The sequence below is a fragment of the Glandiceps talaboti genome, chromosome 17 (genome assembly GCF_964340395.1).
Source record: "Glandiceps talaboti chromosome 17, keGlaTala1.1, whole genome shotgun sequence".
Classification (NCBI taxonomy): domain Eukaryota; kingdom Metazoa; phylum Hemichordata; class Enteropneusta; family Spengelidae; genus Glandiceps; species Glandiceps talaboti.
This window is the reverse complement of record NC_135565.1, coordinates 20,084,709-20,219,172: the sequence shown is the minus strand read 5'-3', so window position 1 is coordinate 20,219,172 and position 134,464 is coordinate 20,084,709. Positions and strand designations below refer to the sequence as shown.

The 134,464-nt window shown below is 36.0% G+C and overlaps 9 protein-coding genes across 10 annotated transcripts; 3 read left to right on the top strand and 6 right to left on the bottom strand.

The window, feature by feature from the left end:
- Positions 1 to 9,507: 9,507 nt before the first annotated feature.
- Positions 9,508 to 16,223, bottom strand: LOC144448177 (adenosine deaminase-like). The gene is made up of 8 exons (XM_078138331.1): positions 16,182 to 16,223; positions 14,811 to 14,872; positions 13,562 to 13,684; positions 12,273 to 12,526; positions 11,908 to 12,026; positions 10,793 to 11,037; positions 10,307 to 10,436; positions 9,508 to 9,594 (listed from the first exon to the last, which is right to left on the bottom strand). The coding sequence occupies exons 1-8, from the start codon at positions 16,221 to 16,223 to the stop codon at positions 9,508 to 9,510; spliced, it is 1,062 nt and encodes a 353-aa protein (XP_077994457.1).
- Positions 16,224 to 18,699: 2,476 nt separating this feature from the next.
- Positions 18,700 to 25,358, bottom strand: LOC144448499 (adenosine deaminase-like). The gene is made up of 8 exons (XM_078138761.1): positions 25,293 to 25,358; positions 24,189 to 24,250; positions 22,817 to 22,939; positions 22,078 to 22,331; positions 21,408 to 21,529; positions 20,231 to 20,475; positions 19,825 to 19,954; positions 18,700 to 19,622 (listed from the first exon to the last, which is right to left on the bottom strand). The coding sequence occupies exons 1-8, from the start codon at positions 25,338 to 25,340 to the stop codon at positions 19,512 to 19,514; spliced, it is 1,095 nt and encodes a 364-aa protein (XP_077994887.1). The 5' UTR covers positions 25,341 to 25,358; the 3' UTR covers positions 18,700 to 19,511.
- Positions 25,359 to 30,310: 4,952 nt separating this feature from the next.
- Positions 30,311 to 41,272, bottom strand: LOC144448176 (uncharacterized). The gene is made up of 7 exons (XM_078138330.1): positions 40,183 to 41,272; positions 39,281 to 39,352; positions 37,111 to 37,191; positions 36,734 to 36,814; positions 34,800 to 35,177; positions 32,883 to 33,341; positions 30,311 to 31,464 (listed from the first exon to the last, which is right to left on the bottom strand). Exons 1-7 carry the CDS (start codon positions 41,270 to 41,272, stop codon positions 30,635 to 30,637), a joined length of 2,991 nt encoding a protein of 996 aa, XP_077994456.1. The 3' UTR covers positions 30,311 to 30,634.
- A 10,669-nt stretch (positions 41,273 to 51,941) lies between these two features.
- On the bottom strand, positions 51,942 to 60,866 carry LOC144447998 (ribonucleoside-diphosphate reductase subunit M2 B-like). The gene is made up of 8 exons (XM_078138140.1): positions 60,554 to 60,866; positions 55,936 to 56,194; positions 55,465 to 55,529; positions 54,352 to 54,498; positions 53,818 to 53,908; positions 53,511 to 53,658; positions 52,903 to 53,173; positions 51,942 to 52,691 (listed from the first exon to the last, which is right to left on the bottom strand). Exons 2-8 carry the CDS (start codon positions 56,165 to 56,167, stop codon positions 52,536 to 52,538), a joined length of 1,110 nt encoding a protein of 369 aa, XP_077994266.1. The 5' UTR covers positions 56,168 to 56,194; positions 60,554 to 60,866; the 3' UTR covers positions 51,942 to 52,535.
- A 4,750-nt stretch (positions 60,867 to 65,616) lies between these two features.
- LOC144448175 (adenosine deaminase-like) lies at positions 65,617 to 71,626 on the top strand. Its single transcript, XM_078138329.1, has 8 exons — positions 65,617 to 65,658; positions 66,303 to 66,364; positions 67,039 to 67,161; positions 68,436 to 68,689; positions 69,129 to 69,247; positions 69,929 to 70,173; positions 70,328 to 70,457; positions 71,489 to 71,626. The coding sequence occupies exons 1-8, from the start codon at positions 65,617 to 65,619 to the stop codon at positions 71,624 to 71,626; spliced, it is 1,113 nt and encodes a 370-aa protein (XP_077994455.1).
- Positions 71,627 to 72,941: 1,315 nt separating this feature from the next.
- LOC144448174 (uncharacterized) lies at positions 72,942 to 81,228 on the bottom strand. Its single transcript, XM_078138328.1, has 12 exons — positions 81,075 to 81,228; positions 80,156 to 80,259; positions 79,307 to 79,514; positions 78,702 to 78,808; positions 77,789 to 77,997; positions 77,036 to 77,219; positions 76,361 to 76,544; positions 75,652 to 75,755; positions 74,790 to 74,931; positions 74,277 to 74,359; positions 73,766 to 73,928; positions 72,942 to 73,072 (listed from the first exon to the last, which is right to left on the bottom strand). The coding sequence occupies exons 1-12, from the start codon at positions 81,226 to 81,228 to the stop codon at positions 72,942 to 72,944; spliced, it is 1,773 nt and encodes a 590-aa protein (XP_077994454.1).
- Positions 81,229 to 85,498: 4,270 nt separating this feature from the next.
- Positions 85,499 to 92,108, bottom strand: LOC144448484 (sulfotransferase 1B1-like). The gene is made up of 6 exons (XM_078138747.1): positions 91,936 to 92,108; positions 90,032 to 90,294; positions 89,317 to 89,485; positions 88,525 to 88,619; positions 87,185 to 87,374; positions 85,499 to 85,621 (listed from the first exon to the last, which is right to left on the bottom strand). Exons 1-6 carry the CDS (start codon positions 92,045 to 92,047, stop codon positions 85,509 to 85,511), a joined length of 942 nt encoding a protein of 313 aa, XP_077994873.1. The 5' UTR covers positions 92,048 to 92,108; the 3' UTR covers positions 85,499 to 85,508.
- A 61-nt stretch (positions 92,109 to 92,169) lies between these two features.
- On the top strand, positions 92,170 to 106,358 carry LOC144448325 (uncharacterized). 2 transcript variants are annotated; one of them, XM_078138519.1, is made up of 10 exons: positions 92,170 to 92,235; positions 95,475 to 95,658; positions 97,165 to 97,312; positions 98,375 to 98,523; positions 99,129 to 99,227; positions 100,052 to 100,135; positions 100,560 to 100,797; positions 101,601 to 101,627; positions 104,045 to 104,134; positions 104,946 to 106,358. In XM_078138519.1, exons 1-10 carry the CDS (start codon positions 92,200 to 92,202, stop codon positions 105,337 to 105,339), a joined length of 1,449 nt encoding a protein of 482 aa, XP_077994645.1. In that variant the 5' UTR covers positions 92,170 to 92,199; the 3' UTR covers positions 105,340 to 106,358. The 2 variants fall into 2 exon arrangements, with proteins under 2 accessions (XP_077994645.1, XP_077994646.1); XM_078138520.1 differs by lacking the exon at positions 101,601 to 101,627.
- A 2,268-nt stretch (positions 106,359 to 108,626) lies between these two features.
- Positions 108,627 to 115,917, top strand: LOC144448345 (eukaryotic translation initiation factor 3 subunit M-like). Its single transcript, XM_078138550.1, has 10 exons — positions 108,627 to 108,716; positions 109,857 to 109,995; positions 110,540 to 110,684; positions 111,401 to 111,524; positions 111,875 to 111,969; positions 112,184 to 112,367; positions 112,642 to 112,723; positions 113,177 to 113,320; positions 113,983 to 114,043; positions 114,692 to 115,917. The coding sequence occupies exons 1-10, from the start codon at positions 108,675 to 108,677 to the stop codon at positions 114,813 to 114,815; spliced, it is 1,140 nt and encodes a 379-aa protein (XP_077994676.1). The 5' UTR covers positions 108,627 to 108,674; the 3' UTR covers positions 114,816 to 115,917.
- The last annotated feature ends 18,547 nt before the right edge of the window (positions 115,918 to 134,464 follow it).

Genomic DNA, 134,464 nt, shown 5'->3' with positions numbered 1-134,464 from the left:
AGCTCTTCCACAGATATCACATTTATGCGGACGTTCACCTGTATGAACCCTACGATGAGCACTTAGATTCCCTGGTTGTTTGAATGCCTTTCCACATACTTCACATTTATATGGGTTTTCACCCGTATGCTGCCTAATGTGATAAACAAGGGCATTTTTATAGCCATACGCCTTGCCACATGTGTCACATTTATAGGGTTTCTCGCCTGTATGTTTTCGCATGTGTTTGTTAAAATCTCCTTTGTGGCCAAACGATTTGCCACATTCTTGACATACATGTGGATGGTCACCTGTATGGATTCTCTGGTGATTTATAAGTGTCGTGCTCTGACTGAATGACTGACCACATACATCACATCTGAACGGTTTCTCCCCTGTGTGCACTCTTTTATGCACGGCCAAACTATTGGCCTGTAGAAACGCAATTCCACAAACATCACATTTATGAGGTTTGACACCAGAATGAATCGCCTTGTGTTTGTATAGCAAACTATTGTCTACGAAGCGTACACCACAAATGTCACATTTATAAGGCTTCTGTCCAGTGTGGGTCCTTTCATGGTAAGTGAGATTATTCGTGTACCTGTACGCTTTTCCACAGATTCTACATTCAAATGGCTTGACTTTTGTATGAGTTCTACTATGAACGTCAAGAGTATAAAGTTGTAGAAATGCTTTCCCACACACCTCACAAACATATGGCTTGTCGTTTGTATGAATCTTACAGTGTATTTTCAGACTACCAGCCGAACTAAATGGCCTGCCACATATATCACATTTATACGGCATTTCACCTGTGTGTCGCCTCTTGTGTATTGTCAATATGTATGAAGTACTGCATGGATGTCCACATACGTCGCATTTATGCGACCGCTTTCCTGATTTCTGCTCACCAGATGTACCAGTCTGGTCAAAAGTTTTTTCGGGATCTGTGTCCGTTTGCTGATGCGGTGTTTCTGTCAAACACGAATCTCGGTCGTTACCAGCAAAGTAATCTGTAATTTTACGTCCACTTTTTTTACACAATTGTCCACTGAAGTCCGCGTCCATGTCTTCCTTGGCACCAACATCATGTACTGCAGATGTTGACAAGTCCTCTAATACTTGCATGTCAGGAGACGGGGTGGAAATTTCTGCCATAATTATTAGTAATTATTTTGCTCAGGGAACTCTAAAATAAGAAATGAAAAAAGTTGGTCAATAGAAAACATAACAAGCACTTTAATATAATGAATAAATAAATAAATAAATACTGGTAATTTGAATGATTGGGGTAATAACGCTGTTGAAAGTTCAGTATAGTTTGATACAGGTCATGTCTAGAGGAAGTCACTGACCAAGTTTTGAAAAAATGTTATTTGATTGTTGATAAACACTATGCGCGTTGCGATCACTAAAATGAGTTCTTACCCATCTCATGATCCGACAACCACGTTGAACTTGGTTTATATCACGAGACTTACTTGTCGGTGGTTTATTTACATGACGTCATTATAGTTAAATTCGGATTTCTTTAAATTTCAGCTCAGAAACAGAATTTTGTTTTTAAACGTCAGACCGAAAGAATCAGACATTCTCACGCTTCCGACATCACTCGACATGTACCAAGGCATGTGTAAATCTTTCAAATTTGGTATGATGCCATCCATTTATTTGTCTCGCTTGTGGAAAGGATAAGACCCACCCAATGATATAGGAAGGATGCTGAGATGGTACGACTGTTTGTATGTTATAACATGGACCGGCCCTCCATGGTGTATGGTTATAACCAGTGTTATTATTTTGCCCCAGCCGGATGAAGACTCCCCCCCCCACCACCCAGGAAAATAACTGCCAAACGGAACCCATACAGTCTCACATGCTTATCATGATTTGACTTACACAATTTGTTTACAGTTAAAACCAGGGAGTGGAAGATATACATTGTGACTAGAGAAACTTGTCGCTAACTAAACATGGAGTATTTATTAGGAAGGATACTAGCCGCTAGTAAGGAGTCTTGGCATTGCTTGAGATCTCCCCTAATACACCATAAGCTTGAGACGCGGCTAAGACTCCCCCCCCCCCCCACCACCCAGGAAAATAACTGCCAAACGGAACCCATACAGTCTCACATGCTTATCATGATTTGACTTACACAATTTGTTTACAGTTAAAACCAGGGAGTGGAAGATATACATTGTGACTAGAGAAACTTGTCGCTAACTAAACATGGAGTATTTATTAGGAAGGATACTAGCCGCTAGTAAGGAGTCTTGGCATTGCTTGAGATCTCCCCTAATACACCATAAGCTTGAGACGCGGCTAACTCGGTAGCTTGGTAGAAACTAGGCTAACTCGGCAGCGTGGTAGAAACTATGCTAACTCGATAGCGTGGTAGAAACTATGCTAACTCGGTAGCGTGGTAGAAACTATGCTAACTCGGTAGCTTGGTAGAAACGTGGATGTATTAGAGAGAACTGGGCTAACTAGGTAGCATGGTAGAAACTAGGCTAACTCGGTAGCGTGGTAGAAACTAGGCTAACTCGGCAGCGTGGTAGAAACTAGGCTAACTCGGTAGCGTGGTAGAAACTATGCTAACTCGGTAGCGTGGTAGAAACTAGGCTAACTCGGCAGCGTGGTAGAAACTAGGCTAACTCGGTAGCGTGGTAGAAACTAGGCTAACTCGGCAGCGTGGTAGAAACTAGGCTAACTCGATAGCGTGGTAGAAACTAGGCTAACTCGGCAGCGTTGTAGAAACTAGGCTAACTCGGTAGCGTGGTAGAAACTAGGCTAACTCGGTAGCTTGGTCCATGGCTATTACTCACTAATACATCAATGCTTGGTCGAATTTATTTGCTTCTTAAATACGGAAAGAGTGTTCTCTATTTACCATAATCGGTACTCACCTTTACCTGAATAATTATGTTCTTTCGATCTCTTGGAAATTGGAAGCCACTGGCATGTACTACACAGCTGAAGTGATCACCAAATTTGATCGTAAGCAGGCTCTAACCCCGTCATTATATATGTATGTAAAGATGACCACGTGTTTGTTGAAAGTCACAGCTTTATTCAGTCCCTTGTTTTGGACCCTGGTAAGTAGCGTCTTAGACCAGAAGTTCTTTTGTCTGAGGTAGCCTCTAACAATGGATAGAATGTGCTTTCACCTTTTCCAAGTGGATTTTAAATAGCTCCCCATTGTCTTATTAGGGATGGGCCTTGGTGTTACATCATTGCGCTATAGGGAAATAATAAGATGTGCGAAATGCACGACACCATACCACAACACCTTTTACAAGCCTTTTGATAATTTAGAAAAAACAAAAAAACAAAATTATCTTGGGTTCTATTTCTGATAAGCATTGCTGTGATGAATGTGTCTATATTGCACGGATCCCTAAATGACAGAAAAAAGCTGAGGCACGATAATTCGCTCAGGTCACAGATTCTTAGCTTCTGTTTGTCATAGCATGGATGTATATCTCCTCTAATATAGCCATGTTAACTCATAGACATGCCTGATTAGAAATTTGCCCCCTTCACAGGGGGTATTACCAACAATTAATGTGCATATATTGTCAAGTGACACTGCAGTGGTACCTGGCAATACTGAAGTATGTATCAAATCAGAGACCCGCCACCCACTGGCCTATGATTAAACACCTTGAATATATCTACCTATTGGCAGAAGTGCCTACAACGTCCAAGGCAGTAAATCGTTGGGTAGTAAAGTAATATTATGCCCTTTAGCTGTCGAATTGTTTACTTAGTGTTTGACATGGCGGGAAAATATGCTAAAGCTATTATCCAATGTTATGATGAATTTCCATCTAAAGCTTTCATTGAACTTGTCAATGCCCAGTATTTCAGAATTAAACATATTTTTTACCCATACTCCTGTTCGTTTAGAATGTATGGTGTGGTGGGGTAGAGATGTTGAGGAGAAAACATTTTGGCCAACCCCCCCCCCCCCACCTCTTTCGTCATGGTACACTACAGATTTCAGGGTTCACAATTTATATATTAATACATTTCTTTACAGACAGATGTGGGCTTTGCAAGGGAAAATCTCACACTGGGCTCTATACTTGGAACATGGAAGTATAACCCATGCTTATACTTCCATACTTTGAAATACTTAGCCAGCAGTGTCCTTCTCTTCTATCTTCCGGGGGGGGGGGGGCACCGGCGGGGAGGGCTTGTCCCCTCCAACGATGAAAACTGTTTTGAAAACAAGGACATATAGGAGGCCTGCTGTAATAAATTCTCCACTTGTGGAGATGGTGGTAGTAATCGTAACGCGTCGTATAGGAACTAGACTAGGAGGCTATCAATGTCAGTGCCCAAGATCAACAGAAACGGGAAAAATACATATACCTATTAACATCGATACTCAGTTGATTATACCGCCACCTAGCTGTCAGCTGTAACTGCATACGAAAATCGACACCCATACAATCATAGCTCAAGACAGATAGAAAACCCAATAACATTACTAATAAAGTGACCCACTTGTATTTTATAATATATGCAATTCATGAATTCTCGTTATTTTTAGACCTGGAAAATATGCAATATTTTTTTATCTCCATATATATACTTTCACAGTGTAGTTGTCATCTCATGCCATGGCAGTCATATTAAGGGATAGTTGCAATATTCCACGAAATGTACACTACAGCGATGTTTATCATTAAAATGCTAATCGTGTATTGAAATGTTAATGTACAATAATAAAATGACATCCAATGTCGGACGACTGAAAGTAAAACACGTGATTGCATCCATCCATCGTCAAAGACCACTACTAACCATACATTGAAAACGCAGTCTATTATTAAAACTCAAGCTAAACCATGTCAGGTACACTTACAGATTTATTACACTTATATTACCATGGAAACGGCAAGTACAACAACGTTAACGTGACAAATACATACTTACATTATGGATTTAGCCAGTTCTAGTTCTACATGTTCCAAATTACAAATGCGTTACACGACATAGTACTAATCCATAGCAACCGGAAACACGTTATTTTCCCTAACGATACAATACACTTGTAAGAAATATTACCCTTTGGATGGTTGGTGTAGTTTTAAATGCTTTTTAAGATCTCCTGAGCCATTAAAAGCTCTTCCGCAGATATCACATTTATGCGGACGTTCACCAGTATGAACCCTACGATGAGCACTTAGATTCCCTGGTTGTTTGAATGCCTTTCCACATATTTCACATTTATATGGGTTTTCATCAGTATGCTGCCTAATGTGGTAAACCAGGGCATTTTTATAGCCATACGCCTTGCCACATGTGTCACATTTATAGGGTTTCTCGCCTGTATGTTTTCGCATGTGTTTGTTAAAATCTCCCTTGTGGCCAAACGATTTGCCACATTCTTGACATACATGTGGACGGTCACCTGTATGGATTCTCTGGTGATTTACAAGTGTGGTGCTCTGACTGAATGACTGACCACATACATCACATCTGAAGGGTTTCTCCCCTGTGTGCACTCTCTTGTGCACTACCAAATTACTGGCCTGTAGAAACCCAATTCCACAAACATCACATTTATGAGGTTTGACACCAGAATGAATCGCCTTGTGTTTGAGTAGCAAACTATTGTCTACGAAGCGTACCCCACAAATGTCACATTTATAAGGCTTCTGTCCAGTGTGGGTCCTTTCATGGTAAGTGAGATTATTCGTGTACCTGTACGCTTTTCCACAGATTCTACATTCAAATGGCTTGACTTTTGTATGAGTTCTACTATGAACGTCAAGAGTATGAAGTTGTAGAAATGCTTTCCCACACACCTCACAAACATATGGCTTGTCGTTTGTATGAATTTTACAGTGTATTTTCAGACTACCAGCCGAACTAAATGACCTGCCACATATATCACATTTATAAGGCATTTCACCTGTGTGTCGCCTCTTGTGTACTGTCAACAGGTATGAAGAACTACATGGATGTCCACATACGTCGCATTTATGTGACCTTTTTCCTGATTTCTGCACACCAGATGTACCAGTCTGGTCAAAAGTTTTTTCGGGATCTGTGTCCGTTTGCTGATGCGGTGTTTCTGTCAAACACGAATCTCGGTCGTTACCAGCAAAGTAATCTGTAATTTTACGTCCACTTTTTTTACACAATTGTCCACTGAAGTCCGCGTCCATGTCTTCCTTGGCACCAACATCATGTACTGCAGATGTTGACAAGTCCTCTAATACTTGTATGTCAGGAGACGGGGTGGAAATTTCTGCCATAATTATTAGTAATTATTTTGCTCAGGGAACTCTACAACAAGAAATGAAGAAAGTGGGTCAATAGAAAATATAACAGACACTTTAATATAATGAATAAATAAATAAATAAATACTGGTAATTTGAATGATTGGGGTAATAACGCTGTCGAAAGTTCAGTATAGCTTGATAACAGGTCATGTCTAGAGGAAGTCACTGACCAAGTTTTGAAAAAATGTTATTTGATTGTTGATAAACACTATGCGCGTTGCGATCACTAAAATGAGTTCTTACACATCTCATGATGTTGAACTTGGTTTATATCATGAGACTTACTTGTCTGTGGTTTACTTACATGACGTCATTATAGTTAAATTCGGATTTCTTTAAATTTCAGCTCAGAAACAGAATTTTGTTTTTAAACGTCAGAACGATCGAATCAGATATTCTCACGCTTCCGGCGTTAATTGACCTGTACCAAGGCACATGTAAATCTTTCAAACTGGGTATGATGTCAGCCCTTTATTTGTCTCGCTTGTGGAAAGGATAAGACCCAAGGACGGATGCTGAGATGGTACGACTGTTTGCACGTTATAACCTATTGTAACTTGTTATTCTTTTGCCCCATCCGAATGAAGACCCCCCCCCCCCCCCCCCGCCTAGGAAAATGACTTTCAAACGGAACCCATACACTCTCACATTCTTATCATGATTTGCCTTACACAATTTGTTTACAGTTAAAACCAGGGAGTCGAAGATATAAGCTTAAATTGTGACTAGAGAAACTTGCCGCTAACTAAACATGGAGTATTTATTAGGAAGGATACTAGCCGCTTGTAAGGAGTCTTGACATTGCTTGAGACATGACTGTATAAGATTTTCCCTAATACACCATAAGCTTGAGACGCGGCTAACTCGGTAGCGTGGTAGAAACTATGCTAACTTGTTAGCTTGGGCCATGGATGTATTACTCACTAATACATCAATGCTTGGTCGAATTTAGTTGCTTCTTAAATACGGAAAGAGTGTTCTCTATTTACCATAATCGGTACTTACCTTTACCTGAATAATTATGTTCTTTCGATCTCTTGGAAATTGGAAGCCACTAGCATGTACTACACAGCTGAAGTGATCACCAAATTTGATCGTAAGCAGGCTCTAACTCCGTCATTATATATGTATGTAAAGATGACCACGTGTTTGTTGAAAGTCACAGCTTTATTCAGTCCCTTGTTTTGGACCCTGGTAAGTAGCGTCTTAGACCAGAAATTCTTTTGTCTGAGGTAGCGTCTAACAATGGATAGAATGTGCTTTCACCTTTTCCAAGTGGATTTTAAATAGCTCCCCATTGTCTTATTAGGGATGGGCCTTGGTGTTACATCATTGCGCTATAGGGAAATAATAAGATGTGCGAAATGTGACACCATACCACAACACCTTTTACAAGCCTTTTGATAATTTAGAAAAAACAAAACAAAATTATCTTGGGTTCTATTTCTGATAAGCTTTGCTGTGATGAATGTGTCTATATATATTGCACGGATCCGTAAATGACAGAAAAAAGCTGAGGCACGATAATTCGCTCAGGTCACAGATTCTTAGCTTCTGTTTGTCATAGCATGGATGTATATCTCCTCTAATATAGTCATGTTAACTCATAGACATGCCTGATTAGAAATTTGCCCCCTTCACAGGGGGTATTACCCACAATTAATGTGCATATATTGTCAAGTGACACTGCAGCGGTACCTGGCAATACTGAAGTATGTATCAAACCAGAGACCCGCCACCGACTGGCCTATGATTAAACACCTTTAATATATCTACCTATTGGCAGCAGTGCCTACAACGTCCAAGGCAGTAAAGTAAATCGTTGGGTAGTTAAGTAATATTATGCCCTTTAGCTGTCAAATTGTTGACTCAGTGTTTGACATGTGCAGGATTAGCAGTCCTCTACCGGAGCCAATATAATTAATGTTTGTGCAAAGACTGTACTAGTATACTATCATAAACCCTCCTGGAGGGTCTATGGTTCTATGCTGCGGGTGATAACCAACTTCTTGCGTTGTTGCTGTTGAAGTTTTATCAGTAATGAACAAAGTGGATTTACAAGGTGGGAATGGAGTTGACCGTTCCACTTGTGGGGATGGTGGTAGTAATCGTAACGCGTCATATAGGAACTAGACTAGGAGACTATCAACGTCAGTGCCGAGGATCAACAGAAACGGGGAAAAATACATATACCTAACATCGATACTCAGTTGATCATACCGCCACCTAGCGGTCAGCTGTAACCACGTACGAAAAATCGACACCCATGGAATCTTAGCTCAAGACAGATAGAAACACCAATAACATTACTAATAAAGTGACCCACTTGTATTTTATAATATATGCAATTCATGAATTCTCGTTATTTTTAGACCTGGAAAATATGCAATATTTTTTTATCTCCATATATATACTTTCACAGTGCAGTCGTCATCTCATACCATGGCGGTCATATTAGGGGACAACTGCATTATTCCACGACAGTTAAAATACAGCGGTGTTTATCATTAAAATGCTAAACGTGTATTGAAATGTTAATGTACAATAACAAAAGGACATCCAATGTCGGACGACTGAAAGTAAAACACGTGATTGCATGCATCCATCGTCAAAGACCACTTTAACCATACATTGAAAACGCAGTCTATTATTAAAACTCAAGCTAAATCACTGTGACGTCAGGTACACTTACAGTTTTATTACACTTATATTACCATGGAAACGGCAAGTACAACAACGTTAACATGACAAATACATACTTACATTATAGATTTACTCATAGTTATACCATGTGTCATTGTCATTTTAGTGAGTTTAACAGTACACTTTTGGGGTAAACGTCTGATATTTTGTACGGGCCAAGAAGGAGGATGAAATAACTAAGTTTGGTCCCAAAAAAGTGTAATTTTTTGTCAGTTGTGAGATAGCATCGAATGTGAAGTTATAGTTATGTGTGAAATCCAGTGATGATTGCAAATTAAGAACAAAAAACTGCAGTATATTCACATTAAAAACACTCAAACATTGTCCCTGATTCATGTCAATGTACATATGCCAGTCTTTATGTAATTACTTAAATTAGAAATTAAAAATACACAGGTTTTTTTTATATTAAATCTAGCAGCGATTTCTTTAAAGCTTGGAACTTGATAATCTTGAAAACTTGTGATTTAATATTTACATTTGCAAATTGTTATACCAAGGATTCCTGTTGAGTAGTGTCACCTATTCATCTCGGTCAATTTTCAATTGCCGAAGCAAGTGTTGCTTTTCGTCAGCAGACAGGAACACAGATCTAGCAGCATTACTTGTCTGAAGGAAAATAATACATTTGTTAGCAAATATTGCGACAACACCATAATGAAATAAATGTACAAGAACTTATTAGCCAATGTTGGGAAAACATCGTCATGAAAATGAAATAAAATACAAACACTGACATTGTTTTTGTCTACTTTTATATGTTTATCTGAAAATAACACCGACTAGTCACCATTGATATAAGGTAATGACACACAAACATTTGGACAGAATTCATCAAAATTTTAACTCATTAATTATGGATGCTCATTTGATATTACTATTAAAGATGCACTAGCTGCCTGGAACGCCTTTTAAAACTATTTCGTTAGATATGGTGATTAACTGACAATATTGTAAACTTTGAACAGTATTAAATCACCCATAGGAAAATATATCCATTCAAATTGGTTTTGGGGTCCGCACCCAAAAATCAGCATCCAACTGCAGCCACGATTTCAACCTGTTAAAAGTTGTACTACTTGTGGAACAACCGTCATGTAACATACAGTGTCTGATTATTTGTATTTTAACAGTGGATACATTTTTATTTGTCTGATTGACAAAATAATACTCACGCTACAGCTAGTGCAGAAACAAGAAACAGGAGCGGCTATATGTAGATCTAACTTGGCAAATATTATAAGTGAACAATCGCAATTCTCTCGTCTTGTATTTCATCATCATGGATGATCTAATCAGACTTTGCTACGGAGATACTTACAATCGTTGACAACTGAGCTTCATCTAGACCCATTTTGTTGAACGCCACATCGAATTCTTTAGTCAGTGTTGTCTGGAATACACTGTCATCATCTGTGTTCAGAGAAAAGTTAACATTGTCTGCCGCAAACCTGCCGGTAAAAAGATTAACATTGAATCCATTATAATTACAAATAATTAATCATTTCTATTGCAAAGGACGCGTGTAAGCATACATACATCTGGATATGTATGTATGTATGTATGTATGTATGTATGTATGTATGTATGTATGTATGTATGTATGTATGTATATATGTATGTATGTATGTATGTATGTGTGTGTGTATGGGTATGTGTGTATGTATGTATGTATGTATGTATGTATGTATGTATGTATGTATGTATGTATGTATGCATTTATGCATTATCACGATTGTGCTTGTTCGCAACTAGACCAAAAATGTAATTTTTAAACTGCAGTATTACTTTTCAAAGTTAAACTCACTTGACAGCAGGATGTTTACTAAAATCGTCAGTTCCTATGGTCCCAGTATGATAACTAGAAGTTAAGCATACTTCTAGATGGATTCTTTTCTCCTTGATACGTTCATATAGTTTGGTATCATCTAGTACTCGATATCCGTGTCCAATTCTCTCGGCCTTCAACACATCAAGTGCTTCTACGACATTTGAAGCAGGTCCTGACTCTCCAGCATGTACAGTACGGTGAATGCCACAACGTTCAGCTTCCTAAAGACAGACACAAACAATCCCATATTTTTGCATTATTCAAGGATATTCAAGTTGTAATACAACATCTGTCAATAAAAATCCGAAATGTCGGGTTGTAATCAAACTTGTCCATAAAACCCTCAGGCTGAAAATGAAATTAATTCGAAATTTCGAAAACATGTTTATTCGTATGGTCTACTCTTTCGAATAGTTTCACAGAGACATTTTAATCGCCAAATTCTACTACAAAATTAATTGTCGTATTTATAAATAGTTATAGAATGTTATACCATGCACAAGCCAAAGTATTGTCATTTAACAAAAAATATGGATATATTGTATACCCTGGTCGTGCTACGTCACGACAAACCATATCTACGTCACTTGTTCTGTGGTGCTCGAAATATGGGTCAAAACGTTAACGTTCCAAATCGCCAATATTTTTCCCGAATTATGCTTGAGGTATAATTATATTATTCCCAAATATTTCTCTTCATTCAGCCGGAAAGTACTCGTGACCTAAGGGTGTGTCAATACGAGTCGCTAGACTCGGAGTGACAAGGCCCCTTAGGTCACTCTATTTTCCTTGGCTGATCATGAACGAAGAAAAATATTGGGGAATAATAACTAATGATAAGTACTAGGAAAGCGTCGATGTCTTGTTTGCACTCGCTATACTTGTAGTGACAAGGCCCCTTAGGTCACTCGTATTTGCTTTGGCTAAACGAAGAAAAATATTGCGAATAATATCTAATGATAAGTACTAGGAAAGCGTCGATGTCTTGTTTGCACTCGCTATACTTGTAGTGACAAGGCCCCTGAGGTCACTCGTATTTGCTTTGGCTAAACGAAGAAAAATATTGGGGAATAGTATCTAATTATACGTACTAGGAAAGCATCGATGTCTTGTTTACACGGAGGGATCTTTTCATCTCCGCACAGATCAATACCAACCACTGTGTCGTTATGAAACTCCTTGCAGAGTTCAACAATATCCTGAGACCAATCTGAAATATGGGATGGAAAATAAAATAAAATGATTCATTAAAGATGATAGAAAATATAAAAATATTGCATGTATAAAAATATATAAAGAAACATGTGTAAGCTTATATGGTACCATGGAGACTAGATAGGATATTGGTCTTGACACAGTGGCAAGTGGCGTTAATAGTACAGAGTTACCCTTCGTCATCCACATACCCTTGCACAGATCACTCATTGATAACCATGAGTTGTCAGATACACTCTACCTTGAAATCCACGATAACAACAAAGAATACTTTTAGCCACGATTCCAAACTCTTTGCTTCCTCTACGTAGACCTTCGTTAACCCAAGTAACCACATCACGTGGGGAAACATCTCCACCGGTTTGTTTTAAGGCCACGATATTGTCATTAGCAAACAGGTGAGGGCAGTATCGTGCTTCGATGTAAGCCACCCCATCCTTAGCTTTGTCTTCACATAGTTCGTATGCTATTCTTTCCACTGCTTCCTGATCACCACTGTAAAATGAAATTGTAAACCTTTTACAATTTCAACTACAATAATGCCAACTACTAATCCCTGTAGTACATTTGCTTAAAATGCATGATTAGCCCAAGAAGCAATATGGTAGTACTGTAGGTATGTAGGTATGTAGGTACTATGTAGGTAGGTAGGTAGGTAGGTAGGTAGGTATGTAGATAGGTACTAAGTAGGCAGGTAGGTAGGTAGGTAGGTAGGTACTATGTAGGTAGGTATTAGGTAGGTAGGTAGGTAGGTAGGTAGGTAGGTACTATGTAGGCAGGTAGGTAGGTAGGTAGGTAGGTAGGTATGTAGGTATTAGGTAGGTAGGTAGGTAGGTAGGTAGGTACTATGTAGGTAGGTAGGTAGGTAGGTAGGTAGGTAGGTACTATGTAGGTAGGTAGGTAGGTAGGTACTATGTAGGTAGGTAGGTATTAGGTAGGTAGGTGGGTGGGTAGGTAGGTACTATGTAGGTAGGTAGGTAGGTAGATACTATGTAGGTAGGTATTAGGCAGGTAGGTAGGTAGGTAGGTTGATAGGTACTAAATAGGTAGGTAGGTAGCTATAAGTGGTTAGGTAGGTACTAAGTAGATAGGCAGAAAGGTATATTTTGAACATTTAAAATGAATAATAATTTTTTTATTACAAGTTGTTAGTTGTTTCGGTGAAAGTAAAGTAACTTTTGCGATGAGTAAATAAACCCCTTATATTTATTGATAATGACAATATTACAGGTGTCTCTGCTAGCTATCTTTGCACAATGCAAAGCATTTGATAGGATTGATTTTTTTTTAGCGAAATGACATGTAATGATGATAAAGTGCAAAGCTGATCCGTGACTGTTCACGGCCAACCCGTTTCCTATTTTGTTTATGAAAATTACAACTAAGGACCGAATTCAAATCATAATTTATATTTTCTCAAATAACATATATGGGAAATAATAAACTACATTTTAATTGAAATAAAATGTAATTGAAAAAAATACCCAAACAGCAAAAAAACAACAACAAATAAACAAAAAAATGTCTTACACAAGCCAAGGAAGAAATCGTCCAAACACTTCTAGACATTTGGTAAGATTTCCTATTCCAGTGTAGGTTACATCTTTAATAAAATCTTCAAATGGCTTCTTTCCATAAAAGGAGTCTCTTTTCCTGGATGAAAACATGTCATATTAGATTTTTCCTTTAATAGATACTAAACTGGGAACAATGAAAGTATATTAAATAATGAGAAGACCAACGTCTTCATAAATATCAAAACTTGCGCTAATTAGTAGTGGCATCTTGACTAAATTATTCTTGAAGACACACCTTTTTTTTTACATTGATCTACTATTATTTGTATTCAGTACCATAGAACATCAAGTCATTTGATTTTGGCACTATACAAAATTTAATTATCTTGATTGATTGATTGATTGATTGATTGATTGATTGATTGATTGATTGATTGATTGATTGATTGATTGACTGTTTACATATAGGTATATACAGTTATGAGACGTACATAGTTGTGAATTCAAAATTGCAGTTAGGTACCTAACGTTTTGGTAAAATTAAAACAGAAATGAAGAATAGGTAAAAAAAAAAGAATTGAATGATTTCTTTCATGTGCAAGGTAAGCTTTCCAATTTAAATACTGTCTTGTAAAATGGCGAATCTCGTATTTGAATCTGAGGCTACACTGGTATCACTTTTCCTTTGAGCTGCATACCAAATGATGACTTCATAAATGTTTGATGGAATCTGCCAAGTCAAGTCACTTTCCAAAGTAGTTTGCATTCATTCTAGCTGGTTACTTATTGTTGTATAGGTAATATTTCAGTCTATACATGAATAAGATAAGAATCATTGTTATCCACTGAGAAATTGTCCCTAGTGGTTGTTGCCATATTGGATTCTGATTACTCATGAATTGGTACTGAAGCAAGGTCAACTGAAAATAGTTAGCGACCAGCAGTTATTCCAGGCATTAGCCGAGATTGAAACACACACCGGCACCGCACCATCTCCAGACACACGATGTGTCAAACTAATAAACAAAACACACTACCTTGATGACAGGCAAATAATACGATTATATCAGTTTCCATTTACCAATGAAGGGACCTGGCTTGACAAACTCATAGAGACTGTCAGTCTAATATTATCACCATACCCTTGGACATGGCCCGTTTTCAGTAAAATGTTGCTTGGGCGGTTCATTCCCTTAGTCTCTCTGTATGGCTCGAATTCTAATAAAAATGCAATGTTTTGATGACGAGGAGTTTGAACTTACTTGGCCAAGTCATACAGAGTTGAACATCTGATGCTACCGTCTAAATGGCAATGTAACTCCACCTGTCATGACAACAAACCAGAAATAATAATACTCTTTCTGATATGAAATATAAAGGTTAGTTTGTTATCTCGTAAGCTGTTTGGTCTAAAATGGGATCCTAGAAGGAACTCCTTGATAAATTATCGACTAGTTCCGTCGGAATTTTCGGGAATTTACCCGCGAATTTTACCCGCGAATTTCCACTGCACTGGTTGACATTTTCATATCGGTAAATACGAGATAGCATGCACACCCCATGAAATGCTTGTTCTTAGATATCGCCGCCCCATAATGCATTGTTACTGCGCATTTGCAACACAGCGTTCAACCATGCGTTCAACATTGGTCTAAAATGGGACACTGGTTTTGGTTCATAATTGGTCTAAAATGGAGTCTGGGGTGGGTTGACAGCATTGGCCACACATCCCTACCAGACCTGGCCAGTGGTTCCCCCCCCCCGGAATTTAGTTGAATGAATGAATGAATGAATGAATGAATGAATGAATGAATGAATGAATGAATGAATCTTTATTTCACCAAAGTTAAACAATAACGAAAGAAAAGACGAAAGTGTGAATAAAAAAATGCTAATAAAATATATCAACTCTGGTGTGGACCATGGAAATAGGTAAGCATACCTAGTCGTGTCCATGATCCAACCTACTACTTGAATTATAACACTTGATACGAGAAATAGTGAAATACAATGTAACTACTGAAAACTACTATTTACAAGAAATGTGAAAATGAATACAAAGTGACTAGAGGGCTAATTGGAAAATGCGGATAAGTTTGGCAAGTTACAAAAAAACATTACTCTGTAAAAAGATGTATTTTTAGCTGTTTTTTGAATTGGTGTCTATTAGAAATAGGTTTTATTGTTGTTGGGAGTGAATTCCAGTGCTGAGTACAAGCATATTTGAAGTTGTGTTGGCTGACCGTGAGCTTTACCTTAGGGACTGGCAGGTTTCCACTGAGACATGAACGAGTTAAGTAATTGTGAGGCACGGGTTGGGGTATGTAATGGTGAAGGTTACGGGCGTAATGACTGTTATTGAGGTCAAACAAGAACAAACAGGAATATTGTTTACAAAGCTGTTTCGAATGTGTACATATTGCGAGTTCTGCTGTATGATTGACCATGGCGGAGACCTGGCTATCTGATGGCTTATCTGGCGATTTATAACAATATATCAAACCAGAGTGTCAGAGCATGGATCTGTTATCATGTTATCTCAATAATAGATCCATGGTCAGAGTGACAGCCATGCCAAGGCAAGCCTATGGGGTATTCAATGATTAGTAGCGCTGAGGTTAAGTTCTCCTTACCTGGTTTTTGAAAGTATTCATAGTATCTCTTGTCTGTGTCATCATTGTAGGCAAAGTAGAAATAAGAACTCTGGCTTGTGAGAATGGCAAAGTGAAACATGTGAACTCATGGGGAAGTGTACAAACATTAGCACTACAAAATACCGTGCAGCATACGACTACGCATATAAAGTTAGTCTCAGATTCAGAATCAGATTCCTTTGGAGGGCAATATGAGGCTATTCTCATATTGAGCCTCAGATTCAGTCTCATATATGGAAAATCATTATGGCACCCAACGAAATCCGTCAAACAATAAAAAATACCATGGGGACTATACACTACAGGAAATATCCCACTTCTTACCCAGTCTACAGCTGAGACTAATAGGACTGTTTAAAAACATTTTAGTCTTATAAGACTAAAATGTTTTTAAACAGTCCTCATGCAGATACATCGTTGGGATAGTAGCAACTAACCAACAAACATACATCAGCTGAACTTTGACCTCTTTGAGAAATGTCTTGGTGACAATCTCTGGTTTTTAGGTTACTGTTACGTAATGTGTCCTATAGAAGCTGAGACTCCCGTCAAATGGGTGTGACTAGAAGAGGAACATTTCCTACCCCCTCACATTATTATTTCCCTGTTTGGCTGCTTTTGTTTGATGCCATCATGGTTTTTCGAATATGAGACTAACGTCATATTGTTCGCCAATGTCAATCTGATTCTGAATCTGAGACTAACTTTATACTTGTCGTGCAACCACCTTCCTACATGATGCCATCATACATGTACCTTGACCTATTCTTGACCTGCTTCTTTCTGTGTATATGGCTTCGACAAAATGACAGCATGAACGAGCAGACGACCATAAAAACTACGGTGGTCTAAAAAGTTACAAAATGTTTTTTGATTGCTACAATTCCACCATACACACAAAGTACAAATAGAAATTTATGAATTGAAATAGGTGAGCAATACTATAAAACAAGTTTGTAAGCCTAATTACTGAAAATCAATAATTATGGCAATGAAATATTACAAGTATCTTACATCGAGAATTTTAGAACATGTGAGCATTATGTTTGACGTATGTACCATAATATTGAATTTGAAGTGTATATTTGTAAGATAAAGCCTATTACTGAAAATCATTAATTAATTTTCTAGATGTGTGTGTGCTTTACTATGTTTGAAGTATGTGCCAAATTATATTGAATTTGAATCCCGTATTCCTTAGACCAAACAAAAATTGGTTCTGATCGCGACAGTCTGTGCGCGACGACGCAGATTCTCTCTCTCTCTCTCTCTCTCTCTCTCTCTCTCTCTCTCTCTCTCTCTCTCTCTCTCTCTCTCTCTCTCTCTCTCTCTCTCTCTCTCTCTCTCTCTCTCTCTCTCTCTCTCTCTCTCTCTCTCTCTCTCTCTCTCTCTCTCTCTCTCTCTCTCTCTCTCTCTCTCTCAGTCTACTATTTATGGCAGTTACTGTTCTTTTTATTTACTACTTTGATTTCATTTGCTTGTTCACGATTGGCTCTGCAGTTGTCTTCACTGAAGTAGGGAGGGTTATTTTTGTGTTTCCCCACGGACCTGCAGACTGCATGGGCTGGACAAAAACACAAAACAGACAGACGTGGGGGTATCTAAGTGATGCGCGCGCTGACCAGAAACATTTTTTTTGGCCTTAGATATAGCCTAATTATGGCAACGTTAACGTTATACGCTATTTTTAAACAATAACCTTATATCTGTCATGTGGCCAAAGTGTACTATGTGATCATTAACTTAGTGTTGAGTGGTCTTCATCTTTGTGTGTATAGATATATGTGATAACAGGGAATGACGTGAACATACGGAAATGACGTCATATCAAAGCCGGACCTGCGCATGCCTTTTATCGAGATTAAACCAACCGACGGTGCATTTTGAAAATGTCCAGCATCATCAATATATACAGCATACGAAAATTACATGTTTCCAAACATATTTCAGCCATATATGAGATACAGCCTTTAAACCCCAGTTCTGCCTTTTGTGGACTTTGCTCTTTACATCTTCCATTCCCCCTTCCCCATTTTTCTGTTATATTATCCCGATCGGAATAAATGACCTTTGAACTTGTGCAGGGTAACTACTCCATGGCACAGGTTGAAACAGGTATGCTGTCTACTCTCAAAGACCTACAAAAAGCCAGGGGTTGGACATGGGTTGTTCAGGGCAATTTCAATACACGCGTTTGAAGAGCATTTATATGACATAATTATATCCATACCTGTCAACCATTTAATTTGATCATTGGGAAACTACGGAAAGTACGTAGACCTTATGTTAAACCCGATCGGGAGATATTCCTGTCTGAAAGTGAGACACTTACTCTGCATACCGTCCGTCAACATACGCATAACCCAACTGTCAAGACTATTACAAGTAAACACATGTATAGTTCTTTTATTTTTATTAGGTGACTCCAGTGGCTCTCGTCTAGTAGCCGAGAGCTAGCTAGGTTTGCAGACGAGAGCTGGTCAGGAGTTGGTCTTGCAGACGAGAACTGCATGGTTTTGTCCGAGACCACCTCAGTCCACTATAAAGTTCTCTATAGTAGTGGTCTGAGGTTTTGTACATGCATATGATAGATAGTCTTGAAGGCGAGAGATGCAATGTTTTGTAAATGAGAGCTAGTCTTGTAGGCGAGAGCTGCATGGCTTTGTACATGAGAGCTAGTCTTGTAGACGAGAGCTGCTATGTTTTGTAGACGAGAGCTAGTCTTGCAGGCGAGAGTTGCATGATTTTATAGACGAGAGTTGGTCTTACAGACGAGAGCTAGCGTAGACACAGTTCCAATGACGAATACAGGATAGGTTATTTTGGACTCTTTCTAGTAGGGTCATCCATCCTGATAATAAATCAGGTAATAACGACATAAATTAACGAGGTTAAGACTCCATTGGTGGAGACGTTGTAAATAATTCCATTAACCATGTCCATTTTTATTAAGTTCCCTCTATGCCTGTCAGATCTAGATACACAGTTTTTTTGAAAATCTACCTGTATGTATCACTGATCATACTGATACATTACCATTAACAATACATGCATTTATAAAGATACAGAAGTAATAGGAACCGATAGGCTGCCATGGAAACGAAACTACACTATAATCAATCAAATAAACAAAGGATATTAAAAATATATATAAAAGTCATACAAAGACGATTATGTAATAGAAAATATCCCAACCTTATTATAACTATAGACATTTTTGTATTTATGAAAGGTTTTTGAACTCTATAATTGTTTTGTTGTAAATGTTATGATTTTGTCATAACCTTGAACTGGTCTATACTAGTCTGTTCATCTTCTCTGTACGGTTGGGTTTTCCACACCATGGGCTGCTTTCAAATGACGAAGCAAGTGTTGTTTTTTGTCGTCTGGTAGGAACGCAGATCTCGCAGCATTAAATGTCTGAAATGAAAATGATACATTTGTTAGACAAAATTAGAGCACCACGGTAATGAATCCAATGCAATCGACTTTTTCCTGTCATTTACTTATAACTGTATGTAAAGTATAAGATTGAAATAGTATCATCATTGGTGGATTTCTAGGAGAAAAAACATGGTGGGTACACATCAGGTCTAAATAACAGTAGGAAGGAGATACTTACAATCTTTGTGAGCTGCGCTTCATCAAGACCCATTTTGTTGAACGCCACATCGAACTGTTTAGTTAAGGTTGTCTGGAATACACTGTCATCATCGGTATTCAGAGAAAAGTTAACATTGTCAGCTGCAAATCTGAAAATGAAGTAGAGGGTGTTGTGGATTTTTGATTGTAACGTAGTCTATCACACAAATAACCAAAACTAAATGTGCCAACGGTGCAGTAGCGCAACTTATTACTTTTCATTCCAGAAAAGAAAATGGGTAAGGTGGTAGTGAGATGACAATAATCATGGTTGCTAAGGACTACTACATTGATTGTAAAAAGATTTCTCCAGACTAAATGCTCATATGAAAATCGTCTGACTTTTCTTTATCTGTGTTAGCATTAGCTTTCACTCTCTAACTTACCTAACAGCAGGATGTTTACTGAAGTCCTCAGTTCCTGCTGTAGAAAGATGATAACTTGACATTGGACATACTTCTAGATGGATTCTATTCTCCTTGATACGTTCATATAGTTTGGCATCATCTAGTACTCGATATCCATGTCCAATTCTCTCAGCCTTCAACACATCAAGTGCTTCTGTGACATTTGAAGCAGGTCCCGACTCTCCAGCATGTACAGTACGATGAATGCCACAACGTTCAGCTTCCTAAAGACAGACAGACAGACAGACAGACAGACAGACACAATCCCATATTTTTTAAGGGCATTCAAGTTGTAACACAACATCTGTCAATAAAAATCCGAAAGCGGATTAATTTGGTGGAATTATGATCATAATTGATGTTAGTAGCATTTTGCTTAAGAGACAAAAGGGCATGATAAAATATTTGAAAATGGATTCTAGTTAGGAAGGCAAGGATTGTAATTAGGTACGATGGACAGTTGGACACTGAGTAGCACTTGCTATGTGGAGCTAATATTATGGTTGAAGGGTGAAACTTTGGTATACTTGGTATAAGAGTTTCAAATCCCCTTCAAACTAAAATAAAATGTATTCTATCTGCCACCGTAAATCTAACTCTTGACATGAAATGTATGTACTGGTACCCATGGGAAGTTAACAAACGTTACACAAAACGGAACTTTCATTTCTCCTGTGCAAGAAACTAAAATCCAATGTTCACAGAAAATCAAGCGAAAATCAGGGATCGACTATATCAAAATCAAGCCATTTTAGAATTCAATATGGTCGTCAAATAACGTGGTAAATCCTTGGGAATATAACAGATTGTTGCTTTCCTAGAACAGAAGATTGGCGAACTCCATGGGTCCCAATTTTCTATTATTATTTCAAAGGGACAAGTATGGCAAGTTTTAGAGAGAGTTTAAGAACTTTGATTTCCAGGGAATCGGTTACGGAAGTGCATTCTACTTTAAACAAATATTATGGTGAAAAAATTACTATTCGGAAACCATTATTTTCATTTAACAGTACTTCACTATATCGTAGATACACCAACATGTAAAATTTGCACAATCATGATATTTCAATAGCAATCACACCACAAATTGGAAAAAAAATACTGAATTATATGTAATGTATAATGATGACAGAATAAAACGGTCTTGCTTACGTACTAGGAAAGCATCGATGTCTTGTTGACAGACAGGGATGTTTAATTCGTCCCCACATAGATCTATACCAACTACTGTGTCGTTATGAAACGCCTTGCATAGGTCAACAATGTCACGTGACCAATCTGAAAAAAATGGGATAAATTGATAAACCTCATAACAATGAATCAATAAAGAATGAATATGTTTATGAAAGAATACAGAAAACACAAAATGAATAGAAAATCAAAAATTAACAGGTTTGAATAGTGTTAAATAGTGAATCTAATAAATAATACCATTATATCAAATGTTGCATCAAATTCTCAAAGTTTTGTAACAGATTGGCTAGAATATATGCCATATCAATGAATATCAAGACTGGATATACCCCTGTCAGTGTTCTCCCGAGATTATTTCACAAGAGACCATTTCTTTGGAGATGGAGCTCGAGCATCTGTGATGTGTTGGTTGCGTTGATACTATCTTTTGCTAAAAACGAGGTGATTTGGAGAAAAATACACCCTTTAATAAAGTAGGCAGTAAGACCTCAAAGAGGGATTTACACCCGAATTAATTTTTTCATACAGAACACTACACCTTTACTGGGGTATTTTTCAGTAACTACATATTGATCATCCATCCATCCATCAATATTTGTTTCCCAACCACTTATTGGTTGAAAATATCCTACCTGGAAACCCACGATAGCAACACAGAATACTCTTAGCCACGATTCCGAAATCTTTGCTTCCTCTACGTAGACCTTCGTTAACCCAAGTAACCACATCACGTGGGGAAACATCTCCACCGGTTTGTTTTAACGCCACGATATTGTCATTAGCAAACAGGTGAGGGCAATACCGTGCTTCAATGTAAGCCACCCCATCCTTAGCTTTGTCTTCACATAGTTCGTATGCTATTCTTTCCACTGCTTCCTTATCGCCTCTGCAGTAAATTATACCAAGATGCAAAACCAAAATAAAGTTAATAATGTCAAATAAATAAACAAACATAATACATACAAATACACAAACGAACGAACAAACAAACAAACAAACAAACAAACAAACAAACTGACAGACAGACAGACAGACAGACAGACAGACAGACAGACAGACAGACAGACAAACGAACAATCAAACAAACAAACAAACAATCATAAATTCGTCTGTATGCTCTCAACAATTGTATAAAATTTATTGAAAACATTGCAGTGCACTATTCTCATTGGTTGAAAGATTGATCCAAGTTGTGGAATAATTTTACCTTGATTTTAATATTAGATTATATTCAATGCACACATTTTCATCTAAATTGAATAATCCTACCATTATTTCTAATAGACTCTAGTGCATATAAATGACAAATCTTGTTATCTGTGACAAGAGCATTTTAAGTCTGTTTAATGATATAATTGTTAAAATTCTTACACAAACCATGGAAGAAATCGTCCAAACACTTCTAGGAATTTTGTGAGATTCCCTACTCCAGTGTAAGTTACATCTTTGATGAAGTCTTCGAATGGTTTCTTTCCATAAATGGAGCCCTTTTTTCTACACAAAACAAACAAAATAAGTGTTACAGATAGGCATATTAGTGTCAAGTAGGACATAATATATGTGAGAGAAAAATCGCGAGGATGAAAATAACGGATAGATCTGTCGGATGGAATGTATGAAAAACTTCCTTTTGCCTCTCACTTTTGGATCTGAATATTTAGAGAAATCATGCCACATTGCACTTGGAATGAGGAAAACAATGGAAATATAATCTAATCATTTGAGTTACGCGACTCCCTACAACATTTAATTTCCTTTATTTTAGAATTTAAATACATACATACATACATACATACATACATACATACATACATACATACATACATACATACATACATACATACATACACAATCCACCATTGGTATACTGCCAACTGGATTTACGTATCAAAATGACCGTATGAAGTGATAACTGCTCGACTATTGTAGTGTACACTTATAGTTACATATAGTCACATAGTTAAACTCTGACTTATCAATACTACAATACATATTGATAGAACACTGGTGTCTGACGTTAATGTACATAAACTTAGGCCTAATAAACAATTATGTGGTTTCGATTTACGCTCAATTTTAGAATAGGTGGGGTAGGTAGATTTTTTATTTTATTTTATCATATATTTTTTGTTCATGTTAGTGTCTGGCTCGGGTTTTCCACTGTTTCTAAATGGTCTCTGTGGTATTTATTTCTTCCTATCAGATGTACAACCATTACAGATTCGAAGAATAGTTTTATATTTTCTTTTTAAGTTGATGTCAGTTTCCACATCCACCATTTCTCATGAGACTTTACACAATATTTGCGATTTTATCTTTTTTTTTCTCGAATGCGTAAAAAAAAGTTTAGGGTCGGCAGTGAAAAACTAGGTGCGGGTCGGGTAACCGGGACCAAACAATTATTTTTTAGGCCTTATATGTGAATCACTGTAAAAAAAAAAAAAAAAAAAAAAAAAAGGCATGTCATCCTCTGGGGTTAGCCCGCCACCATGGGCTGCATACATATACGGGTGTTACATAGTTATTACGTATCTTAAATAACATATTCCGACCGCAAGGGGGCGGGCTTCGATATAAATTCTCTTCCCACACACCTCGCTTGTAGACAGGGAGTGGTGCATGGTACGGATTATACGATTCATTGACAAGTCAAGCTGATTAAATCATTAATTTAAAACTGGAGGTTGGCGTAACAAGCCCTCATTTAGTGTTAGGCCACTTTGCGAACCCGAATGAAACTTACTTGGCTAAGTCATACAACGTTGAACATCTAATACTACCATCCAAATGGCAATGTAACTCCACCTGTCAGTGTAAAAACACAAACAAACAAAGAATAATGATGATACTACATGACACTTTGTGAAGTGATTGGCCGATGATGTCATAATGTCAAAGGTCATATGATATCCGATTAATGTTTAACCAGTTAATCAGCTTACTCGATTATGGATGGTTTTCCGAAGGTCGGCGGGATTAACGGACTAAAAATATGTCACATAGTATCGTATCCTAGTACTTGTAGACCTGCGTTGACCGACATGTCGGGCTCAATTTATGAAACAAATACTACCTTCGTTTATAACCACACCAATATCAAAAACAACAGATTAGGCCTACTGATTATCTAAAAAATGGAACAAATGAAAAATATATGTATACTAGAGACCACTCGCTCCAACTCTTCTTTCTCCGTAATGAAGTTCTCTTCGTAATTTTGGCTATTTCGGTCCAGGTCCTGTCTCTTACATTTCATCTTCAGACATTTTTTACTTTTCTTGCACACATACACGAAATTGTAGGGTGTATGGTTTTACTTGAACTACAAAAGTTACACCTTCTAAACCCCTGTTTGTCTCACCCCTATCCATTGCTGATCAGACTTCAGCAGCAATGAGATGGTTATAACCCATGGCTCAAACCACAGGCCGTGACTCGAATCAATCTGTATGATTTGGGGAGGAAAAATGTATATTCACTATACATTTAAAAAAAAAATCATACACATAGATTCGAGTGCCTGTGGCTCAGACCGTTCAATATCTCAGACAATAATATCCAATGTATCAACACCGGTAGAAGCATGCTAATCCCGTACATGTCAAACACTGTGTCAACATTTGACAGTTGAACGGTATAACCATAGCCCCTACACGTTTCGTGGAGGGTCTATGGTATAACACTCATAATACTCGACCTGCACTGTCAGCGTTTTCTGCGACAGTGACTCTTGTTTTGTAACTGTGTGACAAGTGTACATTTCATTTCCGCGGTGAGCTAAATCGTCACGCCGATTCGAATTTTTTCTTTTCTTAAGAGTCGAAATTTGACGTCATATTCCCCTTACCCTGAAATTTGAAGACTCCGTGGCCACAGATTCTCCGGTGGCTGTCATCTTGGCAGCAAAATGCGGTGATATTCACGCGATTGAAAGATTATAATTTATTCACAGGGGGCTTCCCAGTGTGTCATTTCGACGACGCGTGCTTAGGGAGCCGTCATTATTTATGACGGGGGGGGGGTCACTCAAACATTTCCAAGGTAAAAGGGAAAACTAGGGAGTGAAAGGTGGGTGGGAGGCTAAATATGTTTGCTAACACACTGAAGTATAGAACACGCTAATATATATATATATATATATATATATATATATATATATATATATATATATATATATATATATATATATATATATATATATATATATATATATATATAGTTTTGGTAGTACTGGAACTCCTTCTTGGTTGTAACTCGGAGTTTCACGCATGGTGCGATCATCAGACACTCAGAGTGTCTGATGATCGCACCATGCGTGAAACTCCGAGTTACAACCAAGAAAGAGTTCCAGTACTACCAAAACTATTACGCTCTGCCACTGCGGTATAGAGCACTGTCTTAGCAGATTGATATATATATATATATATATATATATATATATATATATATATATATATATATATATATATATATATATATATATATATATATATATATAACTCGGTGAGTATCAATCTGCTATAAGACAGTGCTCTATACCGCAGTGGCAGAGCGTAAAATGTGTATGTATTTTCACAGGGGCTATGTATATGCAATATGTACACTGATAAATTTTAACAGAAGAAACATTGTATTAATAAATATATTTGTTAATGATTTTATATATATATATAATGATTTTATATATATATATATATATATATATATATATATATATATATATATATATATATATATATATATATAAAATCATTAACAAATATATTTATTAATACAATGTTTCTTCTGTTAAAATTTATCAGTGTACATATTGCATATACATAGCCCCTGTGAAAATACATACACATTTTCGACATATACATGTAGTTTCTGAAGCCAACACTACAGTGCACGTGGAACAAAGCAATCTGTAACCCCCTCGACATGTTGAAATAGCAACAGAAAACATTCATTTTGGTCCTTCAATTTCAAAAATCTTCAGGGACAGGAGGGGGTTTGACGGTACCTCCGCGCGGGCCCCACGTAATAATTAATGACGACTCCCTTAGGGGTCATGGTTCAAAGTGCACACTAACAACATCAGCTGTTACGAGGTTGGGCACACATGGCCTCTGTTGTGACCGGGTTCCTGTAAGTGTTTACAGATTTAACGTTCCATGTTAATATTACATACATCTTTAATTTATTGTCGATTTATAGGGACAAGTCGTGCTTGTTGACAGCTAAAATCGATCGGGACACAATTGAATGTCTGAATGTTTGACAGAATCGCGTCCTGCGTGCACCCTCTGAAAGCAGGACTCTGTGGGACAAGTTTGTTTTGTTCCGGGTGGGAAGAAGACGATCACCCGGAACAAAACAAGCGACACAACACGATGGAAATAGAGGTAAATAATGACATTTAGCCACTTTCACAACATCAGATTTTAATCAGATTGGATTGGAATGGACATTGCTAGAATCGAGTTCCGACTTACTCCATTTAAGCAGGACTATTTAGGGACATATATTAGTAGGAACGTCACATTGCTACTCCATGTGATCGTCAAAAACCCTGAATTAAGGCCACAGTCCCCACCTGTTACTAGTGTTACAAATAGCAAGACCATGGGGAGTTGAGTAGGGTGTGTTGCTCAGATTAAAATCACATTAAATGTTTTGTTTCCCTAAATGAAAACATTTGAATCCTCCTTAGCAGGCACGAGCGACACAGGCCTATGCAATTTGCAAATGAATATGAATCTCAACTTTTCCCTGTGATGAATATTACTGGAGTAATATTTCTTTTAGCAAGGGAACAAGTTAGCTACGGACGCAATGTGGTCGAGGAAAAGATTGGGTATAGTAATTTTCGATAGATTTTATTCAATGACAATGATCCGACAACAACAACAACAACAATAACGACGACGACAACAACAACAACAACAACAACAACAACAACAACAACATCATCATAATAATATTTGTTCTCAATATCGAGGTATCATAATTTCTGAAAACAAAGTGTCGTTTCCAGACGTTGTTCATCAAATTCTATACATTCACAATTTTTAACCTTCCTGATATCATATTTAATTTTTTACCAAGTATGAACAAACTTTGTATTTTTATGCCGAGTGGCATTTAATTCCAAACGACGCCATCCCTCCCCTAAAACTGGTACATTTTTAAGGGATTGCGTGTGCCATAATCGCTCTCTTCCCTCTTTACCTCAGCATGTCTATCTTTTTCTCTGTCTGTCTGTCTGTCTGTCTGTCTGTCTGTCTGTCTGTCTGTCTGTCTGTCTGTCTGTCTGTCTGTCTGTCTGTCTGTCTGTCTGTCTCCAACCCCTCTATCTATCTGTCTGTCTCTGTCTGTCTGTGTCTGTCTGTCTCCAACCCCTCTATCTGTCTGTCTGTCTGTCTGTCTGTCTGTCTGTCTGTCTGTCTGGCTGGCTGGCTGTCTGTCCGTCCGTCCGTCCGTCCGTCCATCCATCTATCTATCTATCGCTGACTACACCCAACCCCCACCCATACCCCCACTCAAAATAAATTATCATTCCGTAAGAATTGTTCCATTTTGGCATTTTTATTGCTGTTATCGTCTGCTACATTATTGACCACGTCAGTACAATATTCACACGTCATAAATGTATCATACATTGGCACAGCTTGAACTATTACATTGATGTTAATGATTAACGTTCTTTGGATGTTTACCAAAATCTAATCACCTCTTCTCATTACCTCATGAAAGATGTGTAGCAAGTGTCAATTCAGTAGTTATTAGATATCATGTCCACAGACATAGCCATAGACACAGACAGACGGACAGACAGACAGACAGACAGACAGACAGACAGACAGACAGACAGACAGACAGACACAAGCATAACATAACCAGGTTTTCCTCATCCCAATCTCCCAACCCGCCCCTTTCCAGTTCTGCACCACATTTAGATTTGTACCTGGTTTTTGTACTAAGGGAGCCTTGAGTAATTACAAGGGGGAGGGTTGGGTTTTTTGTGGGGGGGGGGGTTCACTTTTTACAAATTGGTTGTTGGGGCTGGGTCATGTTTTAGAAAATGGGCTTAGGGGAGGGTCACATTTTAATTTGACTAATTGTATTGTCGAACTTAGCATTATTTTGTGATTTTGGCAATATAGCCAGTAGGTGCACACTTAGTGACCCCTCTAAAATCAATATAATTTTCATTGTTGACATTTTACTTTCCACTATTATTAGCTATGTATGTGAGGTGCTCAAAACAATTTTCACTTTTACTATATCTCCCTTGTAACCATGGTAATGAACAGCCCAACATTACCTTAAATTATGGCTCCATGCAATATATCCAGTAGGTGCACACTTAATGACCCCTCAAGATCAATATTGTTTTGATTGTTGACACTGTACTTTGCATTGCTATTAGCTATGTATATGAGATGCTCAAAACATATTTCACATTTACTATATCATCCTTGTAACCATGGTAATAATCAGTCCGATATTGCCTTAAAGTATGGCAACCATGTGGCATATAGTGAAAAGTGTCTTCACATGAATGTACTGTGGCGGTAGTATAGTTGGGGAAATAACCAATGCGTGGAACACTGTCAGTATGGTGGCAGCAGTGGGATTAATGGGGAAAGGAAATTGAGAAAGGGTCACTTTTTAGCATGACGGAGTCGGGAGAGGGTCACATTTCATAAAACAGCTCGGGCCTTATTTCCCCCAGCCACCCCCTTTGTAATAACTGAAGGCTCCCTAAATTCAATATTTTGGACCGTAGTATACCAGTATACAATTCTGAATCACTAGAAATACAACACAAGGCAGGTGATGAAGGACAGTCGGAAAACTTTAGACCGCTACGGACATTCAAGTATCGACAGTTAAAACACTTTGGTACCATTGTCGTTGATATTTTCACTTTGTTATCACCATCTCAAAAAAAATCATATGGGATGGGCTGGATGGACAGTGGCTTGGTAAAGAGTCACCTTTCGTTGATTTTGGTAAAGTGCTACCTTTCGTTGATTTTGGTGTGGTCGTTACATCGGGAACAGGGATTGTCGGGAGAGATCCACAGTTCAATTTTAAAACTTGGACTTCACTTTAATAACATGCTGTAGCAATCCTAAGTAGCAATGAGCCCTTCCACTTTTGCAGGAAATACGCAAAATTGTTCAAGACCTCATTTTGTGGCGTTTACGTGTGAAACACTGCATTTTCACAAATATCCCAAGTCATTTATGGGTCCATTAGCAGAGACAATCTACGCATTTTAGCAGAACAACACACGTTCCTGATCTCATTCTCATATTCGACTGGAAACTCACACGTATTTTGAAACATTTTATAAGTAAAGTCAATACATAAAGGAAGCATTTGAAAAGCAAACTTTAATAAATGATCAACAAGTCCAGTGTACGTTTTCAAAATTTCTCTTTTCACAAATTGTGGAAAATAAATGTTATAATGATCGTAATACTTAACTAATTATTGTGTACATTAATAACGATAACTGTGCGTAAGATAATGCCTGGAATGATTTTGGTCATTTTTCAAACTTACAAATGTAGTTTAAAGCTTATTGAATGTTGATTCATTACATTTCAAACAAACAAAACAAACAAACAAATGGATATATCAAAGAGAATACTTGAATATTTACATTGCATAATATATCGGTATATATTATATGTAGATCTCATTATTGCGTTCTGTATTTTTAGTGTCAATACATTGGCCATACTACATGTAGCTGTACGACTACATGGTCAAAAATAACAACAGCATAATATGATATATCTTGGCACTTCTCAAAAAAGGCCAGATCACAACCTATGTTGTAATATGTATTCTGTAAGATACCAGTATACAATTCTGAATCACTAGAAATACAGTATACATTAAGATTAAACATTGCTTATTGCATGCATATATATTCGACTTGAACTTCGAAATCTACGTTCATTTGTCATGCAAGGTAAATGTACAAGATTACATTTCTGATTATGCGACCGGAGAAACCAAAATCTATCTGTCAATTTAACAAATCTCCCATCCCAATGGTCATTCTTCATTCATTTGATTGACAGTGTTTCCTGTTACAGTTTTTGAATTGAGCTGAAACATGGTTATTAGATCCAACATTTAGACTGTTTCCTGTCTAAAAGACTTTCTGTTTTGAGCTCCACATGTTTATTTTACTGTGAAAATCTTGATTCGGTTTTCCCTTGGTTCTGAAACCATAATTCTGGGTGGGTCATCTTTGGTCACTAGTAAGTGTCTAGGCCAAGTAAGTTCACCTTCACCTATTTCATAGACCTTCTTCCCTCGCTTTGTATATTTGTAAATTCTGCCAGCTGATGCCTCTGGTTGCCAGCCAGTAACAATAACATATACATTATCCCATTTGTCTACACTAATTCCGAATGGGTAACGTAGCTTGCTATCTAATGTGAATAGGTACTGCAACTCCTTGTTGTATACCTTAATACTATCATCATTCCAGGCCTTACCTTTGTCAGATACAATGACATTGTCGTCACTATTAACTGCAACATATTTTGGGTTAAGGAGTTGACCTGCCTCACCACTGCCAGTAATCTCTCCTACACTATGCCCTATCAAATCATACTTGACAACCTTTCTACCTTTTTTGTCAGTTACCACAAAATGACCAGCCATTAGAGCTATGCTTCTAGGATCTATTCCATCCTTCTGGCAAAATATTTGCATTTTGTCAGTTTGTCTCTGATAGAAGACAACCTGCTTATTACCGACATCTGTCATCAAGTATTCATCGTTTTCTGTCACAGCAATGTCTAGTGGCTGGAATTCATTGGTGAACTGATCGTCAAATCTTATCTCAGCTATACTTTTATATTCATAATTTAATATATTGACTCTATGATTATCAGTATCTGCGACAGCTACTTCTCCATGGGGATTTATCGCTAATCCATGTTGTTTCGTCAACTGCACTTCATCATCTCTGCCATCCAAGCTATAGGAGAGTGACCATTCACCTGTAAGATTAAAAATAGCGCCAATGGCGCTGTAGCACAACTGTATTTGCTGTTGATATTTTCCTAGGCATATTTGCTTACATTTTTTGAATGATTATTTGCTTGCCTTTTAATCTATATCCTATCATCGTTACAACATACACCATCAATTGGCTGTTGCTATGGGCGTGGAATATTTTCGTTCACTTTTGGAATCTTTATTCACTTGCCTACACTCCCATGTTGTTATCTTTGTAATGTGTATTATCATTGCACTGTTGCTAAGGGCATTGTCATGGTTGTTAGGCCCAGTTTGGTCAAAATGTTTGGAACAATAACTGTAGAATAACCCCTTCAGAAACATCCCCACCAGGATTCAGCCTCATTCACCATGTAGTTTTAAGTTTTCATCTACACATCCCCTGATGCATCCTCATTCAATTTCAGCCCAATCTGTAAGTAGGTTTAACAAAAAGACACGTTTTACACCCTAATTTGCATACCACTGATAATCTAAACACCCCTATGAGTACCCCCACCAAATTTCAGCCTAATCTGCTCAGTAGTTTTGAATGATAGATTTTAGAGTTCAAATTTTTTTTACCATAAACCACATTTGTTTTACCCAAATCACACATCGGTGGTAAGATCATTTTAATGTACCCACCAAATATAATGGCAATCAGTCCAGCGGTTTTTTTTTACTTTAACTTGTTTACACACACACACACACACACACACACACACACACACACACACACACACACACACTTACATATCCACATCCATATTCACACACACAGCCAGACGGACAGACAGATAGATAGATACATACATACATACATACATACATACATACATACATACATACAGACAGACAGACAGACAGACAGACAGATAGACACTTTGCCATGCCTATAGCACTACTGAACCTTATCAGTTGTGTTTAAAAGGAGTTCACGGTCTAATCATCCGGAAGACAGTGATATGATTTTAAAAAGGGTCTTATAAAACCTTATATTTTTAAAATAATGGTAACACATCTGTGTGACAGTGATATCCAAATCAAATTATATTTTGAAAGTACTGGAACAGGAGCGATCAAATCTCTGACCGAAAGGTTTCCGTTAGTAGTTTATGATGAATTGTACTGGGCAATAAATCAATCGGGTTGAGAAATTACTGCTATTTAACTGATTTTGCATATTACACAATAAGGCATTGGTAAATGAGAATGTTTTAATTTGTTTCAAGAGAATCAATATAAAGTACGAAATGATAATTGGTATATTTTTAATATTTGAGAATCGGCTTTACAAATGGGATAATGTTACATTCTTTTAACAACTGTTACATTACCAGTTCACACGGTAAGGTGCTGTGCGAAAAACCATTAGCGTTTAGATTACTTTCAGATCAAGTTCATATTTATTACGTACCTTTATAATCGAAAGCCCGGTTCTCCATTTCGAGTGTAGAAATTTCCTCTTGTTTAGCCTGATTCTTTACTTTGAGGTCCTCAACTTCCTCCTTCAGACGTTTCAATTCCGCCTTGAGTTTAATATTTTCGTCTCCAAGGCGTCTTTCATTTTCATTTGGCTGATCCGTTTTTTTCTGCAACTTGATATTCTTGTCAACTAGAGCGTTCGCCTTCTTTTCCCAGCTTTGTAGGTCAAGTTTCATCACTTTGATTTCACTGTCTTTATCTTTCATTAACTCTTTATGTATAGCAAATTCTACCTCGTTACCCTGTAGAATCTCAATTCTATTGTCCTTTTCATGTACTTCTTCCCGCAAGGCAGATACAGTGGCTTTCAAATGTTCAACTTCTAATTGAAGCTGTCTGTTCACTTCGCCACCGCTACTAACTTCCGCTAATGGTTGCTGAGTAATCCGACCTGTTGTAAACGAGATGTGTATTAAACTTAGCTGAATCCATTGGTTAAGAAGGACATTTTGATACTGTGTTTGACCAGTACAAGTCAGTGCCTGCATATATTTAAATCAATGCCTGTAAACCACACAAACGATATTGAATAAATACTAGCTTGTTTGTAATACATGAGGGTATATTGCAATCATGTTTCTAAACTGATATAGTTCTCTTTGTCTCTTTCTGTTTGCATGTGTACGTGTGTGTGTCACAATGTGTATCAATCTGATTAAAAACCGATGTAGTGTACACATCCCGATATCTTTTTGGCTGTTACGTTTACTGTCCATTGTTCTTTTGTGAGCATTCTTTACATATGTAACGAAAGGAGCACTCACAAAAGAGCAAATGACAGTAAAGGTAACAGGCAAAAAGAAATCGCGATATGTACACGACATCAGATTTTAAGCAGATTTGGTGTGTGTACCTGAAACAGTTGGTTTTAGAGATCAGCAATTTGAACTAAATTGGTATGTGATATTGATTATTTGGGTTTCGAGTAAGCGCTGTCCAAATGGTACGTTTGGAATGTCACATAAGATTTTAAATTTCACAATGGTGCAAATTATTTTCTGTTTTACCCTATGACATACATATACATAATACTGAAATGATACTTAATCTAGATCTGTTGATCTCTGACACATTAAAATATCTTTTTGAAAATTTTTCTCATAAAATTATATACCCTAAATATACGAAAGCCTATTAAATACTTCATACTTCACACTTCATGCTTCATACTTCACAGTTCACAGTTCATACTTCATACTTCATACATTACACTTCATACTTCACATTTCATACTTCAAACTTCACAGTTCATACTTCATACTTCACATTTCATATTTCACACTTCACAGTTCATACGTCACACTTCGTACTTCACAGTACATACTTCATACTTCACACTTCACACTTATTACGTTACAGTTCATACTTCACACTTCATACTTCATGGTTTATACGTCACTAAAGCACTGCATCATGGGCTAATTTTCATTCCTATATATTCCGCCATTATCTAAATCTTTGTCCAGAATCAAGACTTGATCAGTATCAAAGCAAGGAAAGTTACAAGTTCTGTGGCTACGTATAGGAAAAACAATATTTGAACCCCCATATATTATGCTGGTCTTCCCTTTAATGGAGGAGAGGCGACGTGGTAACTGGTTGTTTCATTTGCTGGTTGAAACTACATTTTCCGTGGCTGTACCGCCATTATTCTCAAAGTCAATCAAAACAGGTAAAGTACTTGGCAAAATCATAAACATATTGAAAAATTCACATACTATGCCGGTCTTCAATTATAGTAGGATGGTCGACTTCCAATAGGCTTTCATATCAATCATATTATATTTCATGAGTATATTTTTTCACAAAGGAAATCACAAAATAAAATAATGTTACGGGAGTCACTTACCTTTCTTCTGACGTAAGTTTCGCCTAGACAGTTCATACTCCTCTATATCCATTGTAATTCGTATTGATAGGTACAAAGCTCCAATCTTTCCCAGAGTTTTTTCTGTAATGGTTGTAGATGTTATCAGTTTATTGAGCTCAAGGGTTTCATACTTCTTCCATAGAAATTCCAGGGCATCCAATGTCTCGCAAGCTATTGTGTACATGACGCTATTACCGCTGGCACCCTCTACATGGATACCAGGATGGCTGTCACTGATCCGCTGTGGAGCTTCACCTAGCACCTCAGGTAGTTTGAAGTATGCATTTTCCACCGCTTTAATAGAATAACCACTTTTCGGTATACCACCTGCCGTGTTAATGTGTAGATGCATACGAGCTAAAATGGAAAATGACAGGAAGGTAAACCCAAAATACTTAATATTAAACTTGTTAAGCGTTATACAACAGAATTATGCGCACTGTTTCAGTAATAACAATCGTAGCTCTCACTTGCTGGTATTGGAATTACACTGCTATTACAGTAAATTGTTTCACACGTAGGATGGATGTATGGTTTTTGATTAGTATTTGTGTTTAGAATTACTAATACAATGCATTGTAGTTATTATTGTTTCTAACCCCGACATGAATAAAGATATATTAAAAATTAAGTATGTGAAATTTTGTAACAAAAAAGTTGACGTCATAGCAGCCTAGGAAGTTGCCGGTAATCATTGGCATTTGCAGATGATAAATGGAATTTTTTTGTAAATACCTGCATTCAGCAGGTGGCATTTTACATTTACTGACATCTAAATGGTTAAACTTCAACTTCAACATTTGACACATAACGTTTGAAGCCGACTTGCATATTGAATATTTCAATGATAATGGGCAATCTATGAACATTGTCAATCGACAACATTTTTTTCTTTTTTTACTTATTTTTTTTTTATTTATTACATTGGTGATCATTTTTGTTACAATGAATGTTGATAAGATTTAAAGTTTGATATTTATTAATGTACTTAAGTGTGCGTTTTAGGAGCATTTCGCTCATAGTTTAAAATTTTAGAAGAAAATTTAAGATTCAGGGGCAAATTCATCCTAAAAATCGAATTCATTATTAAATTGAACAAAATATTTAAGGCAAATGAAAAGTAAAGATTTGGTCTAGTATTTACTACATAAAGGCTTAAAGTGTCCATATGGATTTTATCACAACTTCCTGCTTGAAAAAAACACTGTGAAAGAACCTAGACCAAATATGTTTTTGTAACTCAATAAATTGCAAAACACTAAACAAATGTGTAAAACTTTGGTTATTATACGTACAACCATTTACACATTTATTCATCTTTTGCAATTTATTGAGAAAACAGTAACTTGGCATATATGTTGTTTCACATTGATTTTTCAGTAGCAAGTCGCGATAAAAATGTTTTATGAATTCAAAACCCAAAATAAACTCTACATTCTCATCCATATCTCATATTTAATTTTGATTCTATCACTGTAGTATATGATTTTGGTTCTGTTCCTAGGCCCCAGGCCTGGATGACTCTTGGATTGCCTGTAGACTGACTGGAAAGCCAGTTCCACAGCAACGTGATATGGGGCGTGCAACATAACCCTGTCAAGTGGCTCCAAACCTGAATAGATGTGTGTAGAATCGTGTGTGTGTGTGTGTGTGTGTGTGTGTGTGTGTGTGTGTGTGTGTGTGTGTGTGTGTGTGTGTGTGTGTATTCGTCTGTATACATAAAGGAATGGGGCAAATCACACAAATATAAATTTAAAACAATAATAAAATAATGATCAAAATTTACCAACGAGTCTTCTGGGTAGGAATGAATCTTACTGGGTTGATGTATTTTAAATCTAAACATTATCAAATAAAAAGTTAAGTTCTTTCTATGAGTACATTTTAATGCTGTCTTTGAGAGATAATCATACCTGTACCTGGATTATCAGCGTCTTGCTCACTGGCGATGGTTGGCCAAGTCTCCATATGTTCAGGAACTCCTAGAACACCACCTATCAGTGTGATACAACAATGACGTAACAGCAAACAAAAATATGTACAGAGTATTGAGTGATATGCTGTCATATTTCAGTATTTAAATCAGTAGTCCTGTTTGTAAGTCTGTTTAACAACTGAATGAATAATTTACTGTCTTGTGATTATCTAAAATTTTATCATAAACTTATTTCCTTATACGTTCTTGATGACGTTTTACGTGAAATGACAAGTGACAAGTGATATAGTTCAACGTCATCAGATATTCTCGCCAAATGTCATCGTGAAGTATTATTTAGTATGGTAGCCATACCTGATTCATGAACTTCTTCACCTCCAGAAGAGTGTTGAATTTTTTGACGTTTGGTTGGAATACCAGTCTCAGATGAATTATCTAGTATAAGAGGAATGATAAATAATCAGTGTAAAGAAAATAAGTCTTCGTACTTCTTAGAAGACCCCCCCCATGGGCTTCTATAAGCTTATGACTGAATGGAGACATGATTTAAAAGAAATTAGAGTCAACAAATGAATTCTACAAAGGGTCTGATGATGCAGGAAAGTGCTGAATCCTGATAACTGAACCTGAAGATCAGAGTCAAGGACAAAGGTCAATGTCAAAAGAACGTTTAAACCTTGCAATATGGGGGTAGACACTTGTATGTAGTCTCTGCGTATTAATGTTTTTTGGGTTATGTAGTAAATCATGACTGTTCACCACAAATATGATTGCCATTGCATATGCTCACTAAAAGTAGTGCGTGTCTTTCTTGTTCTGTATGCCCTACTGCCTTGATCTAAAAGAAATTAGCTATAAAGTGTCTGTAATATGTAAGTAATGGGTTAATTGGGATGGCCTACCCTGCAGGTAAAAAACAATAAAAAAAAATAAAACTCCGTATCAAGCGGCGTCAAGTCATGCTGATTTATGGAAGGTTACAATTTTTCACGTTTTCTTTAAAATTCCAGTGGATTTGATAACACGTATTAGCCCTTATACATAATCGGCACTATCACAACAGTTTAGCTGTGTCTGGTGATCTAAATCTCATCGTAGCCGAGGCCAATATTGATTTTAATTTGTGTACGTGCTATTGTTTAGACCAACAAAAAATAAGGCTTTTATTTCTTTCTCATCCTCGCGCTCTTTGAAGCTTTTTGTCACATTTTCCTTTACGTTTTTATTTCCAAACCTGTGACTTGTGCCACACGTAGCCAGAAAATAATTGCAGGAATAAAAGTTTAACAAATAACAAAAGGTACGTATGTTCGTCCCTTTGTTGTATAACTTAACACGACACTTGTACATTTAATTGTCTTTGATGAGAGGTATATAACCTCGTAAATCTTTCTTAATCCTGCCAAAATCGGCAGAAGTATTGAAACTATGAGATTTCAGCAGGCTCTCAGATTATTCATGGGAGGCACTTCCGCGGTGTATCGCACTTTATTATATTTGCAGTTTTGATGAGATTAATGATTAATGCTAGAATATGGAATTGTCTGATTTGGCAGGTAAGGCGTAATTTATATGAATCAACCCAGCTAACTACTGTACCACGAATTGAGGGACACCGTTTCCATTAGGCAAATGCTTTTACTGACGATATCATTCATGCATACATCTAGGTTTATAGCTATATGGAGATTAATGAGTTTGCTGTCACTGAGTGTATTTTCATCGAGTGATTTTCTTACCAAAGCGGGTGATAGCTAAGGTTACAAAATGTGTTATCTAATTTACAAGTACAACCGCTTTCGTCCTGATGGAGTGACTTAGAAGTGAAGACGCAAAAATGTCACCTCAAAGAGCTAATGGTCCAAGTTCGTTTATTTCAAGTGTTTCAGGTGCCCATGACACACAAAGAAAGTACAATTTACTCAGACAGAAAAATAAAGTATTGTACAAGACACAGGAAAAGAAACGCTTGACCATGTTTAGTTGCCGTTTTCCTTTACAAAATCATCACAGCGTTTAAACGAATTAAATACAAACACTGAAAACTTATAAATAACATGTGGGTTTTTAGCGGATAATAATGCAAAACACTTTACTTCTGTAAGGTGAAAACGGAATCGTTGAGGAATCAATTCTGTTCAGTATTGCTCGTAAAGTGGTCAAAATAATATAAAACGACACTCGTCCTGTACTACAGTTACACCTTGTTTTGTTTTTAGAATACTAACACACTATAAGATCAACTGGTATTGGTGGGTTACTATGGGTTACAATCAGCCCAACCAGCCATAGAGCATTTGAAAGATGAACTATATGACAGTTTTTTCCCATTCGCTATAGCATACAAGCGCGACTACGTCAAAGAAAATTTCTAGGCTGGAAACATAGTGGAATAAAGAAGTTTCAATAAATAGTTAATGTCTGGTCTTTTCTATCTGCTCTTAAAGAAAAATATTCTATCTGAGTCCTCTAGTGGCCGCTAGATACCTGACTTTAAAAACAAAATAAATCTACATGCCTTTACAGTGAGGATCGTCTTGACCAGTCACATGGTGAATGTTGATACCTTCTGCTTGACCCTTATCGGATTCACTGTCTGCGTACAAAAAACAATACATCAATAACTCTGCGATAGATGTATGTATGTATGTATGTATGTGTGTGTGTGTGTGTGTGTGTGTGTGTGTGTGTGTGTATGTATGTATGTATGTATGTATGTATGTGTGTGTGTGTGTGTGTGTGTGTGTATATGTATGTATGTATGTATGTATGTATGTATGTATGTATGTATGTGTGTATGTATGTATGTATGTATGTGTGTGTATGTATGTGTGTATGTATGTTTGTGTGTATGTATGTATGTATGTATGTATGTATGTATGTATGTATGTATGTGTGTGTATGTATGTATGTATGTATGTGTGTGTGTATGTATGTATGTATGTGTGTGTGTATGTATGTATGTATGTGTGTGTATGTATGTATGTATGTACATGTATGTATGTGTGTGTGTGTGTGTATGTATGTATGTATGTATGTATGTATGTATGTATGTATGTATGTGTGTATGTATGTATGTATGTATGTATGTATGTATGTATGTATGTATGTATGTATGTGTGTATGTATGAATTTGTGTCTGTCTGTAGAGACGATATCTCAAAACCCCACAGCATCGATTCTAATGAAACTTGCTACACATCTTCCATAAGCTAATGGCAAGAATTGATTAAAAATTGATAAACATCCAATTACCATTAATTAATTATTTGCATAATTAATGATTGTTTTGTAATTAGGCTACATCTTTGGAACACATACTTCAAATTCAATATAATTTGGTACATACGTTAACATTAACAAAACGCATATGTTCCCTAAAGTTTGTTGATTTAGCTTTAAGGTTTTGGGAATATGGCTCCTTACCTGCAAGATCTAGCCTCATCCTCTTGAGAAACCTGCTATTCACACTATCCAGTGAGCTTAGTACCGTATTTTGTAGTTCTGTCTTAATATCTCTTGCCTTTGAACGGAATAGTTCTTGAGACTTCAGTATGGATATTATCTTGCGTGAAAACTGATCAACGTCTTTCATATCAACCACCACATCATCTTCATACTCTAAAAAATGTTCTCTGATCATGTCATGACAGGGGGTGTACCGAGAAACCAGGAAGGGTATCCCAACTGCCATAGCAGTAAACATCAGATGATATGAGTTCATTCCAGTGGTTGGTGGAATGAGCATAAGGTGAGCAGCAAGGAGCTCCCCTTTCATAAACTCAACGGACGGCATAGAAGAGGGGACAATATCAAGTTGGGAGTGCGGGCCAAGCTTTTCCCGATTGAAGGTTTCTTTAGCCTCGGAAATTCCGAGAATTCTCCACTTCAGTGTATGTTGTTTCATATCATAATATACTTTGGTTACTTCATTCAAAGCCTTAGCCAGTAACTGATGACTTTCCATATTTTCGAAGTCATCGTCCTCGTGAAATGAGATAACTCGAAAGACCCAATTCAAGGTAGAGACACTTGGTTCTCTCACCGCAAGGAATGTGGGTTCGGGGACAGGGACAACATTAAAATGTTTATCATGCCATTCGCCAAACATTTTCCCGAAATAGTCGAACGTCCGGTTATCAATTGAGACCATTGTCTGTGCGCGTCTTACTTCGTCTGTCAACTTCTCACTAAGTCGTATTTCTAGTTCACTTTTAGCAAACCCTACAATGCTAGGAAACTCATTATTAGGCCAAAGATGTGCAATATAGTAATTTGCATTTCGTAGATAGTGATCTTTTGTGAACAACGCTGCTTCAGATGTTATCATAGCCATTCCCAATATTATTTTGATATTTTTTATTTCTATTATATCTGGAAAATATATTGGCCATGAATAAAGCCAATCTTCACGAGGAATTTCATCCTTCAGCGTACGTTTAAGATTACCGACAGGGTTTGGACAAATTAACGTTGTATGATTCTTTTTAGCGTCGTCATATTCCTGGTCTGTCATTTTTAGGACAGTGCAGTAAACTGAGAGACCGACTTTATGAAACAAATGCGCGAAGAGCCTGACTGTTGAGGATATCCCTCCTTCAAACGGTGAACCCCACCTGTCACTCATGATCAGAGCGGATCTGTCATTCATGTTTCACCTGTTGTAATAAAGAGATATCTGCTATTAGTCAAAGACGAAATTACATTTTGTCGTCTTATAATTTAGGGAATATTCCTTGTTATAATTTCCACTTTGAAAATATACATTTAAACGAGACATATCCGTTCATTATGTTGAAAGGTTTGCATGAATAGCAATGTTTTGTTAACACATTTATATCATGGCCCTGTAAATACACTGTCATAACCATAACCTTATCGAGGAATCTGAACTAAATACAATAGAAAATATTACATCTCTGCAGAACAATGTTGGGATACAGGCATAGATAAATGAGACTTACTGTTGATACAACTCATTAAGTATATCTCATATATCCCTTGGAATTAAGTATTACTATTGTTTACGTCCAAACAATCTTCCTGCCCAACTTTGTGTACTCTTGTATTAACTGTTATAACCAGATACAAGTATACTAGTGTAAAGTGCGTTAGTCTTGGGGAAATGTTTATGGGTTGGTTTTGGACCCAACAAGGTAGACAGAAAACAACCTTTAACCTTACCAATTTACCTTTTAGTTGACCTCACGTTAGTAACCAAGAAACAAATTGAGTGTCATGGACGTTGCTAGAGACATCGTGTTTATAACTGGTTAAGCTTTTCCCTATTGTGGAGCAAAAAGATGACAAGTGTTTTCGTTGTGTGATTTTCGTGTTTGTGAAGTTAAGTTATCGAATGAAAGACAAGAACAATAAATAATAAAAGTACTCGAGCTTTGAGAAGCACGCCTAAATGTTGTTTGTACAGTGCGATGTGGAGAGCTTTAAGTGGTAACTAAGCTTGTCGTGAATACAACGCCTTATTTGAATCGTTTTGTCTGTTAAACATCAACTTATTCAGGTGTACCGAAGCAGCCAAGGGCTTTCTGATATGTTCGACATGTTACTAACATATTGTATGGTTAATACAACTGCTCTTAAAATTGTTCACGTGAATTTAAAGATATGGGGAAATTCAAACTGCTTCATATAAGGACATTTCGTTATGGTTCATGGATTCTGAGTATTTTGTATTGTTCAAAAAGATTGTAGTAAAATAAATCCAAAGGAACAAACACAGTTTCAATCACAGTGGCACTCGTTGTTCACAATGTAGTCACCAGACAGTGTCTCATTGATAAGAGTCACATGATCAGCCACTCAGTCATCTAGAGCTAGTCATCTAGAGTTATACTCAAAAATAGTTTCCCACCGTTGCAAAACTTGACTGCTGAGTAGGACAATGAAGACATAGATATATGTTAAACAGGGAAACTTGCACATTCTAACCCGGGAATATGCACATTGAGAATATATTCCAATGTAACCTGGAACATTGCTGTGCACAACTGTGTAGCAAGTGTATTGATGAACACGTGGTTAAAAAATATTTTTACTGCATTATTTTTATGAGGTGTATTTCTTTTAAGACCTTGACAGTTGACCTTGACCTACAGGGTCAATTATGAAAATCAAGCTATTTCATACATGATGAGGACTGTGGTGTTGAAGTGTGACAATTTTCTTCTTTAATCTTGTGCACATTAAATTAAGAACAAGGGAAATACACACAAATATGCACTTATTTCATCCATTCACAGAGAAGTAAAGATTTTTTTGAGGACCGTATGTGTCTTCTATGAAGACTTGTTACATCTCGCACAACGTTTTTGCTTAGGACATACACCAACCAAAATACAGGCATTTGGCACGCATATGAAATGCTACATATTATCTCACTTCAAACACAAATAAACAATTCTAGTTTGTATCTTCCTTGTTTCATCTGACAGTGATGTTTGTTTGTGTTCACAGTCAGATAAAATGTATCATTTCATATGCATGTGTGCTAACTCAGTGTATGTGTTTTGATTTATATAATTCATAACCACAAACCTTGTGTGAGACGTTAAAACCATAGTGCCACATAATTGACACTCTATGGTCACGTTTGTATGGTAGTAAATTCACAATCCGGCCCAATTATCAAAATAACGCTGTTGACACTTTGTAGTATTTACATGTGACCTTTTTTTAATCTGGATATATTTAATAAAGAACAAAGGGAATACAGTATGCCATGCATTTATTTCAACCATGGGTCAGATGGAAGTAAAGTTTATGCGGGTATTGTTTTCTACCAACACTTGTTGATAACTACTGTACTTTAAAGCCAAAAAAAAGAGAATATTTTTAATATGAATACCCCGCGTCGTTCTTTTTGTGTGTGTTTGTCCAGCCCATGCAGTCTACAGATCCGTGGGAAAACACAGAAATTACCCTCCCTACTTCAGTGAAGACAACTGCAGAGCAAATCATGAACAAGCAAATGACGTACCTCTGCCCCACATACATACTTGCTCTAAAGTACTTAATAAAAAGTACAGTAACGACCATAAATAGTAGACTGAGTGACAGGTTTATTGTGAACTTTAGAAAAGAAACTCACGGCGTCGCACCATTTTAAACAACTGTCCTGACCAAAAACAATTTTTTTTACCTAAATAGTAGCCGTCTATATCCATATTTGATTCCAAAACCGTTGGTCCTGACAGGGATTGATATGAGAAATATGATTGTGTACAAGAGAAAATAATGTCATTAAAGGTCAATAAAGAGATATTTTTAAATTTTCACTTTATTCATACACCTGTGATACGGGATAGTACCTTGAAATATTTCAATCACTGCATATAATTATTTTCATTTATACATTCGCCAATAAAGGGATTTTTTTATTATCAATTTCAGATTTGAGTACATTATTAAAGACAAAGTGTCAATGCAGACCAATGGACATAGATACAGAATCTCTATTCGTACTTAAGGTAAATGGTATGCAAACTTTCATTCGATTGTCAGATATACTGTAACAATGGTGAACAACTGAACTACAACGCACCCAACCTTTGTAGTACATCACACCATCAATTGTTGTTCCGAAACCAGTAGCAACCTGTACAACAACAAGACCCGATTATTTGCTTTAATCAGTGACTGTCACGACACACACGCAAAGCATCTATTGTTAAATAAGTCCGCGTTGACAAGGTGACATGTGTAGACAAGTTTCTTCACGAAGCATTTCATTTAGGTTAAAGATCATATGCTCTTAGTTTGGTCGGAATGTGGAAGGTTCAGTTAACGTGGGCTGTATTTATCAGCAATATAATTGGTCTAGTCATAATCGTCGAAATAGCGAAATAGTGACATCATGAAGAAAAAAAAGAACAATTGATGGCAAATGTAGGTGCATTTCACATAGACATTGTCGACGTTGATCTCAATATACGTTATCGCTCGGTGACATGGTCGTAATTGTTTACAATTGTTTTACTTGGTTGCCATAGTGACAAGTATTTAACATTAAAAGGGCACAAGCTGGGTTTAAAAATTTTAACATAATTTTTATTCAAAAGTTATTCGCAGCATTCAACTTACTGGAACAGATGTAACCAACACTCACAATTGACTGAACTCAAACCTGGTATTAAGACATGTTCGACATGTTACTAACATATTGTATGATTAATACAAATGCTCTTAAAATTGTTCACGTGAATTTAAAGATATGGCGAAATTCAAACTGCTTCATAGAAGGACATTTTGTTATGTTCATAGATTAATTATACATTTGCCAATAAAGGTATTTTTATGATCAATTTCAGATTTGAGTACATTATTAAAGACAAAGTGTCAATGCAGACCAATGAACATAGATACAGAATCTCTATTAGACAAGTTTCTTCAGAAAGCATTTCATTTAGATTAAAGATAATATGTTCTTATAGTTTGGTCGGAATGTGGATGGTTCAGCTAACGTGGGCTGTATTTATCAGCAATGTTATTGGTCTAGTCATAATCGTCGAAATCGCGAAATAGTGACATCATGAAACCAGATTTAAAATGAATGCCTTCCGTAAGGATATAGTCTTGCAATTTCATGATTTATGCAAGAAATTTAGCTCTATATCTGTAATTTTTCAAGTTCTAATGAAAGTTAGTTGTCATATATGTTCAAATGCCTGCCTCCTATTCTTAGCACAGGAAAACTTGCCATCCGCGACTTATTTATTTATTTATTTATTTATTTATTAAACTTTCATATACCATATACAGACACCATTTCAGTGCATTAGCACTGTTCTCCCAATGAAACCTGTTGCAAGATTACGTACACAGAAAAAAAAAAGGACAAACCAGGACAAAAAGTTACAGACGCACAGTGTACTTTAAAAGATATCCACCCACATTACCAGCCTACATTCTTAAGATGTCTTTTAAATATCGATGAGTTCGGAGCTGATCTTATGGATAGTTGTAGATTGTTCTATAGAACAGCACAACTATAGTGAAATGCTCCGTTTCCCATATTCAGTTTTAACTGTAGGGATATATGTTACCTAACTGGTCTGTCTTGTGTTATGAAGATGAATATGGTTGGAAAGATTGAACATTTCAGTGAGGTAACTAGGTGCACTACCTGTTACGGATTTGTAAACGAGTGTTGCCAGTTGGCGCTTCCATCTAATTTGAGGGCTGACCCAACCCAAGTTTCTATATAACCAACCAGCACTAGTATCAAGGGGAACTTCGAGGAGCCGTCGACCAGCTCGTTTATGGAGGAGCTCAAGTGTCTTCAAATACTTTTGATTCGTATTACACCATACAGTCGCAGCATAATCGAAATGTGGAAGGACTAAGGTATTGAACATCATCTTCCTAAGTCCCAACGGCAAAAAGTGTCTAGTTCTCGACAGTAGACCAAGTTTTAGAGAAATTTTGAGCAGAAATTTTGGAAATATGTGTTGAAAATTTCAATTTGGAATCCAGCCAAACCCCTAAGTATTTGAAATCAAATACTTGGTGCTCTACTAGGTCTCCCTGTATTCGAATTTGCAAAAATGAATTTAATTTTAGTCTTTGGGAAGTACCGAAAAGCATGGTCTTGATTTTACTTGTATTCAGTGTTAAGCCAGGCCTTGACATGCAGTATTGTCAGTAGTAAAAAAGTTATTAAATGCATTTGCTGTTATACTTCACTCGTCTTTCATGACCTCCTACATACGCGGGATATGCACACCCGTCTCCATGGCAAATAATAAACGAAATTCAATCCGACATAACAATGCTATAATTTCACATCAGAAAGTTCACATACTTCATGGTAAGCACATCGTAACAGTTTAAAAACATTAACACAGGGAATTCGAAGCGATACGGTATTATTGCCCTACTTCGTCACTGGGAAAAGTGTATGCATTCCTGTTTCGACCGACAGACGTACCATCTGCTCCAAATCCTATAAGTTTTTGCTTCCAACTTTCATCAGCTTTGTCACATATAGTCTTTTCGCACTAACACCACCATCGGCATGTGTGTGTTGAACTTCCTTCTGTCCCACTAAATTCACCTTAAGTTTACAAGTTGGTTTGTCTACTCATCGCATGTAGACCATTTCACACTCCTGCATAGCTCTATAAGTGTCGCCGTCTATCAAAATAAAAATACATTTAGCTTCGTTTCTGATATCGTTAGCTAAGTCAACCCTGATTCGTCTAGTAATTGTTCCGATCATCTTTGAGCATACGTTGGATTTAATCAAGTACGGGAAAATTGTCAAGATTTTGATCAGTGGCCCTCACTGTAGACTAATTATACAGAGGTCAATGTATAGGTCCCCAGAATCGACACGTTGTTGCAAACCCACACAATGGACTGCTGAATAGAAATATCTATTTTAACGTAGGCAGTGAACAACAGTGTTGAAAGCCAACAATTTTTATTCGTAGACTTGGTCTATTTTCCATATTTTGACCACATACATTTCAGTATAAATGATAGATTATTACACCTGATAAACATGTGAGAGTGTATTTATTTCCTGAGATACCGAGCTAGATAAACGATTACAAGCCTTGCAACAAACAGCGGTAGTTTGTTATCGGGAGAAATTGGAAAAAAAAACACGTAAAAAGGAGACGATTCGAGGTTAATATAATACTTCCTAAACTTCTAATCGAAAATCTAAAACCATATGTAAAACCAGATGTAAACTGAATGTCTTCCATAAGGGCAAAGTTTTGAGATTGTCGTTCCTACAGACAATTGTTGGAATACAACAGAACATATGTAATAAGTTATCTTTCTCATTGATTGCTATTTGCTCATTGCTATTAGTGATTTCCTGGCCAACCACAACATGTACTGTGACATTTGTTGAGAATGTAAAAAAAAATAAGCACATCATCATACCACTTTAGACATTTCCTGACGAGAAACTATTTTGGGAGCTGTTTTGGAGAAAAAACGATGACACAGACAGACACACAGACAGACTTTTCATCCCTAATATATAACCTTCCTTATGGAAGGTAAAAAATGTGATAATTTAAGAGAGTCACCATACTTCTGACATAATATTAGGTGGAACATGTCTACAACTTGTGAAAAGTAACATATGTGAGTATGTTAGAGATGGCGCCAGGCGTGATATGATGATAATCAGTTTGGCTGGAGATAAAAGTCTGATATCTATTTAGACTATTACTATCATGTCTATTTGAACAGTGTGCAAACCAAATTCGTGTTTGAACCGGAACCACCATTCTCTTATTTGCCTAGATCCCAACTATCTATCGGAACAGCAGGTTAATGTTATCATTTTGTGTTATCGAACATGTGGCTCACACACCTTGCGTAACATTTCAGGACATTGATAACCACTACACGTATACATATAGCTGTGTTCTGTTCATCCATGGCCAGAAGTCAGATATTCTGCACAAAATATTTTTTTTTACATTTTACTATTGCATGTTTGATATTTTTTGACAGAATTTGGAAATATTTAACAAAATACAAATTTTTACATATTTCTCATGCACGTAATACTTGGAGAAAACGATGACACAGACACACAGACAGACCTTTCACCCCTAATGTATAACCTTCCTTATGGAAGGTAAAAAATGTGATAATTTAAGAGAGTCACCATACTTCTGACGTAATATTAGGTGGAACATGTCTACAACTTGTGAAAAGTAACATATGTGAGTATGTTAGAGATGGCGCCAGGCGTGATATAACGATAATAAGTTTGGCTGGAGATAAAAGTCTGATATCTATTTAGACTATTACTATCATGTATATTTGAACAGTGTGCAAACCAAATTCGTGTTTGAACTGGAAAGCCCAGAAAATAGTCAATGATTATATGCACCCTTTACATAATTCTTTTACTAAGCTCCCATCTGGTCGCCGTTACAGAATGCCTCTTGCAAGGATTTTTTTTTTAAATCGTTGTTCCAAAAGCTGTGTCTATTTCAAACTCAATGTAAAATCCTTTTAAACTCACTGTATGTATATGTATATATTGTACTTGTGTAAATTGTTTGTAAAATGTGTTTTGAGCCGAGACAATTTCCGCATTCATATACGGATAATAAAGTTATTGAATTGAATTGAATTCAATTGAATCAACGATTATTTGCCTAGATCCCAACTATCTATCGGAGCAGCAGGTTAATATTATCGTTTTGTGTTATCGAACACGTGGCTCACACACCTTGCGTAACATTTCAGGACGTTGATAACCACTACACACATACATATAGCCATGTTCTGTACATCCATGGCCAGAAGTCAGATATTCTGCACGAAATATTTGTTTTACATTTTACTCTTGCACGTTTGATGTTTTTGACAGAATTTAGAAATCATTAACGAAATACAATATTTTACATATTTACTCATGCACGTAATACACTTAATCATAACCGTATATGACATAATGTATTCAATTTTTTAAGGAAAAATGAGTGAGCTACTGGTCATAGCCATTGCTATAGTTCTGTAAACATAGATTAGTTATTGAAGTACTTTTGCAGTTCTGTAGCAATTTTACAAATTATTTACTAAATCTTCAAACGAAATCAACAACTTTTATAGTTAGATAAAATCATTAATTATGCAAATTTTTCATTAAAAGTTAGCATTCTTAAGATATAGCCTAATTACCAAAAATAATTAATTATGCAAATTATTCATTAACGCTGTAACGTACATCAACAAATTTTATAGGACAGATGTATGTTGTTATGTTTAACGAATATGCTAAATTATATTGAAATTGAAGTATGCAGTCTTAAGATATTGCTTAATTAGAAAACCATTAATTATGTAAATTTCTCGTTAATATTCTTGGGATGTTTACCGAAACCTAATCAGTTCTTGTCACTACCCTACAGAACACATGCAATAAATTTCGTTTGAATTGAGCCAGTCGTGTTTTAGAAAATGGTGATAAAGTTGCACCACTTTAGACAACATTTCCTGATGAGAAACTATTTTTTTCTTTTTTGTGGCCAATCGAAAATATGCGAATAACTTATTAAAACTAAAAGTTACATTAGTAATATTTTCAGGGCAGGTGCGCTTTGGTATCGCAAATGTGTGTACCAAGTTATAATGACTTTGAAGCGTGCATTCTTGAGATATAGCTTAATTACCGAAAATCATTTATTACGTAAATTCCTCATTAATATTAACGGGATTTTTACCAAAACCTGAACAAGTCTAGTCATTACCCTACGGAATACGTCTTCAAAATTTCGTTTGCATTTAGCAAGCCGTTATGGAGAAAACTATGACACAGACAGACACACACACACAAACAGACAGACAGACAGACAGACAGACAGACAGACACACACACACATGCTTCCACCCATAAATATTTCTCTTCTCTACGGAAGAAAAAACGAGGAACAATTGATGGCAAATAGAGGTGCATTTCACATAGACATGGTCGACGTTGATCTCAATATACGTTATCGCCAAAGTAACAAGTATTTAACATTAAAAGGGCACAAGCTGGGTTTAAACATTTTAGCATAATTTTTACTCGAAAGTTAGTCGCAGCATTAATTCAACTTACTGGAGCAGATGTAACCACCACTCACAATTGACTGAACTCAAACCTGGTGACAATCTCGTGACGTAATTTTTATACGAATAAAAATGTCGAGAAAATCCCTATTATGACATTAACATTATACTATAGAATAGTTTAATCAAGATTTGGTGTAATTATTTTCCCTGCAGTGAAACGTTTGTAAACTCAGCTTCTGCAACTTTATTTTTTCCCTTCCTCTATCACTGTTACAGTAATGTTGTGACACATCTTTGTTTTAATTCATGTTGAATCGCATTAAGAGCAGATATAGAACGATGATTGATTTAAATGGACATACAATGTAGAAAGACAGCCAAAAATATACACACACATACACATTGAGTTGCTAAGCAACGCAGAGTCCTATTAGTCTTCAAAATGTCATTCAATCAGCAATATTAAATACTGAAATCTTTATATAATCCAAGATAAAGGTTGTGATCTGTTATAAGGTCATTTGTAAAGGAGACTTTAGAGTTGGCAATATATTTTAGTGATTGTAGATACCAGCTGTGTGGAAAGACAATACTAAACGACTGTCGAATGAATAGGTAGATAATTTATCACTGTGTATATAGGTGTGCGAACTTTTACAAAGAATGTATCAGACGATATGGTTCATTACCCCTGGCTGGACATATACTATTTAAACTATTAAGTTTGTTTCGTCCTGACAAATAGTCTTTAGTATGACTTAACTAGGACTACAATTGCAGTACTTTTACATTACTACAGACCAAAACAGTCAATGCTATAGTTACAACTTTAGAAATCCGTTTATTGTGATGAAATCAGACGCATATGCTCAAAGCAAGTCATACCACGACCACGACTTGTCCGAGTTCGTAAATTTCCTAACTCCTAGTTCTGACTCATGTACCGCGGACCGTTACTTTAGTTACTCATACCTGCGTGGGCGTACAGGTTTACAATAGCTGTGAAATTTAAGACTTGAAAACTCAGTTTGACTCTAATGTGTAAAGCCCATAGACAATTAGCGAACCAAATATTCATGTCTGTACATGTCGCATGCTAGCCGTTTTTCACAACTACCTAGCAACTATAGTTGTTGTGAACGTGTTTTTGACTACGAAGACAGCCATTTTGTTTTACGCTTGAATAGTCGTCTCCTTTGCCCAGCCTATTGCTGGGGGCAAGAGGCTGGGTAATCCAGACTAACGCTTGCGAGGATCCATTGTCTTGATAAGTTTGGGTCATAGGATATATAACAGGGGTCATGCCCTTTGAGTCTAGATAATTTCAAAATACATCTGACGCACCAGTACTCTTTGGTATAAAACCTCACTCTGTTAATGGTTTTCGTGCATATTGTATTCTACTGCCCCAAAACTGGTGAGCAAACCGCCAGAAAGTTGTTACATCTTACATTATACAAATCAGTGTCAATATATTGAAAATGGATGATTTACATACAATATCAACCACGTTAAAGAATGACAGACACAGTGCTGTAAACTGAGAAGACGATTTTTATTTTTTGAAAGAACATTATTATACTATTGCAAAAATGTATTTGATTGAATTTTGGATATTTATATCCATGTGTGATTGAAAATCCATATTTCATATACAATTCAACCTTAAGAGATTGTACGATTAAACTCTCAACTGAAATATAAAACTTTTTCTGCTAACTTTATACACCTATCATTGCTACAACCATAATGTTTTAGGACAGACAAAATGTTTTGTAAAATTAATACAAAAAGTGAACAAATGATCCCATAACCATGACTTAGACTGACAGTTTGCAGTCGAACGCTCCAACCTTATAAAAGTATGTTGGGTATGTTGATTAAAATTTTAGTACTCGATCACATAAACCGTTTTCAGAAATTCTATAACATTATTATTCCAAGTCGTATATAGATACATTTTAGAAGTAATTTTTGAATGTACTTAAGTACGTGCCATAAAGATTCAGTACTGTGTATGGTAGCAAATACATGCGAAGGATAATGAGCGTCAATAAATATAAGTATTTCTTCAAACTACATAAAAGGTTTCCATGGCTTTAATATTTTAAAGTTTCAAATTCCAAGCCTATCCCTTTCTAGATGCTGGATTACACACCATCAGTTCATATATGGCACATGTTTGTTACACTGGAAATTGTGACATTACATTTCCGATGTGACAACAATTAGAATTCGACGTCCAATCGAAAGTCTTGTCTTTCAGCGATGGATGACATCACATTGGCTTTTTGGTACTCGCCAACTCTCTTTTCCAAGACATTAGTTTTTCCCTGGAGTGATATATTCTCCATGAAGTCGAATGGATTATTGGCCTTATACGCCTAAAATATGAACACATTATATATGGAAAATCAGGAAAATCTAACAAAATGAATTACATGCTCTCTGCACATGGAAGGAATCTGTAAAGGAATATACTTAAAAGAATGCTAATTCGAAGAGTAAACAAGCTGTATGAATATTAAGATAATTGAAGCAACTTTCTTTGCCAGGAGGGTGAGTACCAGATGGAATTAAAATATGACAACCTACCTTGTCACAGTTTAGCTCTATAAGTAGTCTGTTTGCTATAAATTCAATGTATTGATTCATCAGAGCTGCGTTCATACCAATGAATGCATCAGGTAAAGCCTCAGTCCAGAAGTCCTTCTCAATATCTACAGCCTGTTTAATTATTTCTTGTATTCTCTCTTGTGTTGGTTTATTTACCAAATATGTGTATATTAGACATGCAAAATCGCAGTGGAGTCCCTCATCCCGGCTAATCAGTTCATTTGAGAATGTCAACCCTGGTAAAAGACCCCTTGAAATGCAACAGATACAACATTGATCATTTGTAAAGAGAATGAAGACATATGTATAAATATCACCTTAATTATATTTGTGTGTGCTTTCCCTCCAGGCAATTTTCAATACGTTTCTTAATGCCCTCGCTACCAAGGGAGTATTTGCTTGTGCACAAAAAACTACAAGTTGAGCAAAACAGAATTAAATATATAGTATCTTGTATTAATTTTTGTCGCTACATTATTAAGCCAAGAGTTCAAATTAAAACATACCTATACCTACATAACTTATCTCTGGAAACGCTTAAAAACATCCCATCAAATTGCTTCTTTTATGGGTGTAATAAGATTCACCTTTTACTAAACCAAAACACGGCTGCAAATGCCCCAGAGAAGAAGATTCCCTCAACAGCAGCGAAGGCGACAAGTCGTTCACCAAAGCTTGTACTGTTACTGTCAATCCACCTCATTGCCCAGTCTGCTTTCTTCTTAACACACGGTACTATAGAAACAATCACAAACTGAGTGAGAAATTGTGCAATATCAAATAATATGACATGGTGAAAATGATTTCCTTCAAATCAATTCGAACTTGCGATGCCAATAATAAATAAATCATTATAAGAAGCTTTTAGAAGTACCAACTAAAAAGGTCACTTACATGTGTCAATGGCGTTGAATAACTTGTGTCTCTCATCAACATCTTTGATATAGTTGTCAATTAAAAGGTTATACATTTCCAAATGCACATTCTGTAACGTAAAAAATATGTGACAATAGAGAAATCATTGTTATTCCCAGAAATGCAGTCTACTTATCTAAAGAAACTATTAGAAGCATGTTCAAAGATATACACATAAATACACTTGTGGTCGAGTCGTGATTGACCTATAACCTTATTAAATGGTCATAGTATATCTGATAGTATATATTTACTCGGAAACACGTTTTTATCATGTATACATAAACAGACAAATAAATAGAGCTGCAAAAAGAAAATGGGCTGAAACATAGTTTAGGGGATGTTCAAGGTCGATATAAACCTTGTGTGAAAACATTTCTAGTGGAAACCAGGTGTGAATTCACTCAGATCATGCAAAAATAACAAAATATAATGAGATATCACATGGAGCATTGATATTGAACTTGAAACACCTTATGTTAATTGCATACAAATAATACTGACATTTCTTACCTCCATGGCTATTTGAAAACCATAAAAGCATCGAGCCTCAGGCACCTTAATCTCTTGGAAAAATCTCTGTACAAGATTTTCTATAACAATACCATCACTAACCGCAAAGAATGCCAAGGTGTAGGATAAAAATTTAATTTCCTTGGGCTGAAAATCAAATATGAAAACACATAAATCAAACTTACCGTTTGATTTTTGTTGGGATGTCATATTCAAACCTTGATACGTGAACATGACACAAAGTAGAAAACAACATTTGGATTGGTCTATTAGATATAAGTATTTCATTTACGACGAAATGTATCAAGGTAACATAAATATTCTTTTTTGGATACTCAAAATAGTTGACTTCTAGATTCAAGGAATCGGCACGCATTTACAATGATTATTAGATTAAACATTTATTCACAGAGATCCTTGCACACCCCTTGTAACATTCACATACAGGGTTGTGCACATAGCTGTACCAGCTCAGTGGATTCACGGAGGCTGTACCAGCTATATGTACAATATTCCTGTAACTACTCTGGCCAACACACTAGGTGTAACATACCTAGATTTAACAGATGTGTAACTGGTATGCCAACATTAATGTAACATGGATGCTAAAATAGCAATGCAGCATAGGTTTTTTATAACATTCACGTACACAAGCTTTTTCCGACAGCCATGTGAACATATCTATAACGTAAGTATTTCCCATAGCCATGCACCAGCTATGTCAACATTGCTGTAACAGAATCATTTCCCACAGCCATGTACTAACTGTGTGAGCAATGTAAAAGGCATATTTTTCACAACCATGTACCAGGGCTGTGGAAAAATATACCCTGTAATGAGGCTGTGCGGCACACAGTTGATACATAGCTGTACTTTCTTCCTAGCACTAGGATGTACAAGGTTCCCTGCGAATTGATGTACACTCTTTAACATATATTTGAACGATTTGGAATTTGGACACATTAAAAAGATTTTGTAAATGAGAATTAGTTTGGAAACAATTATGATACGTTGACTAAACATAGTCAATATATTAACCTGGTCTGGTGATGCTCAAATATTCAAATAAATAAACCTGTGTATTTTTGGTAATAGATAATGAGTTTTACTTACGTTGAGCTTTCGCCAGTCTTTCCAGTCTTTACCAAGATCAACCTCTTCTACAGTCCAGAAGGATGCTGTAAGGTAACACAATAATGACATCAGTTTCTAAAGAGAACCTGTTTGGGATTGGATAGAAACATTGTTTTGCGCGCATCATCTTGGATGTGCATGGATTGATGGGCATAATCCTCGTCCTCAAATCTCGGAGATGTGCGTACACTTTGACAACACTGTGAATTTACACAGAAGGATATCTTCGAGATAAAAAAAACACCTGCGTTAAAACCGTAATGACGTAGAATGTAGTCACTTCTCGGGGTCAGTTAAACGAAGTAGGTGTTGTAATAAGTTCATAATTGATTTTTGCCAATTGCTATTAAATTATCAATGCAATAGTGCAAATGGTTGACGTTTGAGTTTGCAATTCTCAATACAAAATGTAAGATGACATTCAAGTGCTGTATCGTTTTAAACATTTACCTTGTGCTTTCTTGTAGAAAGACCACATATCGTAATATTTAATGGGGAAAAGACCAAATCGTCTTTGATCAGATTTAAGTAATGGTTCCTCGGCATCTAGTTCCAACGCGGTCTTTTGTTCTCCAGCACCTTGTAAATTTGATCCACTTTCATCCCCAGTTAACAGATTGCCTTCTTCGAAAACCTTTTTCTGTTCTCCCCCTATCCTGATATCACTTTGCGGCTTCTGCATGGCAAGGTGTAGACTATGCCGTGACACCTAGGACAAGAAATAGGTTATAGGGATCTCACATGGATACCAGCAAATTTTAAATGGGATTTGAAGGTTATCAACATGGCATTCGTGGTGTTACTAACCAGAAAGTGGGATTAGTTTTGTCAGTACCAGTATCAGCAATATAAGAAATATGACAATAACATGTTTTGTAACGTGACCGTGTATGAAGTATAAATTATTGTACACTGAAATGAGTGCTTATTGAAACAATTAAAAAGCAATGCACTTACCTTCACGTAAACAGCAGCCCCCTTCTTCAGTACCTTCACGGAAATATAATTTTATCACAATGGCATAGCGCTTGGTTGAATTAACTGTGACACTAATAATCCTATTGACATGCCACTTAAGCCCAAAATTGTATAAAATAGTAGACATTCTAACTAAAATCTCTCTTCAGAAAGATTATCAAATGCTTTTCTGTTGAATAAAACACTGTGTTTTCATGAGTCTTGTTTGCTTGGTGATTCTAAAGAGTTGTTGACAAAGTCTAGACGAAAAACTACCTGTCATGACAATACCTCTCTTATAGTGTACTTTTAAAGTTCGAAACAGGCAGAGTTCTGTCATGGGTAAAGATTGGGAATGATATGAGGTAATGGCGCATATATCATACTATCTTTCCTCACGTTCACGTTACTATGGGGACGTCACGTATTTTGGACTGTTGTGTATAACAATTTATACGGATTGACATAAGACATTTATTATACACCATAGGGTATTATCACCATCCACTGTACTGTTGTGCAACATGCACTCATGATTTTGCTCGTGATTGAACCAAATCAAACCTCAACCTATAGTCTATCTAAAATCTATGTTCTGTGATGAGATGGGTGACTGCCATGCGAATGTGTTTGTGTATGATGTAATCTCCTCTCTCTCTCTCTCTCTCTCTCTCTCTCTCTCTCTCTCTCTCTCTCTCTCTCTCTCTCTCTCTCTCTCTCTCTCTCGTACATTTTACTTTTTGAATATTCAAAACTGGGGAGCAGTCGTTTACCTTGTACGTTAGCAAAATTGTTTTTTCAATTATCTACCATACATTGAATTATGAGGCAGTCTATAGCCAAGCGATTGTGCGTCTGCCAAAACATCTCTTTATAAGGTAAAGTTTAGACAATATAGCCATACAGTTGTATAATAATGTATTGAGGGTAACATTGGGGCATTTGAAGACAATTTTCAGGTACTCAATGGCTTTCGATAATTTGTATGGTTTGAAATTTTATGCCACTAAATGGCCTCGTCCATGTTCATCTTATCAAAATAAGTGCTAACTGTGAGAGGGGACAGCCCATCCACACCCTCCCCACTAGCTATCATGGGGGATGCTTTTTCTGCCAAAATCAAGACTGAAAGAGAAAACCCTACTCGCTAAGTATCTCCAAGTACAGATTACTGCCCAAGGGTGAGGCCTTCTATTTGTAAAGAAATCTCTTATTGTTAGGGACACTGAAGTCGATTGGCTTTGGCACTGTTATTTCAATGTAGTGTACCATACAATTGTACATCTCTTGCATGCAGGAAGTGGGGATGGGGTTACTGTATAATTACGCATATTAAATTGTGTGTAGCCGAGTGAGGAGAGCTACGAAAATCTTTGGGTTCATTGCAAGGGAGGTGCATGATTTTTTTATGACTGAAAAATCTTCTCCCCAGGCCCCGCCTGTCGTAAATTCTGACCGCAGCCTTATGTGATGATTACCTACGACCTGACCCACCCCAATGATTCATGGGACGCATAAAAAGTTACAAAAAGATACTGTATAACAGTAGAGTGCAAAACATGGAATTTAGGAGTACATCAACAGTGACTGGAAAAAATTGGCATTTGAGATGACGACAAATAATATCTGATTGAACGTGTTCCTGCAACTTGACAATCATGCAAAAATACCCCCCTCCCTGAGTGTTTGTTTTACAAGTTAAAACGTGAGCTATGTAAATCCGTAAGAATTGAAAAGTGTCTATTCAATGTCCCTTAAAAAACCCTGTCCTTTCCAAATAAAGTTATCGATACATTATAAATAACATCTCAACTTATAGGTATCATTTTAAACATTTTCTTCATATTCGTAGTGTGCTATAGTGGGCAAAGTTATAATGATGTGAATACATAAAAACAATGAGTGAATCTCAATTATAGATCTTGGTGAAGCTAATACTATTTTTGACATTTTGAGAAATCACAGGAAAGTGGCGCACTCATTGCGTCATGATCAGCTAGCTATAACTATATATCCATAAGTTAGGGGGTCCACTTATGCAGGCCCCTTATACAGGTCCTCGATAATGCAATGGACCCATTTTTCTCCACTGCAGTAATGATGTTTCCATCCTTTATTATCTTTACAAACATTTATACACCAGTTGATGTTTTACCACTTGATATGATCACACAATGCTGTTCGCGAAGTTAAAATAGCCACCAAGAAATGTGCCGAGGACGTAGGATATCAATTTCCGTCATGCAGTCCAACTGCTGTCAAGCAAAACAGGTTTTGCCCTTGAATGTTAATGTTTCGTCCCCAAACAAAGTTGCATCCTGTGTTAAGTTAATTTCCTCGATAAGAAAAGGAAGTTGTAAGGTTACTAATAATGTTTCTGTAATCAGAATATAATATGTTAATGGATTTGGCTTGTCATTAAAACACTATTTATACCCATTTAAAGTTTTTTTTTTCACGAAAGCTTGGTGTACTGCTCTGAGGATTAAAAGTTTGCAATGAGATGTTTTAAGTCTTGTTACAAAACTCAATATTCAATATTTCAATATTTCAAATGTTGCACCAACAATTAAACTTTTTATCCTGAAACTTAAATGTTATCACTCCAAAATAAAGTTTGGGCCTCAATAAATAAAAATCTCGTTTTGCAAATTAATTTTCTACTCTGTAAAAAGAAAGTTTTGTCATAAATTTTTTAACTCTTTGCTTTGATATTTCTATTTTGAACTAGAAATAATTTCTTGTGCTATGAAAGAAAAGTTGTATCGTCGTATTAAATATTTTGCTCTCTAAATCAATTATTTATTCCACAAATTTATTGTTCCTGTGTCACCTGTGGGTCACCGTATGTTTATGTGTCTATGTTTCTCACAACACGCTTTGAATCACTGTATAATATTACTTTTTGATCGGGTCTTGTGATCGAGGGGTGTTTAAGACCAGGGTTTATTATTCAAGTTAAATGTTTCGCATATTACCACAGTAAACATGTAGAAAATTATAAATGTAAGTCATAACCGGAGCACATCATAGAGAAATAAATCAGTTTACCAGATGACAAGGAGTTTTTGATTATGGAAGGGAAACTGAAAGTTAAGATATATGAGGATAGTTTGGTGGTTTGATTGGCAGTCACTGCCATTTCAAGTTTGCTTAAATACTTTGTCTCTGTTAGCTGGGAATCAGAAGAAGCCAACCAAAAGTGTCCTTATATGACAAGAGACATAAAAGGCATCGCTGCGACTGTATTAGACAAAGTTTTTTTGATAAATTAGGGGTGTAATTAAAAACGATTATGTTCATCAAGCCCATGGAGTAGCTAGCATTAAGCTAAGTACTATAGTGGTGATCAATGTGTTCACTGCTTGTTAACAGAAACACGCGTGGGTTCTCATGGTTATGTCCATATTTGGCAATTTATTGTATTGTTTTAGCATTTTGACAGAATGGGGATTGCCATATCCGTTTTGACTATTATCTCCTGATTTAATTAAGTATGCGTACATGAAACCAACAAGAAACAAAGTACTCGCCTATTGTAAAAGTTTATAACTGTTAAATACCAGTAATGAATGCATAAGTGGTAAGACTCTATAAACGAGGGTTATTGCTGGGGGGGGGGGGTAAATATCGATTCCTATAGGAACGGAAATCAATAATTACACAAGTGCACATATAGGTTAGTACCACACAATGTAACTAATATGTTGATTAGTTTGTCAGGATATGTGGAAGATGTCGCATATCGCACTCCCGTGGTTATGTAGGGTATTATACTGTTACGATATATAATCACCTAACTGCACGAATTTTTTTGACCTGGTCATATCTTACAAAACGTTTGCTTTCAAAAGTCTTTTTTGCTACCTTTACAACCTTATTTTTCTCTTTGTATGAAAATTCCAATGGTCAATATGCCACCTTGTAAGTAAAACAGAGTATCTTTCAGTTTTGACACTATTGAACACAGGTTTTCCTCTGGATTCCTCCTGCGTTCACACTGAATCCATGAGGCTTGGTCTTCAACTGAATGCTTGGTTGGCAACAAGTGTATTAAAACTAAAGAACCATACATTGTGACTGAAAATTATTCTTGAAGAAAGCAACCTACCTTATGCTGACTTCAATTTAAATCCGAAAATCCTCAGAGCAGTAGTAAATCTCAGTGTTCTGGACGTTACGAATGTTTTGTGTCAAATGTCAAAGCTCATTTGTCAATTGGTATTTCTCTGTGTTGTGACCCTCAAAGATGAAAGGTGGCCAAACTACTAGGTGATTCGATACGAATACTGATGACCTATCCACTTACACTCTTTCATGAATTATTCATGAATTCGGAGAAATTGGCTAACCGCAATTTCTTAGGAATAGGTGTGTTCATCTGGTAAAGTCGTCATTCTGATTCATCCGTGATGTTTTAAGCGGTTTGCCGATAACAAGGTTGAAATCCCGCGTGACTGCCAAATCTCACGTGATTGTGTAAAATCGTTTTCATCTGAATGACGACTGGGTCCTTCTGCTTTTACCGTGCCAATTCACCACCGGAAGGACTGACTGAATCAGCGCTTACAAAGTCATTCGTTGCTAATTAAAATGTTACTTTCTTACACAAAGTTTATCCATTCAAGAAGTCAACGTGACATGGGTAGGGGTCAACTTCGATTGACTGGCCAGCTTTAAATGAAACGAAAGGTTATTGATTAACGCCTACATTATCCGTTTTCTACGAAATGAGATGAGTGTTGTTACAACTTGTCAGTACGGCAAAAAGCAAAGTAAACATGGATTAGAATAGTGAGACGTAGTGGTTATAAATTTCACAAGAGCTCTATGCTAAAACTGCTATTTATCATGGTTATGACGAAGCCCAAGAAAATAATTATAATCTATTTGCAAAACCTTGGAACTTATTTTTCTTAAAATTTAACGTGTTAATGATTTGATATTAATGTTGTCATGGTTTTGCATGGTAATGCAAAGGGAAGAACGACATGGCTATTGATCGTCACGTGATGCCATTTGTGCTGCTTAGGAACAACGCACCCAAACCCCATTGAAAGATACATTAAAGTGACACCCTTACAAATTCTGAGGCAAAATATCAATCATTGAATTCCTTCAGACATTATTTACGTTACATATCGTTTCTAGAATGCGATGAATATATAAACAGCACCGTATAAGCTACCTAGTACAACTAAAGCTAACAAGGTATTCATTTTCGTCAGCAGACTAGGAGTTCACCAGAGGGCGCACTACCTCGGAAGTCAGTCGCGTATATCGCGAGACGTATGCCAATGTGACACCGGTATGACTCTTACATATTGTGAGAAAAATAACGCCTTTGACAAAGTTAAGTCTGCTCTATTGAAAACTTAGGCATATCCTTAAACATGTTAAACACCTTCATAGTTAGACATGATTTGACTTTTCTTCTAAAGGTTTTTTTAGGGAGGCTTCAGTACTTACAAGGGAGGGGGACTAGGGGAGGGGGCAAATTGGGTCACGGGGAGGGCCATATTATAGAAAATGGGATTAGGGGAGGGTCACGTGTTACTTTGACTGACTTGTGTGATTCTTGGCATCCTATTACTGTACATCGTATGCGTTTAATATTTTGATTGTTGACACTGCACTTTGCATTGTTAATGGCTATGGAAAAGAGGTGCTCAAAACATGTTTCACTTTTACTATAGTATCCTTGTAACCATGGTAATGAACCCAATATTGCCTTGAATTATGGCTTATGGTTAGGGTTAGGGATCACATCATCAGACCATATCATCAAATCGCTGCTGATAACCATATGACATAGTGAATTAATTGTCACTTGTGAGGAGAGTTACTGTAGTAGAGGGTATCACAGGAGTAAAACTGAAACAGTTGGGTAAGGTATTTAAGGATAATGTTGTAGAAATGTTGACCTCAGTCCCGACAATGTTGGGAGTATGTCCAGGCATCTAGCGTTTTTGAGTTAACGTTTTGGCGCGCAACTCAACCAATGAGATCCAAACAAGGTACTTATTAATGAAGTGCCTTCAATTTTAAATATAATGTGGCGGTGGTAATAGTTGGGGAAATAACCAATGCCTTTAAAACTTTTAACGTGCTGGCAGCACCACTTTAAACTATTGATTCTGTCCCTTTCCATGTCTGATGGAATTGAACCATGTTTTAAAAATATTTTAACAAAGGGAGGCGATATTTAGAGAAAGGAGTTTGAGGGGGGGGGGGTTGCTTTTTAGAAAGATGGAATTGGGAGGGTCAGGTTTTACGCAACAGTCCGGGACTGATTTCCCTCGTCTAAATAGTGCTCGTGCATGTACAGCTGAATAACTTGGTGAATACGCACACTGCAAAATGCATAGCTAAATAACTTCGAAAAGACGGACTACAATCTGTGTTGCTGGATAACTTGATAAATGCAGTCGTCAGAATTTATATAGCTGAAGATTTGTAATTGGACTACTGCTCAAACGCCTTGCATTGGCCCCAACACCACCTCTCTGTGAATCCTCGACCTCAGAGCTACTGGAAAGGCTGATGGTACAGGTGTATACAACCCGAACAATACACTCCTATGTACATGTCAAAATCTGGGAGGTGTAAATACAAGGGAATGGTAGCCAACTATCAACCGATCACCACATGTGAAACTTTCGCGATTTTATTTTTTCTCGAATATGTAAAGAAAAGTTTAGGGTCGGCGTGAAAAAAATAGGTGGGGTAACGGGAACCAAACAACTTTTTTTATTAGGCCTTACCTGTAGAACACTAACATAATTACAATAAGTCTTATATGTTAAACTCCCCTATACTGTCAAATTGAGGAAAACGTTTGTATCAAAACACTAAGGAACTAATCTTCAACTGACCTTACATTAATAATAATAATAATAATAATAAGTTTATTTCACCAAGAATAAATGTACATGTACATGATTGGTGAGGACCAGAGAGGTAGTTCTAGTGGAACTAATCGAGTCTCTGGCCCTGAATACATACACTTGTTAAATGAAAGCAGTAAATTTTGCCATCTTATATACATTAGATATACATTAAATATATTTACAGTGTCAACAAAGACTGAAACTTACATTAGAAAGAAAAAATATGATACAGGATTTTCACTATACTGTGTTCAAAAGATAATTTTTAAGCGACTTTTTAAATAAATTTCTTGAGGTTATTGATTTTATCAGATTTGGAGTTTCGTTCCAGTGTTTTGCGATAGAGTAATAAATGTTGTTTTGAGTTGTACTTAAATTTACTTTTGGAATAACGAAGTTGTCGCCAGTGGCAAGACGTGTATTATATGAATGTGATATAGAGGTAGCATAACGAACTATTGAATGAGCATAATGACCTGTCTTTAAATCAAAAGCAAATACACAAGTTTGGAATTTACAAAGCTTATAAATGTTAAGAATGCCAAGTTGTCGGAATAAAGGAGCACTAGGTGTGTTTGGATCAGAAAAGGTGATCAGTCTAACGAGTCTTTTTTGTAATTTAAAAATGCGGTCTAAGTGAGTTTTATATGCATTGCCCCAAATTTCAATACAATACATTATATGGGGAAGAATAAAGCAATTGTACAAAAGTAACATAGTTGATTTAGGGAGATAATGGCGTAAATATGAGATAAGGCCTACTTTTTGGCTGACTTTCTTAATGACTGTATCAATATGGGATTTCCAGGCTAGTGAGGGGTCAAGAGTTACCCCGAGATAAACGGCTGATGGAACATTTTGTATTGGCAGATCACCGACAGATAAAGCGCCCTCAATGTTGCACTTTCTATTGGTCGTTTTAAAAATGATGTAATTTGTTTTGTCAATATTAATAGTTAGTTTATTAGACTTGCACCAGGTATGCACTTTATTAAACTCAGTATTAATAGTATCTATGTCAATTTTATGTGTTTTTTCTGAATAAAACAAATTGGTGTCATCAGCAAATAACCTGAATTTGAATTGTTCAGAAGATTTGCTGATGTCATTGATATAAACTAAAAAGAGAAGTGGGCCTAGGATGGATCCCTGTGGAACTCCACAAGGGATTGTTTTGGCTTTTGAAGTGCAATTATTTATATTAACATATTGCTTTCGGCCATCTAGGTAAGTTTTGAACCAATTAAGAGTCGACCCTCTAATCCCATAATGATACAGTTTTGATAACAAGATAGAGTGATTTATCGTATCGAAAGCCTTTTTGAGATCAATAAAAATACCAAAAGTAACAAAACCGTCGTCAATTTGCTTAGATATTTCAACTATGAGGTCTGCTAAAGCTAGTTTTGTGCTATTATGTACGCCTGGCTATCTGATGTGTCCCGTAAATTACCCTAACCCTAACTTTATGAGGAACTGTGTTATTCGTTAGAATGATGTGATTCATTAACAAAGACGTGATGTTAACTGTGTCGGTGGCAGTGGATGAATTTTAAATTGCATCTCAGGACTTCTAGAGTAACGACTTTGACTATATATACTGTGAGCGGAGGTGTAAATCATAACCAGACCGTATAGGAACTAGAATATGTTTCATACAAAACTCATTATCATTCTGTGATTCTGCAAGCATGTTTACAACATAGTACACCATAAGTTGTATTGCTGTAGTATTACAGACCGTAGAACTGAACCCCAGTTACGCGTCTGACCATTCTAAAGGCAAAACATTACCTCTTCCATAACATACGAATGTAAAAACATAACTCACAGACCAAAACACATTGCACTGTTTGAATATTAATCTCAATCTATAATCTACGATCTCAACAGCCTATAAACCTACAAAACTCATGTCTTAACCTATGATCCTACCAGCTTATCTTACGATCCTAACAACCTAAGCTGCAAGCCGACTCCGATTGGCTCTAATTACGCCTCATGCTCCCCCGGAAGAGAAGATGTAGATATCATTTATCAGTTGACTTTCAAATTGATATTTGCCACTGACTTTTCTCCGAAGGAAAAATTCAATCGCAACTGGGGCGTGACTTCTACAATTGTTTTTAGGTGAATATACTTTGCACCCAGACTCATGATAAGGACATTGTAAACGATAAGCATTTGGACATTCCATTGGTCAATCATGTACATTGTTTAATGAAACGTATAGCCTACAGCATCAACTGAATACATGTAAGATCCAGTGTGTGTTTGATGGACGATGGCACAGACTGCAGCGTCAGCGTTGTTTTCTAAATACAGGGTAAGAGAATTGATACCTTCGACATTCGTTGTAATTGGTACGTCAAAGGTTTATAGAATCATGGATTAGCTGTACATTATGTAATTAGATTGAGTGCTGAACATTACTACTTGACGTTGACAGCTAGCATTACAATCAATTGCTTTATGTAAATATATTACCATAATCCTTTTGACACAGACATATATACCAACAAATGATACACATCTCCCATACTCTGTCGCTGTGTTAGACCAGGATGGTGGCCACAAATCATAATACAGTATATGAGTGGTTTTATGATGAATCAAACTGTGGCAGACTGTGCTTGTAAATATCACATGACTTGTACATTTGGACCTTTCTAGACGACCTCTACATCGAAATGATAAACGAGTATTGTTTTTAAAGTTAGTTGCTTAGTAACGGATGCCATTTTTAGAGAAGCTTACCTCACCCCACCCCACGTGCACCCCACCACCACCCCCACCACCCCTACCTCTGATTTAATTCGCTGGTTACTGAAAAAAGAAACAAATAAATCGTTTCCAGCGATTTGATCATAGAACGTCATCTTTCCTTGTCACACGTTTTTATTCCAAGATTTATTTAAAAAATATGACTTTAACTTAAAGCTTTGTCACTAATTTGTCACAATTCGACAGGTGGAGTTACATTGTCATTTAGATGGCAGTATTCGATGTTCCACTTTGTATGACTTAGCGAGGTAAGTGCGTCTTATTGTACATATACTGAATTATTAGATTTTAGAATTCAAATGTGAAATGGACCCTAATTAGTGTTTAATGATGAATTATGTACTTGAATGGATCTGCAATGACAGGTAGGATAGTAGTGGTGGTGGTGGTGGTGGTGGTGGTGGTGGTGGTGGTGGTGGTGGTGGTAGATCTAACGCTAAATAGTACATGTCACCATACCATAGTAGATGGGTTGATGGCAAATAACTGCCGTCACCCACAAGTGTCGTTAGACCACCAAGTGTCCAGTTCTAAGTCGAATAAATGTACGTTAGACCACCAATTGTACAGTTCTAGGTCGAATCAGTACATGTGGGACCACTAAGTGTACAGTTCTAGGTCGAATCAGTACATGTGAGACCACCAAGTGTACAGTTCTAGGTAGTCTTTTAGAATACAATACAATACCGAATTATATATGTTGACGAGTAAGATGGCAGAATTTGGTGGTAAATACATTGAATACTTGATGTAGACGTACACATTCTAAACTCATTCAAAACATTTTTTTTACAAATTAGATCTTTATTCTTCATAGCTTACTATTTCTTTTAGAGATTCGATGATCTAATAAAAAACAAATAATTATTTGTCGTATACATTGTCTCGCTTATCAGGTCTTTTTGTTGTCTTATCTGTACAGGAAACAAGGGTCGTTTTATGGTAAGAAACCATATGAAGAATTTATAGAAGATGTAACCTATACTGGTGTTGGGAATCTACCAAAATTCCTAGAAGTATTTGGGAGATTTCTTCCATGGCTTGTGTAAGTGTAGACATGATTTTTTAAACGAATGATTATAATAATTCAAGTTGTTTTTTATATAGCGCTTTCCCATTCTATGCTCAAAACGCTTTACAATTATTACCCCTGGCATAGATCTATAGCGACACAACAGCTGAACTCCCTAGGAGCATACAATCCATTGCAGCCTTTATAATCGCACAGGATTTAAGTATTTACATTGCAACCTCTATCCTACCAGGTCCCCAATCATACAGCTGGGTTGACTGTGGCACAAGTGTGGTTCAAATCTTTGACTTTTAGTCATTCAGAAACAAACGGCAGCGACGAGGTTTTAACCCTTAACCTGAAGATTCCAATTTAAGTCGGACACTCTAACCATTCGACCACCATGACTCCATAGACTATATAGTGTATACATTTAAAAACTTTCTTTTAAGCAAGTGTTTGAGACTCCTGTGTATAAATAATCTATGTATTGAAAAAGAAATCATAATACCCTTAATATTTAATATTCTTGCCATGGCTCACCTTTGGAATGTTATCGTGGTTGGCAGCCTAGTATCTGCGTCGAATAGACATGAAGATAAAGCGGAATTTAGATTGGTTAATGTTTATGTATATTATTGGTGTGTGTGTGCAAAAACCAAATTCTTTATCATGGACTACCAAGAATTTCGAATGCACTTTGATAAAAAGGATCTTCGAACTTTCATGAAAAAAATCTATTGCATATAGTTATTAAATTACATCAGTTTTTCAACTTGATAACAAGATATCTCGGATCGTATCATGTGCCTCGAAAGGGCAATGAAATATTTACATTACAAATACAATGGGAAAGAGTTGTAGTCAGTTGTACTGATTATTGAACTAAATCAGTAAATTATGGACAATATAATGTACTGTAAAGACTTACTGTGTCGGCTGTCTTGATATTTTACAGTATACGTTTGGATTTTAATTTTAGTAAAGGTATCAGGGTATTAATTGAAATGAATTCGACTACCTTCTGACTGGCACAAGTAATGTTGATATTTTATTTATTGACTGGTCTGGTTTTGACAAAGGTGAGTCTCTGCATTCTACCAGTTAGATAGATGACCTCAATATGTCTGTACATTCAGTGTAAAGTTGAAAGGTCATATTATCCTTTAACATTGTTAGCATACTAGTGTGATACCAGTGTGATACCATCATGATAGGGCAACTTTTTGTAGTGTATGCAACAAGGTAAACTGAAAGCTTGTGTTTACATAAAAACTGAATGTATCGTATTTGCGATTTGTCCACAGTGGTGATCAGGAAGCAGTGGAAAGAATAGCATACGAACTATGTGAAGACAAAGCTAAGGATGGGGTGGCTTACATTGAAACACGGTATTGCCCTCACCTGTTTGCTAATGACAATATCGTGGCGTTAAAACAAACCGGTGGAGATGTTTCCCCACGTGATGTGGTTACTTGGGTCAATGAAGGCTTGCTCAGAGGAAGTCAGGAATTTGGAATCGTGGCTAAAAGTATTCTGTGTTGTCATCGTGGATATCCAGGTGGGTTTTATTTGTCTAATGCAGATTCTTCATACTGAAAATGCACCAACTAACAGACAAGAGGACTACAAATCCCAAAAAACTAGAGGACGATGATTTCATGGATTACCGCACCTCAGTCCTGCCAAGTTGCTAGTCTAGTCCCTATGCGGTATCGTTACTATTTACACCTCCACTCACCAATTAAGTTGGCATCACGACTACCAACGTGATGGCAGTCACAGAACATAGTTTATCATTTAAAATGGTTTTCAATGTATATTACTTTTCTCTCTATGCCTTAAACTACAGATTTGTATTGCCCGGGAGCCTTTGTGTTCGATATCATCTTTGCTCTTATGTGCATTTCTAGATAGGTTTCGCTTCTTCCAATTTATTCATTACTCACCATTTTGCATTGAATATCATGAAAGAATATATCTTTTATTTTGTATTGCAGAATGGTCACGTGATATAGTTGAGTTATGCAAAGAGTTCCATAATGACACCGTCGTAGGGATTGATTTATGCGGAGACGAACGAATCCCTCCCTGTAAAAATGATATCGACGCCTTCCTGGTATGTGCATCACTCATTTTCCGTGCCTCAAATTGCAAAATTTTCGAACAACGTTTGAACATTTTCAGCATGTTATGAACTCGTAATATTTAGTGTGCTGTAGCACTTTCATGGCGCCAATAATCAAGTTATGCTCCCTGGCGCTTTACAATATACACTGTCACTAATACATTGCAAAAAGCTATAAAAATGTGTAAAATATTTGTTATAATACAATAACAAACCTTTTACATATGTATTAATCTTTTTCGCACTTTATTGAGTTACAAATAAGGACTTGGCATATGTTATTTCACAAAGTTATTTTTTAAGTAGGAAGCCATGATAAAATTCTTTTATAAATTAAAAATCCAAAATAAATACCCAATCCTCATCCATATGGCTACGTTGAACATGTAATATGCTCGACCCGTAGCGAGTAGTTACCTAAGCGTACCGACGACGGGACCTTTCAGACGAGCTTCCCCATTGTACTACGTAAGTTACTAAGTTGCATCTGACTAAATAAATGTTTGGGTTTTTTTTTGGTTTATATGATGCCATTGCTAATTTTCTGATGTCATAGATTATTGTTGTGATACTGTTTACATTTTCTGATAAACATGAACATTGTGTAGTATCATAATTTCATGTTTCCAGTTTCAAAAACGATCATTCTGAATTCTATATGTATATGAATAGGAAGCCGAACGTTGCGGCATCCATCGTACTGTACATGCAGGTGAATCAGGACCAGTCGCCAATGTTGTACAAGCAATTGATGTGTTGAAAGCTGAGAGAATTGGACATGGATACCGAGTACTAGATGATGCCAGACTATATGAACGTATCAAGGAGAAGAGAATCCATCTAGAAGTATGTCCTATGTCAAGTTATCATCTGTCTACAGCAGGAACCGAGGACTTCAGTAAACACCCTGCTGCCAAGTAAGTTGTCCAGTTATTTGTAGTCAGAATGACCCTTCCTCGAACTTTGATAATGACGGAAATGTACAGGATTCATAAAACAAATATAATACCCCTGCATTAAAATCAGACGATTCCTATTTTCTAATACCTTGGGTTTTTCTACTTCTTTTAGATTTGCAGCTGACAATGTTAACTTTTCTCTGAATACCGATGATGACAGTGTGTTCCAGACAACACTGACTAAACAGTTCGATGTGGCGTTCAATAAAATTGGTGTTAATGAAGCTCAGCTTATAAGGACCGTAAGTAGTACGCATTTAAGAAAAACGGCTACACTACACTACACTACACTACACTACACTACACTACACTACACTACACTACACTACACTTCACTACATTACATTACATTACATTACATGACATGACATTACATTACATTACACTGCACTGCACTTCACTGCACAACACTACACTACAGTAACACTACACTACATTGCACTATTATACTATGCCACACTACACTACACTACACTACATTGCATTGGCATCACTGCACTACACTGTACTACACTACACTACACTACACTACACTACACTACACTACACTACACATACACTACACTACACATACACTACACTGCACTGCACTACACTACCCTACACTACCCCGTACACGTACACTATACGTACTCTACACTACACGTTTCCATATACTGATTACATTGTTAAATGATTTTCTAGCTTAACAAAACGATATTCTGTAGTTGATAAGAAGGTTCAAGCTAAAATGGGAATTTCTTTACTTTGTTTGTTACAAAATATATTGTTATTACCACCACGAAGTGAACATGTCCTGAACTAAATAGCAAAAGGTATATTCACACTTCTGTATGATTCATTATGAAATTTATCACAAACTAATCACGCACTTAATGTCAATAGAAGCATAGTAGATGTGAAGAAGATATATGATCAAAATCAGCAGTCATACAGTTCAGAAAAGCTCATTCTAATAGGGAACTTGCAATCCAGACTGAGCATGCTCAGACGCAAAGGACTATGGGATTATCTGTGGCTATCGTAGCACATAATCTGGAGTTACCGATAAAATAAACCTCCCACAATGGTCAGGGTAACTATGAATTGATCGTTCCTGGTTGCAAACAATGTAACAGCATTGTTTATAATACCAATTCATTAGTATTTATTATCGCATTTCCCATGATGCAACATTCAACATGGCGGGTTTGCAAGTTCCCTATTGAATAAAAGAGTGACGTTTGTGTTATAATCCACCATATTAATAACCACTATTTTGTCGATATTCCAGACATTTAATGCAGCGAGATCTGCGTTCCTGCCAGACGACAAAAAGCAACACCTGCTTCGTCATTTGAAAATAGCCCATGGTATTGAAAAACCAACTGTGCACAACAGACAGCATTGGTACAACAGTTCATGGCTATGAAGAACACCGGACAAAGTGAACAATCTAATTTTTTGCAAATTTATATCAACATGTTATACTGGAAAAATCTATTCTACAAAACCTAACAGTTTCATATACACAATACTTTTACAGAGAATTCTAAACTGACAATATTCATAACCTCAAATGTCAAGTGTCTATATCCAAGATCATACGAAATTGTATATTTCATTGAGTACAGATCGTTTGACAAAATGTAGTTTATCATTAAAACACATGGTAACAAAATGATACAATAAACTGACATATGCACGGAATGGGAAAAGACTAAACTTTACCTTCCACGTTGCTACACTCACACTGGAAACGAAAGGGTGATAGCTATGTTTATAGGACCAAATCAATCTATTGCCTTTACCACAGGCAACGTTATGTCAGCAAAAAACTCAATTGACGTGCAAACTTTCGACTACAAAAGACATAATTGTTGTAGGATTGTTGTATATATATATATATGGGTTTAAATATGAGTTTCAATTGTATTTCCATGAGATATTTTGCAATAATTTCAGACATATTACAAGCATCAAGCTCAGGTGTGAATCTTTGAATAATTGTTGTCAGTCCATTTGTAGGTAATCAGTAGTTTTAGGTGCGCTGTTGCAAATCAGGATAACCCGTTTCAATGAATTTTTTTTCCTCACTTGAACTTGGCGCTAATAAATTGTAACAATGTGTTCTCTTGCTTGTATCTTTGACGTTAAAGATAATTGGCTCGTTAATAGACACATACATGTACAGCAGTAGTAGCAACAACAACTACAACAACAACAACAACAACAACAACAACAACAACAACAACAACAACAGAAGCAAGCCAGAAGTGAATATTCTTTGAGTTAGCATCGCGAGTCTAAAACAACTACTCAATATAAATCAAACATTCCAGGACCTATAAAATGAGTAGTGTTTACAATGATCAACAGTCTCTATATAAACCACATACGTAAAATAAATTTACAGGTTCCTAAATGTTTCTATCTCATTTGCATATCGATGAATGAAATAGTCCCCATATCCCAGACAGTTATTATGAACGCTTGACGACATGTCTCAGTCTATATGTATATATTCATATATATTCATTTGTAAGGTTTCCTTTACGTTCACTAATGGTGTTATGACTTATGCAATTTTGGTCTTAAATTGTGTTTAAAATGGGTACATCCATAATATAATACAGTCGTACTATTGATTTGTCGATTTTCCCCAACGGGGCTAGGATACAGGCATTTGTAAATTTGGTCTTAAATTGTGTTTGAAGTGTATGTTCAACTCTGTATGTTCTTCTGAATCAGTTATTGTCTTTTCTCTCAAATTTCCTAGCTCTCAGAACTCTCCTCATGATCTTTCCAGCACCAGACCTTGGAATATTGTTTATAAATTCAACACCTCCCCTTAGTCTTTTCTGTGGAGCAGCATTTTCTGGAAAATAAAAAGGAAGATAGAATGACTGCAGAAAGGAACAAAACCTTAAACAGAAAGGCACATCTTTAATAGATTGTTTTGGTGTTTGTAATCTGACATATGTACATGATTGGGTAGAACACCTGGGTAATTATAAACATAACCAGGTAAAACGTCAACACTTGGAGAAGAACACTACCATATGAACGCTGAAAAAGAAAATGGACAGCTTCTAGAATTGGCCACGTTTTTGCAATCTCTAAACATATAGGTATCAATTTCACGACATAAAAATAATTCAAAATTGTTATTAACTCCATATGGTCTAACAAACAATTTTATGATGGCTTCCTACTTGAAATATCAATGTTAAAGAATATTGACCAAGCCTGTGTTTTCAACTCAATGCATTTCAAAAAGCTGCAATGTGTGTCAAAAGGTTTGTTATTGTACGTACAATAACAAACATTTATGATTTTACATATTGATAATCTAACAGGCTTGGCATATGTTGTTTCCGTCACATTGATTTTGCAAGTAGGAAGCTACAATAAAATTGTTTTGTAAATTAAAAATCCAAAATAAATACCCAATCCTCATCCATATGGCCACTTTAAGTTAAATATTCATAGTCCAATTTTTCAGATTACTGACTTGTACGATATGATATAGACCAACCTACAGTTATACTGAAATTAATACTTTCCTAACCTTCAACAAACTTAATGACATCTTCTGATGTCAGTTTGTCAGATTTAGGGACAACAAATGCCTTGGGAACTTCTCCTGTCTCCATGTCAGGAAGACCAATCACAGCAACATCTTGAATATCTTGGTTGGTTAGTAATAATTCTTCTAATTCTGCAGGTGCGATCTGTACAAAGATATGTAAATATGTGCATTACATGCTATCGCACGCACGCACAGACAGACAGATAGACAGACAGACAGACAGACAGACAGACAGACAGACAGACAGAGGCAGGCAGGCAGGCAGGCAGGCAGGCAGACAGACAGACAGACAGACAGACAGACAGACAGACAGACAGACAGACAGACAGACAGACACATCATTATATATAGGTCCGTTTTGTCTTGTGAAAACGCCATTAAGCATCTGAAGATACATTTGACATAGGTTTTCATCTAAGAGCCTACAAAAAATATTGTGGAAATCATATGCTTACTCCTCTTGAGCTTGATTTAATATTAGAACACCTACTTGAAAACCTCGGTACTTGATAACTTCTTTGCATCGATCAATAACAAAGAAATGTCCAGTTTCATCATAGTATCCAATATCACCTGCATTGTACAGAAAGTATGTAAAGCAATAAGAAAAAAAGCATGAAAAACTTTAACTCGTGGCTTTACACACCAGAGATCCAACGTGATGTCGGTACATTTTCCAACGCTACGTAAGTGGGATGTGGGATGCTTTTATAAAATCGGTTATCCAGCTTACTAGTACCCATGTCAACATTTCTGATGTAATCTTTCAGAAAATACTTTAATTGAACCATTTTTTTAACTTTGTTTTTTTCTTCAGAAAACGATAAGGACAATGTGTAATATTAGTTACCATTCTATTGAAAACAGGGCTGGGTTCGCATTGACTACTTAGTAATCATTTGGTTTCCTTTTCTTCAAATTAAATACATCTTGCATCGACCAGTCGCTTAGGTTTCGAGTATACCTCTATTGTAAGAAATGGCATAAAATGTTACTTAGTCACCTGTATATAGCCAGTCATCTTTCACCATCTCCCTAGTTGCGTTCTCATTTTTCAGATAACCTTTCATGATTTGAGGTCCTTGGAAACAAAGCTCTCCAACTTGACCAACACCAAGGATTTCTCCAGTTTCCATATCAACAACCTGATCAAATTAACACATGAAAATGAATTTTAGTGTTTGAATCTTGTAAAAAAGAAAGAAAACAAAAGCGATAACATAGCATACTGTAAAAACAAAATGTCTTCATCAAAGCAGGAACGTACACACATTACAAATGTATACGACTCTCAAGACATAGGAAAATGTAAAGTTTAAATTTGTTAATGTGCAAATCATCACTTTTGAAATAATATAAACTTTGGTGTACATTGTTGACAATATTCTTTTGTACTATGCAATACAATACAATACAATACAATACAATACAATACAATACAATACAATACAATACAATACAATACAATACAATACAATACAATACAATACAGATTTAATGCAATGAGAAAAAGGTATTAATTTTGGATTGTTTTATTAATAAATCAAGTTTACGATGTTTCCTTCACTTTAAAAACAATATAGACCAGCATAAGCCAAGTTGATCATAGTAGTTCAATAAATTTACAAAATTAATAAAAAGCTAAGAAAAGAGTAATAACCATGTTATTGTACGTACAGGAAGTGATTTGTAAACAAGCTTTTTGCACTTTTGAAAGTTTGTTCTTGCAATTATTGAGCTATACATACACATATCTGGTGTATACATTCATACACTGTTTTTCAAGGTAGGGCAACATACTAAATTGTATAAGTCCAAAGTCTAAATTAAATACTCATTCCTGATCCATATGGTCATTTTAATACCTTGCCATATGTATTAGGTAATAACATTCCTACGGATGCAGGATCGAACTCATGGTGAAGTGAACACATGGTGAGAAGTGGACTTGATTCTGTCAGGCCATAACCTGTGGAAGGAAGGACATGTCGAAAGAGTGTAGTTTAACATTGAAAGTAAATAACATTCGGAAAGGAAATAGTAAAAAGTGCTTAATAACAATTAGAATGTAACCCCCTCTCAAAAAACCAAATAAGTCTAAATTCTTAGTTGCATCTAAATAACAAATATTCCTAGTATACTAAAAATCACCTTGTGTATACATATTAAATATAATTTTAGAGAACAACAATACGACCCACCCTCCCGTTTGGTCACTCACTCACTCACTCACTCACTCACTCGCTCGCTCACTCACCCACCCACTCACTCACTCACTCACTCACTCACTCACTCACTCACTAACTCACTCTATATCTTATATCTTTCCTCCCCTTCCCCCCCTCTCTCTCTCTCTCTCTCTCTCTCTCTCTCTCGCTCTCTCTCCCCCTTTTCTCTCTCTCTCTCTCTCTCTCTCTCTCTCTCTCTCTCTCTCTCTCTCTCTCTCTCTCTCTCTCTCTCTCTCTCATCAAGGCATAATATAACTGTCAAATAAGTTTATCAATATGAAATTCATAAAGCTGGAGTCAGTTTGTGGGTCATTATTTATGAAGCACAAGTATGAAATGCTCGTACCTTGTCGTATGACCAGGTCTCTGATATTAGAGGAGAGTCTATCTTTGGCACTCTCAACTGTTCTTGCACCAAGCGGAGCAGCTCCAGAGCCTATGTGTTTCATTGATGACAAATCATAATTGTCAACCATCGGATGTTTAGCAAAAAATGTTATTAGTGGTGGTACCGCGTACAGAGATGTCACCTAGATAAAAGAAATTACTTGTAATCGCGAAAGAACGAGTGAAAAGTAGTTGCCTATTTTAAGGAAAAAGGGATTTTATATTTTTACAAATCAAAGTTGTCAAGGACTGGAATATTCTAATCAGTTATTAAAATCATTTAGAGAAAAGAGTAATTATTGTTAGGTAATATTAGATGAAACCACGTTTCTTTATCTAACACGTTTTACAAGTTCCTAATGTTGATTGACATTTTTAACTTCCGATTTGAAGCTATCAGGAAGTCACAGATCACAGTTTCCAACCATTCATGACCTAGTATATGAGCATCTTACTGAAAACGTTAAGGTTATGTCTGCACATTAAAATGCATATCCCTATTGCAGTCTCCAAGATTGTGTAAGTTATAATGAAGTTGACGGATATTAAATCATTTGCATGGACCGTTTTTTTTTCCTTCCTGAGTATAAATGTTCTGTTTTACTACTTTAAAATGGTTATGGGACATATGTACCTTGTGTTCTTCTATGCACTTTAGAAGCACTGCTGGTTCTGGTTCAAATGTTGGCAGTGTTACCAGAGTAGAGCCTTGATGTAGCCCAGATGCTAAGACAAGAACTAATCCAGCAATATTAAAATTTGGAACAACAGATATGATGACATCAAGACCACTGTCCAGTTTAAGCATGCCGGATATTCTGATAAGGATAAAACGTGTGCGTAAATAACTTACATTACTTTAATACCTGATGGAGAGCTTGTTATAATGTATGTCCTTTGTGTGACCTATGACGTAGGGGACAAGAGTGTCAGCGTACATCATATATCTTTAAAAGGCATATTGCAAGTAGACCAGATTAATATTGCTGCACACCAAGATCACTGTACATGTGCTTGCTGAACACTTGTGGTCGCCTACTGCATTTCTCTATTCAGAATAATAATCTAAATGCTTGTACATGTATATACGGTATACAACAACAAAATGGTGGATATTAGATAAAGTTATGTTTGTTTGTTTGTTTGTTGAAATGTATGTATGTATGTATGTATGTATGTATGTATGTATGTATGTATGTATGTATTTTAATTATTCATCTATTTATTCATTGATAGATAGATTGATTGATTGATTGATTATTTATTTATTTATTTACGTGTTTATTTATTTATTCATTCATTTATTTGTATACTTATCTAGTTATATATCTATCTGTTTATTATTTTATGGATTTAGCAATTACGAATGTTTTGCAAACAGACTCACCTCATTTGTTCTAGATTTGATATGATATTATAGTGGGTAAGCATAACTCCTTTAGGAAGTCCAGTAGTACCACTAGAGTATGGTAAGACAACCATATCCTCCTTAGGGTTGATTTTGACGCCAGTAGGAAATGCAGATCCATCGTCTTCCATTAGTTTACTGAATGGTATACATCCATCAGAATTCTCCCCACCAACCACAAATATTCCCTGTAGATAGTTATGGTCACATGATTAATTCTAGAGTAGTAAACACGTGATTTGATTGATTGATTGATTGATTGATTGATTGATTGATTGATTGATTGATTGATTGATTGACTGACTGACTGACTGACTGAATGACTGACAGACTGACTGACTGACTGACTGACTGACTGACTGACTGACTGATTGATTGATTGATTGATTGATTGATTGATTGATTGATTTGTGTTGTCTTCATTAGTTTGTAAATAAAAACTGAAATCTCACGTGACTGCGAAATATCTCATGATACTGATTAAGACGGTTATGCAATCACACGAGATTTCACAGTCACGAGAGTGATTTCAATGAGGCGTAAGTGTACATGTCACAGTGTGGAATGCCTGGCATATTACCAGTGATAGGGCATTTGCATTTAGGGCAGGTCAAGGTGACTTCGTATTTCCTGATGATCGCGCGCGCTCATTTGCATATAGGTTTGCATTAATATTTACGTTAATGCTCTGCACATCATGAAATGTAAATACCATTATAATATACGCATGTGTGATAATTTATAATTAAATACTTTATTATCACTTTGGACCGATAACAGTGCTTTCACACCTTATCAGTTACCAGGTATTTGGCTGAGTACGTAGATACAAATAAAATAACTAATTTGTTATCTTTCAAACGCAACATACTTTTTTGGTAAATAAGTATACCTTTATATTGGCCACACGTTGAGCAGCTTCCTTAGCTTTGTCAACACAACTTGGAACTGTGATAATCCACTTAGCTTCTGCATTTTGTAATCGGTATACAAATTCTTCTGTACAGATAAAAGGAATTTGAATTAAAGTTTCCAGGTACATTGATACATTGATATACATGATGAACTCTATTTTGCCGAATCATCAAATTTCAAAAAAGAGTTCGTTAATTCAGTTGTTGGTAGCCACGTTGTACATTGCATTTTATTGGTAACATTTTTTGGAAATAAACGTTTTCAACTCAAGAAAACTCCAACCATTTCTCATTTCAGTTAATGGCAAGGAAGTAATCAGAGGTCACACTACAATATATTTGAAATGGAGGTCAAAATACCATCCTCAAAGTTAACCGTGGCCATTTTGGAATCCAATATGGCCGCCGAATGTATGAGGGAAAATAAACGATTGTCGATATTTGATATTATGGTGAACCTCAACATTTCTCTTACTATTTCAAAATGACAAGAAACAAGCTTACATATGACACAGTTTGGATCCGTAGCTATTTCAATAACTTTTATTTACAGTGAAAAAAATGATATAATATGTATACGAACCAACTGTACTGGCTGGATTTATAGCCGTATTAACGCCACCAATGGAAGCCACAGAATAAAAAGACAAGAAATATTCAGGTATATTCGGTTTGTAGAGTGCACACACATCTCCTTGTTTAAACCCGGCTCTCATTAGACCACTGCCACATTTACCTACCAAATCATTTAATTGTCTGTAGGTGAAGTGTCGATTACTTAGTCCTTCAACCTTTATGGAAACAAATTAAAGATTTAAACATTTTAGCAAAACATTATGTTTTTGAAAGAATATATCTAGATTGTTTGTAGAAAGTAATGAGCTGGTCCCTATCAGGTCTGCATCTTCTAGTAAACATAGCTAATTGGTGACACAGTTGCTATTATACGACAGACCAAAATATTCGTATTGAAATCGAAGAAAAGCGCATACCTTCATCATGTATCACGGACAATAAGTAATCTATTAGTATATCGCTTGTTGTAATTATTTTAATAATACTTTAATTTCATGAACGTAACATCTAAATAATGCATATTGGTGTCCTGTCTTTTTAATGAATTGACGGATATTTTATACTTTAACAATGTATTTGTTATTAGACCTATGTAAACTACTTTTATCATAAGAGTTGTAAGTGAGTACTTTTTTTGGATTTTGCATCAATAAATCATCTTTAATACTTTTTTCTACTTGAAAATATCATATCAAAACACCAATGTCGTCTTTGTAGCTCAGTAATTTCGATAATTGAAATGAAAAGTGTGTACAATTAGTTTTATTTATTGCATGTAAGGAGTGATTTGTAAAAAAAAAAATAAGAAGTAAAAATAACCCGTACAAACTCATCGTTAATCCTGCTGTAAACTTACCATGGCAACTTGATCCCCATATTTCTCAAAATTTGACATTACATACTGAGGAAGGGAAACGTCAGTTGGTATTTGAAGATCAGGAAACCTGCTTCTAACAATACCTAGATGATAAAGAAATTCTTTAAGAAGTCTTTTTGAGAAAAAGTAGTTGAATATCTTGCTTGATGAAATAATGTTTACTCAATACTTATCATAGACAATAATTTGTAACGGAGATTGACAGGATTCATAGCCGCAATTAACACATGCAAGTACACATCAAATGTTGTTGGTATTGATTATCTAAATAATGTATGTAAGTTGTTTGACACTAATATAATCCGTTATTGATGTGATTATGTGAAACGTTCAGCCAGACCTATTTCTGCGTGTAGTACACTTGTAATTATTACTGTTATCAACTACATGATTTAATAGATGATAAAATAACATCTCGGTTACTTTGAAATCTTGCAAAGATATAGAAAGAAGCTTTACTGCACTTAAAATGTGTTCAGCTATTTCAGTTGTTTCCTCCACGGTTTTATGGGAATGTACACTATACGAAAAGTCATATTTGACCATCATGTCTTTCCACCGTGCGTGGTAAATCTTGAGCAGAAGATGTGTAAATGTGGAGGTGAGTATGAGATGAAGTTCTACCTTTGACTTAATTTACTCCTGGTGATTTCTCCCCTGGGGGCTGTAGACAGTCAAAAGTGGTACTGCATCTCGTACTATACCTGGTCAGATGGTGCTTAGGTGGGTCACAGGTAGGGTAAAGGTGGGTAGATTGGACTTTTCATGTAGTGGTAATATTCCAATCTCTTTGCCTTGACATTTTAATTTGCATCTCAATATCTCAATGTTGTATTTGAGCTACCATTGCAGTTATTTGGTACACGTACGATATTATCAGGTAGCTGAAGTCACTTACCATGTCTGTGTGTTGAGATACTGAGATACCTGACGAATAATCGTGCATGTCCGACTGCCTTTGTTGTGATCGGTGAAATGATTGGTACCTTCCATTTACCTGTGAGTGGTTTACCCAGTTCCAGTGTGCGTTTAAGTAATCGTACGTGCCACATAGTAAAATTAAATCTAACACAATGGAAAAATGAAAGGTGAAAACGTTAGGACAATAAAAAAAGCTTATCTGATTTGTAGAGTCATCATAATGGCAGAATTGCAATTGCAATTGGAATCAACAAGTTGTCGGTTCGCGTCGAGCCTTGCCGCTACCGTTTCTGAATGGCCATTTGTCTGCAGTTGTGGGCTTGTAAACCCCCTCCCCTCCCCCAGAAAGATGAGAAAATTAAAAATGGTCATTGTACCATTATCTGTGTCCATCCGGGTAATAATTGTGAAGCGCTTTGAGAACTGTTACAAAAAACAAGAAGTTATTAGATGATTTTGAAGAGCTCTAGGTAGGTACGTTTGAACTTGTCGTTACACAGTATCTGTTCATCTGTGAAGCCTATTCAAATATTTTGAACTAGGCTTTGAAACCAGTGCTGTCACCCATATTGTATTCAATGGTAATGATTTACTCGCATTGTCCATTGATCTACTTTCATAGTGACCCAGTTCGTTCATTTGAGTATGATGAGATCCCAACATACGGGGTTGCTGTAGTCATGGATGTATTAGGGGAGAATAGATGGACTGTAGATTTTTAGTGAGAGAGGCACTAGAATAGATTCATCTAGCAGATTCTGTGGTCTGAAATGGTACCACTCTATCTATTAAACAGTGTGGTCTAAAATAGGGATTATTTAGTCTATTTAAGGTGAGTTTAAAATAGTAGCTGGAGGTCAGGACCACACCAAACTAATAGGCAAGTGCCCCGCTCCCCCTACCTCACTCGCGGCAAGGTTGATTGTTCATATTATACCATGGAAGTATCACCCACGTATGAATTACAATCATAACACCTACCTTGGTGTTGACGAAAACTGCACTAAATTGTACTACAGTCAATCATTCTTGATATGACTTCTTTCACGGCACATTCAAGTTTGAATATAGCTAGGGGGCGTTCAGTTTTTACGGCTGGGAGGTTGGTCAGCAAGTTTTAGTTTGTGTTGTACTTTAAATAGATTGACGCCTTCTTGCAAGCACTTCTCGAACCCCCCCCCCCCGGCCCCCAACAAAAGAAAAATTACGATGACCCCCCCCCCCCATCCCTTTCGAGACATAAATCATACCTGTCCATTTTTGTTAATCCTGTCAATGATTGCTTTTTTCTCTATATGGTAGCGTTAGTACGAATTGGTACACAATATTCATTTAAGTAATGCCACGGACCAATATTTTGCTATTTCGGCAATTTCATTTTCTTGTCTAAAATATATTAAATTCACTTCTCAAATTGAGTTACTAGACAAATAGTTTCAACCCTGTTATCGGTTGACTGACGAGAGAACTATAGGCATTGAGATATTGTGATCAGTTGAGTGTAAAGTGTCAAAGAAAATATTAATGAGAACAATGTGGTCTTAGTATATGATAAGTTAGAATTTCGCTTACGTTAATTATTACTGATGACGTCATCCTTTACTTACATCCAATCACACAGAAGATATACTATGACATCATTCTGAGGTTTGATTTGATTTGGAGAGCCACAAAACAATGCAGAAAATAAGACTAGACAACACCCCCCCCCCCCCGATCTATTTTGTAAAAGTGATGACCCCCGAATAATTGAGATAATTCCCCTCAATTAGCCCTCCCGGCCGTCAAAAGGGAGCACTCCCCTAGAACAAGTTTGACCTGGATCCAAATATATAGCTGTGATTATAAATTCACAAGATAAAGTTCAAAGCTTATTTTTTCAGTAATACAGGTTACCCTATGGTTACGCTGAAGTAGGTTACCGGAGTAGTATTTATGCATTCCAAAGTTGAGAGCAGTATCGAGTGACGTCATAGATCAAAAGTCCAAAAATTGCAGAGTACACGTAGCGCATATATGTTGAGAGCTAACAGATCTATAGCTAGTTTCAAGGTATGTGCAGTCATTACAAGTCTACTTTACAATAAACCATGGATATTTCTCAAGATCCACAAGCCTTGCAACTTCTATTGCATCATCTTGAAGATAGACAACCGGAGTCTGTGCCTATGTGCAATCTTGTGAGACATGTCAGAGACGGGAAATTGGACAGAACACAGATATTTGTTGATGACAGAAACATCAAGAATTGTAATACTGTACTGTGCCTTGGTTTGGGTTTAGCGGGTGGAAGTAATGACATCGGTTGGTACCTGTACAGCGAAGATGAAGACAACCTAATGGCCACGTTAAACAAAGTCAAATTTACTGAGAGTTGCCTGGGTGATTTTAGTCATACCGACACTGTCACATTCGTGTGTGTGGACGATACATTTCTGAAAACCATCACTCTGTACATGGACATACATGGATACCAGATTGACCAAAACTACACGCTGCGACTGTATGTAAGACGTCTGAACAAATCTACAATTGAGAGTATGAAACAGCAAGTACCAGCTCTACCGAATGGTTTTACAATGACATCACTAAGACCTGAGCATGCAGATCTTGTCACATCTAAGGCTATCTACATTTCACCGACCACTCTTCCCTTTGTGAGGAAAATGATTAAAGATTTTCCATCAGTTGCCATATATCCACCCAACCAAGATGAACCTGTGGCATGGTCTCTGTTAATGCAACATGGAGAACCTGGGTTTGGTTATACTGATCCAAGGTATAGGAATAAGAAATTTGCTCAGATACGGCAAGCAGAACTGATGTCACGTCTCTTTGATTCTGGCTACAAAGCAGTTTGCATGGCAACCGAAGATGATAACACAGCAATGCAGGAAGTATTCAAGAAATCCCCAGGCTTAAATCCCCTCAATCTGGTTCATTATTGTGTTTTCAAGAAATCTCCAAATATGTCAACAACTTCAAAACTGTAGTGTAGAAGACAACGCTTTGCTATCAAATCATGGAGTTGTAAGGGGAGATCAGGAAAATATATTACTTATGAAGTTTATTAGTTTAGTATGTCATGACTTCCAGTGGGGCTCAAAGGTAACATTTCCAGTTGACAGTAGCATTTTGCAACTTTTTAAAGTCAAAATATTTAGTCGCAAACCAAAAGTATTGAGTCACGTTTATGAATACCTATGGAAAATTTATATTGGTGTAATTTTAAATAACCATATGCAATGATGCAATAAACCATTGTATGCCTATGAGATAATGTTGAAGTGTCATTGCGACCTGCATGTGTACTTTCTAATATTGTGGACTGATGTTGTGAAATAAGCAGATTTTTTTTTTTTTTTTTTTTTTTTTGGGGGGGGTATATTTTACAAATCTGATTAGACCCCGACCCCCATGGGGATGGTCACAGTTTACATTGACTTATTGTATTATCTAACTTTGCATTATATTGTGATTTTGTCATCCCACTGTTGCCACCATGCACTGTCATAACTGCTAGATCCAACCACTGCCACCTTTGTACTGTTAAATAAAAAAATATCAGTCTAATTGCTGTAGGCAATCATGCAGTGAATCAATTGTTAGTTGTGGTGTGATAAGGTGTGATAAGATATTGGTGATCAGAATGTGGCAAAGGGAGGATTTTGACCTCAGTCCAGACAATGTTGGTTGTGTGGTAATCTAGTCGTCAGGAGTTCTAGCCGTCCGCTATAATGCCATATTACATCCAAATATAGTGTATTCACATAAATTCCCTGAGGTTGTAGTAGTGTGAAACCTTTAAAATTATTAATATGGTGGCAGTGTTGAGTTCAAGTCCTTACCATTGATTCTAGGACTTGTGTATTTGTGTCCCTTTCATGTCTAACAGCATTTACTCAACGTTGATACATACATATATATATATATATATTATCAGACAGAGGTATATCATAGAGAGAAAAGCAGTTGAAGGAGGGGTCACTTTTTAGACAACAGAACAGAACAGCAGAACAGACTGCTCCCCCCCCCCCCCCACATTGTGATTTTTGAAGGCCCCCTAATCCTACACATACATACATGAAGGTACATGTACATTGCGACTTGAATTTTGTAGAGGCCTACAAGTTAAGTCGCAAACTGTGACTAACCAAAATCAATCACACCACAGAAAAACTAGGTCATCTGTACGACTATAACCATGTGACTTGGCATATGTATTTTAATGCATTAGGTAGTATATCCGATTTAAAAAATTGACCATTGGTCACAACTAGTAAATAATTGATTTGATTGAGGATTACAGATAATGTAAAAATTTAAAAAAAAAATTAAAAATGGAAATCCGGCCCGAAACATTCGTCGTTGGAGGCGCCATTTTTAATGTTCCCACACACGAAATCACACATTATACTATGAAAGTCATTTCTAGATCACTATCTTTCATCCAATCTTGATATACTTGGTCAAATAATTCATTCTGTGCTACTGTTAGATAATTCTTCCAACCGCCAACACCTCCTGAAAATAAAAAAGAATTTATAAATTTATATTCCTAAATCAGTGATTATATATGTATGTGCATGTGTATCTATATGTGTGTTCATGTGTATCTATAGTATATATGTGTTCATGTGTTTCTATATATGTGTTCACATGTATCTATAGTATATATGTGTTCATGTGTTTCTATATATGTGTTCACATGTATCTATAGTATATATGTGTTCATGTGTTTCTATATATGTGTTCATGTGTATCTATATGTGTTCAATGTATCTATATGTGTGTTCATGTGTATCTATATATGTGTTCAATGTATCTATATGTGTGTTCATGTGTATCTATATATGTGTTCATGTGTATCTATATGTGTGTTCATGTGTATCTATGTGTGTATCTATATACGTGTATCTATATATGTGTTCATGTGTATCTGTGTGTATCTATATGTGTACAATGTATCTATGTGTGTTCATGTGTATCTATGTGTGTGTGCATGTGTATCTATATGTATGTGTGTATATACATGTACTAGTATTTATATGTGTTCATGTGTATCTGTGTGTGTATCTATATATGTGTGTACGATGTATCTATATACTAGTATGTGTGCATGTGTATCTATATGTGTGCATGTGTATCTATATATGTGTACAATGTATCTATATATGTGTACATGTGTATCTATATATGTGTTCATGTGTATCTATATGTGTGCATGTGTATCTATATGTGTGTTCATGTGTAGCTATATATGTGTTAAATGTATCTATATGTGTGTTCATGTGTATCTATATATGTGTTCATGTGTATCTATATGTGTGCATGTGTATCTATATGTATATGTGTATCTATATATGTGTGCATGTGTATCTATCTATGTGTGTTCATGTGTATCTACATGTATATGTGTATCTATATGTGTGCATGTGTATCTATATGTATATGTGTATCTATATGTGTGTTCATTGTGTATCTACATGTATATGTGTCTATATGTGTGCATGTGTGTCTATATATGTGTTCATGTGTATCTATATGTGTGCATGTGTATCTATATGTATATGTGTATCTATATATGTGTGTTCATGTGTATCTACATGTATATGTGTATCTATATGTGTGCATGTGTATCTATCTATGTGTGCATGTGTATCTATGTGTGCATGTGTATCTACATGTATATGTGTACATATATGTGTTCATGTGTATCTACATGTATATGTGTATCTATATATGTGTTCATGTGTATCTATGTGTGTGTGTATATATGTGTTCATGTGTATCTATATGTGTGTTCATGTGTATGTATTCACTGTCAGAGAAAACAGCTTCATGTTTACATTTTACAAAGAAATGATGGGTTGCAAATCACAATGATAAAATTTCTGCGTAAAATACTTGTGTGAATACGTAAAAAAATGCACTTTTTAAAGGAATCATTACTAAAAGGACGGTGACATTTTTGGCTTTCCAATCTCTGATTCAAGTTCCACAGTTGACGGAAAATATATACAATGTAATGATAGAAGTTATGAACTTGAAATCTTGACCACCCTCCCTCGCACAATAATCACTCACCTTTTCTTACAAATGGAGACTTTTCTTCTGGAGACACTTTGACTGCATTAGTACAATAGTTGGCTTTGAGTGCCATTTTGTTTGTCTTCATACTTTTAAAACTACAATGATGAGCTATCCTGTCAGTGACATCATCAGTCAGCTTAACATCCAGAAAATTAGTAATCTGTTCAATACTTCCATGTAAATCCTAAAAGTAATATTGAACAATGACTGTTAGAAATCAAATATTGAAAAAAAGGTTTAAAAAATGATAAAAATGTTATTATGTTGGCCTTTGAATAATTTTTGTTTGTTTAATATCTTGAGTACAATTTTAGAAAGTGCTCAAACTTGGTAATTAGGTTAGACACACACACCTGTTGTAGAAGTGCGCCCTCTGTGTTGGTCAACTTGACATTCTTGTTAATCTTGTCATACTGATTAGTAGTAGTACTCATTTGATAGCCATAATATTTGATAAACCAATCTTAATGTTTTGTCAAATTTCTGTAAAATATTATAGAATTGAATAGAATCTTTATTGCATCTGTTAGGAAAACTACATTTCTTCATTGGATTTTCTGCAATAAGTGTTTGGTGCTAAAAGAAACTAGTAAATATATCAACTAGAGTAATAATAGTTAACAAAAAAAAAAAAAATTGTAATCTTTAGGTTAGATAAATGTAATGTATAAAGTCTTTTAACTCTGTAGAATGTCTTTCCTTTTGGTAAGTGCTGATTTTATGAAAGTTGTGAGTGCCATAAATATGTGTATTTGATCAGAGTTAAATAGAGTAATCAATTTTGTTTCATTGTTCAGTTCTTTCAAATTACCTAGACCACTGATTGCACTTAGTCTGGTATACATTTGTTGTCTCTCAATGTTATAGTAGTCGCATGTTGTGATGAAGTGTATTTCATCTTGTATAAAATAAAATTCTGTAAAATAGTATAAACAACACAAAGTAAATTAACCTACAAGTGGGGGCACACTGGTATTATGCTTCCAAAGTAGACTGACACTAGTCCCTTGAGAGATTTTTGTGGTCTTTTTTTTTTGTCTTTTTTTCTCTCATAATCTTCAAATGTTTTGAATTTGTTATTGATTTCAAATTTTGCGAAGGAATATGTGGTCAATTTTTTTTTTTAAATTTCCCCCCTCGGTTACTAGTAGTCTTCAAAGGCTTAGTGTTCACCTGACTGTTTGCAATCAATCACTCAGGTCACTATTTCAAACAAAAGAACACAATATTCAAATAAAGAGTGAAAAAAAAAACCAAGAGACTTGAGAGCAAGTCTAACTTTTAAGGTACATCAGTGTAGAATATCACTAAATGTCAAAATAAACAGATCTTACCATAAACATATCTTCATATTTTAAGAATAAGACATTTTTATCATGTCGTCTATTCCACCATGATAATACATGTTTATTCCACTGACTACCATCATCTGAAAATTAATAGTAATCACAACTTACAGCACTTTACTCATTTCAAAACAATGCTAAATTTTGTGTGAGTTGTTATAAAGAATTGTGGCAAGCAGGGAAAATACTGTAGTTAGGTGTTAACTGCACGACTTGTAGTATCTGACTCATTCATATATACATCAACAGACATTTTCTGAGGATTCAGCTTAGGCCAAAAAAAACAAAAGAGTGTGTTTCTCGTCCTAGGGAAATGATGCAGGGGTTGGGGTTGGGGTTGGGGGGGGGGGGGGTTCAACTTGGTTGGTTTGTTGGTTAGGGAATCACACTGACTCATCAACCATTACACTATCACATACATGATATTACCACTGAAGCTGTCCTGAATGATTAATAACATTTATTGAACTCTGAAAGTAAACTACATGCATTGTAAACTGTTTGTTTTACAGCTTCTCATCTGTACTTCTCAAACTGTTTGGTTTCACCATTGATATGGTAAGTAGATGTTGGTGAAAATGGGAAAATGAAATAAAAATGTGTGATGCGCATGATTTTAGATGACGCATGCGAGGACAAGAAACAAATCCCTTTATTTTTGGGGCCTTAACTTTACTACACATGTATCCAGAATGCTGTGGATAATATTACATGCAATAGCTCTCTTTCTTATCTGCAAGCATTTCAATGAAAAAACATTATAAGGGTAGTCTGACTTACATACAACTCCTTGAGTTCGTTCTTTGCATTCCAGGAAATCTGCAAAATATTCACCAAAGCTTTCATATGGAGTATTCTTAGGCCCAAGAAGAGATTGTTTTAACATCAATTGGATAAAGTAATAACATGACACTGCGATGTCTTTGGGATTACGAGCGACATAGATTATCTAACAAGACAGAAAAGGAAACAAAATATTCATATCAAATGTCATCAAATATGAACTTGGAATTGTTTGCACATAAAAATAACTTTAATGAAGACTGGTGAGGCATTAGTGCCAACCAAGCGCTATTTTGCACTGAGCTAGTCTGGTATTAACATGGGACTGTGCCCTCCCAGTTGCTAACACATACTGGTGAGGTATTAGTGCCAGCAAGTGTTAGCACTGAGCTAGTCTGGTATTAACATGGGACTGTGCCCTCCCAGTTGCTAACACATACTGGTGAGGTATTAGTGCCAGCAAGTGTTAGCACTGAGCGAGTCTGGTATTAACGTGGGACTGTGCCCTCCCAGTTGCTAACACATACTGGTGAGGTATTAGTGCCAGCAAGTGTTAGCACTGAGCTAGTCAGGTATTAACATGGGACTTGTGCTGGCATTAACCCTTCCAGTTGTGGGATGTTATATTGGCTGTTACTGTTGAGATAGCTTCCCAATGCTAGCCAGTTCAGAAAGTAATTCTTTTGATATACAGTGTTACTATACTGCTAACCTTCACATTCATTTCCTGTATAACCTGTGGTAAAAATTCCTGTCTCAAATGTGTAACAAAGATCCGTGGTGACTTGAGTTGGTTAAGATCAAAATCATCAGGCACAAGGAAATCCCTCTGTACTCTCCTACAGCAAGCATCATCATCAGCTGACAATGCAAATTCCAAATATGGTACTCTCACATCAGGTGGTACATCCTTAATGGAATCAATGTCTCCTCCATTTAAGACAAGTGGAACAATTTCTTTAATCCATGTTGTACCTGTAAAAATACAATATTTTGACACTGAATTATTTGCACATGAATTTTACGGGTCCCTGTGGTATGGCTCACGCTGTAAAAATAGAATATTTTGACACTGTATTATTAGCATGTGAATTTACGGGTCCCTGTGGTAAGGCTCAAGCTGTAAAAATAGAATATTTTGACACTGAATTATTTGCATGTGAATTTTACGGGTCCCTGTGGTATGGCTCAAGCTGTAAAAATAGAATATTTTGACACTGAATTATTTGCATGTTAATTTTACGGGTCCCTGTGGTATGGCTCAAGCTGTAAAAATAGAATATTTTGACACTGAATTATTTGCATGTTAATTTTACGGGTCCCTGTGGTATGGCTCAAGCTGTAAAAATAGAATATTTTGACACTGAATTATTTGCATGTTAATTTTACGGGTCCCTGTGGTATGGCTCAAGCTGTAAAAATAGAATATTTTGACACTGAATTATTTGCATGTTAATTTTACGGGTCCCTGTGGTATGGCTCAAGCTGTAAAAATAGAATATTTTGACACTGAATTATTTGCAAGTGAATTTTACGGGTCCCTGTGGTATGGCTCAGGCTGTAAAAATAGAATATTTTGACACTGAATTATTTGCATGTGAATTTTACAGGTCCCTGTGGTATGGCTCAGGCTGTAAATATGAATATTGATAAAAGGTTAGATACTCATTTAATGAATAGTTTAGTGTTAATATAAATTTCACAAAGTGTATTGATTTCTTTCTCTTATATGATACAAATGATTTTGCCTTCGTGTTTCCTTCATGTGACGTCATGACAATCTTTACAATTTACACTCCGACAACTTAAAATGCAAAAAAAAGCAATAATGTAGGTGCCATGCACAGTGGATCATGTAGAAGTATAGACAAGATACCATGTTGATTATCAGTTGGAAAGCACACAATAGTTGCCATGAAATCATGAAGTCCATATGCCGCAATGTTTTCAGGAGAAACCTGTTGTTACATGCACTGTGAAAGACTAGCAATACATTATCACATTTCAATGCTGTGTGTGTTGTTTATCTGTTATTGTTTGTCTGGATTTGAAATGTGTCTATCTTGTGTAAAACCTGTTATGTCCTATTGGTGAAACACCAAGCCAACTTCGTTTCTTCTCAGTGTAAATTCACTGAATGTCATGGTTACTAGTGATTATACATACATGCATGCACAGTGATGGCCCAATCCCAAAATACTATTCTTCTATTGCACATTAAACAGTAAATTTCATCATCTTGGCCTACTACAGGGACTGATTCTATGGTATGGTAACCAACGTGGCAAATCATATTACATTCTTTATATTTAGAATTAAGTTATTTACAGAGGTATACACAATGACAGTGCACTCTGGATCCAATGTACACAGTTATATTATGAAAACGAAAGATTGTAAGCTAAACTTACTGGGGGCGCACTTCACATCACGTCAAACAGAAAACACCGCGTGCCTCGAGCCTCTGAGGATGTGCTATCGCTACCCTTTTTTGCTTGGAAAATTAATGTACTTGTTGAGACGTAAAATTGTACTTGCTCGCATGCGAAATTTATATTTTAAAAAGTTCTTTAAGTTGTACTTTACAAATAAATTTGTAAAAAAAAATTGACTTACCTGACTTTGCGTATGTAATAAGAAAGATATCGTCTGGCCGTACTTCGAAGTCCCGTATTTTACCAAGTGATAGTTTTAAACCACTATTTATTATGGTAACAGTATCTACCATGCTCGCAGAATACGTGCTCTTTTGAACTCAAACATAACCCGGCCCCAGGGCCCGATACATTATAATTTATACGTGTCCTCCTACCGTGTGGAGTAATGGTATTACCAACAAACGTATTTCAGCCTCGATTTAACTCACCCTGAAATGCCAAGATGTCGGAGAAATTCAAAGTTGACGCACAAAGAATGGTAAGATTTTATTTCGGATCGCAGTGTTATTGCAATAATTTAACTTTCTCAGTTAGAATCTGACTAATTGTACATGAAATCGAGGGGTTCGTCTCACAGTTTATCGTCGTAGGCCGATTTTACCGTTGTTTCCACCTTGTATCTAATGACGCTTTCGAGCCGTCAACATGTCATTTCCTGTACTGTGTGTGTTTACAACGTCGATACTGGACATACAAAATTAAATTAACACCATAGTTGAATCGTGGATTACAGTAAAATGGGAACAAATAAAGAAAGCTGATTGGAGTGTGTCATTCTTTTGGGTCTGGTGAGAAAAATGTAGTGTCGCACGTAATGTTGGTAATCGCACAGTGAGCTGACTGGAGCGGTGCACGTCCAACTCGGCCCATTTCCAACTCGGCCCACCAACTCGGCCCACCGTCTACCAACTCGGCCCACCAACTCGGCCCACCGTCTGCTAACTCGGCCCACCAACTCGGCCCACTCTCTGCCAACTCGGCCCACTCTCTGCCAACTTGACTATAGATATTTTGTCCCCTATTCGTCAATTCGTAAATACTAAGTAGTCAAGATGTACAACTCGATGTGATTGTAACTTCAAAACCGAAACACTTTGAAATAAACGATTGCGTTTATTACTAACGTATCGCCCACTTCGACACGACATGCACTCTAAAATGGGTTGATCTTTTTTTTATTAATCGTTGGGAAGACGACTGTTGAAATTAAAGTATTTCGTGAAACTTGGCCTGTCCATGGAAGTACAAGGCGCTTTTACTTCCATGGTTTGTTGGAACTATTAAAAGTTAGCAACGATCGACACGCGTAGGCTGTTATAGCAGACCCCCGTATCGGGTAGCTACATGTTGAATGAGAAACGATCAAGCGTAGTGTGTCAGATTATTTTGGAATTATGTTGTTTCGGTTTGTTTGATGGAGACATTTCAATATGCTTTTATCTCGTAGAAAATAAATAAAGGTTTATAACTATTCATATAACATTGGTGGTAAAGTTAATTTATTTTTTCTTTAAAGTGTCAAGTTGTTGAATAACTTTGACCATTTGCAAATGGTGTCAAAAGGCAAACGAACTGTCCGGTGTGCCGACTAATCTACGGATGATTGACAGGCTTCGGTCGAGTCATCTGTATGCATTAAAATAAACTGACACAATTTCAATATAAAATTAACACCCCCCCCCCCCCCCCCCCCCGCCATACTAAATGAACTTTGTTGTTCTCGTTTTTTTCAGACAATGAAATATTGATCTTTTCCCTTATGTATTGAACAATCTTGACAAATTGACGGCGGATCGAACCGGATCCGAATAAGAAATGCGGCAACCTATTAAAACGCCAATAACTTGTTCGTGGGAAGTCAATTTTAAACATAAAAAAAACTTTTAATACCATATGTATGATATTCGTCCACTTTCCGTTCTTTCTCTCGATAATAGTTTGTGAAAACTGAAAAGTCTGCCCATTTCAAATTTTTGATCATCACTTGAAAATACAGTACTAGTATATCGTTTTATGAAGGCGTTTGACAACTGGCACTTAACACCTACTCAATTAGCGTCGCTCATCGTCCTCTCAATTACACAAATAAACAGGAAATGTAGACACCTCCCTGTACCACAGACAAGAAAATCCCGTGACTGAAAACACTACTATTACATTTATTTCCGTTCCCAAATAACAATATAACAGTGTAGTTTTTTGGTTGAATATCAGTATTGTGATCAGTTACAAGATAATTCATCTCAGCATATTAGATGAAAAGGTAGTACGGTGTAGTACATTTCGGAAGGTCAATGGTATCTTACAGTCAATTCATAAAAGATTTCATGACACACATGTACCACATCCTGTAAACAGCGCGACACGCCTATCCCCGGCAGAAAGGGGGCATGGAACTAGACTACCCCGGAACCACGCCTCCAAACCCGTAAGCAGTTGTGATCAGTCACATATCTCAGGAGCACCACCAGCGAAAAATCATGTAAATTTCGATCTCTCATAGTGATGTTCGGGTGAGCCCGTGTCGGGGCATGGATGTATTAGTAAGATAATACATCCATGATTAGGGAGAGTTGAAAAAAGGGGCGAGTCAAATCGCGTTAATATCAGTGGTGTGAACGGTGCGTCAAACGGACACGTTGTTATATTGAAATACATGTAGATAGGTAATGGTAGCCCGTCCTGCCGACGGTGAATGGGTCTACGTTACTGTACCCTCAACACCGAAGGGACGACAAACTGTATGCAAGCGCGACTAGGAAATGGCATGCATCGTGTATAGTGAACACAGAATTAATGTTTTCCTGTTTCATTTGATCGATATAAGTCCTGTGTTCCTCAACCCCTTCAGTAAATTCATGCGATCTACATTGTATATGTACTAGTATGTCAATCCATAGTGTCTTTACAAGTAGTAGTAGTATACCGATGTCGGTGCTTGGAGCAAAGGATTTTTTCTCTGATTATATGAATATTACTAGTATTTGATATTATCACGTCATCGACTCAAGACCTTGGCTTTAAATGACACAAACATTTTCGTCATGACGTGCGTGGGCCGAGTTGGCATGTAAATGGGCCGAGTTGGCATGTGAATGGGCCGAGTTGGCATGTAAATGGGCCGAGTTGGCATGTGAATGGGCCGAGTTGGCAATAACGTGGGCCGAGTTGGCGATGGGACGAGTTGGCAATGGGCCGAGTTGGTCCTACCCCGACTGGAGCTGTTGCTAATCGGTGTTAACATTGGAAAGCCTGAGGCTGTAGACACTACACTACTCACTGTACTGTATATAGTGTAGACCGTGTTGACATTACTGTGTCGTCGCTTCAAGCAGCTTGTATGTACTGTTGTATTAACTTTTGTAATTAGAGACTTGGGAGTTATCAAAGTACTACGCCATTTATGTTTAAAATGATAATATACAACACATACTAACCACTACCAAGAACCATAAAATAATGTTGTAGACTACATAAAAATAACGTACAATGTACATCAATCTGATTAAAATCCGATGTATATGTAGATGTCGGCTAATCGTTCATTATTATTTTACCTAGGTATTTTTGCTTCAATTGCCCTTCTTGATACACGTTTTCGTCTTGATGACAGCCTCTCTACATTTGTACATGTGACTGTTCACCATAGAAGGATGTACTCCCAGCCACATATATGATTTAACCTCCTACAATTTACAAATATTCTTTCTTGATCAGATTGCAGCTCATCATAACCGCAATCGTCCAATCTCACCGGAGAGTAGTAGTAATTGGGATAGTTCAGAACCAGAAGATGATGGAGCACCACAGATTGAAGAATCATCAACAGATGAAGATGATAGGGGCTCTGTTAAAAGATCACCTATAAATAAGAAACCATTACCAACTCCAGCAGCAAGAAGTTAGTACATACCACATACTAGTCCTGCTTGCATATGGAGTAATTCAGGATTCGATTCTGACAATTACATGTATCCCTCCCTTCTCCTGTGTTGAGGGCCACGTCAGTAATATAGATCTGTACACCGTCTGCAAGCAGGACTAACCACATACATGTATACTTAGATATATTGAAATATTCACTTGTTATGATTTTACTGCTGTTCATTTGTCAATGACACAGATCACTGAATTTAAACACATCACTTGTATCTATATTGTATACATGTACCACTTAATATCGTATCAATTTAATCCCAAACCCCCGTGGAAACAAATTTTATATTGATGACCATTTGACTGTATTAAAGTAGCCATATGGATGAGGATTTGGTATTTATTTTGGATTTTTAATTTATAAAACAATTTTATCATGGCTTCCTACTTGAAAAAAAACCCCAGTGACTAAGTCTGTGTAACTCGATACATTGCAAAAAGCCAAGAATGTCTAAAATGTTTGTTAATGTATGTATAATAATAAATCTTTTGCAATTTATTCAGTTACAAACAAGGACTTGGTCTATGTTGTTGCACATCGATTTCTCAAGTAGGAAGTCATGATAAAATAGTTTTATAAATCAACAATCCAAAATAAATACCCAATCCTCATCTATATGACCACTGAAAGAATCCAAGTCATAAGGATATACAATTGTAAAGTACTAAGTTACATCTATGTAAAGTGAAGTAGACAATTTAAGCTACAATTCTAAAATAGGATACCTAACTCAGGTATATCATGTTTGTTCTGAATTACTAAGTATATTGTCAAACTTTTTCAAATGAACAAATATTATAGCAATTTATATCCAGAAAATATTTTTCATTGTTTGTAAGTTCTAGCTACAACAATGTTCGACCAACTGTATCTCTTAGCTTGTCTCAAGCTGTGCTGAAACTACCTACTAGCAGCAAGTTTCTCTACGGTTCACAGTGTAATCTTTCACTCCCTGATGTTTAATTGTAAACAAATTGTTGATAAGACCAAAGCTGGCTCGTCACTACACAAATAATATGACACATACACTTACTCACTGGGATGGTAAACAAACATCACCAACATTTGATGTTACATTAGTTACAGCTTTGTTTCTTATACCAGATTAGATATCCCACAGTGTCGCTATCCTGAAGACTCTACTTAAAACACCACTGGTGATATGTACACTAATTAAACATCAGGGAGTGAAAGATTACACTGTAATCAATAGAGAAACTTGCTGCTATAGTATATACAATGTAGTTGTAGTATAGCTTAGACAGGTTAAGAGATACAGTTGGTTGAACATTGTTGTATTTTCTATACCACTGTAAATTAAAGGGAAGCTTGGTCCACACAAATTGTTTACAATTACAAATGTACATAATGCCAAAATTATTTTATAGGTTGTCATCCTTTGTTTTAATGTGACCATGAATCCCAGATAATCAAGAATTACATAAAAGTGTGTTTACTATTGATTGATAGATGGCATTAGTAAAGAGAGGTCACTGAAGCCAGAGACAGCAAGCAAGTCAGGAAGTAGAACACCACAGGGTGGATTGACACCACAGGGAGGATTGACACCACAGGGAGGAAGAACACCAAAGGCATCACCAGCATTGAGTCTGAAAAAGTAAGGACGTAAATTCTGTACTAAGCTACATGTTGTAACTTTTGATTTGCATATATATATAGCAATATCTGTATGAAGTATAATGTGATGCCATACATTGGTATTACTGCCAATAAAATGTACATAAAGGCTAAAATTGGGTAAAAGTTAAAACCTAGAATCTGTAAGTATTACCTACTAATACTAATACCATTCTGGTAGACGAGGTCTTGTTACTAAGGATGTAAGATAGACACAAACTAAAAATCTTGGCACAACATGTTGATGTGAGCTATTGAATGGACATTGGTTTATTTGTACTCACAGTAGGGTGATATTTTTGATGACTTCCATGACCTTGCACTAAGTTGCAGAGTACATATCCAATGTTTACACTATCTGACCTTGCAGAATACATTTCTAATGTTTACACTGTCTGACCTTGCAGAGTACATTTCCAGTGTTTACACTATCTTTGACTTTGTGGGTTATCCAAGTAATTCAACAATTTGTACCAGTTTTTATTTGTATATATATGTACTGTCGATCTTGTTGTTTTACTGAAATAAACTAAACTATAAACTAAATCTGACCTTGCAGAGTACATTTCCAATGTTTACACTATCGTGATCACAGGGTGATTATATCCACACAACGGAGGTATTGCTATTACAAAACACAGTTGATAATGTTTCATAGTTACTTCTAGCCTCATTGGAGTTACTGAATCCAAGGTCCTCACCAGGGCTTGATAGAGGAGTAGGTTCCACACCACGATGTCTTGAAGCCAATATAAACTAATCTACATAACAATGTATTCTTTAGTTATGCAAATTTACCACGATTCATTATTACTTTCTTGGGATACTAGTAACTCTGTTTGTCTGTCAGAAAAGGATTGTAATGTTTCTTGCTTTCCAAATATACATGAATGTACATTTGCAATCTTCAAATCTGTTATCAAATCATTGGTATGATCACGGAGGTAGCATCCTTCTACCTCCATCAGTCCATGCTAATTGGTATGATATACATTTTGTAAAAATTCTATGAACTTATCAATTTTTTGTTATATCTTTGTAGTTCCCTGAAGCCAGGAGTGAATATGTTTCATGACCGATCAACTCATAACTCCAGTGATGATAGCGATAGTTACTCGGGATCCACAGCAAAGAGAAGAATTTCTAGACAGGATGATATTCCACCTTATGATTTCAGAGGAGCTGTCAGTGGTAAGATTATACACCATGTCTTTACTAATTTAAACACAGATTGTTATACAGTGTGCTGCAATCAGCCTTGTATTGTAGCGTGACCATAGACCCTCCACCCTATGGTGTGACCAAAGATTATTAAAGGCCAGGTTTCAATCCCGGATCAAAGTTCTCCCCACTAAACACACCATCCTTACATCTAGGCTGTGCTTGGCAGGTTTCTACATATACCATGCTTCAAAAGTGTTCTACCGTCCTTGAGCTTTAGACCAGGTTTCAATCCCAGATCTTTAGTATTATCGTATTGTTCGAACCCGCCAGGTGTTGGATGGGTTTGATTAAATTTACCACGCTGTAAGTAAGAAGAGTGTCGTTCAGTTTGACTGTATCGTACAATGCAGGTTTTCCCTGGGTACTCCGGTTTCCTCCTGCACTAACACTGAACCAAAGGAGCCTATGAATGGGACTTGCTCGCGTTGGTTATCTGTTAAATAAATAAATAAATAAATAGATAAATAAATAAATAAATAAAATGAGTGACGCCACAAGGATTAAATAGGATAATCCTTTTGTTCTGGACCAACCTTTACCTTAGCTCTGTTTTTCACACAAAACTCTTACAGGTGACAGAGGCAGGGGGAGAGAAAATTTACCGCCTGGTAAAACTAGAAAAGGAAATAGATATGACCCACCTGCACAGAATTCAAGTCAAGAACTTGAAGGTAAGCTATAAATGATACCTATGTATTTTACATTGTTGGGGAGAAGATGACTATGAAAAAAATGATGGATATAGAAACAGTTTTAACATTGAGGAAAACCTGTCATTACACCGAGTGACCCCTTCAGACATGGTCTATTGACTGTACAGTAAGGGCTGTATAAATTTCATGCAGTGACTCAAGAGGGCGCAATCAACTGCAAGGTTCTATTCAAGATACTATGTATAAATTGTATTGGAAATTTTTTTTAATCCGTTGTTTTGTTGCTGCACAAACCGGTACAGGTAGAAGTAAAAATAGTCTGTATTCAGAAGCGGGTTCTATTTTGTCGTATTCCTTAAAAACCTTCTGAAATATGTTTTTTTTAAATACTGTGTACAAATACATAACCTATAACATACAATCTAATAGTCAGCATGTACAATGCACATACAGAACGCTCGCTACTCACTGAGGAATCAAACACATAAAATATAATCGAATGTTTGTACTATCTCCTCAAATACCCCCTCGTGGTTAACCAGGCATCCCCGGTTGAAGATGTTTCATAAACAAGGGCACTCATGAATATTCACAGAAATGAAAGTCTGGTGGGTTAGAACAGTCGTCTTGACTTCATGGAATGTCCATCGCACACCATGTTTAATTTTATTAATTTCAGCGACAATAGTATTAGAGAATGAGATACATTACAAAAAAAGTCAAGACGACTGTTGATAGTCTAAGGTAAACATACAACATATCTGATTCTGATTATGGTGGTAGTTTTTGTGTACACATTTCATGCACTGAAGGTTCATGTGTCTGTAATTTCTCTCCTCCAGAGGACTGGGCAGATTCAGATGCAGAAGCAAGGACATTGCAGGCACTCAGGGCAGAAATGGATAGAAACAGTCCAAACAAACGAAGTTAGTAGTTTATTTACATATTTATTTCATAATTATCTAACTCTGGTAGTGTTGCTGTATCAATGTCTCCTAAAGCTCAAAGATATCTGGAGGTATTTGTGTTGGTTCATCATAATTCTATGATATTACAGGATTGTCTTAATCGCCAGCAATGCAATGGGTACTGAGCCTCATCATATTTTAACATTAAATGTATTCCCGCCCATGAAAACTATTCCAGTTCATTGAAGACAGCTACATCAGAACGTTTTGGACATAGTTTTTATGATTATCAATAGATAAAGGGTTGTCGGTGGCTGAGCTCTTAGCTCGTACGCCTCTTACCTCTACAGCCTGGGTTCAAACCCACCAGGTGTTGGCTGGGTTTGATTAAATTTACCATGCTGTAAGTAAGAAGCATTAACTTCTTTTTTTTTATTGACAGACCTAAATAATGCCGGCACACCACAAAGTGCAAATAATCCATCCTCATTATCAGCTGTTCAGCTCAGAGAAAAACAAAAGAAAGCCGCAGCAGCTAAAAATAAAAGTACATCTCAACAAGAATTGGTAGTAGCATCGTCTCCTGTCAGTGGTGGTTTAGATAACCCAGGATATGGTGATGAATTTGTTAATGCTAACACCGATGACAGGGTCAGCTTTGCTTTCTCTGAAAATGAAGGGTAAGATAAATGGATTTGGATATATATTGTTAAGTTAGCTGTATATTGTTAGACTAAAGTTTTTGTTACTGTTGGTAAATAGTTCACTGTCTCTGAGATCCCTGTTTGCCTTACTGGGATTTGTAAACAAAACTTGTATAATGTATACCCGGTAGGTATGAATGTAAGTTTTACTTGATTTATATCCCTTGGACTCCCCAACCTTGGTAATATGACTAGTCTGAGATTGAATGTTCTCCCCAGAATGAAGTGAGGGATCTTGTAATTTAAATTGCTGATAAAACCATGTCAATTACTGTCAAAATTATGTCGACATAGTCACTGGACAACATATTAGGTAATTTAAGTTACTTCTTGTCAAAGTTTTCACCGTCTCCCATCCTATATGAAGTCAGTGACTGGTGAAGTAATGACTTGGGGTTGGTAAGCCCTCTTGGTAAAAGATGTAGGGAGGGCATTGAGATACATCAAGCCAATAACCGAGTCAACAACTAAATTGGTACAAAAAATGTAAAACTTTTGAACTATCAGTATGCATGGCCTGAGAAATAATAACAAAAGATAATTTCACCATGTGGTAATAACAGTCAAAACATGATCCATTTTCTGCAGTTTTTGATATAAAAGCAGTTCTGACCAAGCATCCTTAAACATAACTGAGTGAATTTTATGCACATTCTGTATTTTAATGTTTGACTTTCACTGCAATTATATAGTTTGAATTGCTTAAACCACGTCACATGAAATGTTAGTTTTGTGTACTAATTTGAAATGTTTGTACAATGCTATTTATGTTATTACAGCCAGCATGACAAAGTGTCTGATAAACGGTAGGTTGCTGCAATGTGTACAAGTACAACTATATCTAAGTAAAGGTGTTGTGTTGTAACTGTTTGCATGTCAACTAACAATTCACAATTAAAGTACATTACTACGGACACAGGGTAGGTATAAAGAGTCAAAATCGAAAGGTAGCATGATGATGTTTGTGTCTCCTACAATGATTTTGTTATATAATTATGTTTGTCAGTAAGGTATGCATGTTGTGAAAGGGCGCCCTCACACATCGGTCAACCCCTTTCACATAGCAGGCAAGTGAGGGTGGAGTGACACAGTCTGTTGTTATATCTGACATAAACAATATACAGACATTGATAACACACACACACACACACACACACACACACACACACACATACACACACACACACAAATAAAGCGATATTTTATTTCTCTGAAAATAAACTCCGTCTGTAAAGTCAGATTAAACATTGAAAAATGTGAAAACGGCATGGTTAATGTTTGTCATTTGTTTATGTAAGTCATTACAAAACTTGTGGAGATGTAAAAACATCATGCTATTTAATCAACTCTGTAAACCCACCCTGTTTCCGTAGTATTCCAGATAAAGTTACTTTACTAACAACTCAACTGTATCTTTCTAAATGGGTATTGTAATGGTTACAGTAAAACTAAAAACTGTGTTCTTGAAATACAGGGCCTAAAGCTTATTAATGATCCCAGATAACAGGAAATTTTATATATTTGGTTTCAAGGGATATTTACTACCAAATACTAGCAACTATCCAAAAAACTCCTAAAGTTATAATTTGTCATTAGTAATATGTTATTTTATGATATAACATTAAAGTGGTTATATGGATTAGAATTTGGTATTTATTTTGGATAATACTTGAAATATCAACGTGAAACAACAAATGGCAAGTCCTTCTTTGTAACTCAATAAATGGCAAAGACTTATAAGTGTGTAAAATGTTTGACAAACTTTTTATATATTTTTTGCAATGTATTGAGTTACAAACAAGGACTTGGTCTATGTTGTTTCACATTGATTATTCAAGTCGGAAGCCATGATAAAACAAAAATCCAAAATAAATACCCAATCCTCATCTATATAGCCATTTTAACACTTACTTGTTAATAGTTTAGACAATAGCAATATTATAGTATGAAAAGAAAGTATTTTTCAGGGGTGATATCATTTAGTAAGCTATACAGATACTAGTCTAATATTAGATAATATAATGAATATGAATGGGAACTCTTATAATTGATATTGAGATATTTAGTTTGTTAATCACTGTTTATCAGGGTGTGATGAGACACACTTCTATATATAATAAAAGAGTACAATATAGTTTGTCTTGCTGTGACTGGTAGTGAGTTTATTTATATACATGTACTTCACTATTTAGTCCTACCAAATATTTACAATCTCAATCTGTATTAACACTGAAGTGAAGCACTTTCTCTTTGTGCTACACTCGTTTATAGCATTCATATCAAGTGTAAAAGTATACTGTTTCAATTGGTTTATTTACAAGCCTAGCATGTGGCCTTTCTAATGTGGTCAATTAGCAAATGAAACAGTATACTTTTGCACTTCATATGGATGCTATAAATGATTGTGGTATGTACAGAAAATGTGTTACTTTGGTATTATCTGTATTACATGTAGTTTCATAGTCTATTTAGTAGTATGTATTGCATGCAGTGTCTGTGGTATATCTTAGAATTTGTTTGTTATCATTCCATATACTGTACTTGTCGGTGTAAAAGGTTCTCCTTGTGTTCTTTTTTTAAATGAATAAATTTACATTATACAGTAGAGACATCTTTTCTTTCTTTTCTATTTTTGTTCTTGTTGAAAATTGGTCAGTCAGGTACCATTCCCATTTTTTCCACATCAACTTAGAATGGAGACACTTTAAGTCCAACTACATTACACAAAGTTAATGTTATCCTTTCCCATGTATGTTTGTACTGTCTGTTTCAAATTACTGTTCACTTGCATAGAAACCAATAAGGAACTGCACATTCTATTAAAACTAAGATAGCAAGATTGCAATGTCTTGCTGCATTTTGTCTATTATGAAAATTAACCATTTAAACATATTGCAGCTAGACATGAGCACCAATGTTTTAAAAACTGCACGGTTACAGTTTAGTTCCCTTTCTTTAGACAAAATGTTGCAAGAAACTGCATTCATTCAATCGCATTATCTTATAAAGTACTGAATGTGCAGTTTCTTATTAGTTTCTGTGTGGTTGCATCCGACAGAGCCAGTGAACAGTAATCTACAGTGGGCTGTATATCATAATAATTTTATACTAGACAGTGTTTCTTTCCATTGTGTTCCATCCCTGTGAATATTTTATGGTAATTACCAATCAGCAGTATGGTATCATCACCTGTGCTCTTTTTTATATTTCATGTACATTACAGGTATATTTATTACTTTGAACATGGCAACAAAAGATACTATGATGGCAGAGGTGCTAAGAGTGATGCTTTTATGGCAGACGTTGCTGACAGGTAAGTAATATAGCACACAAAAATTACTGTTATTTATATGTAGTAGATGTACATTTATGTTAGTTATATCAGTGTTCTCCCCAGGATAGATTGCAAGGATGGCAGCTACTTTGCATATTAATTTACATATAAATAGCATGGTAATTTACATATTAATTTACATATAAATAACATGGTAATTTACATATTGGTTTGCAAAGTGATCAGCATATAATATACATGTCTTCAGCACTAGAACAAACTCTGACATGTTTATTTTAACACATACACACACTTGTACATTGAGGATCAGCCATTTCTCTTCACGTGAAAGTATTATTATGATTTTGTCATTCAAAGATTACTAAAGCTCAACAATGGTAGAATACCTTTGAAGTATGGTAGAAACCTGCCAAGCATGGCAGCCTAGATGGCAAGGACAGTGTTTGCACCATGCTTTCTCTATAATTGGGAGAACACTGTACATGTATGCATTTCATATCACAGATGTACATGACATGTACATGTACACCTTTTACACATTATGTACACACTGTACATAAACCGTCAAACTATTGAACTAATTCAACCCAAATCAGTCAGCTGGTAACCCCAGGTAGGAGAAGTTGGGAGGGGAAAAACTACAATGTACCGGTTTTAGTTAGACTGAAGAATACTGCTGTGTGCTATAACTTATGTCAGATAAATGAAGTATAGTATAACATCAGAGTTATGGATGTTAGAATACAGGATCAGTTTGATAACATGGTTTTAAGAGACTTATTTTGTGTCAGTACATGTAACGCTTTTGTGTTTACTATTTTCTTTTCAGATCTGCTATCTATGTTAGGAGAGGTTTACAAGAATTCTACCATGCCTTACGAATTGTCTTTGAAGCTATACTACTTTTGGCTTTGGAGACATCGAGATTCCTCTTCCAGAACATTTTCCAGTTTTTCCTGAAAGAATTATTGATTGTAATCGGTGATCACATGATGAGACCAGTACTATGGGCACTATACAACCATATCATCCAGCCTGTGGTTGTTTTCTTGTACAATGTTGGCTATGGACTCAAACGAATTATGTTCCCGGTTATTGAAATTCTCAGAGATCTCATGATGGTGATAGCCATTCCTTTGAGAGCTTTCAGACTTTTTGAGTTGAACTGGAAGGTGCCAAGTGATGTAGGTGTTGCACAGTATGGACAAATACAACAAGTCTAGCTATTCCTCACACTTTTGATGTAGAACCTACCTTTGCTGAAATGGTATGGTCCTAGCCCTATCCTTCATTATGATGTCCATCCATCCATCTAGTATAAGTACTTATTTCCTCCTCTGGTGTGATACCTCCATGCTGTAATGATATGTGCTTCTGATAAAATACCTACCTATGCTATAATGATATGTGCCTTAGATGTTATACCTACCTGTGTCATAATGGTATGTCCCTCCAATGTTACATCCATGCTGACTCCAGCAAGAATACAAATACAGACATGCACTGTACTCTTCTGACGTTATGCCTACCAGTATTGTGATACCTACCTGTGCTATAATGGTATCCTCCTGGATGTGACACCTACTTTTTCTACAATGGTATACCCCTCCAACATTTCACCTACCTATGTTGTAATGGTTTGTGCCTCAGATGTCATACCTACCTTTGCGTTTATGGTATCATCCTCCTTGAGTGTACACATGTTGAAGGTTCAAGAAAGTTAAGAAATCTATCCTGATTGGTCCAAATGTTGATTAACTTTTATGCAGGTGTATAAAACAACCAATGAAAAATTTGGTTACAAGACTTAGTGTATTAAACCAAAACATAGGACATGAATTTAGTCTGTTACCATGGAAATCTAGTAGGATACTTTACCACTGAGATTTTGTAGTTTTAAAGTTTATCTTTCCTTGTGATTGAGTTTTACAGTAACATCCATTGTATATTCATTTTCAGAAAGCTCATAGTTATTTAAGAAATTCTTTGCTTTTGTGTTACATTTTAATAATTTTGTAATTTTTGCAAAAGATATTGTATTTTTGACATACAATTCACTTTGTCATATACTGGTAATACTGCAGATTGCAATGGAGTATCTGACTGTCGTAACTTGTGTATTGTTATCAGAGTTTTGGTCTTGTTTTTAGTGTATCTCTTTCTTTTTTATTTTGAAATGTTTGTTAATTTCTGTCAGGGTCCAAAATGTAAACATTATACCATTATGTTCCTTGTCATATTGGGGGGGTGGGGGGGGGGGTGTTAAACAATTATTAATTATTATTATTTATTATAACATTGTATGTTATAAGTTATGCACACAATTAATAATAACTTTAAAATCTTTCACAATATATTTTTAGGAATATGAGAAAATATAATCTGTGTCTGAATACAGACTAGGGTTAACCCTGACTTTTTACAAATATAATTTGAAACAAGCAAAGTCTGTTGAATTAAATAACTATCCAAATGATGTGCTGCTGAAGTTTCATTTACTTGTACATCTATCCATATTTTGCCAACTTATGCCATATAGCTATAGATTGATGCCATCCACCAGTTAAAATTAAGTCTGTTATGAAGAAGTTTTTCTGTATTGTTTTTAAGTCTTTATGAAGTGATCATTGTAGTTTAGGATTGATGAAAGACTGTTATTTACAACGAAGTCCAGAATTTCAAATCATAATCTGTCCAGTTTTGAAAACAACCAGTGTAAATGTACTCATTCTAACTAATTTGAAATGTTTTGAAATACAGTTTGATGTAAGTATACTTAAAATGTAAAGAAATGTGATATATTACAGTTTTAGTTTCACGGTGTTAAGTGCATCATTATTGTAACAATCACACATACTTTTATCTTCGATATTATTATAAGGCTAGATAAGGAGAACACTTAAGACATGGTGATTCACGTCAGATACGGTGACTCATTGAAAACAAATAATAATTAACAGTTTCACATTGTTATCACATGATGTCATTGAAATATGTTAGGCGTTTAAAGTGGCCATACAGATGAACATTGGGTATTTACTTTGGATTTATAATATAAAACAATTTTATAATGGCTTCCTACTTGAAAAAAATAAATGATGTGAAATAACATAGACCAAGTCCTTGTTTGTAACTCAATACATTGCAAAAGATTAATGAATGTGCAACATATTTGTTATTGTGCACACAATAACAAATTTTTTACACATTTTCTGGCTTTTTGCAATTTATTGGGTTACAAACACAGATTTGATCTATGTTGTCTCACTTTGATTTTTCAAGTAGGAAGCCATGATAAAATTGTTTTATAAATTACAAATCCCAAGTAAACACCCAATCTTCATCCATATATGGCCATTTTAAACATCGTGCATGTGGTTTTTTAAGTTATATCTGGTGAAATTGGCTTTATTAATTCTGTTTAATCACTTAAAAAAACAACAAATATTTGTTTTATGGTGCACAGTGTATTTAGGATAAGACTCAGTTATCAATTCTGATGAAACAATGTAAATTTATGACCATGATAGGGTAGCATGACTATTATATTGTGTTATGATTTCTAAAAGGATGTAGAATAAAAAGTAAAAGTTCAGAATGTTGGAGATTGTAGATCAAATTACTATAAACCTGGACATTTTCATTTGAAGATTTCTTTTCACTTATTTATATGGAAAACAAAAACACAAGAGTGTGAGTAAAATGCCACTTTGTATATAACTTAAACTTAGAGTTTGAAAATTACTTAGAATGAAATCAATACATATTTACATGAGTAACTAACAAAGTAGTTGTTAATAGTACTAATATTTCTAATTTATTTGATATCAACAATGTTGTATTTAATGAGACTACACAATGCAAGTTTTATGTTAATATTTGTATCTAGTATTTGTATTTTGTATATTGCTGTAAGGCTGTTACTGTAAATAAACTTATTTTAAATCTTTGCCCAAGACATATATTTGTGAATTCGTCATTTTATTACATATTTTTGTTCTTCATCATGTCAGAAGTCTTGATAAGACTATTGACTGTAAACTATGTTGCCAGGGGCAACCTATTCCTGTTATTTTTGTGGAAATGGATAAAAAGAGTGATCTAGATAGACTCCTGAAATTATACCGTTATTTCAGGGTATTTGTGAGTGGTATATGTCGTAAACCACAGTCTCTTTTATGAGACACCATCCAAGATGCACCGCCAAGTTGCTTCAGCAGAAATATATTTGTGCTCTGGCTTGTGAGAATGTATATGTCTGAATTCTGTGAAAACACATCATCGTAAACCACGGCCTCTTTTACGACACTTTCATAAAATGTATTTCGCAGTGTCGCAGAAGAAATGTTAGCTTTGATTTGTAAGAATGTGAATACAAGACAACTTTTGGATTCAGTGATACTTTGATCCCACTGACTGGCTGACTATATGGCTGACTGTAGACTATGGACTATCCCTACGATATGCGCCCTCAACGATTACTTGCGCAACCACGTGTCGTGCGCCCTCTATCAAAGTTTTCCCGTCACTAATTGTACGGAAATTTTACAGCTCTACAATGAGCGTCCCTGCATTTATAGACATTCCTGAAGGCGAACAGGTAAGAGAAAATGTTCTATAACATTTGTACATCAGTATCGCGTACTATTAACTTCCATGTAACCGTAAATTTCTGTAATTTCTATGGAGTCGAAAGACAACGTGCCTGACCTGACAGCAACTTTCAAGATGGCCGCCTCCGTGTAACATGTGTAACGTTACCATATGGAGAATGACTTTGTCAGACGATTTCCTTCACCCTGTATGATATATCGCATGTTACTTGAGAATAAATCTTTGTTCATGCATAGAATAAAACCAATTGTTGATTCGATGGGAAAGTGAGAGGTAATGAACCGTATCCACACTAAAAATGGTATTTGAACTTGTAGTACATGTAAATGGTTGTCTCAAAGTTGAATGCGTCTACAACTACATGACATATGACGATCTATTGTCTACAGTCTAACATTGTTGTATATAGTGACAGACATAGTGACACTGATGCTGACACCTGTGGGAACTTGACGCTGGATGTCTGAAAAATTAAGATAAAATTTAAAAAATGAAAATTAATTATTACAGGATATGAAAATTGTATGATCCACTACACACTTGCAGCTGTTTAGACATTAGACAAAAAATGAATTGTCAACAAATGAGTTAAAATTACTAAATAAGCTTTCTATTAGTAGTAACATCAGACTTTTCATTGTCCTTATCCTTAGAATGTTATTTGTTTTATTTGATTTGATGTTTGGTAAAATTGACAATGATTGTGTTGACAACTTTGATCACCGATTCTGAATAATACATGTATGACAAAACATGCATTTTAGTCAGTCATTCAGTCATTCTGAAAGGACATTCACCCTTAGTCATAGTGGATCATTCACGCTCAGCTTTTCTCCTAAAATCAAATCACTATGCATCATTTTGAACGTAAAATGAATTGGAAACTACGAAATGTGTACATTATCAGTGTTTTTGCTAAGGTTTGGGGAACCCAGGTAACAGAAAGGGTGAAAGGGGTAAAAATGGCAGTGTTTCCCCATAGCGTCTATGGTAATTTTGTTCCAGAACCCAGGTAAAATGGCATGGGAACCCCGGTAGGTTTTACCTGCTTACCACCCTTAGTAAAAACACTGATTATTATATACATAACATGCATATTAACTCATACCATATTACTGTATTTCAGGCTTTCGAACTGCGAGGTTTTCTGAAGTCTCTTGGCGCTGAGATATCAGAAGAAGTATCAGAAGCCGGAGTTTGGCAAGATGTGTCTCATATCATAGAAGCCTCTGATGTCATCTGGAAGAATGCTGGTGATGACTCAGGTAGTTTTAAAAAGTGTTAAAAAGAGTCTTTCTTGTAAATTAAAAATAGAGACGCCATATGTACATTTACATGTACAAGAATGAATGCTCATTGACTCTAGGTTCATACTTACATGTAGTAATGAAATTTGTATTCACGGAAGCAAAAAAAAATTGGAAACAAAACCCAAATTTTTGTCTGACATCTTGTCAGCATCATCAGGGGTATAATACAAAGTAAAATGGGCTTCTGTCACATTTCTCTCAGAATAGCTTCCAATTTTTTTTTGACTCTTTGAGTATAAATTTCATTACTAACTGTACATTTGTAGGTGTACAGTAAAATTACATATTTAGACATTACAGATGTTTCTACTAGGATGTATAACTTTGGAAAAAAAGCAATGTCAATTTATAAATTGACGTGTGTGATTTATATAATTTCCTTTATTTTTAATGTCAAACATATACATCATTCAAATATAAATGTTAATAAATTAGCAAAAAATTGATTTGCAATTGGAAATAACAAATTTGACTGTGATAAATTCTTTTCTCTCTCCAGATATATCAGGCATGTTTAACAGTATTTTATCTCTGTTGCTGTATGTACCTCCTGAGAAGTTAGACGATCTTGTCATCACATTATGTGAGAAGGTATTGAAAGCAGGTGGTGATGACAATGATAAAGGTGCTCTCAGGTTAAAAATGTGAGTTGATACAGCTTTCGTGCTCCTAACATTATTTACTCCCTGTATGACCTCACTCAAGCCGTGAGTCGCAAGCATTTTCTCACCCAGATATGCTAATTTCTCTTGCTGTTCAGGATAGAATATGAATGTTCATGTACTCTAGGTTCATAGTTCCAAGTGAACATTCTTACTCACAAGAGTCAAAATATTTCTTGAAAATAAATCTGAAAGTTTCTCTGACATTCATCAGCATTGCCAGGGATGTACTACACAAGACTATTACTAGTGTTATTTGTTGTGGAAGAGACATCTCTTTGCTGTTTCATGTGTGTCATGTGAGTCATGTGACAATAGTACGTACATCCCTGACAATGCTCACAAAATGTTGGCAAAAATTAGGAATATGCGTCCAAAATTCTTTTTGACTCTGTGAGTAGAAATTTTCAATCGTAACTAGTTAGAACATGTCCTCGATGAATCTCCTAAAATGATGTTTCTTGGTCCCCTAAGCCTAAACAATAGCAGGTAACATAGAATTGTAGTCTGTTGATGAAATGTACTATAATACGCATGCTCCTGGAAAATAACCGTTGAACAAATTACTGAAAAAAAGTCTTGGAAATTAAAATTAATCAAAGTAAATGTAAATGCCACTTCTTATATTACTGTACATGTTTGCTAACACCTTTATGATGATTGATGAATTAATATTTTGATAAATGTTGATATTTCAGATTAACTAATATGTTCCATGGAGTAGATGAGAAGAGTCCATTACGATACAATGTATACATCAGTATGATCAAACTAGCTGGACATTCTAATAATGTTAGTTTGATAGAAACAAGACTAGATACAGTAAGTGGCTTTCAATCAGTCGGGGGGGGGGGGGGGGATTGGACAAGTGAGTTATGGAAGGCAGGAATGAGAAAGGGAATGAGTGTGTGAAGTGTGAGTTGGCGAGGAAGTGAATTAATGAGAGAGAGAGAGAGAGAGAGAGAGAGAGACAGAGACAGAGACAGAGACAGAGACAGACAGACAGACAGACAGTATGGCCTAAATCAATTTCTTTCTCTAAACCATATTGAAATGAGTGACAATCAAGTTACCCATGCCAGATTCAATACTTAACTGTAGTACATTTGTAGTTGCCATAGCAACCATTTGTTATGAGATTATTTAGTTAATCTATATATTTTTTGTTACAGCTCCATGAGTGGTTTAGTTTATGGGAGTTAAGTATGGACAAACAACAGAACGTGTTACGTCTCTTACATGATGCATGGCAAGAAACAAATCACAGGTTTGTCAAATCATCACGAGATGTTTCATTTTGTTTACTTTACGTGATGTCTGAGTTGAGGTTTTGTATTATAAGGTGCGTGTTAAACTGTCAGGTTTTACTATACATGATGTCTGACATTAGATACAGTGCTATATTATAAAGTACCTGATAAACTGTCAAGTTTTACTTTACATATCTGACATTAATTAATGGTATTAATTTTTTCTTACAGTGAAGCTGCTACTAAAATTATGATGGAATTATTAGGGACATACACAGATGACAACGCATCACAAGCCAGAGAAGATGCACATAAATGTATTGTCACATCGTTAAAAGATCCTAAATGTTATCTCTTGGATAATTTACTGACGTTGAAACCTGTCAAATTTCTTGAAGGAGAACTTATACATGATGTAAGTACACCTTTGATGTCTTTCCTTGGGTAGTTGCAGTCTGTCGGTATTAGTGTAACATAGATCTTACACAGCTTATTATTTGTATGAATGAAATTTATTTCACTAGATAACAAAAATAAGCTAAACTTTCAAAGAAACATATTATACAAATATATAAAATTAAATCAAAAGAAATGCATAATTTCGTAGAAAACTGAAAGAAAATATATAAAGTTGCAAAATGCATTTTTAGCAACATAAAGTAACTTTGATTCTGTCTTCTGTATTGCAGTTACTGACAATATTTGTGTCTGGAAAATTATCATCATATGTCAGTTTCTATGACAACAACACAGACTTCGTCAAATCACTGGGTAAGTATATGAATCTGAAATATGAATATTATCAACAAACTGTCATTCCATGTCTCTTTAGTAACCATGGTTACATTGCCATCAATCATCATACTGCAGGTGGAATGGTTTATGTTGACATGTAAGGTGGTCAACTAAAAGCTGTGTTATTATAAGAAGTTGAATTAAAAAAATCAATCAATCAAATTTCTCTAATGCCGATTCACAGAGCAGTGTTGTTTAGTGGTGCTCAATGGCGAAATCACACCAAAGGCTTTGGTCAACAAATAAGTCTTCAGTTTTGTTTTGAAACAATCCAGGCTGGAGGCTTGGCAAATATCAAGTGGCAAAGAGTTCCATAGTTTGGGGGCGACATATAAGAATGAACAACCTGTGACTTGTCTATAATTTGTTATTGCGAAATGTACATAGATGTACTAATCAAGTGATATTTTGATATGTTTATCTCTCTAGGTTTATCACACGAAGACAACGTGCATAAAATGAGGATATTAACATTAATGAGTATGGCTACAGAGAAACAAGAACTTTCCTTTGATGTTATAGAACAAGAACTGAATCTGTCACCTAGTGAAGTTGAAGGGTTTGTTATCGATGGTATGTACTTGTACATCTTTCTTTCAATGTTGTTGAAACAGTCAATGATAATATCGTAATTAGTTTATTTACAAATGTAGGTACTATAACCCCCGGGATGAAGTGTACAGGTATTAAATAGATATACAGCACAGATGGTTATAAATATAAGTGAAAGCATGCAGATACTGAAAGCTTCCAAATATTTTACAAATAGAATATGTTGCCAAGCCAGGCAGTGCTGAGTTTTCAGTTTGATTGGTTTGCATTGTATAAGCAAGCATTAACTTTTGACTAACCTTTATAGTGATTTGATTGTACGCCACATACATGTACCATTGCACAAGTGTTATAACAATGTAAATTTAATGTATTGTTAACCTTCAGCCCAACATTAGCGGTTTTGATTGTATACCACATACCTGTACAGTCTCACAAGTGAGACCATGTATACCATGTATGTTTACTATATTGTCAACCTTTATAGTGATTTTGATTGTATGTCACATACATGTACCATCACACAAGTGTTATAACCATGTATAAAATTTACTGTATTGTCAACCTTCAGCCCAACCTTATTGGTTTTGATTGTACATGTACACCACATACCTGTACTGTTTCACAAGTGTTATAACCATGTATATCTACTGATTTTGATATCAATGTACATTTCTTTGTAGCTGTCAGTACCAAAATGTTGCAAGCCAAGATTGATCAGATGCAGAAGAAAATTATTGCCTGGTAGGTTGACAGCTACAGCTTTCCTTTTACTCCAACATTTCAGTTATTTTCTTCTGACTTGTCATTATATAATACATGTATCCAGCATCCATACTCACTTCCCTCTATCCCTATAGTTAAATTTTACAAAACAATGTTTGTCAATGTCATTACATAAATCAATATGTTCTTTGTAAAGATATTGAATTTCAATGAACATGTTGATAACTTTTTGATATGCTGAGAAGTTTCATTTCCCACAGTCAAGTCTTTAACATAACAATTGTGTTTTCTGGTGTATTATTTGTGACAGTGTATTGAAAGCAAGTCTTATTCCAAACACATATCAGCCACCCGACCCCATACTAGAAAGTTAATACTTGAAATTTGGAACAAACAAGTTTACTTTGATACATTGTTTCACATACACAGATATTTTTTCAAAGACATGACAAATATGTTACATTGTATACATTTCAATTACAAAGGTATTATCTTTTGTACAAGTTGTTACAATTTGATACACTGTATACATTTGTATACAACATGTATTGTTATGCATTTGTTACAGTTTGATACACTGTATATTCTTGCCTTCCATCAATTTATTGTGTTTTATCAAACTTTGAGTATATATTCAGTGATGTTGTGTTTTCTGATTTGTTACAGTTCAGCTACACAGCGTACATTTGGCAGAGCACAGTGGCAGCAATTGAGAGACCGTCTTGAAAGTTGGAGATACAAACTAAACCAAGTCAGAGGCAGTCTTGAGTCTTTACAACAATCTTCATGAAGTTTCTATAAAAACACTCAATACAACATTATGTTCATTTGTCATTTATCAATTCACCAGCAAGTTATGGGTTACTGGTATCCCCTAGTCCAGTAATCAAATTTCAGTTTTAGCAGTGGCATGTTGCAGCCAACTATAAATCTAACCCACTTTTACAGGAGCAGTGACATGTTGTGGCCAACTATGAATTTAAACCACTTAGACATTAGCAGTGACATGTTGTGGCCAACTATAAATTTAAACCACTTAGACATTAGCAGTGACATGTTGTGGCCAACTATAAATTTAAACCACTTAGACATTAGCAGTGACATGTTGTGGCCAACTAGAATCTTAGAATGGACTCTTTCAATCTACCTTTACATGTCTCTCAAGGTTTACAGGAAAAATGTGAGGTAGCATGTTTAGTTCCCAGCATTCTTTTACAATCGGACAAGTTTAAGTGTGTAAGTACTTTGGTTGGACTCACCATTAACTCACATTCTTCATATATTTTTGTATACAAGTAGAATAAATACCCAATATTCAAGTTAGGAGCTCCTACCTCTTAAATATTTTATTTATTTGGCTTGTAAAACATTCATGTTTCAGAAGAGATGTTAGGTTTCAAAGTGGAATAAGAAATACATGCATGTGTAGTTGATATATACCTAAACTTTGACCCTCCCCAGTTTTAAGTTGAGAAGCTTTTAAAACTATGTTAGTTAAGAGGTTTGCTATCAATTGAAGCACAGTGATGCAAGCCACAAAAGAACACAATGTGTCCACAAAAACACATTAAGATAAATTGTTCACAGCCCAACAAAGTCATAGATTGTTCATTATCCAACAAATTCATAAAAAGCTGATTTTTCAGGAGTAAGTCTTCTAACAGCTAAATCCTCACACTACTGAAAGTGTAGCAAATCTATGTTAAAATGTATCCATATTTAATCCACTGTTCATGTAGTTGTTCAGGAAACACAAAGTTTGAATTGATTTCAGACTCGCCCACTCCCAGTAAAAACAAGCCATATAGAGGTATAATATGAATCACTTGATTATAACAAATATATTATCTGTATACTAGTACATGGCTCCAAAGACATGAAGTAAAGAATTGAAAGCACTTTCAAACTGTTTGTTTGTATATATGTGTGTATGTGTGTGTATGTATGTTATGTATGCATGTATGTATTATTTTCCTTCCTTCCCTTGTAAATTTTCTCTCTTTATTGATTAAAAACCCCAAATCTCATAATTACCAAGGCATTAGTTACATTAACACTTTGCTTGATCTCTTATCTTCTGGGAGATTATCACAACAAACAAACACTCAGCCATACACTCTTTTATACTAGTTTGTGCATGGCTGAGTGTTGGGCATATTACAGAATATTGTTGTGAACTGCTGATGTCCTTTCCCCAATCCTAACTCATTATTTGTAAGTGTCAAAGGAAAAAATTGAGTTATGGTTTGTGAGAATGTGGAAATGTCTGCATGTAATTATGTTAATCAGTAAATCAGTTTGTCAATTTTCTAGTAGACTTCCAAATCACTCGCACTGAGTCACAGAACAATAAACAACTTCGAACTCCAAAGTTTTTTAATGAATACTACAAAATTGGAAAAGTACAAAATTTAAAAACCGACTATTTTTGTCATTTTTGAGGAGATGAAATATTCAAAAATACTGATCGGAATGTGTACATAGCATTAACAAATTATGTATACAGTACTGAACAGTGAATGTAGTCTCTACATACCAATGTAGTGATATGGAAATACAGGGGTCTTAGAATATGAAGAACAGGATAAAAGGATAAGGAAGAACAATAACATTCCTCAACCATTAAGAGTTGAAATCAGTAGTTCAATGTAGGATAAAATTTAATTCTGTGTGTGTGTGTGGGGGGGGGGGGGGAGCCATGATTTTAGCTCTCATCCTACAAAAAGGATTTTACATTTAATCAAATTTGTGTTGTACCCCTACATACAGAAAATGTGAAATCGAGAAATGGAAGAAATTTTGCCATAGTAAATGCATGGCTCTAAAATACACTCAATATAGAGCTATATTTTGCTCACTACATACTGGCTTTGTATTCATAGCGCTACATAGTACTACATAACTGATTTGAAATTGATTGTGCTGTCTAAAACAATTTTTTAATCTTGGCCAATTAAGTTAGAAGGTGGGGTGGGGTCTAAGACCTAACTAAAATAATTTAGTTTATCCTACACTGAATTATTGATTGCCCCCTTGATTTACCGGGTATATACAAGAGCATAAATGGAACCCTTTAATTCAACAAACTTCAAAGGAAATATTCCATAAATTTGACAAATGTACAACTACAAAATGATCAACATGTTAGCTGTACCTTAAAAGGCAAAACTTCTTGTAAAGTTTAAACAGGATATTGTGCTGTATTTACCACACATACATGTACTACTAGTATTTCATGTAATAGATCCACCTCTATGAAAATAAGATATAGTTTAGAATAGAGTAGAGTAAGAAATCTAAAAATATAGTTCCATATCTTATGGTATCAGAAACTTTTAGATATTTGTTATAGGTTAAAAACATGTTTATTAACTTTAAAAACTTTTTTATAAGAATACTTTGAAAATATGTCAAATACTTCTAGGATAAAAACAACTCTTACATTAGAGTTATAACTCTTTCACATCAAAGCTTTTCAACAACTCTCTAGCCTAAGAGATATACAGATTTCTAAATACCACTGATCACATGACTGTCAGCTGCTAAATACCACTGATCACATGACTCAGCTGCTGATTGGAGAACCGTCATATATACCTAATATTAAGAGTGACTCAGTTGGGAGTTTGTTACTGAGGTCCCTTTTTTGTCTATAATCGGTATACACATATGCTTAGAAAATACAAACTAAACTTACTGCAGTGGCCACCGAGGTTTCGGCTTATTAAGATGAACACAACCACCTAAACTCCTGTTTTTTTATGTGGTACTAGATTACAGAAGTTGGGTGACAGCTGTGTATCTGTTGCACAGATACTAGTATAATCACCCTGTAATCAAAAAGTGTAAACACTGACAATCCCTTTAAAATGTACACTGCAAGATCATGTATGTCATCAGAAATGCCAGCCTACTGTGACTATAATTAAACCTGGCAATGTCCCTTTCAGTATATATACATGTTGCAACAATAATTTTAGTTGTGTTTATCTTAGGCAGCTGAAGCCATGATTGCCACTGTTGTATATAGAAGACAACCTGGATCAACGATCATCCCTATTGGTGAATAAGAGGACAGACAGATCAAAAGTTCCTGGGAAAAACTGGTGAACAACCTCTTCTGAAGAATTATAGTCATGTATACATTAGACATAGTAGTGAGACTTGAAGTGAAAAACTTACACATCTGTGTATAAATACCATCAAGTTATATGGACACAAAGTATATCAGAGTTAGTAGGTATTGATACATTGTGAATGTTTAGGAACACTTGACGGTTTATCTCCCTCCTCACTATTATTTTGAAAACAGCCCCTCCCCCCCTGAAGGTTTATTTCCCTCCTACACACCATAGACCCTCCACGTGGAGGGTCTATGTACATGTACACACTCTTATTTTAAATACACCCCTCTCCCCTGAAGGTTTATTGCCCTCCTACACACTCTTCTTTTCAATACACCCAGCCCCACTCCCGGTACATCATACATCTATACGCTTCATATGTACACAATGTACCATAAACCAGGTCTAAACTTAAGAATACAAAACAACTTCCAACACTTCCCTAACTGCTTGATTTTCTGGATAACTTCCTATATGTTTAAAACAGTCTTCTGTCTGGTATTCGTTTACCACTTCCTGTATGTATTCTGTGATTTTCATCCTGGTGGATGTCCGGAACTGTATCTTCTGAGTCTGTGAATTCCGGGACAACTTGTAGATCATCCCATGAGCTGTCCTGGGATTTAGTGACAGTATCTGATGTTGGCACTTCATTATTACTCTGTGAGTTCTAGAAAAAATAAATAGTAAAATGGTGTGACGAGGGAAAACTGATAATTCGTCTGTTCCCATCTTTCACTGGTCCCTAGCTACCTAGTACTTGCATGATCTACTGCTCTCAATGACTGAGATGACCGATTATCTGTAGTCTCACATGATGATGCAGGGACCAGCAAATACCCGTCTGATGGTCTGGGATAAAAACACTGAATTTGTGTCCAAGAAGACGTGAAGACTTTAAAGCTACAGTATACTGTAAACCTTGATATTTTTTCTAGTAGAACATTTTGCGATTTGACAAGTCTCCAGCTAATTCTCAAAGCCTAATTTTCACTAATTACCAGACTGGTACATTGTGTTTATGTACAAGAAGGCATTTTAGTCATTACTTCTTTTTACTAATTACCAGACTGGTACATTGTGTTCATGTACAAAAAGCCATTTTAGTCATACTTATTATTGCTTTTTTTTGTAGAGTCCAGTGAAATAAGCGAAAATAAGTCTTGAGCAAAAATTTCCAGGTTTACAGTATTTTCATTGTGGCATTTTTGATACAGTGCAACATTTAATGTGATTTAACAAGATTTAATGTGACTGCCATGGTTGTAAATTACCAAGCCTCAAAGGCTCAAATAACATACCAATTCACCAAGGACTATATTTATACCACATTTACATATCAATCACCATCATCATATTAATATACATATACGTACACGTACCTGTTCCAAGGATCTGTTTCTCTCAGTCCTGTTCCTCTCACTCTCTTCCCTCTCTGCATCCAGTACCATATTGACAATGCCGTCATCGACATACCCCATTATCAGATCTTCTACAAGACTTTTGGAGTCGCGCTGATAATGTTTCTGATATTGGTCACTTGGCTTCTCCTTCTCTAGATCCAGACATGGCACATATGCAAATGAGCCAAGGTCTGCATCTAACTGATTCAGATCTAGTTCTTCGTTACAGCTTAATCTTTGTTCTGGACTCTCGGTGTTGGTACGATTATCACTCATGGTCAGGCCTGTATGAAGGTCGACTAACAGAGGCAACGTCGCTTCTGGCAAGTTATTTGGATCATCATGAGTAACATCATCTGATGGGGTCTTTACATAGATGTTACCAAATAGATGGTCATTGTCAGTTCTTTCCTGTTTGATGTCTCTCTCAACTACAAATATTTCGTGTTCGTCATCTAATTCATCCCTTGGTGTTTCTGTACACAGCAGAGTTCTGTCTTCTGTTTCCTCAGGATCAAGACCAGTTAGCAACTCTAGGTCTCCAACATCTGGAGTAGCAGCATCTCCTGTAGCCATGGCAACTATGTTTTGTTTCGAGATGAAATTGTGGAATTCATCTTGGAAATCATCAGCGTCATTATCTGTGACTGTGTAACTAGTTAGCGTTTTGTCATCGGGGAATGACTTCATCACGGCACCAAACTGCAAGTCGGCATCATCAGATGATAACGAATATGACGAATAAAGTTCGTTTTCAGCGATATTCTGACTTTGTTGACTATCAGATGACGTATGTTCTGATGGTAGGCTACCATCAAAACTTTTACCCATCTGTTGTAGGGTCTGGGCAGTAACTATGAGATGCTGTTGTTGGCCTAATGTTAAGTCATACCACATCTTAGATATGGTGGACGGAAAGGGATCGTCATAAACATTACTGTTTGGTAGTAACCGCTCTAACTGTCTCATCACTTGACTGTAGAACAACATGTACCTGTAATGACATATTAAAATATACCATGTACAATACCCTATGCTGGCAGTAGAGTCTCTGGAATTTATTACACAGCCATAATTCGATTATAAAATTGGAATAAGAGCCTACAAGAAGACTTAGTGTGATTTATGGTTGCCAATGGTAAACAAGGGTTTTGTGATGGTAAGTGTATTAATTAGTGTATCTCTAATTACTACCTTAAGCACTGTACAATTACTACTTCTGTCATGTTACCATTCAACAGCTGTTTGATACAACAATGCAGAAACCAATAAGACACTGCGTATTCTACACCGTTCAAGAGATTGCAATTTCTTGCTACTGAACTTGAAAAGTTAATAATAATTTCTTACCCATCAATTTCAGCATCTGACATGTCCACCTTCTCAGACTTTACATCTATATTCTTATCACTAAATTCAGAATACATGCTATCTTCATCTAGAACCTCATCTCTGAAAAAAAGACCAAATGTTTTTAAAAACTCAGTCTACTACAATATGGCAGTTACAGTTCTTTTTATTTAGTACTTTAGAGCAAGTGCATGTGTATGTGGGGCGGATGTCATTGCTTGTTCATGATTGGCTCTACAGTTGTCTTCACTGAAGTATACGTAGGGAGGGTTATTTTTGTGTTTCTCCCCTGGATCTGCAGACTGCACTGGCTGGACAAACACCGCACAAAAATAAGACTGGCAAGAGGATATTTATATGACGCACTCAGACCAGAAACAATTCTTCTCTTTTCTTTGGCCTTACCTATCTAGTATTTCCAGGGCACTATCAAAGTCAATTCCTTCACCATCACAGTCTGTAGTTTTCCCTTTTGGAGTACTAGCACGTAGAGGTCTATTACGGTATTCATGCTGACACTCAATTCGTTTTCTATGATACTCATTTAGTCTAAAGTCAGGATCATTCTTCTGACTTGGACTTGCTTCACACTTCTTGTATTTCTGCTGGAGTCTTTTTGCAGAACTGAAGGCACTGTATCTGTTAACAAAGACAATAATATACATAATTATTTTGTTATTGATCAAGCAATGTGGCTCCTGGTGAGGTAAATTCTTTCTTGAAAACACACATGATGTACTCACTAAATATCTAAGCCAATCAGTGTATACAGTGTGTGGTTCTGGTAAACTCTGACCTTGTATTGGTGTATACATATAGACCCTTACTGAATTTGGGTGCACCCCAAAGGCACCTGGAAGAACACACCCATGGTGCACTTTATGTGGCACCCACAAGACACCCCTAAAAGCACACCAAAAACTACCTTAAATTGGTCACTTTTAGGCATATTTTGGGTGTATGATATGGGTGTATTTTGTGTGCACCAACAGGGCTTGAAATATCCACAGATTCCGAATGAAGCCACTTGCATCTTGGACAGCCTGGTTACATTTTAAGAAATACTTGTTGTGACATAGATGTCCGTTATTGTGATGTAGATGACCAGAATATATATTCCATATTTTTTGTTCTTAATGGCTCATGCATGGTATAATGTTATATGTCATACTTACGGTAATACAGGACTCTCTACTTTTCCAATGACAGGGTTCCATGGTCTAACTCTTGCTGCAGTGGCTCGTTTCTTGTAGTGACGTTTCACTTTTCTCTTTGGTTCATCACTGTCTCTACAATATTCATCATTATCTTCAGTCTGAGATAATAGAAAAGAAAATCAAAATATCATTATCTTGTAATTATTGGAAATTGAAGAGTTGGTGATGTATAAAAGGACAATTGTACAGGTGTCTGCCACGGGTGAAATATCTTGAGCTTTATATAAAAACTAGCTATTATTATACCATTTTTACTTTTAAATTTTGTAACAAAGTTGCTTGGCTGATTACTCATGCTAACTGACAGCAAAATACATTCAATTTGTAATCAATGGTGTAAATATTTGATTTGGAATTTGATAAAAATTTACACAATTGCTAAGATGTAAAATGCTACATATAAAAGATATTGTATCTGTAACATGTAAACTGCTGATTGAGTGAGAAACATTAATCATAAAAAACTTTACCTCAAGTTTCTGTATTCCTGTACTTTCATTTCCATTATCGCTATCATCCATACAAAGTTTTCTTTTCCGACTAGAATTGATAGGTTTCATAGTTGGTGATTCTGGTTTATCTGACTTTGGTGTCATTGATTGATATAACAGGCTTAGATTCAGTCGACTTTCTCTCTTCTTTTGTGGTCCAGGTGGTTTACTGGTCAAGTCTTCCTTGGCTTTGACAGGTGTTGTGAACGATACATTCGGAGACACACTATAATGATAACAAAATGACTTTTTTACAATAAGATCTGCTAACTGATATGGGCAAAAAAAAAAAAATTCTTGGTCAGGTCATTTTGTCTAAAGTTCTGTGATGACGTGAATGCTTTATTTGTACTACAAACCTGTCACTAAATCTATTATCTATGGGAGTTTCTGTTCTTTTCATTTAGTACTATTTATAGCCAAATGTGTATGTGGGGCAGATGTCATTCGCTTGTTCTCAGTTGTCTTTACTGAAGTAGAGAGGGTTAATATTTTTGTGTTTCCCCATGGATCTGCAGACTTAAGTGATGTGCACAATTCATTTTTTTTTTGACTTGTTTGTTTTTCACTTTGATATCAGTCAATGAAACAGCTTGTGTTGAGTTTGCTTCTTAGATCAAGAAACTGCTCAGTATTTTGAAATACATTTTATCTTTTTCATCACAATGAAATGTTCCTTTAGTGAGTACAAATGAAAAAAGAAGGTATGATTTCTGTTAGACTGAAAAATATGGACTAATAGGAACAGCTGGGTATTAAAGACAAACCAACTACCACTGAAATACTTTGAAAACACAAAACAAATTGTAACAGTATGCATCAGTACCATGATTATCATAACTTGGGTCCTCCACTCACAATAGTATCAAAAAGTGTGATTATCATACATGCAACTGTTGTATCTATGAAAGAATTATTAATCATTACACCCCCACCCCCACAAATGTAAGTCAATCATAAGAGATCAAAATCCCTGTACTTGATGATCAGCTTTGATAATTTATCTGTATCATATAGAAGGCCTTAGAACAGCCATGGAAGGACAAACTAATCTGTCCCCTTCATCGATAACCAATGAGATTGACTGACTATAGACAACAAACAAACAAACAAACAAACCTGCCCCCTTCATCAATGACCAATGAGGTGTTAGGATCTTCTTCACATAAAAGGTCAGGGGTCACCATTCTGTAGTCCTCTTCATCAAAATCTTCATCTTCCATACAGACTAGATTAGAATTGTCAAAGTCTTGGTTCTGATAGGATATCTGTTCAGTACAGGCAAGACTTGGACCACTGTCTGACTGTTCATCAGTGCCAGTAAAAGTTAAACTGACAGTATCAGTTGACTGGAGTGGATTACTATCTGTGTCTTCCATACACTATTAAAATACAGAGTACAGAAAATTGTACAAACATAGAAGTTTTCACAAATTATGTACATGTAATATTAGGTTTCTGTAAGCCTGACAAAAAAATTATGTGGTTCTGATTACGCTCAATTTTAGAATAGGTGGGGTAGGTAGATTTTTCATTTCATTTCATTTTTTTTTTCATATTTGAGTGTCTAGTTCAGGTAAGGTTGTTATGTTTTCTGTTGTTTTCCATATGGTCTCTGTGTTATTGGTTTCTTCTCACCAGATGTATAGCCATTACAGATTGGAAGAACAGTTTTATGTTGTCTTTTTAAGTTGATATCAGTTCCACATACACTATTTCTACTATACACTACTTCATAATTTTCACAATTTCAGTATGTTTTCTCGAATATGATAACAAAATGTAGGGTCAGCAGTGAAAAGCTAGATGGGGTTGGGTAACCGAAGGTGGGAACCAGACAATTTTTTTTTTAGACCTAAGTAGAGATCGACTACAAATAAAAAATCTAGTAAGTACAAAATCTAAGCCCTCATGATGCAATATTTGTGTCAGGGTCTATACAAACATCTTTCCAAATTGTACATGAAAGATTGTACATTGTACTTTACTCATTGATGTGGTTCTTTTTTATGTAAATTTTATTTAAGTAATTAATTAATATAATTTTAAAAAGTCCACATACGACACCTTAAAATATTAATAACATAACACTCATTTCTTACTCGACATTGTGTTAGAAGAGCCTTTGGCTCAACAATTTATTGAGTTTAAATAAAGTCAAACAAACAACAAACTCAGAGATTCTTTACCTGTATTATGTTCAATAGATAGAGGAAGTGTATTATTACTAATTATCATTACCTGTTCTGAAGTACCTAATTCTGACTGGTCCTCTAAACATTCCAGTTCTACTGAAGGAACACAGCTGTCTTCATTTGTTTCCATGGTAATATATTGAGTATTAATGATACTGTATTGAGGTTCACATTTATGCGTACTCGGCCTAGTACTAGTTAAATAAAATGTATCATCAGAAGGGATAGGTTTGGGAAGTTCTTTGCTAGGCTCTGTTGATAAATGTCTCTTGCTTCTACTACAATTCAGAAGAAAAAGTAACAATCAATTTACCAAACAGAAGGATAGAATGCTTGATAAAAGGGGAAGAATAAACTTTTGAAGTTGTTTTATACAAACTTGGGTGATAAATGAGATAGTATGAATTGTTTCATTTACGTTTATATATCAGTACGGATTTGGGATCAATCTGAATTTAGCAGGAAGTGATGATATGCTAATTAACATAAGTTGTCTGCGAAGTCTCCTACATCACTTCTACCAGACTTCCCAAGTCTGGATTGATGTCAACTCTACTGATAAATAAAAGTGAATAAACCCAACATGTTTTATCTCATTTAGTATCCAAGTTTTTATTAATTCATACGGTATCGTCCCCTTTAATTACACAATTTTATGATAATCAAGGTTTTGTTTTTTTTATCAAGTAGTAGGTATAGCGCAATGATTTTCTGCCAAAAAAGTGGACACCTTGTTACCTTGATTTTCCACACAATCATGTTGGGTTTTTTGATAGCATGTTTGCCAAACAGAAAAAAGGTCACAACATCACTGATTGTAAGATGGTGACACCTGGAGGGTGTATGTGAGCAAACGTTATCATTGATTGCTAGAATCCAGGGATTTTTATTAATGAAACAAATGATTCAAATTTTCCTTCTTCCTCTGTCATGTTGTTCACTTTTAAAGTATGGTAATGAATTGAAAGCATCACCAACATGTATACCAACTCTTACTTTTTACATTTTTTAACTGAGCGACTGGCTTGTCAGTTTAAAGGTGTTATGATGAGAAAAGTAGACTTAACCATAACTATCCATACATTATCAAATGTTTCTTGAAGTCGAACTGTAAAAACTTACCTGTATGTTTTCTTTTTGTAACTTTTCACTGAAGTTTGTCTTTTATGTTGTTCATCTAGAAATATTTTCTTTAATCTACTTATACCAAATGTTGACCTTATCAAGGAATCACCTAGAAATATTGTAAATAGACATATCATGACACAACCTCACGATGCATTCATGAGTGCAAGTGTGGCATACTCAGGGTATTTGTATGAGTGCTTGCAGTGTTCTCTGCACCCGTACTTTCACGAGCATAACAAGTTCAAATACCCATGAGTACCAACACTGGAACTCACCTGGCATGGGGTTGTTATTAGAACATATGTTTACCTGAAACAGCAAATTCCATAAAAATCATATGACATGATCAAGTAATTTTGTGTGTAGCAAATGATCATGTTATAATTTGCATATCATTTGCATGCAGGTATGCAATAACATTTCAAGTAATCTCTGGTACATATGTATTGTACTGCAGTGAAAATACCACTAGTATCCACACACACACCAGTGCAAGTAATCTCTGGTACATATGTAATAACACTAGCTCTGCAGATAAACAGATAAATAGACAATCTTGAGTAAAGCTTGAACTAATACAGGAAGGGGGGGGGGGGGGACAAAAGAAAGAAAGTGGTGTCAGTCAGTAGTATTTTGAAATAATGAATTTAATATTGTACTTACTCTGGTCATGACTTAGATATCTCAATATATTTTCAAGATAGTTTACATACTGTACAGTTCCACGCAGGACCATTTCCTGGAATAAGGAGACCATTCATATGAATATTTGTGGACAAAATTACTATATTAGGATTTTAATATCCAATAGAGAATGGAGTTTTGTATTTTCTCATGAATAAAATGCCTGTTCCTATTTAAATAGATGCTATTTTGTCTTTAGTTAAATATTTTTCAAACTGTAAAATATTATGGAAAGCTGCAATATGGTTGTGTTCAGAACTTCACCAGTCATATTTTTCGTATGATTATAGTACGTGATAAAATTTGAAACAAAAATCTACTAAATTTTACTAATATTACATATACCTTTAGACCTTGACAAACATAAAATGCTATCTAAGCACACGTGGAAACGTGTTTTTACCTTTGATAGTGGTTTCTTTCTTTCTCCTTTCACTGTTGTTGGAAGTCTGTCTCGCAGTTTCTGGTAGCAAATAGCCAAATTTGCTCGACACTTTGCATCACTCTCCCTCCGTTTTTGAACGCGAAGTCTCTCAGCTTCCAAGGCCTTCGCAATGGTGTCGATATTTGGCTTCGGCTTTAAGCGTGCTATTTTCATCCCCTCTGTTACCGAAGGCTTCTGTGGAGTGCTTTTCCTCTGCCTTTTTAAATAAAACAGATTGAGATTCGATCGAAATTTAGCTTCGCTGCACACTGATTACTACTACCCTGCACCGCCACTTTGCAACAAAGTTATCATTTGAGCCAGCCAGGGTCGACTTGACCTAGCTGGACCCCGGATGCAGGTCACAGATGTGAAATTAAATCACCATTTCTTGTGTGAATTTTTTAACAATAAATATTTGACTAAATAATATTATAATGCATCACGAAAGAACATATTTTGTGTATATCTATGTAGATGAATGCTCTCGAACGTTTATGCCCCTCAAAATGAGAAATTAACTCATATTATTTGCTCACAAATTTTAGTTTTTGCCGAGTGGCGTGGATCATGGATGGGGATATACGTGTACCGTCGACTGAACACAGGTAGTTCTATAGTGCCTTTGAACAGTAAGAAAACGCCCTCTTGTGGTTTCGGAAAACTTACCACTCCTCAGGCATATATCACAAGTAACTAAAATAGTAAAGACGACATAAATACTCACATTATTTTAGATTAAACTCTCAGAACAGATCACAATGCACGTCTCTTACACAAGTGGGTTTGAAATTTCGCTGCATTTTCAGCGCATGCTCAATAAAGCAGACGCGCTAATATGACGTTATGATTGACAGTTTCGATTGACAAATTACGCACGACCTCAAGCATGTCAAGTGCTCAGTATCAAAAAGGGGTCAAACTTTGCAACAATGTAACAAATTTCACACTTCCACTGCAGAGTATCCGCTGTACACATTTATGCTCTGGTGCTTCCCGTTGGTATTGAAATCTGAAATATTGACAAAATCCGCCGATAAATATTTTGTGTGCGTGTATAGTACACCTCATGCTCAGTGCTGGATGCCCAACTTGGTGAAAAACAGAATACCGAATCTCATTGTGTTACATACAGGAAATTGCTTCGAATCTTGGCACATAATTTAATATGATTCGGTACCAAAACAAGAACTCTGTTCATTACTTGCCGCTGTTATCGATATTCAATATTTGGACTACATCAAAGTTATCCTTATAACTTGTAAATAATCCGCGCTTCTGAATCATCGTTGTAAGATTGGATGAAAATAAGTCGAGTAATGTCTTGTGCGCTAAACAAAGCATCTACAAATAATGCAACAGTCTCCCTCCCCCCTCCCCCCAGCTTAGGAAAATGATTTTTCACTATATATTTTTTTCCGGCAACACGTGTGAAACCAAGACTGGCAAATTGTTTGAGGTAGAGAGGGAAAATACTAACAGAGTATATGCTATCATTGTCAAACAAACCGTTATTTAAATTATTTGGCATTTAGGGACCGGTCATTTTTTTTCGGCAGGGGTGTGTGGATTGCTAGGTGGATGGTCACCCCGTGGGCGGTACCAGTGGCCACTCTAGTAGGGATGTGTTGCCAGTGCTGGAAACCCCAGGCCCAATTTTACACCCACTTTGACCAAAAAAAATCAACACTCCCTTTTAGACCATTACAGATTTTTAAAGATGAAAGTTTAGACCTAAATACATTTTCCTTAGGAGGCAACATTTTTTGGCAGTTATGATTAGGAAAATAATGAGAAAAGGACCCTGATTTAGACTCTAATTCAGCTCGAAAAAATTGATCCCATTTTAGCTAGAAAAGGCACTCCAAATGGCGGCACATATACTGAAATAGGGGGAATAGCCACCCATGGCCCACCGGGGTCACACCGTTTTTGAAATTTGGAATGAATAGGGTCACGCTGTTTCGAAACCTTTGAATGGGGGGGGGGGTTCCACTGTGTTTTGAACTTTGATGGCAGACATATTCTGAATTGATATTACTGACTACTAGTCATAAAAACACAAATGTCATGTATGCCTATAATCATTCAACATTATAAATATATATACTTCATCATATGACTTAACTTAAACAAGTGGTTGCCTGGTTGGTATCCCGTAGGTTAATTCTTAATAATAATATATATATACATATATTATATAAAAAGGGTTGATGTCCTGATCATTCATAGCGAGAGAGAGAGAGAGAGAGAGAGAGAGAGAGAGAGAGAGAGAGAGAGAGAGAGAGAGAGAGAGAGAGAGAGAGAGAGAGAGAGAGAGAGAGAGAGAGAGAGAGAGAGAGATAGAGTTTCGCGAATCATAATTATCATCACCACCATCGATTTATTTCTAACCTATTTCATCTTAGGAAGGTAGTTGACTTTATTGTCGGATCATATCTCCTTTGGTTAACGTTTCTATTAGTCCTAAACAATACATTACGTAGATATGTTACTTTGTAATGTCAACAAACGTTTACAAATTGGTAGTTAAATTCAGTGACTTCATATACCTGATTTCTATGATTCAGATTTCAGTCATAAGTCTATAATTTATTGTAGTGCTACTGTAACAGCTGTAGAGAAATGACTTTTGAAATTTCATTTCAGAATGAAATATTTATTGAAGTGTTGATACAGTGATTTGGAGAGCTATCGAGCATTTATTTCTAGTACTCTTACGGATAACGCCACCCCCTCCCCTTAGGGAGCCTTCAGTAAATATAAGGGGAAAAACAAGCTTGCATAAAATGTGATCCTCCTCTTCCCCCATTCTCTAAAATGTGACCCTCCCTTTTGTTCTTCAGACTGACTTCTTACTTGACCATCCGTGCAGATTGTCTTTACACCATCTCGCCTTTCTTGACATTACATAATATGTGAGGGCGCTGTAATTCATGATGTGATACTAATTACATTTTTATCTACATTTGTATTCTGTTTCGCTTAATTCTGCCCTAACGTATCCATGGAGATCTTTCCACCGAAATCAAACCTATATGAGGTGACAATTTCGAACGCAGGATAATGCCACTGAGACGTTGCAGTATTTGGGTACTGCTATGGATTACGTCATGCACTGTGTTTAACAAAAATGTGATGTCATCAATAATTGATTACTCGAATAATAGATACGTCAGAAATCAATACATATTAATCAAACTGCTTTATTTGCAATAATGTTTGGTTCTTTTTTTTAGTTGTACACCACCGTTACCTACACACCACCGAATTTTGAAGCTAGCTAGTTTACCCCACAATTCTATTACGCAACCATACACTGAACTTGTACCAACCCTCTACCGTTAAAAATCGCCAGACGAACGATTCTAAAATGATACATTACAAAAACAGACCACGAATTTACATTTCTCATTATAAGTAGTATTGGGCACACAGGTAATGGTGTATTTCTGTGTTACATTTTTGATGTAATTAACAACATAGCAATGAAGTCTATAAGTATTCTAAATATTTGTATCTTCAATTAAAGCTGCACGAGCTGCAACTAGAAGTTACTAGAACGTTGTTTTGAAAATATTGTTAGGTACAATAACTCGTAATATCGCACACCCTGAACTGTATTGTGTAACCTGTGTTATGTACAATAACTCGTGATATCGCACACCCTGAACAGTTTTGTATCACCTGTGTTAGGTACAATAACTAGTGATATCGTATTTTTTTAGCTGTGTACACGATAAATCAAATCAAATTGACTTTGGGGTCCGCATCAATAACTCAGCGCCCTCAACGGCATTCATCAATTTCAACCTGTTTCTGTACTGCTTATGGATAAAAACGACCACTGATTAACATGTACAATGTCTAATTACTGGCATTTTTAAAAATAATCAGTGAATATATTGTGGTTGTCTGATTGAAAAATGATACTTCAGTTACACCAGTACAGGAGACACGGAGACAGAGTCAAAACCGAGCTTTCGTCACTACACTACCTACAGATAATATTGACCAATCATTAATAGATACAATGTCTTTTTATAAGTAAATGATCTTTGGCTGTTTGAAAATTATCCCAGTTGCAGCTAGTGCGGGTTTAAATGACAAGTCATATTGGTCACATAAAAATTAATGTTTTGTGATTAATAATTTGTATATTTATCGGCCAACTGTAAAAAAAAAAGTAACATACTCACGCGTCAATGTAATGTTAACGTCATAATCCTTACGATGCTGACCTTTAACCTTTACAGGTCCAATAAATTTTACCTATTGAAAGTACATGACGTCATACTTTAACATACGATTATGGGTATTCAGTTATTTAAGTCAAACGTAAACAATTGGAAAACCCTACTCGTCGATGAAGCAAATATTGGTTTTGTTGGCTAAGCTGATTACATTTGTTGCCATGGAAACATGGAATCAAATGAATAGTGATATCGTGACTTATTAACGCTGCAGCTATGGCAACTATTTATCAAAATCGCCACAAATGATAATAGTATCTCCTAGGAGATTGGTTGCATAAGTAGAATATACAGCAAATTCACGGCATATTCTCATACATATTAGCCTTTGTATCATCTGTCCTCACCAAATACTGTAATGATGTCATATCACCAATAATTCCACACCCTTACCTCCACCCTCAACGTGACGTGAATGGTTTCGTCCACAGCGTGTTGCCAAGGTGATATTCATATATATATATCAAAATAAGAGTATCAATAGAACTTCATAATCGCTCTTAATGTTTAACATCCGGGTATTGTATTTGTGATAGACTATCACGACTATTACAAATCAAAGTATATTTGTAAAGGTATTTAGGGAAATAAAACAAATAGCTATTTAGCAAAGGAAGAATATGTTGCTTTCATTTCAGGAATTCTGACTATTTACGTAAAATCGTTGTCATTGAGGAATTTGGCATTTTCTGTTTGTCATATGAAATGACACTGTTACAAAATGTGACATGTTTTACGACGTAAGGACTAAATACCATTTCAAAGAAGCTTAACAAAGCACATATGTCGACCAGTTATTTGCATAATATGATGTCGTCATACGCAGTCACGTGTCCCAGAACTGAATATATTACATAGTCCATACATTTTCACGATCACAACGAGGCTGGCGAGGTTTGATATTTTGTTTAAATTTACGTCGGCCAGTAAATATTTTTTATCTTAGTGATAGACGTTATAAAACTAATCAAAACTGGTGACTGTGATAGACGTTATAGAACTAGACAAAACTGGTGACCATTTAAATGACTATAACAGGGTGTACTAAAGATGAATTTACGAACTATCTGTATTTATAAACCAATGATTGATAGTTTATCAAATATTGAACATTATAATGAGTGAATTGTACAGGATAGAGGTCATTTCTTACTTTGAAAAATGATGAACAAAAATCACATTTACAGAACTTATTAGACTAGAATAGTTAAAGTTTACGTGATGGCATTTTCAACAGAGGGACCGCTGCATTCTGTTTCTCAGCTGCCATCATTTCCTCTTCTAATTCTCTCAATTCTTCTTTCAGTTGTTCATCTTGAATACTACTTTCTAAATCACTAGAATCTTCACTATTTTCACTTTCGTCCTCTTCGTCAAATGTTTGACCAGTTTCCATGGGCATTTGACCGCCCAATGGCCCACCTTCTTCCTCGTCGCCGTCACCTTGTCCCATTTGGTCTTGGTTCAACATAGTACCTTTTCCAGTTAATTCTTCAGCCAGTCCTGGCATCCCGGGAACGAGTTTACCTTCTGCATCAAGTTGCTTCAAATACTGCTCCCTCCACGTCAGATTCTGCTTGAAGAATTCTTGAAGTGTGCGGTCAAATGGTTCGAAGAACTCGTAGAGACGCTGTTTGACGTCACCGTCGACTTTGGGACGGGGAGCGAAGTTTTCTGGTTCTCGTGGACACACGTTTTGTGGGTAAGACAGACAATATGCTTCTAGCTTGTTGTTGAAAGAGAAGTGAGACTCTTGATAGAAATTTGGAAGTCCGAGAAACTCCTCTAGACGTCTGAACTCGTTAAAAGTGCTAAATTTCAAATTTTTGCCGTCGACAACATAGATCTGAGTTGGCGGGAAGTAACGCATCCAACTCAAGAGATGTTTAAAGTAGATACTATTGTCAATCAACATATTCAAGTGCGCAACATTCTCCTGTTTAGTTTCGAAAACTGATTTCTCAAATGTCTTCTTGATGTGGTCTTGTACCTCGTCCAATCCCTGTGATTTCGAGCTCAGTCGAGCGTACTCAGCAACGGCACGTCGTACGGGGTCACATACAACGGCGATTAGTTTTGTGTCAGGTGAAATACCGAAACGTACTCGTCTAGGTGCGTCCTCTGGAAATACAAAATAGTTTGGTAGCTTGTCTAAAGTTATTTGACTTTCTGTGGTATAAGGCATCTGTTGCTGGTACCATTCAAACCCTCGCTCATATATATCAGAATAGTCAATTGGGACTTCTGTACGCACTTCAACGGCTGGATGGAAACGTAGGTAACGCACAATTCGATCACTTCCACATTGCTTCATCCCAATGATCAACGCGTGTGGTAACTGTTGCTCGCAACCCCGTCTCTCCAACTCTTTAGCGTTACGGAGCGTACGTTGAGTAAAGTCATCACGTAGTCTGGCCTGATAGCAGGAATTCCCAAACTTCGCATTCAGGTAATCGTCTAAGTCATGCTTTGCGCCTTCGGGAACAGACACAAAATTTCTGACTGGAGGAGGGGGAATGTCTGGGAAAAATACATCCCTAGGTGATGTGAGTGATTTCGGCACAGAAGCAAAGAGGAATGTAATGAGAAGCCAGGTACCAACTACAAGAGAAACAAACGCGATACATTTTAAGTATCGGCGAGCGACTACCGTCCGTACACTCGCCATGATGCAACGAGTGAAAATGACAGCGAGTTAAAAAAAATACAAACTACACACTGACACCTCCACGCGTACAACCAAGCCACGTCACTATACACGGTTATAGCAGAGGTATTGCAACAGCTGCGAGGGTTTAAAAATCACATCTTTACCGGCTTATTAAAACATCAATGTAGCATTCTGTTCACATAGAATAACCTGGGAAACAGGTTGTGGTGATTGAACAATGGGGACAATAATCTCTGCGCAGACGTCCAGTATTTACTAATGGACTGGAAAAAATTGTGTTGTTTTATTTCTTGTACAAATTCATGATTTTATAAATAAAAAGCTTCGTGAAAACTTTCCTCTGTGATCACTTATTTATAATTCTGTATATTGTCATACAGCAATGTTCATTTATTAAAATAGTTATGAATAAATTAAAGCATTATGATGGAGCATGTATGAATAATTTACGATTGAAATTACCACAGCGTTTTGATTTGCTAGCAAGCTGTGAAGTGAA

Excerpts from the sequence above, each read along its gene's own strand:
- LOC144448345 (XM_078138550.1), top strand. The coding sequence starts at position 108,675 with ATGAGCGTCCCTGCATTTATAGACATTCCTGAAGGCGAACAG. Across the intron at positions 109,996-110,539 it reads GAATGCTGGTGATGACTCAG|ATATATCAGGCATGTTTAAC; the intron begins GTAGTTTTAAAA and ends TTCTCTCTCCAG. Across the intron at positions 114,044-114,691 it reads CAGAAGAAAATTATTGCCTG|TTCAGCTACACAGCGTACAT; the intron begins GTAGGTTGACAG and ends GATTTGTTACAG.
- LOC144448176 (XM_078138330.1), bottom strand. The coding sequence starts at position 41,272 with ATGACAGACCAGGAATATGACGACGCTAAAAAGAATCATACAACGTTA. Across the intron at positions 35,178-36,733 it reads CGCTGATAATCCAGGTACAG|CTCGTATGCATCTACACATT; the intron begins GTATGATTATCT and ends TTTCCATTTTAG. Across the intron at positions 33,342-34,799 it reads AAACTTACGTCAGAAGAAAG|GTCGGATTACTCAGCAACCA; the intron begins GTAAGTGACTCC and ends CGTTTACAACAG.
- LOC144448177 (XM_078138331.1), bottom strand. The coding sequence starts at position 16,223 with ATGACACAGACAAGAGATACTATGAATACTTTCAAAAACCAG. Across the intron at positions 12,527-13,561 it reads CGATTTCTTCCTTGGCTTGT|TGGTGATCAGGAAGCAGTGG; the intron begins GTAAGACATTTT and ends TTCATTTTACAG. Across the intron at positions 11,038-11,907 it reads AAGACATCGATGCTTTCCTA|GAAGCTGAACGTTGTGGCAT; the intron begins GTACGTATAATT and ends GTCTGTCTTTAG.
- LOC144448499 (XM_078138761.1), bottom strand. The coding sequence starts at position 25,340 with ATGACAGCCACCGGAGAATCTGTGGCCACGGAGTCTTCAAATTTCAGG. Across the intron at positions 24,251-25,292 it reads CGGAGTCTTCAAATTTCAGG|GTGGAGTTACATTGCCATTT; the intron begins GTAAGGGGAATA and ends TTACACTGACAG. Across the intron at positions 22,332-22,816 it reads CGATTTCTTCCATGGTTTGT|AGGCGATAAGGAAGCAGTGG; the intron begins GTAAGAATTTTA and ends AATTTACTGCAG.
- LOC144447998 (XM_078138140.1), bottom strand. The coding sequence starts at position 56,167 with ATGCAGAAGCCGCAAAGTGATATCAGGATAGGGGGAGAACAGAAAAAG. Across the intron at positions 54,499-55,464 it reads AAGACTGGCGAAAGCTCAAC|CCCAAGGAAATTAAATTTTT; the intron begins GTAAGTAAAACT and ends TTTGATTTTCAG. Across the intron at positions 53,659-53,817 it reads ATTCAACGCCATTGACACAT|TACCGTGTGTTAAGAAGAAA; the intron begins GTAAGTGACCTT and ends TTGTTTCTATAG.
- LOC144448175 (XM_078138329.1), top strand. The coding sequence starts at position 65,617 with ATGGCACAGACTGCAGCGTCAGCGTTGTTTTCTAAATACAGG. Across the intron at positions 68,690-69,128 it reads TTGTCATCGTGGATATCCAG|AATGGTCACGTGATATAGTT; the intron begins GTGGGTTTTATT and ends TTTGTATTGCAG. Across the intron at positions 70,458-71,488 it reads AAGCTCAGCTTATAAGGACC|ACATTTAATGCAGCGAGATC; the intron begins GTAAGTAGTACG and ends TCGATATTCCAG.
- LOC144448484 (XM_078138747.1), bottom strand. The coding sequence starts at position 92,047 with ATGGTAGATACTGTTACCATAATAAATAGTGGTTTAAAACTATCACTT. Across the intron at positions 90,295-91,935 it reads TATTACATACGCAAAGTCAG|GTACAACATGGATTAAAGAA; the intron begins GTAAGTCAATTT and ends GTATTTTTACAG. Across the intron at positions 88,620-89,316 it reads ACGAACTCAAGGAGTTGTAT|ATGATGGTAGTCAGTGGAAT; the intron begins GTAAGTCAGACT and ends ATTAATTTTCAG.
- LOC144448325 (XM_078138519.1), top strand. The coding sequence starts at position 92,200 with ATGTCGGAGAAATTCAAAGTTGACGCACAAAGAATG. Across the intron at positions 92,236-95,474 it reads AAGTTGACGCACAAAGAATG|ATTGCAGCTCATCATAACCG; the intron begins GTAAGATTTTAT and ends TTTCTTGATCAG. Across the intron at positions 97,313-98,374 it reads CCAGCATTGAGTCTGAAAAA|TTCCCTGAAGCCAGGAGTGA; the intron begins GTAAGGACGTAA and ends ATATCTTTGTAG.
- LOC144448174 (XM_078138328.1), bottom strand. The coding sequence starts at position 81,228 with ATGTGGCACGTACGATTACTTAAACGCACACTGGAACTGGGTAAACCA. Across the intron at positions 77,220-77,788 it reads TCAAATCTAGAACAAATGAG|AATATCCGGCATGCTTAAAC; the intron begins GTGAGTCTGTTT and ends TATCCTTATCAG. Across the intron at positions 75,756-76,360 it reads AGACCTGGTCATACGACAAG|GTTATGGCCTGACAGAATCA; the intron begins GTACGAGCATTT and ends TTCCTTCCACAG.